General features: G+C 40.5%; 13 protein-coding genes across 15 annotated transcripts; 8 read left to right on the forward strand and 5 right to left on the reverse strand.

Moving 5' to 3' along the window:
- The first annotated feature begins 497 nt into the window (after positions 1-497).
- gabrb2a (gamma-aminobutyric acid type A receptor subunit beta2a) lies at positions 498-22,517 on the forward strand. 2 transcript variants are annotated; one of them, XM_072438789.1, is made up of 10 exons: positions 498-677; positions 821-921; positions 1,291-1,358; positions 11,320-11,540; positions 15,802-15,884; positions 17,466-17,603; positions 17,805-17,957; positions 18,855-19,099; positions 19,543-19,683; positions 20,614-22,517. In XM_072438789.1, exons 1-10 carry the CDS (start codon positions 604-606, stop codon positions 20,968-20,970), a joined length of 1,581 nt encoding a protein of 526 aa, XP_072294890.1. In that variant the 5' UTR covers positions 498-603; the 3' UTR covers positions 20,971-22,517. The 2 variants fall into 2 exon arrangements, with proteins under 2 accessions (XP_072294890.1, XP_072294882.1); XM_072438781.1 differs by lacking the exon at positions 19,543-19,683 and having other exon boundaries at positions 499-677.
- Positions 22,518-25,145: 2,628 nt separating this feature from the next.
- On the forward strand, positions 25,146-38,807 carry atp10b (ATPase phospholipid transporting 10B). The gene is made up of 21 exons (XM_072438847.1): positions 25,146-25,615; positions 27,546-27,750; positions 28,384-28,469; positions 28,653-28,759; positions 29,719-29,850; positions 30,032-30,159; positions 30,835-31,087; positions 31,393-31,580; positions 32,458-32,598; positions 32,919-33,435; positions 33,613-33,704; positions 33,773-33,899; positions 34,205-34,389; positions 35,230-35,497; positions 36,613-36,689; positions 36,773-36,898; positions 36,981-37,181; positions 37,263-37,343; positions 37,598-37,702; positions 37,774-37,949; positions 38,276-38,807. Exons 1-21 carry the CDS (start codon positions 25,206-25,208, stop codon positions 38,520-38,522), a joined length of 3,852 nt encoding a protein of 1,283 aa, XP_072294948.1. The 5' UTR covers positions 25,146-25,205; the 3' UTR covers positions 38,523-38,807.
- A 526-nt stretch (positions 38,808-39,333) lies between these two features.
- Positions 39,334-43,304, reverse strand: fbxl3l (F-box and leucine-rich repeat protein 3, like). Its single transcript, XM_072438857.1, has 5 exons — positions 43,154-43,304; positions 41,679-42,039; positions 41,307-41,429; positions 40,325-40,496; positions 39,334-40,250 (listed from the first exon to the last, which is right to left on the reverse strand). Exons 1-5 carry the CDS (start codon positions 43,279-43,281, stop codon positions 39,607-39,609), a joined length of 1,428 nt encoding a protein of 475 aa, XP_072294958.1. The 5' UTR covers positions 43,282-43,304; the 3' UTR covers positions 39,334-39,606.
- Positions 43,305-45,733: 2,429 nt separating this feature from the next.
- Positions 45,734-56,751, forward strand: atp7a (ATPase copper transporting alpha). The gene is made up of 23 exons (XM_072438865.1): positions 45,734-46,013; positions 46,592-46,716; positions 48,781-49,270; positions 49,887-50,645; positions 50,724-50,930; positions 51,004-51,167; positions 51,255-51,416; positions 51,527-51,603; positions 51,667-51,889; positions 51,975-52,208; positions 52,296-52,387; positions 52,469-52,596; positions 52,749-52,903; positions 52,992-53,126; positions 53,214-53,408; positions 53,538-53,720; positions 53,799-54,012; positions 54,092-54,238; positions 54,308-54,450; positions 54,650-54,853; positions 54,998-55,115; positions 55,187-55,289; positions 55,375-56,751. Exons 2-23 carry the CDS (start codon positions 46,597-46,599, stop codon positions 55,640-55,642), a joined length of 4,521 nt encoding a protein of 1,506 aa, XP_072294966.1. The 5' UTR covers positions 45,734-46,013; positions 46,592-46,596; the 3' UTR covers positions 55,643-56,751.
- Positions 56,752-57,798: 1,047 nt separating this feature from the next.
- sfxn1 (sideroflexin 1) lies at positions 57,799-62,168 on the reverse strand. Its single transcript, XM_072438877.1, has 11 exons — positions 62,034-62,168; positions 60,163-60,332; positions 59,910-60,080; positions 59,553-59,651; positions 59,393-59,468; positions 59,071-59,156; positions 58,838-58,965; positions 58,715-58,764; positions 58,447-58,496; positions 58,286-58,333; positions 57,799-58,148 (listed from the first exon to the last, which is right to left on the reverse strand). Exons 2-11 carry the CDS (start codon positions 60,330-60,332, stop codon positions 58,052-58,054), a joined length of 975 nt encoding a protein of 324 aa, XP_072294978.1. The 5' UTR covers positions 62,034-62,168; the 3' UTR covers positions 57,799-58,051.
- A 123-nt stretch (positions 62,169-62,291) lies between these two features.
- LOC140354063 (serine/threonine-protein phosphatase 2A catalytic subunit beta isoform-like) lies at positions 62,292-65,668 on the reverse strand. Its single transcript, XM_072438890.1, has 7 exons — positions 65,432-65,668; positions 64,820-65,029; positions 64,556-64,729; positions 64,391-64,480; positions 63,567-63,728; positions 63,367-63,485; positions 62,292-63,278 (listed from the first exon to the last, which is right to left on the reverse strand). The coding sequence occupies exons 1-7, from the start codon at positions 65,531-65,533 to the stop codon at positions 63,206-63,208; spliced, it is 930 nt and encodes a 309-aa protein (XP_072294991.1). The 5' UTR covers positions 65,534-65,668; the 3' UTR covers positions 62,292-63,205.
- Positions 65,669-65,957: 289 nt separating this feature from the next.
- Positions 65,958-68,104, forward strand: atp5po (ATP synthase peripheral stalk subunit OSCP). Its single transcript, XM_072438901.1, has 7 exons — positions 65,958-66,052; positions 66,584-66,634; positions 66,708-66,818; positions 67,196-67,325; positions 67,559-67,671; positions 67,760-67,846; positions 67,936-68,104. Exons 1-7 carry the CDS (start codon positions 66,026-66,028, stop codon positions 68,044-68,046), a joined length of 630 nt encoding a protein of 209 aa, XP_072295002.1. The 5' UTR covers positions 65,958-66,025; the 3' UTR covers positions 68,047-68,104.
- A 1,515-nt stretch (positions 68,105-69,619) lies between these two features.
- nsd1a (nuclear receptor binding SET domain protein 1a) lies at positions 69,620-82,252 on the forward strand. The gene is made up of 22 exons (XM_072432273.1): positions 69,620-70,004; positions 70,499-71,334; positions 71,460-71,601; positions 71,678-71,850; positions 71,931-73,545; positions 73,623-73,717; positions 73,804-73,975; positions 74,044-74,141; positions 74,563-74,739; positions 74,833-74,913; positions 74,987-75,110; positions 75,192-75,392; positions 76,114-76,293; positions 76,450-76,606; positions 76,685-76,890; positions 76,966-77,078; positions 77,170-77,439; positions 77,524-77,640; positions 77,722-77,863; positions 78,422-78,528; positions 78,603-78,801; positions 79,848-82,252. Exons 2-22 carry the CDS (start codon positions 70,516-70,518, stop codon positions 80,576-80,578), a joined length of 5,919 nt encoding a protein of 1,972 aa, XP_072288374.1. The 5' UTR covers positions 69,620-70,004; positions 70,499-70,515; the 3' UTR covers positions 80,579-82,252.
- A 488-nt stretch (positions 82,253-82,740) lies between these two features.
- Positions 82,741-86,408, forward strand: slu7 (SLU7 homolog, splicing factor). The gene is made up of 14 exons (XM_072438913.1): positions 82,741-82,941; positions 83,028-83,181; positions 83,564-83,644; positions 83,730-83,894; positions 83,981-84,046; positions 84,133-84,264; positions 84,354-84,451; positions 84,526-84,593; positions 84,978-85,117; positions 85,204-85,365; positions 85,446-85,547; positions 85,623-85,700; positions 85,777-85,896; positions 85,976-86,408. Exons 1-14 carry the CDS (start codon positions 82,775-82,777, stop codon positions 86,153-86,155), a joined length of 1,713 nt encoding a protein of 570 aa, XP_072295014.1. The 5' UTR covers positions 82,741-82,774; the 3' UTR covers positions 86,156-86,408.
- A 294-nt stretch (positions 86,409-86,702) lies between these two features.
- Positions 86,703-88,123, forward strand: c1qtnf2 (C1q and TNF related 2). Of its 2 annotated transcripts, none has more exons than XM_072433505.1 (3): positions 86,703-86,853; positions 87,145-87,399; positions 87,466-88,123. In XM_072433505.1, exons 1-3 carry the CDS (start codon positions 86,826-86,828, stop codon positions 88,107-88,109), a joined length of 927 nt encoding a protein of 308 aa, XP_072289606.1. In that variant the 5' UTR covers positions 86,703-86,825; the 3' UTR covers positions 88,110-88,123. The 2 variants fall into 2 exon arrangements, with proteins under 2 accessions (XP_072289606.1, XP_072289614.1); XM_072433513.1 differs by having other exon boundaries at positions 86,737-86,853; positions 87,255-87,399.
- Positions 88,124-88,561: 438 nt separating this feature from the next.
- On the forward strand, positions 88,562-101,849 carry ccnjl (cyclin J-like). The gene is made up of 6 exons (XM_072438923.1): positions 88,562-88,919; positions 89,483-89,584; positions 93,192-93,402; positions 98,903-99,202; positions 99,288-99,447; positions 99,680-101,849. Exons 2-6 carry the CDS (start codon positions 89,507-89,509, stop codon positions 100,170-100,172), a joined length of 1,242 nt encoding a protein of 413 aa, XP_072295024.1. The 5' UTR covers positions 88,562-88,919; positions 89,483-89,506; the 3' UTR covers positions 100,173-101,849.
- Positions 101,850-105,010: 3,161 nt separating this feature from the next.
- On the reverse strand, positions 105,011-105,865 carry LOC140347172 (gastrotropin-like). Its single transcript, XM_072433524.1, has 4 exons — positions 105,738-105,865; positions 105,502-105,662; positions 105,340-105,429; positions 105,011-105,188 (listed from the first exon to the last, which is right to left on the reverse strand). Exons 1-4 carry the CDS (start codon positions 105,802-105,804, stop codon positions 105,129-105,131), a joined length of 378 nt encoding a protein of 125 aa, XP_072289625.1. The 5' UTR covers positions 105,805-105,865; the 3' UTR covers positions 105,011-105,128.
- A 2,963-nt stretch (positions 105,866-108,828) lies between these two features.
- Positions 108,829-121,235, reverse strand: LOC140354092 (alpha-1A adrenergic receptor-like). Its single transcript, XM_072438938.1, has 2 exons — positions 120,202-121,235; positions 108,829-110,024 (listed from the first exon to the last, which is right to left on the reverse strand). The coding sequence occupies exons 1-2, from the start codon at positions 121,142-121,144 to the stop codon at positions 109,462-109,464; spliced, it is 1,506 nt and encodes a 501-aa protein (XP_072295039.1). The 5' UTR covers positions 121,145-121,235; the 3' UTR covers positions 108,829-109,461.
- Between the last annotated feature and the right edge of the window lie 2,256 nt (positions 121,236-123,491).

A 123,491-nucleotide genomic window follows, 5' to 3' on the forward strand; every position in this document is an offset into this window, starting at 1 on the left:
AGAAACGCAGCTCCCACTACAACCACATCAAAGACAGTTTAGAGCCAGCTCCTACTCCTTGTAGCATCAAAAATCTGAGAAACTACACTTTGGTTGTGTTTTCCGTTGATTCTTTTGGATTTCTACGCGCTGTATTCATCTGCCAACAGAGTATTGTAGCCATGTGGTATGTTTAAAATGCATTAGATGAAGTTGAAAATTGTGTGTGTGTGTTGGTTTGGTTCTGATAGGAAGCATCAAATAAAAAAAAAGTTTACTACCCTATTGGACCCAGCCTGTAACTACACTCAGCTGAAGACAACACTTGTTTGACCTTGTAAAAAAATCTTCCCACCCCTGTAACGTTCACACACAGCAAATAAACGCCTGAATGCCACAGTTGTTTCTCGCAGAGGCCTTGTTTCTTCATCACGCACAGCCACTTGTCCCTTTAATATTTTTCACTGCAATGGAAACTGCTCATCCACCGTCGTCAGCCTCTACTCTTTGATCTTGGGCACTCTGCACGCATGCGCCCCTCATTGGCTCCTCTGCGCTGTCTGGAGTAAGTTGGATGCGCGCTCTCCTCACTCGCATCCCGACACCATCTCAGAAACTGTTGCGATGGGGAGGATCAGGAAAAAACACTTTGGGATTTTGACTTTTTCGTTATTAGTGACATTCGTCTGGGCGCAAAGGTAAGGTGTTTTGTTTGTGTTTCTTTTCCCCCCTCCTCGCTCGCGTCTCCTTCTTTGGATGTCATGTAGCCTCTGTTTTAACGCGTGCTTGGCATATGATATTAATAGGAGCTTTTGCGTTACACCGCTTCTTTCCTCCGCAGCACCAAGGACCTCAAAGATCCAAGCAATATGCCTCTGGTAAAAGAAACAGTGGACAGACTGATGAAGGGATACGACATTCGGTTGAGACCAGATTTTGGAGGTAAAAAAATGCAAACGAGTGTCGTGTTTTCACGCCGCTGTGACGTGCAATACATGTTTAATGAATCGCAAAATCTGTTTTTAATTTGCATAATCATCAGTCCAGGAGATGAACGATGAATGCATAATTCATTTGATGAGGCGATAAGACAGGCTTTTAACTTGATCGATCCGGCTCATCGCGGTTTCATTATTTCTCTCAAAAGTCAACAGTGGCGACATTAAAGCTCTTGTGCGTGATGAAACCCCAGCTTTTGCGAGCTGGAGCGGTCCCCCCATTACGCTTGTAGGCGGAAGGTTGAGAATTGTGTAAAAATGAGAAATATTCATGCGTTATTTCTCTTGTATTAACGTATCCTTGTCCTCACAGGTGCACCGGTGGCAGTGGGAATGAATATTGACATCTCCAGCATAGACATGGTTTCTGAAGTCAACATGGTAGGTTTTTTTTTTTTTTTTTTCTTCATTTCATTGCTGTTGACTGACTTTTAGTCCTAGGCTACAATGTTGGGAGGATAGCCTACCGCGAGTTGTTGCATATTATGAATATTTTACTGGGCTAAAAATGTTGCCAGCTTGGTTACCCATCCATCCATCCATCCATCCAGCTCTTTCTTGCGCCTGCTCTCTCATTTCATCCTCCCCTTTCCTCCACACACATCAACGCCATCCACGTCTCCTGTCTCCTCCACTCGCCTTTCCCTTCTCCCTCTTCTTTCCCCCTCTCACAGCCCCGGCATTTGCAGGTCTGGTGTGGTGTGTTGCCACTGCATTTGGAATTCAAAACACACAGTCACTGGCGCACTCTCTGTCGGACGCACCAGCCTCGGCTCCGTGTGCGTGCGCTCCTGCCTCTCGCGCGCGCTCAGGTCGTGGTCGTGGCGCGGCGTTGTTGTCGGTGTGATGTTGTGCACGGGTTTTTCACGTATCAGGAGAAGGAGTGAGCACCAAAAGGGGTTATTGTGTATCTATTCACCAAGTTGTTTGCAGCGCCTAATCATCTGCTCGTTGTGACGCCGGTTTTAAGGGCGTACAATTAAGGCCCATCCATGGGTTTCAGACTTGAGGACCGTTTTACGTTTTCAAAACACAATGTAATGTATATTAAATGAGCAAAAGTCCTCAAAATGGCGCCTGTAAAGAAGAAATCCAAGAATAAAGAAGTATTATGGAGTAGCTACTTAACACAACACTGTGGGTGGACCAGACAACAAACGTCTTGTGGAAAAAGTCCAGATAATAATGGTAGATATTGCCTAATGTTGGCACTTTGCAGCACGTAACTGGCTATTGTTTTATTCATTTGTTACAGTGTATTGTTTCTAGAGTATTTAGTCAATTTGTTTGGGGGTAGTATTAGTATTATTATCATTATTATCATCATTATTATCATTATTACTATTATATTTATGAGCATTGATAGAGCAATCGTTTATTTCTTTCTTTTCTATATTATTCTGTGCCGCACTCTGGAAATGTTTCAGTTTATAAAATGTGCTATAAATAAATAAGGTGGATTGGATACAGTGAGTTATAGACGGTTTGGTTGAAATGATAATGCTATACAACCCACAATGAATAACCCATAATATAAAGTATACAATGTAACCATAACCCATGCCCCTGTCCAGGGTGCACATAAAGTCCCTGGGATAGGCTCCAGTCATCTGCGACCCCTAATGAGAACAAGTGGTAGAAGATTAATAAAAAAAATATACATTTCTAATTATAGGGTTGCTACATGTTCACAACCACTTAGACTGTGTTATTGTTGTATTTATTTGTACATATCATTTCAGCAAATTATGTAGCATTTAATCAACCGTAAATATATGGATTGCGCCTCATTATGACCCATAGCCTTGTCAACTTTTTGGAACAACTGGCACCTAATAGATGCAGACACCTTAAACAGACATTTTCCCAAATATATCATGATGATTGTTCTGAGTGAGAAAAGAAGAGCCTTTCCATGAAACACTTGAGAACACTTTCAGATATTATAGTGTTGAAAACAGCTTTTATTTAGATGATTGAAGATGTCTTTTCTCTTAATACTACCTGTTTTTATGATGATGTCTCCAAGAACAAAGTGGATTTTGGTTTGATTTTGAGCCAGCTGGGCCTGTTTAGTCCTCAGCTTTTTGCTGTTGCAGACTTTCTAACAGCCCCAAAATGCATCTGTCTGTGGGAGTTTGCTTTGGATGCTATGATGGCAGGAGCTTATCCTTTGATGGAAATTATTTATTTTGGTATTGAGGATGCGACCAGAACGGAAGCGCCTCAGGGGTCCACAGAGATTTGAAATAGAAACCCCTCACTCCATTTCACATCTCTCTCCTCCTTTCTCCTCTACTCCATCCTCTGTCCCTCCCACCACTTTGACCGATGCCTGGTTCAGGCTCTGGACTCCATGTAATACACTTCTGCCTTCCTCCAAAGGGTTATCTTACTAAGGAAGAACTAGGCATCTCGACAATCATTCATCTGGAAAAAACACAGCTTCATGCATTTGTGTGTGTGTCGCAAAACTGCAAACAGTGAATGGCGTTTGACGTCATGCCGTTCCCTGTGGTTATGGGAGTATTCTTCTCCCCTATTTCTCAGAAAAAACTTCTCCTTTAAGATCTCTGTCTCTCAAGTGCATTTAGATCAAAGTTGTAAAAATCCCTGCACCTCAGAAGGCTTTTCTTCCTTGTTGCTTTATGACTAAAATAACAAGTCGGAAACTCCTCTTCCCCTTGGTTGACGTCAATGTTTTGATACAAAAATAAGACCAAATTGATTTCTTGAAAATCAATAATATGCTTGAGCTGTGGGATCACGAGGACGGAGTCTGTGACCTGTGCTTGGAGCTGGGCAGCTTTGATGTATCTCATCAAGAGCACTGCACTTTTAAGATTAAAGGCATGAGAAAGAAAACAACACCAACTGATGAAGAAGAGACTGGAGGAAGGGGAAGGTCATTGAGATCAATATCACACAGTGAACCATTCAACATAGCTTCAAAATATGACATTTTAGCCCCAAAAGCAAGATGTCCTTAGACCTGATACAAACATTCTTTGGTGGGCACCCATTCTTTCCTAATACATGTCTCTTAACTTCGCTGGTATTCTCTCAAAGGCGACTTTCCTTGATCCTCAGTAGTTTGGTTTTGCCTGCCCCAGTTGAAAGTGAAAATGCTGAATCACTTTTGGTTCTTCTCGCATGATCCACTGTGATGGCCTGTTGAGGCTCAAAGGTCAGCCATGTAGTCAGGCCATAAAGTGTGCAGGTCAGTCATCCTCGGCGGCATGACATTACAAATGTGCTATTTTCAGAGGCTAGTGTCCTCTGAGTGCAAGGTGTGACCACACGTCCAGCTGGGTGGGCCTCACTGACCCTCGTGTGTTAATAAGTCTGCCTTTGCTCCATCACTGTTGCTCACACGTTCAACAGTTGAAACAGAATTTCCATAATGATGTTTGTTTGTTGCTGAAATCACAGATCCAAGAACTGAACCCAGTTATGGTGCATTAAAAGTGTTGTGCATAAACCCGGTGCAGCAGTTGAGTCTGTTGTCTGCTGCATAACATTATCTGCAATGTGCACCTTCCATATGCGCTGTTTAGCTACAAAATGTTCTCTCAAATACAGAGGCCAGTAAATGAAAATTTCCCCTCCTCGTCTCTCCTTCTCTTGTGCTCCTTAATTACATGTAAAGTACCTGGGGTTGGTAGTTGTGAGGAGGCGCTGCTCAAGATATAATACTGCTCTCTGAATGTTAATTAGCTGACTATGAATTAAAAGATTTAAACAAATCAGCTGTGGTGGCTTCTGGGACGGAGGGATTAGTGGGGCGTGAGCATTGCCTTTATTATGATCATTATTCTGACATGCTGTGAGTAAGGGGATCTGGCCCTTTCACACCGAGGGGCTAAAGCTGCGAGGACAACCTGTCTTTGGCTGTAAATTAGCGCCCATTTTGATATTGTGTGTCCAAACTGATGCTGTTCCACTTTATTTTCAGCTTGTGGAAAATAAGCTTGTGTTATTTTTACTCAGTGTTACCATGACAACAGAGCCTTTTTCACATTCTGGGGAAGTCAAGGAAAGCAGATACAGCCTCCTTTTCCTAGGACTTACTAAACTGTGCTCACTACTATTAACCTCAAGTCCTTCTAATTGTTTTAATCCAAACGGTTGTAATACATTGTTAGTAATTGTCATTGAATGTTTATTCTTGACTGACCAGAGCAAAACCGTAGCCCACTTTCATATTCTGCATAACACACAACTTTATTTATTGATGAAAACACATTTCCGATCAAATAGGCTAAAGTCTGATTTGGATAATCAAATATAGAGATAACAACAGTTGTAATTTACTTTAAAAAGTAATGCATATTTGATAGCCTATACAAACATTTCAGGAAGGACATCTTAAGAGTTGTAATTATTATCATAATTTAGATGGAAAATAGGCTCAATACTTAATATTATTAAAAATATCACTCACTTTTTTCTAGTTTCTAGTAGGTCTTTTTTTTGCATTATGCATTTTGTAGTAGTTTGGTTTTTAATAATATTCAGGTGGACTTCAGGGCCAAAAGCAGGTTATTCATTATAATGTAATAACAAAATGGATACTGATCTTAAAACGAGCATACATGTAATTACACCACAAGAACACTGCATGGAGATTTTTTTTTCATTAAAGCTGCACTATAAGATCATTTCAACAGGCTCTCTGGTTCCATGACCGGTTTGCCTTGGAGCTGGAGGCCAATCCTAACAACTGTTTTCATAATAGATATAATTTAAATCATATCCGAATCATACTTTGTAATCATAAAGCCAATCTTAGCCCTTCACAAAAAGACATTTAGTAATTCCAAGTTTTTGGCGTTTGGAGAAGTGGCTAAAGCTAAAATAAAGGCCAGTTTATCATCACTTATTTCACTTCTTAGCACCTCTATGCCACATTTTAATTTCCTCTAATGTAATGTGAATTGGTAAACAGAAAACACCTGATGCTCACATTTGTTTTGCTAAGCATGTTGGCTCAATATATGAGTTATCATCATTAGAAATACGGAGGTTTATCACACGATAAAATCAGAGTTTGGTAAGACATTTTTATTTTCTGTTAATATCTGCTTTTTGCCACCTGCATAGCTCCTCTTTAGCAAAAGCAGACCCCTTTGGAAGGTCTAGCTCCAGGGTCCACTTCAGACCCATCAAACGGCCCAGTATGGTTCATTTAAGACAGTGAAAACACTTTTAAATCGTGTCGATCTCCAAAGCAAACCAAAAGAAACACGGCTCATGTCACTTTCCTGCTGGAGGGTTCATTACCTGCTTGTCTTCATGGAGTTATTACTGCTTTGCCTGGAATGTTACACAATATGGCATTAAACATTATTATCTTGCATTTATTCAATTTCAGGTGTTCTGTTGTCATGCCTCTCCACAGATCTGACCTGCAACTCGGCCTATTCTTCTTCCCTTCAAGGAGATATAAGTTTAATGCCACATTATGGAACATTCTAGGCAAAGAAATAACATCTCTATAGAGACAAGCAGGTGGCAGACCCTCCACCAGAAAAGCTACATAGGGCCTCTTTGAATGTTTGGTTTTAGGACCTAAAAAGCCTATGATATAAATAAGATAAGAAGATGAGGTTTGACTGTGATTGTGACTTTTTAATAAACTAAGTCTGCTGTGTAGAATTTGTCTGCCCATTCACACTTAATTTGATGATCTATTTTAGCTGATATGTCACTATCTGTAATTATTAACACTTACCCTTGCAACTGTCCCTCAAGGCAACACATTAGTGGCAGGCAATGCATCACTTCTTCCTAATTATTGTTTTTGTCTGGAAAACAAAGAAAAGGCATGTTACATTGCAGTAAGTTATCTAACTGCAGGCATTTTAATGTGTTAAAGACCGCCCTAATAATTCTGTCAGGCTCTTTACTCACTCACAATGAGCTATTGAAAAAATGTCCATAAAGCATCCATGTTGTCATGTTACATCGCTCAGAGCACCACTTTTCTTCAGATCAGTAAAATTGAATGTGTAGTCAAAATTAAACCCTTGTTTCACTTGTCAATGGGCTGCCTATGTCCATGTGACTAAAACTGAAGAAACCATCTGCATTAAGATCACTTACCTTCTTTTTTTTGGTGATTTATGGTGGTTGGTATCCATAAAAATGTAACATTACCGCCACCTACTGTAATTGTATGGCTTCAAAGTACAATATGTGTTTTATGCTATACCATCAAATAAAAATTAAATTATATAAATGTCTTTATTTCATTTTTGTTTGACGGTATAGCAAAAAAAAAACACACACACACATATATATATATATGCAAGAAAACGTTTCTCCTAAATGTAACCGTACATTCCTTTCCTAATAGGGTTTGTTTGGTTGGTTGTCCTATATTCAGACTTAACAGATTTCACTGCTATATCTTTCTCCTAATTTTACTTTATTCTCTAGAGTTCTTCTTGAACATCTCCTTGACAGAGCACACATTTGGGGTCTACACCCATCACCATACTCGATTCATCACTGCAAAAAGTGTCTCCACAATGTCCACATATCCTCAAAGGCCCCTTCTTAAATGTTCTTATTCTGTAACAAACATGATGTAAATGCACTCTGTCTGGAAGCTTGACACAACAAGACTGATGTACTCCTGCTTCTCCCCATTCACCAAATGCAACAACCTGTTAACACCACACACACCATCTACAACATACACAAATCCACCCAAATTCAGTGACAATGGTACACCACTAATCACTCCCTTTGTCAATATTCTTTTGAAACAGTTCGATCTGCAATGCTTTATCCATTTGTTGTTTAGACTCAATCACCACCAGGCCAGTTCTAGTGACCCTCACCGACCTCACATCGCTGACTTTACTTCCAATGACCCTCCAATTGGCCTTGTCTCTAAAAATTAAATTTTCGATCATCCTAACCTCAAAACTTTCATCCTCCTCCAGACCTTGCAAGCTTTTAGTATTCTGTCCCTTTCCATCTTTTTGAATTTCGCTCCCTTCTTCACTCTCCGAGTCCATGTCCGCCATCTTCCCTTTCCTCTTCTTCTGCTGCTCAGGAAAATTAGCCTGCTAATGCTAACGTTTTTTTACAAGCACACGTTGCATAGCCTGACAAGTCAAATTATAATGTCCATTCAAAATGGACATGGAAAAAGATATTAGCTGCAGCAAGTACAAATAACGTGGTAAGAATAAAATATGAACCACCAGTTACTAGGTAGTAGTCAGGAGCTCGGATGGGAAATGACAAGGAAGAAAATACGGGGCCTCAGATGTGCCTATCCAGCTAAAAAGATAAAGATAAAATAGCACACCAAAGTTTAGACAAAAGTACCTGTGTAATAGGCCAGGGCTTCCCGAACTTTTCAGGCCAGGATCCCCAACATTTTAAGATTTAAAACACTTAAAATGTCGTTTAATTGTTTTATTCTTATAAGTTTTTGTTATCTGACCCAATTTTCCTAAAACTATTTTCAATTAAATGAGAGATTAAATACAGATTGCAACATTACATCTTCATCTTGTGACCCCCGAGGGGTCCCATCCCCCACTTTGGGAACCATTGTAATAGGCTATTCAGACAAGGGCAAATCAATTAATCAAATAAGTTTATTTATCTCTGAGGGGCAGTAGAAACACATAGAAAAGAAAACAAGAACATGTAATGACTCGAAAACAAAACAAAAATGAAAAGGTTGATAAGTTGCCATTATAGAACGGTGCTGGGCCTGTTAGCTTCCTCCTGCTGTGTCTGCGCTGTGTATGGTTGATGTCGTTGTAATGGAGTTCGTGTAACTTCTGTAGCCTGTCACATTCTTCAGAAGAAACACCAACATTCAGCCTGTCACTGTCAGCTCTAAATGGGGCTTTGTTTGACTTAAACCATGTCCAGATTTTCAACCTGAGAGTGCACACGAGGCTCAGTCAAGAGTTTTCTCTGAGTATCGCACATGAAATCATCTTTAGCAGTGATTTTATCTAGTTGATTTGGCACATGAGTTACTTTGGATGCCCTTCCCTACACAGCAAACATCATTTAACCAGGCTTTGGGACCTACACTTACTGGAAACACGCTTTTGGTAAAATAGTAAAATTCCTTTATTATTAAATTACGTCTAAGGTAATAAAAACAACAACCTGATAAATTAAATATGGGGCAGTCTGTCTGTGAGTAATGTGCAACTGCTCTTAATCTTTTATTTGGAATGTTTTTATTATTATTATTATTCGATACATTACATCACATTATTCATCCTTTGAAGACATATATTACAACACATGAAATTACTCAACTTTTGCTTATTCGGTTAATAAAAAAGAATACTATACATCGGTAAAGGGAGCAGTACTTAGTGTCCGTGTGTAATGTCCAAACATGGAAGAGCAGGGCCATCTGTGCGGCTGTAATTACACTTCCACAGTTCGCCAGGAGGCAGCGTGCAGACCCAGGTGTCGTATGCAGAGGAGGTGTGCCTCAGAAAACACACGCACACATTTTAAATCAAAGCATGCGCGGTTAATGTGGGCTCAGTGAATTGAACACTTCAAAATGTGGAAATGTTCTCGACAATTCTCGTGCAGACCCAATTAGATGCTTCATATACTGTATGTTTCGAACGGTTGAAGAGAAGTAAGCAATTCTAATCCAATTTACTTTTTTAATTTACTTCCTTTTGATGCAGGAGCTGTTCCCTGAGTCGTAGCCAATCAGCATTAGGGCATGTGAGTAAACGAGTGGTGCATTTGAATTGAGGGAGAAGGACTACAAAGTTTAAGTACTTGGCCCCTTCTGTGTCTCTTTGTATTTACAGAGAAAAGGGCAGCACAATATGTTACAAAATGATTCTTTTCACACTGTTAGTTGAAAGTATTATCACAGGTAACACTGGGGTATTCCATTTCACAGAGATGTTTTGTTAAAAAAAATAAAAATGTGTGACATAAAATACTGCACGCAAGATGTTCTAGTCAAGACGTTTTTTGTCTTCACAATAAATTCCAATTCAACCTTATTTTGGATGATTTAGTCTTGGATAAGTTTTGAGTTTGACTATTAATGATTGATGTTTTAAATTGACTGAGCTTGAAATATCACAATTAGAGGTTGGCAATGTTGTGAAAAACAGTATTCAATTTTGGAGTATTCCAGTGATCATCCGAAAATAATTTCACAATCTATCAGAAATGTGCCTGATTAGTTGACACATTTTGTGATTTTTTTTGTTATTGTAAACGTTATACATGATTAGGGATGTCAAGATGATTCGGTTAATCAATACTCGTGATTATTCAGGTCACAATCTCATCGTAAGTACCAAAAAATAATTATATGATAAGTATTTTTTGTAGAAATAGACCTAAATGTAATTAGTTTATTTTATCTGGCTGTTTTTGTCACATTTAACTTTATTTTGTCTTTAAAAAAGTTACATTTTGTACAGCTGCTCACAAACTTGAAGAATAGTTAGAACACGGGAATGAAAGAAAGATTTCCCTGTTGTTTGGTCACAGTCTCAATAATCATGACTGATTGTTTAATCATGATGTTTTTTCACATAATAATCGACATCCTGACATCCCTATACCTTATCATAGCAACACAGCATTAAAATATTGATTGGATATTGATTTATAGATAAGGTTGTTGAATATACAATTGCATCGATAAAGTCATAGCAAACATTTCTCATTGCACAGCTTTTGTTGCCTGTTGCTTTCTATGACATGCGCTCTTCATAAGAGAAAGTCTAAACACAGCTCAATGCAGACTGAGAGAAAGCTGAGCGGTGGAGAAGAACCTCTTTTAAGAAGTGGCCGTCCCAACTTGACATTTCTCTACGGAAAATAATCAACATGGCGGGAGCTCATGTATTTTTAGCCGCCCTTTTTATGCAATGTTTCAGTTGGGCATATTGCATGCAGCCATGATGGTTAAGAATGCTTACTCCAAATTATATTAAACTGCATTTATATTATTTTTACATTAGAATGTGCTGCTCCATTGTAATTATTTTTGCATCTTATTGATTTTTGCAGTTGATCCTTCTGCAGTTCTGTGTTTAAAAGTGTGTGGGTGTTTAGAAGTGTGAGTGAAATTGAAAAAAAAAAAAAAACATTAAAAAAGGGAGAACAACATATTGTAGAAAGTATAACTTGCAGAGATCTCAACTATCTTACCGGTACATCCTATTATCGTAGTTACATATGAATATCAGCACCCATAATCTTTTCACAAAATACTATTTTATGACCCACTGTACATGAGTTTGGAAACATTTGTGATTGGTGAGAAGTTCTGAACTAATGTCCTTTTTGTTGTTGTTTTTTCTAGGACTACACACTGACAATGTACTTCCAGCAAGCTTGGCGGGATAAGCGTCTGTCCTACTCTGAAATTGCCTACAACTTGACCCTGGATAACAGAGTGGCAGACCAGCTCTGGGTCCCAGACACCTACTTCCTCAATGACAAAAAGTCTTTTGTCCACGGCGTGACGGTCAAAAACAGGATGATCCGGCTGCATCCTGACGGCACGGTGCTGTACGGACTCAGGTGAGCTCATCATACTTCAGCTCATGCAGAGTTCAAGAAACATCAATACTAAGCCTCCATTTTGACTTCTCTGTCTTCTGTCTCAGCCTTTATCGATGCTGTATTATAGACACACTTTCTAACCTATAATGTTGAACTATATCTAGAACTCAGAACTATTCTTTAAGTTAAAATGTGTTGAGAACTGATCCAATAATTATTAAGTGGTGGATGAAGCAAATTAAACATGTTTTATTGGCTGCAAAATGTATGTGTTCACAATGCTACTCTTTCAAATCCCTTGATTATCATCAATCTGAATAATTGATGGGTTGATCAATAATAAAGTAGGCTGGTACAAAAGCAAAGTGACTGACATTGTGCGCGATAGTTGGACTCGTCAAGAAGACACGCTTTGTGGACTGTGATTCCTCTGAGGAGGCTGTATTCATAATTGATAAGTGCTAATCAATAATGCAGTGATTTAATACAAATACTGAATCAGTTTTTGTACTGATGTGGCAGATTTGGCCGCACAGGTTAGCACTGCTTGTCCATCAACACTGCTGCTTCTGCTGCTGGATATGTCACACAATAGTGTTGTTTTAAAATATTTCTGTCGTCAGTCCCTTAGACGCATTGTTTTAAAAATATAAGCATCTGCAATACACAATGGTTATTCATGTTTTACATTTAGCTGAAAAGTGTGAATTAATCTTCACACATGGTGATGTATGACATCTGTGAAATAAAGCTCTAGTGAATGTGAGGGAGTAGGGAGTTGTTTCCTCCTGTCTGTTTTTCTTTTTGATGCAGGTGCCTCCTTTTTTGGTTCGTGTCTTGTTTTTTTGCACATGCAGGAAAGCTGAGGTCAGAGTGGACTCTGAGGAACATCATGACTGTTTGTCAGGTTCAACTCGGGTTATTCATTAGCAGCACATCAGTTTAGTTGCGAGCTACATTTTTAGCAATGATAAAACATTGTTGATTCAAAATAGTTGTACTTAGAGATAACTATTAGAAATGGACCGAAAACTTTTTTCTACATGCTTTTCTACATGCTTGCCCTTTCACCACAGAACCTCATAATGATGCTGAATGATGTGTTGTTTGGTAGCTATAGCAGGCAGCACCCTAAGCTCTAGTATGAGTGGGCTTCTGGCCTGTGTGTGGTTTTGTGTTCGTGGGTGGGTGTTATTTTGGTGGAACATGCAGAGGAGGGATAGCTAGGTTGTTGTTTGCTCAATTCTCCCTGGATGTAGTGCTTCCCAATCCGACCTAACTCCAGTCTTCAATTACCATCACCAGGAGAATTCGAAAATTACAATAGCGCTCCCGAGTGTCACTTTGGGGCTGGATTTAACTGTAGGGGAGATGTTTTCTGATCTAATTACACTCTTAAAATGCTCTGGCAATAACATGCAGTTAAAAGTACGCACAAGGCTTGAAGTAAAGGTTTTGTATCTATGCATGTCGCTTCACTTAAGGCATAAAAGAAAGAGACATCACAAGGTCAGACTTCATTCAAAATGGAGAAATGATTAGGATTCTCCCTCCCAACATCGTTTTAGCTCCTATACTCTCACCCTGTGAATATTATAACTCATTTTGTGTAGGACATATCCTTGTGCAATATAAGCGAACGTCCTTTTTTGTCAAGGAGAGGAGCATTCTTCTTTGCAACTCGATAGTTGATATTGTGTGGCCAGAGGAATCTGTTGAGTTTGAAGTGTGGATTTTTAAGAAGCCTGTTGGTCAATAATATCAATAATAATATTTAAACATCCTGATTTTGCTGTGGTTGTTTGTATGCCAGTATTTTTAAAACATTGCTATCAGTCCAGGTTGTCAAAAAATGTATGTTCAGATATTAAAATGGATACTGAAAAATGTGAGCTTCAAATCAATGAATTGACTAATCGTACAAAATAATAGCAGTTGTATTTAGATAATCATAATCTGGACTATACAGACTCTAAAACACATACAAAAATAAGACCTTTTATAACAACACATTATTGAATGAAAATTTAAAAAAATGATTTAAATGAATTCTGATTTTCATTAATGATACACATGAATAATATGTTATCTTCTGTCACCATATTTCAGCATTTATTTAGTTAAAAATGTATTTTAAGTTGTTCATTGTTTGACTAGTCGACTACTAAAATCTCATTAGTTCCAGCCATTTATCAAAGTGGTACTATACGGCACGGGAGGAAAATTGATTCTTTTATCATGTCGGAAAATCTATGTATTTTGTATCATTTTGTTGCAAAAAAATCATAATGAAAACATCTCTATTTTTCCTAGTATCAAAATTGAGTCTGAAATGTTAGTATCTTGACAACAGTTTAATGAATTAGATGTAATTCATGTAGACATTTTCTTGGCAAGTAAACCAACCATAAATGAGTTTTTGCTAAATCCACTTTCTGTAGTGGATGTAGCTTCTCGATCTTCATTTAGTTGATTGTGTGTATGAAAATGTATGCTGTCGTGTTAATTACAGGGAATGCTTTATAACCTGCTCGTGGTAATGTCTCCCTCGGCCTCTGGTTTGTGGCTGTGACGCTGCCTGGAAATGAGATTGTGTCTGGGAGTTTGTGCTGCTTATGTTATGTCCGTAAACAAGGTCATTTAAAATGAAGGTGCACGGGCTGCCTGAGGGGGTCCACAAACACACACAAACTGCATGGGCCAGACTCAACAGTTAAGGCAGGGTAAAAAAACAAAAAAAAAAAAAACATCCTTTTTTAGAACTCAAGTCATATTAGTCAGTACGCAGAACAAATGTAGCGTGTTTGAATGTGCGTGATCTGGTGGAGCGTGGCCTCTCCTCCGGCTGGTTGGTCCGACAGCCGGGTTCGGGCTGACTCTCGTGAGGAGGAGACCAGTCTGCTCTTTTGCTCTAGATGCTGTGCTGTGGAGACGGAGCAAAGACAGAGAGGGAATCCTGCACAGACAGGCTCCCATTTTGTTGTATTTGGCATGTATTTATTAATTGTGAGGCTAGAGGTAGCACATATCACACATGATCAGTGATGCGGAGTCTATCCTCAGACAAAAAACCCTGAGACTTCTGATGATGATGTAGGTGGGCTATAAATAGGCCGTTATTTTTACTCCTGTCATTTTGGCCTCATTTCCGCTTTTCCCTTGTGCTTCCTCTGCCACCAACATGATTTTGCGCTGAGGATGGTAATGATGGTGAGTGATGAGTGAGTGGCTGGTGTGCACATCTCAGTAAATTGTGGCCATAAAGGGATGATAAACTAGGACAAAAATGAGCGTCCTGGGTTAATCCCCAATGCCCCATGGCTCTGCTAACTGGCTCTTACATAAAAGCCCAGAGAAAAGGAAGCAGACAGTGGAAGAGGAACACTGTCTCAACATCTCAGAAAATCCCAAACTTGTCGGCCTTGGCCCAGGAGGGAGTCCAGTATAAAAATATATAAAATCAACATTATTTACTGACAACGCACATCAAGTTAGATTACTAAAGCTGTTTGGAAATTGTGGTTGGTAAATGAGTCTGGGTTTTTGTTTGCTGGAGTTGGTCAAAGCTTTTGATTGAATTTATATTTATTCAACTTTGCTTCTGGAAGTATGGACAGAAATAAAGCTCAACAGTTTTTTTATAGAGGAATCAAATCAACTTTATTATTGTCCAGAGACAGCGTGCCATGAGTCAGATACTTAATATGACAACCATAGACTCTATACGCTATATAAAACCCAGATGTTATTCCAACTCAATATCTTTAATTTATATTGCAATTTTACACAGCTAAATCTATATGCTGCCCATATGGTAAAGCTGTTGTCAAAGTAAGTCTTTATCTACAGACTTGAATGGCACTATTATTTTTTTAATGCATTTTTATGAATTAGAGGAGGTTGTACCTCATTGTCTGTCCAGGATCAGAAAGCTTCTGGGGTTTGGTACGAGCGGGTGCCAGTCTTTCTCAGCTTTTGCAAACTGGTCATAAGGAGTATAAAGCGTGGCTCTCTTAGTGTCAGACATGTCTACCTCTATTTTTGTCTCTCTTTATTAAAGAATAATGTGTCTGAAAGCTGAACTCATTACCTTATGTAACTGACCTGTGTCCTGTTCATGCACATATCAAGAAAACTGTTATTTTTATTGTTTAACTTAAATCAACTCTTTGTATTTGTTTTAGAAAAGTGCAATTTATTTCAAGGGGGTGCAACAAATATTTTTCTTTAGGTTCAATAGTTTCTCACTAATTGGTTTTGTTTTCTATTAATGTTTCAGGATCACAACAACTGCTGCCTGCATGATGGACCTGAGACGATATCCTCTGGATGAACAAAACTGCACTCTGGAGATTGAAAGCTGTAAGTGTCGTGATTCCAGACAACAAGCAATGACACTTGTCACAGATGCCACAAAAATAGTTTCAAGAATCTAGGAGCCCACTGGCAGCGAGGCAGTAAACAGGTTTATAATCTGCACATAAAATGCTGAGAAAGGTTGATGAGATATGGGGAGATGCACATCAAGAGGAACATCACTAATGGCTCAGTGACTGATAACATCCAGCCTAATTAATTCAGCTGCAGCTGCAGAAGCTTCCCCGGGCTTTAGGAGCCTGATTAGTCCAGAGTTTGTGGCTGTGCTGACAGTGGAGGCACAGCCGCCATGTTTGTATGGAGTAAAGAGCTAATTTAACACATATTTTGGAATGGAGGAGTTTCTAATACGAGAGAAAGGAATAGAGCAAGATCCCTGCTGGAATTGTGGAAATAAATGCAGTTACGCACCAGTGTAGGACCACATCTTTCTGGGTAATAGTGTTGCAGCCTTTCCTTCACTTCTGCTCCTGAGCGTTCACGCTTGCACATTCTCATTTTTTGACGACTTTCTACTATCTTCCTCTAAATCACTAAATCCGCCTTTCTTAGTAGCACCACAATATAAATATAGTCATATCACACACTCAACTCAGTTTTGATCACCAGGGTCTATCTCAAATGGATTAACTGGCAACGGTTTTAATGCTACAGTCACTCCATGCCAGAGCATGCTATTTTATTCACACTAATGAGCCTAGAGAATTCGCACATCCCTTGATAAACTCAATGCATTTTTAACAGACACAAGTCTTAAAACCTCACTTCTAGATACATCTCCAGCTCAACACAAATTGCTGGTCATACAAGATGCACTGTACTGGCTCATTAACATTTTAAAATATGATGTTCCCTGAAGTACTCTTCAGTGTGTTATAATGAATCTATGGAGCGACAGTGGTGTTCGTCCTCGGATCTATTCACGTCCCGACATAAACATCATTGGTAGAGCGGTCAGATCGATTGAGTCACAGTGGATCCCAGTGCCCTCAAGTGAATATCATGGTGCACTTAACCTTGAAGGTAGAAAAAAGTATATAGAACCACATTTAGGTGTGATTTTCTTTTATTGATACCTGAGTCCAGTTCAGTTTAGTTTATTAAATACATTTTATGTTTATATTGTCTCTGTATTTAAAAGCCAGTAGGTCTGCTCATATTATCAATTAAATGACTGTTGTACATAGAAACAGAGATGATTTTTTATCAAAATGAAACATGTAAATGTAATTACACATTTCTTTATTGGTCACTTTTCTCTGGTTAGAGCAAGAGGCTCAGAACTGCTCTGGTCAGAATCTTCACTCATACAGTGGCTCAAACTGCACTTTACTAATGTATAAAAAAAACACTTCTTTGGCTTGATCTAAACATGAATGGCTGGGCACCATCTCAGCCTAAGTTTTTTGTTTCCTTTGTGATTGTGAACTTTCCCTAGAGTTATATCATCAGCTCTAATGTAGTGCTAACAACAAATCTATAAACATGTTATAACAAAATAAGATTAGATAAAGGCAAGTTTGTGTAGGATAAATGTCCCTAATTGCTTCTGATTATTTTCTGCAGATGGCTACACCACAGATGACATTGAGTTTTACTGGCGAGGTGGAGAGGGCGCAGTGTCAGGGGTTGACAGAATAGAACTCCCTCAGTTTTCTATTGTCGACTACAAACTGATCTCCAAAAATGTGGTATTCTCCACGGGTAAGTCACACAAGACTGCTTTGTCTCTGGTTGCAATGCTTGTAGAAAGAAATTTGTATAAATAAATCTCAGACTTTTTCAATTCTAATTCAGTGAAATAGGTTAGTTATATATTTTATGAGATCTAATGTCAGGGAATATACAGTTTTTGTCTGGCGTCACTGAGGATTTTCTATTTCTGCTGCACTTCTTCTCTTTTAGGTTCCTACCCCCGCCTGTCCCTCAGCTTCAAACTCAAGAGGAACATCGGTTACTTCATCTTACAGACATACATGCCTTCCATCCTGATTACCATCCTCTCCTGGGTCTCCTTCTGGATCAACTACGATGCCTCCGCTGCCAGAGTAGCCCTGGGTGAGAGTGCCTCACCACTTCTTAACAGCGGCACAGGGAAATAAGCTCTGAGCTTGATGATTACTGCCCTGTTTAACATACATTAGCAGCTTTACACCAATCAGCTCCATTGCCATGTGCTATTGTATGATGTTGTCTGGGCATTTTCCCCATTAGCTCAAAGCATGTGAGTGATAGCAGTCTGTGATAGCCTGCCTGCTAAATATCTTATTTGGAGATGACTATGTATGCGTGACTCATGTAGAGCAGAACTTGACCTTGAAGTGCACTGTCTTCCTCTGTGCCAGTCTCGCTGCCTCTCTTTGGCTGAACAGGACGTCTTGTAGAATCATTCTGAAACCACAAAATGATATAACAATGGTTGTGCTGGCCGTAGATTTAACATCTATATCTACAAACTGTGACTAGAAGGTCGAAGCAACAGAGCAAACGACTTTCAGCCTTCTGTGTATTGCTCTTGTCACACTCCATTTGTTTTGTGAAGTTGGACACTTGCGGGTCGGCGTTTCAGATACTGTATTCAAAGGGTAACGTGATTTAAAGATGCACCGCCTCTCAGTGTCCTGAGCCGAATGGGAGGCACAATGACAAATGGAGCCTGGTGGCGTCTGGCTTATTTTTAAAACCTGTGAATATAACCGAATGCAGAATGTACATGCAAATGACTAATGATTATGTGATGTTTAACACTGGTCAAACTTAACAGGTGAAATGTGTCATGACTAATATCAGATGTCACAAACATTAGTTTTTATATTTTCTATCATAGCCTCATTCAATTCAATGTACTGTAATAATGTATTGCCAAATATTAAATGTTAGATTTGGACTAGATGTGGTGAAGGTGTTGATAAATGTAGCTATTGTGGTAAAACGCTCGTTGCCTGTGCCCTCCAGGGATCACCACGGTGCTGACCATGACCACCATCAACACTCACCTGCGGGAGACGCTGCCTAAGATCCCCTATGTGAAAGCCATTGACATGTACCTGATGGGCTGCTTTGTGTTTGTCTTCCTGGCCCTGTTGGAGTATGCATTTGTCAACTACATCTTCTTCGGCCAAGGCCCACAGCGACAGAAGAAAGCGGCTGAGAAAGCTGCTTTGGCCAATAATGAAAAACTACGACCCGACCCAAACAAGGTACTAACTGTATGTGTGCCGCAGCAGCAAGTCTCAAAGTAATTGTGCCATCATTTACTGTGTGTGTTTCTGTGGAGCGAAGACTTCTCTCAAGGTCAATGTCAGGCTGTGATCAATGCTATGTCCTCTTTACTCCTCCAGCTCTCGGATACTTTCTGGTTAAGCTCTGTGTCAACAACAGCTGAATGAAATATGTTTAAAAGCCTCTTCCAAGCTGAATGCAGAAGCTGTGTCTGGCTTGTCCTTTATGTTCATATTTCTATGTTTTTCAAAGGGCAAAGCGCCTTGAAAAATTCACTCTGGTACCAGTGACAACTATTTAATTTTTATTCGGCTGCTTAAGGTAGCACGAACAAGAGATTCGTAAAAAAACACCCTTTCCTTCTGAGTGTGGCAAGCTACGATTTCCCCTAAGTAACAGTGCTGATTTTGTATGCTTGCAGTGGCTGGTGGGAAATGTAGTTCAGAGAGATGATGCTCTGTATGCCAGAATGAAACAGAAGGAAATTGACGCATATGACTCGATGTGGGATCCCATCTTTATGGACGATGCCGCATTAGGACTAGGCGAGCAAAGAAATAAGGTACTGGAGGTTTTGAAAGTCAAAACTAACAATGTCATCAATCTGAGTCAACCCAGATCAGAGGAAAATGCTGTAGTTTCTGTGCATTTCTTTGATTTTTATAGATTTTAAGGCGACCATCACTCCCACCATTGTGTTTTTCCCTTTTCTTGGTTTTCTCTTCATGCATTTCCCTGACAAACCTGGCTTTGGCAGTTTGATTTCTGCAGGCATTAACTAAACCTTAAGTCAGCCTTAAATTTCCAATATCTCATTTTATAGATCTAACTTTGAAGACAAAATTTTGAGCCAAAGTTTAAAAAAGGGTTAGAAATCCTTTTTTAGTCTGTTGAATAGGGGCTTTGAGGGATATGAAATGATAAGTTCTATTTACAGGGGAAATTGGACTTTGTAAGGTCCTTAGATGTCAGGCTATGGATGAAGAAATGTTGCTCTGAATTCACTTCCCACAACGTCTTTTCCCAACCTGCCCCAAACCGTAGCCTCTACTTCATTTTACCAAAGTGCTTACTATTCTTTCAGCCTTCTCCTGTCACATTTTCCTTTGCTTTCTCTTTATTTCTTCAGTTCGTCTTGTGAGTAGACAGAATTTTAACCACACTTTGGGTTGAAATTCTGAGACAGCAATAAAGACCTAGTGTGTGGAGTGCGTTGTGCTTATCCAAGAATGTTATGTCATAGTCTTGTGGTTGTATTATCACTCAGATATTGATTGACAAATGAATGTACAATGTTAAAAATGCTTATGATTTTATTCAGTGTAAGATGTAGAATTTTGGCTCATTTGCATTACCCATTTAAGCTCCATACGTTTACAAAATAAACTGATACTCTGTAGAATAGATTATAGTTTGCATCATTTTAGCTCCTGCCATAAACCTCTTGACAGTCACCTCTCATGGCTGCCCCTCTCTCTGTACCTCCACGCAGATGACGCCCGACGATAACCTCCTTTTCGGGACTCTGGAGATGAAGAATGAAATGGGCGGAGCTGGAGACCTATCCCGAGGCCTGGGTGCGCCGGGAGACCCACGCAACACCATGATGGCATACGACGCCTCCTCACTGATGTACCGCCGGGCAGCCATGGCTCGCCAGAACTATGGCCACAGCGCCCTGGAGCGGCACGCCCAAAAGAAATCCCGCCTACGGAGACGGGCCTCCCAACTCAAGGTCAACATCCCCGACCTCTCCGATGTGAACTCTATCGACAAGTGGTCCAGAATGATCTTCCCCACCGTCTTTTCCTTCTTTAACGTGGTCTACTGGCTCTACTATGTTCATTAAAACCACAGGAGACTAGCACTCATGTTGAGGGCTCCCAAAGAAGGGGGTACGAAAGGGGGATACTTCAGGGAGGAGAGCGTGGTGTGTGAGAGAGAATGAGAATTTTAAAAAACAGTGCACCAACTTTTTAGCTGGTTCATTTCAGAAAAATGATGAGAGACTTTTTGGATGGACTCCAGCAGCACCCAACACAAGTCAGCACTGACTCTTTCAGGAAATGGGAAACACCTTATAATGACTAAAATAACACAAAAAGAAGTTTTAAAAGGAACAGAAACGGTGCCTGTTCAGAAATTTCAATCTATCACTAATATTTGTCATTTATAGCTTACTCTGTGGATCAAAATATTTATGCTTGTGTTTGCATATACTTTAAAGATTTGTTTTGTTTAGTATCTATTTACTTCGTAGCCGAGCTGTCTGCATCCAGGAAAGCTTTATCAATGATTTAAATGAGCCATCCTTGATAGTCTATTTTCCTATAATTACTGTATATCAAAAACATCCTTTAAAAAGCATGCTTGCGTTTGTTTTCATTTGCATATCAGCCATGGTTTAAAAAAATTGTGAAAAACCTTTCTGTTTTACTCGGTAGCTAATTCTGTCAGACTAAAATGTGCCAGTTATTTTTGCAGTTATGGCTCACATGGTCAAAACAGCCAGTGTGGAAACAACGCTGGATAACATCACGGGGCTACATTTTCTGTGGACAATCCTACAAGGCTTTTAAGCTCTCTTGGCTTCCTTGTTTTTTGAAGGAACCAAGAGTGCAACTGTGGACGCTGATGCTTTGGCCATCTTTCTTTTATGCTTTTTTTTGCTGTGCCGGCAGAATCCATCTCACCACATGTTTTTTGAAAGAAAACCAGAGACTCTTTAAACTTTCTGCCATTGTGTGAAGAGGCGGAGGGTGGCTTTAAATGACGTAAGCTTGATTGGAAAAGATGCATTTTTATTGCTGCATAAATATGGCAATCCACAACATCATCATTATCAGTAGACTTGAATGACAGTATGATGCGTTTCATTGTGACTAGGTTTCTGTTTGAAAAATGTAGATACAAAACATAAATCATGTTTAAAGAAAAAGATGATTCATTTTTATAAAACAATATTCACATACATGTAAATATGAATTTATCCTATTTAAATGGGTCTCTGTTGTTTTTGCAGTTGAATTACAGTTCAAAATGCTCCACTGAAACAAAGAAGAAAAAAAGCAGTTTAACAAAAGAAAACATGATTCACAACTTTGCAGACTGTGTTTTTTGGACTTTTTCGTTTCTTTTTAACAGACTCATAAAACATCTACTTTGCTGAAGCTAAAGCACTTCCAGACAACAGTGACTTAAGGGTCAAAGACACGATTTAACCCTGTGATCCAGGCATTTAAGTCAGGCATAATATTTTGTACAAATTTTCTTGTAAATTCCAATTGTAATATTTCATAATGACTGTAAATATCTTGTGTAATGATTGTCAGCAAATATGAAGATGTAATCTTAATCAAATTAAAACTGGATTCAGTCTATCACTTCAAAAAACAAGAGTGCATGAGGTTTTCTGTCTCCTCATGACTGATTGAGTGACTGTGAGTGCGGGAATAACTAAAGGCAACGCCGCGAATGAGAGAAGCAAATGTAGGGGTAACTGGACAGGATACTGCGGGTTAGGGCCTATAGTTAGAATAATGGATGAGAGGCAGTGCAGCTCCGGCCTGAACTGAAAACTGGCCTCTGCCTTGGGGAACATTAACTCACACAACCATTGATATGAAGGCACTCAGCGGCCCAGTAGCTTCAGGGGCAGAAAGATAGAGAGAGAATGAAACGGCAAGAAAGAAAAAGAAGAGAGAGAGGGCACCCATCCATTTGTGCACTCTGCTGCTTCCAGATCTGACCACTGTTACAGCTCTTAAATGGATGCCAGTGAATATTTCATGTGCAAAAACACTGAATATTTAATACTTTAAAGGGGGATTTTGTTCCGGCAGTGACTAATGCTGCAAAAGAGAGAATACAGCAAAACAAAATAAGAACACATCCGACCAAACGGTTTGGTAGGCCTAGTTTGAAAATGTCTGTCTAAATGAAATAAGTAATATGGCTTGTATTTTTATTTTCTTATTATTTGTCTGTACTTATTTTGTCAAGTGTAGCCTAATGATTAAAGGGTTCACAAACAGTTGGAAATACTCATGATATTAATGGAATTGGCGAAGTACGGAAAGAAGACTGGAGGGCTCCATATTAGTGGTGAGTTTGGAAACACAATCTGGTGTGGCTATGAAACAAGTGTGAAGGCATTTTGGTCTGATGTATCAACCAGGACAACAACAAAGAAGCCTATTGGCCTAGCATTCACCCCCGTGTCTGCTCTGGCCAGGGTCTTGTGGAAGCGCCTGGAATAATAGTGAACAAATCTGATCAACATTTTCACTCAATGAACACTACCTAGTGCTGAAAAACAGATGGTTTGAGATAAATTGGACTTCCGGTGTTCAAAACGGGCTGTTAATGTTGACATGTGAGAGGGGAGAGGCAGATGCTATGCAATGGAGTAATTAGGGGATGCACATGCAGTGCTCTGTTCAATCGTGTGTGTTTTGTTTCCAAGAGGTTTTGTGTAAGTGTGGAGTGAGTCGCAGCTGCGCCACTGCACGCCAACTCAAGTCATGTCAAATCTGTACCAAATCTGTGAAAAATCTGTGCCAACTCCGGGCCAGAGCCGGGCCAGAGCCGGGCAAGAACCGGGCCAGAACCGAACTGGGAGAGGACAATGGAGAGAGGGTGAGTTTCACACTACACATCTCTAATGAAAGGAAAAACATGAAGCTGCCACTGAGGGCATTCAAGGACCAAATCAACTGAGGTGCATCCTTCATCTTAGTATACTGTCAGTGGGTGCATCCGAGTTTCAAAGGGTGGCATTATTTCACGTACATGAAATTAAATGAGGGCGCAAATACTTAAAATGAGAAGCCTTCGTACATAATGAGCAATTTATTAATTAGGACTCACTAAATTGGAACAGGATCACTATTGCGTTATTATTCAGTGATTGACCAAAATACAATTACCCTGTGCATCCTAAAACCTAAATAGGCTACAGTTTCTTATCTGTAGCCTATTTAGGTTTTAGGTTTTAATGACAGGTTCAGTTTTTACATCACTGGCTGATCCAGGTTAGATTCTGTCAAGACATTTTTAGAATGTGTCACTGTGATTTTGTCCTTTTTTAAACAGGTTCAGCGGCCTGCTCAGGGAAAGACAACATATGTCATCATGAGGAAGTGGAAGGCATCCTGCACTGAGGCCATCTGTGCAAGAGCTGCTCAGGTCGTCCATCACATGTCAGTGTTGAACACTCATTAGGCTTTAATTCTTGTTCTGGTGTTGACCTCTGACCTTACTGTTCAGCAGTGACCAGGTGTATAATACTACAGTAGCCTGCTGGCTGGGGACGCGGCGCGCAATAATAGTTATAGTTAATAACGTTATTTTGAGTTGACGGCGGTACTTTATTAAAAAAAATATATAATAATTTATTTTATTTATATTGCAGAAATCAATAATCGAAGTGCGGCGGATCCGTAAACCAAGTAATAAAATAACTAAGGCCTAAGGGCCAAATTTAAAACATTTGAGACAGAAACAGGGGGCCACAGTCAAGTGATCAATATGATTCAGATTAATACATTTTACACAGCTTTGACTGGGCTGCTCTGCCTTTGATATGCTTTAGCTTAGTCTGTATCACAATTAAATGTGATTGTGTTGAGGTTATAAAGGTAGAAATACTTGAAAATGTGAAAACATGACAGTGAAATGTAAACCACTCATACAAAAGGTAAAGCCTAGACTACCTAACTCTGAGAGGCTACTGTAATATTGTTTTTTTTTATTACATTGTTATTATTTTAGATCTGACCAGTCTAGCATATATAGTAGCCCTTTCTACTGTTCAAAGTAGTAGTTCAAAGAAGCACTCAGATGAACTTTTCTTTGTGATGGACACTTTTCCAGTCTCTTGAGAACCTCGCAGCCTCTTTGACAGGAATGCAAACACACCTGTCAAAGGAGGAGGCGGGGCTTAGTGTGCTGTCTAGTTTTAAAGCTGGTTTTAGGCCCGACACACTCATTCAAACAAACCAAAACGTGGGAAGTCAAGGATTTTACAGACAATGCAACAAAAGATTGACTAAAAATATTACAAAAAAAGGAATTGGAGCCACTATGCCCATGATGAGCCCATTGGCCCTACTTAGGGATGCTTGGCGAGGTCAAAAGGCACGGGACAAGGATTTGCGTAACCTGGTGTCCAACTTGCCTTATGAAGGACTGGACAAATGGAAACAACCAAATCGACACTTCCCTGGCAATGGCATCAAGACAACCAAATACACCGCCCTCTTGTTCTTGCCCATGAATCTCTTTGAGCAGTTTCATCGCCTGGCAAACTTGTATTTTGTGGGTTTGGCCATTTTGAACTTTGTGCCTGTGGTCCAAGCATTCAAGCCTGAAGTTGCCGTGATTCCCATTGCTGTGATCATGTCTCTGACGGCCATAAAAGACGCTTGGGAGGACTTCAGGAGGTACCAGTCGGACAAGAAGCTCAACGCCATGCCCTGCTTCGTGTACAGCAGGTAAACCGTGCAGTGACTTGTACTATTATGGTCACTCACTGTAAACGGCAGTGGCACATCTGTGCTTGTAGTCATCAGTGTGTGAATATGGGCCCTGTGTTTAACTGCCTCTGCGATTTAACACCACGTGGGAATAAATGTACATAGAAATAGACAGTGTGTGGGAGATTGTTACTATATAAAAGAGACCCTCAACATAGTCTTCCGCTGCCTCTCACGGTGAGAACTTAAACGAAAACATTGTTGCTGCTTTGCATAAATTCCAACTAAATGAGTGGTACATTATTGCCTTACTGTTCGGTTAAAATTACTGATTTTTCTTTTTAAATATTAATATGCGTTTCAGATTTTCTACTAATTATTAAACTTATTAAATTGAGACACTTAATTCTGTGTCTTTGAAAATCTGAAATAAAATGTGTAGCTGAAGTTGCCTTGTTACAGCTATCATCCTTGGGCAGTGTTTAAGACAAAAAGGGTTAAAGTGACTGGATATATATATATATATATATATATATAAACACACACACACACACACACACATGTACGCACTTATGATTATTACATTATTAAACAGTCTGTATGGGAATTCTCCGGCTTATTTTCATTAAGAATCTTCCTGTCATTCTGAACTGACAACATGAGGAATGCCGTCGGATCAGTGGCTTCCCAGTCATTCATTACATTTAAATTTGCACATTCCCAACACCTGTGTGGCGTCTTCACACACCTGAGAGGAGTGTATCTTAAACCTTTGTAAAGCCACTCAGAAAAATGTCTATAGGTCATGAAGCTTAGAGACAAAGAAATCTTGACTATTCATTAAAGATACTCAGTCCATTGTTTTGTATTTTTCTTCATGTTTCTTTAAGTGTAGCTTATTGAAAGCAGTTTTATTTAAACACATAAACAAAGTATACGTTCTCAACAAATGAGAGGAGTAATTACAATTAAGTCTTAAATTTGAGGTTTTTTAAATTAAACAACTCAAAAAGCTATATTTGGGTGAGTGAGAGAGTAAGTTAAAATATGTGAATGAATATTTTTATAGTTATACTGTGGTTGTCTAAAAGTAAGAAATCAAACTTTCACCAAAAAGGATCTTAAATCAGGGAGACTTGTCTGCTTTGTTGTAAAGACAGTAGTTTACATAGACAAGTCTGCTCTTTAGATAACGTGCTGTCTTGATGAAAAGTGTGATGTCTGGAGATAATAGACTCAATCGCACAAATACATCTTACTACATGAAGCAGAGCCAGTTCCCACACTCTTAGTCAAACAAACGTTTGAAGATTACATTACTTATATCAAGGCCTATGTGTAATAAATCTAAATGTGGCATGTCGGATGATTTCCAAGACTGAGAAGTAGTTAGAGTTATTAAATCGTTGTCAACACAATCTAAAGAAGGTGAAATGTCATAACCTCCAGCAGTGTTCAGCAGGTGTGGCATTTGCATGTTGAGTCTGGGAGGACCTGATCTTGTAGGACAACATACTTCCAGCTCTTTGTCTACAGTTGTTGTTCCATGCTCAAACATAATATGGGCCACCAGTTAAGCACACGAGAGTCATAAAAGAGTCAACATTCAATTTGCTTTGTCATCTATTAACAATCTATCTTCTTTTATCTTTAGTTGTGGAAAGCTCCCCCTATTTAATTATTTTTTGTGGTTTTTTGTGTGTTTTGAGTGTGTTTTGAGTGTATTGCGTATTACCAATATTGTATATAATGTTATACCAGTGGCTCTAAAACATGTAAAAACCATGTATAAAGAAAAAACATTGATAGATTTGTCTCTAAATTCAACAAACTACAGGATTTTGATATTGGTTAACATTTCCAGCAATTAAAGAATTCCAATAGATACACATAAGCTAGTGATTTGGAAAATAGAAAAAAATATGTTTGTCTTGTTTTGTGCTTTCAGGAAAAAAAAGTGTTTTGTTGAGAAGCGTTGGAAGGATGTGAGAGTGGGGGACTTTTTAAAGGTTGAGTCCAATGACATTGTCCCTGCGGACCTCCTGCTCCTGTACACGTCCGATCCAAGCGGAGTGTGCCACATCGAGACGTCCAACCTGGACGGAGAGACCAACCTGAAGCAGAGGAGCGCCGTGCCCGGTGTCTGCATCACAGTGAGTATCTAGGACGCAAAGGTCTTTCAAACACTTATATTCAGGCATTCATTCAATTAGAAGGGCAGCTAACATGTTATAGCAGATTTAAATTGTTTTTCTTTTTGATTTTATATAGGTTGTTTTATCATTGTTCATTGTTTTATGTTGCACCGAATCACCAAAGCAAGTTCTGATGTTTGTGAATTCTACTCATTAGCAATGGCAATGAACCTTTTAATGATTCTGATTCTGGTAAACTGTTGCACCCCTGAATGAAAGAATTGTTTTAGGTGACTACTGGACTCTAAATTTATACAAACAAAATAATGAAAAATAGTTATTGTTCAATGCTAAGTACCTGAAAAAAGCTCAAAATGTCTTTAAGCATCTGAGTAGGAGCAGGACACAAACTCTTTAAAACTCTCTACAGCGCTAAATGCCCAGCCCTGTCTTTATTTGGATTGCCACCTAAAGAACTAACAACAGACCGTGCATGCCTTAAGGATGACGCTGTTTTCTTTACATGAATGTGTTTGACTACTGTTGTTTGGTGCATTGTTTCATCTGTCAGGTTCAGCTGCTTTTTAAAACAGTTTTTTTTACAACTTCCCAATCTACCTCCCTTAACATTTGGCCTCTGCTTCCATTTAGGATCCTGAATTTGAACCTGAATCTTTTACTGGCATCATAGTCTGTGAAAAACCCAACAACAATCTTAACCACTTCAAATGCTACGTGTAAGTATCTGTTTCAGTGCACTGCTGCTTAGCTCACAGGTAAATTGTATTAGACTATCATTGATTTTCCAGACTTTCTAACTTTTGCTACCCTGGCGTGCTAATGTCCTAAAGCTCATAAGAATTGATTAACCCGTGATGTATCCACCTGGCAGTACAATGAAAGTGTCACATTTGCTGCAGAGAGAATGTGGAGAAGGAAAAGGTTGGAGCTGGAATTACGAATCTGCTGCTGAGAGGCTGCACAGTGAGGAACACAGACTGTGCAGTTGGTTTTGTGGTGTATGCAGGTAGGCCAATGCTGTTCAAAAGTAGTTCCATGTCACCGTTTTTTGTGCCTCAAATAATTGACACAATTGCATACAAAATGGGTGATGGTGTAATATGAAAGGATGTGCCAATTACATGAGCATTAAACAACTCCATGTGTTTAACACGTTTTAATGCACAACGAAGAATCTTTGTTTCTCCGCGAAGTGCGTTAAAAACTGTTTATACCAGTGAGAATTTCAATGCTAACTGCTGCATGCCTTATTTTTGAATAACCGCACAGGTAGTTCCGGCTGCAACTAATCACATTCGATATCACAAAAACAAATAACTGCTGTGAGAAAGGGACTAGCTTCAACTAGAACAGAGATAAGGACAGGAAACAGACTGCAAATAGTTTAACCAATTAACCAATTGATGATAACAGTTTGTGGGACCATGGTATACACGGATTGAACAACCTCCTTTCTTAACGCACAGTCGTTTAATACGTTTATTACTGGGATTCAGATGACATAATACACATGATTGATAACTAAAATTAACTTAAATGCAGACTTTTCTTGTAACTCAAACAGTGAATGAGTCTAGTCGCTGATAGAATTCATCAGATTAAACATTTGGGGAATTTACCCATTAGGTTGGAAACATTCTAAAATCTGAAAACCACCAATACCACAGCCACAAACTGAAATATTTCACTTGTGAATCTCTAATGCCTGTTTACTGTTTGTGAATGTCTGAGATATTTCAGTTGTTATTTCTGTGTTTTATATGAAGCTAGTCCCCTAACAGATGTTGAGCATTTGTTTACCCGGTGCTATGGTGATGGCCACCGTGCAGTTATATAGAATGTGATCTAACTGTTGGCGAAAATACTTGTGCGTTAAACAAAATGAATGCATGGCAATTAGCATTGAGATATTTGGTCTGTTCCTAGCAATTTTCACAATTTGGATGTTTTGCCACCTTACTTTAGGCCGTGAAACCAAGTCAATGCTCAACAACAATGGGCCTAGATACAAGCGCAGCAGACTGGAGCGGAGACTTAACATAGACGTTTTTTTCTGCATGCTTCTGCTCTTCACAATGTGCATAATTGGGTCACTAGGTAAGTCATTGACAACCATTTTTTCTCGTTTTTATGTCTACATTCAAAACTATATTCTGCCCGTTGTATATTTAGAAATACTCAGTGAAACAAACAGGAGACAGGTGACAAGGCGACGGTGTGCTTAGCTGTGGTCATGTGGCTCAGCTGGTGTGATTAATCCCAGTCCTTTCACACACAGGGCATTACTTATGGCTGGAGGCGATGCCCAGCGTGCCCCTGTACCTCGTCCCACAGAGCGATGGCCACCTGGACAGCCCCAGTCTGTCCAGTTTCTACAAGTTCTTCAGCATGATCATACTTTTACAGGTACTTGGCTTAAGGCATGAAAAGAAAAATGTTTTGGTCTTAAATTACTTCATTATAGTACCAACATGACATTATAGGTTAGCAAGCAAGGGAAATAACTTTAAATAGTTAGTTTTTTGTGATCCATTCTCAGCCGAATAGCTCTACTCTTTGCCCCAATTTCTAAGTGCTTCCTGCACTAATTGTGACTAGTCGACAATGAAAATTAGTTGTAGTTGTATTTTGATCATCGTAATCGTTATCTGGACTATACAGACTCTATAACACACACAAACAGTCCTTTTATGACAAAGACAGCAGAATTCTTCAATCATAAGACCCTTACCCGGTGACAAGCCGGCCCCTGTCCAGGGTGTACCCCGCCTAAGGCCCAAAGTCACTGGGATAGGCTACAGTCACTTACCGCTTGTTCCCCTTAGGGAATGAATACGATAAGAGTATAAACAATTTAAAATGTTCTTAGATTATTCACCTTATTTGTAAATAATGTCTCAATGCACAATAGAAATAATAAATACAATATTTGCTGACTAGTTGAGTACTAAAATAATTGTTAGTTACAGCCCCACTGTCTAATATGTCAAACAGACCCATTACCAAAATAAACACATTTGTATGTTTGTATCTTTAATATTTTTTTTTTTGTTTGTTTAATCCCAATACTTCATTTCCCAGATTTTAATTCCCATTTCCCTCTATGTGTCCATCGAACTGGTGAAGATTGGTCAGATTTTTTTCATCACAAATGACCTAGATTTGTATGATGAAGAGTCAGACACTACAATACAGTGCAAAGCCTTGAACATCACAGAGGACTTGGGACAGATCCAGTACATCTTTTCTGACAAGACGGGAACGCTCACTGAAAACAAGATGGTGTTTCGCAGATGCTCTATTATGGGAACTGAGTATCCACACAAGGAGAATGGTAGGGTTTTATAGGTAATGTTTGTAAAATATCACATCAACACAACAATACAAAAAAAATACTCATCAGTTAAATGTAGCTATTGGTGAAAAGTGTGTTTACATCAGAGAATAATTTCAAACATATTGCATTGCAGTCATTGCAAGTGTGGTTAAATGAGTCAAATACAAACATTAACAATCATTTGAAATGATCTCTTGTACAGATCATAAGCAAAATAAACTTTGCCCTGATTGTGAAATGCACATTTTTTTCAGCCATTTGCAGAGGATAATATTGTGTTATGTTCTTGCATGTTTTTACAGCTGTCCGTTTAGCTGTTATTAACAAGCCGGATGAAGATGAAGATGTTCTCTTCAGCCAGACCTCTCTGTCCACAAAACCGGGCTGGTCTCTGGATTCTGAGGCATCCAGCTCTCAAGAAAAGAAAAGCGAGAGAAGTTGCAGAGGCAAAGGCAAAGCCCACAGTGATGTCGCCTTCAGCAGTCCACTGGTAAGTACAGAAACATACACCATTAAACCCATAGTGAGATTTCATGTTAAATACCATTTTGCTCATACATTGCAAGTTTCTTTTTTCTTCATTTTTTTCTATTCATGAAACAACACAATAAGAACACATAACGAGACACAAAGAGACAGCATACAGATAATATAAATATCTAAATTGTTTTAAATTTCAATTACAATGTTCAGCCCTTAATGGTTGGTTGAGATTGTGTCATCCATTTATTATTGATGGCCTTTTCCCCTGCAGCTAGAAAAATGTTCCAGAGGTATCCATTTACTGGGTCCATGAAAGGTGTTTTGAGGCGCAAAATACATTCCTGAAATCGAGTGGGATGGTGAAGTCAAAAACTCTGTAGCGCTTTATCCATCTCAGTACAATATTTCTGACAGTCCCAAAAACTGTTTTTTAATCCAGTAGCTTGTTACTTTCAATATTTAATATAAACCTGCCTCATTGGCTTGTTTCCATGCAGTGCAGACGGCAAAGCTGCTGGGTACACATCCATTTTGGCTCTGCATCTCCTCGGTGACGGGACATATTGTCACGCCGGGACATCGTTTGGCTCTGGCCACTGACACTGTAAACGCACACTACATTTTAGACACGACTGTCTTCATATACAGTTCACTAGCTCCAAGTCTATTTTTGTCCCCGGGGCAAAGACTGGCAGCCTGGAGAAAAACAAGAGGGGAGAGGAAAGAAGCTTTTTTCAACAAGGTTTCAGCAGGTGCTCAACCTGAATTTAGGTTTAATGTGCAAAGCCTTGTCACATCTTTGTGACTAGCAATGTAATGAGCAAATACAAAATTGTATATCCTGATGCTGTTGTTTAATAAAGTCATTACCTCCATTTAAATAGGAAACTGAGGTTATCCCAGACCAAAAGCTCCTCCGGCAGATCAGGAGGGCAGAGAGGATAGATGCCTACCTGGACTTTTTTCTGGCTCTCGCCATTTGCAACACTGTGGTGGTTTCCATGGCAACAGGGAAGAGACTGAGGGTGAGTGCTCGGCTTCTGTAGATGAAGTAGAAATGGAGGACACACGAGAGGAGAGATGCACCGAGTATCTCTCGGTTACAGACAAAACAGGACAAAGTATGAATTATTATTTCGATGTAATCATCTCACACACAGTAAACAATTGTGATTTAATAGATGAATAAACTATTGGCAAGATAAGCAGCTCTTTTTGAGTTAATCCGATTGTAATTTTATTTTAAACCCAATTTACAAAATTGTCTACATTGTGATTAAAAAACAAAACAGGGCCCAAATGTTTTGTTTAACTCTAGGGCCGCAATGCTCTTTGTCTGTTTCAGAGCCCCGGGTTTATACAGAGCAGTCAGTCTAATCCATTAGACACTTGGTCAAGTTTGGTGAAAAGGGCTGGTTCAGTCCGTGAGACTCTGAGTACATGGGCTGGTCTAAGGCATCGCACAACTTCGGAGGCCTCAGACATGGGTCTGACTGTACAGGGGCTGTCTGGGGAACCCACTGGGCCACAGACATGTTCCCTCCATGTCCCACCACAGGGCACTACCCCGGCTGTGCACGCAGATAATCTCTGCTACGAGGCAGAGAGTCCAGACGAGGCTGCCTTAGTGCATGCAGCTAAGGCATATGGCTTCATCCTTCTGTCCCGGACCCCTGACAGTGTCATGGTGCGGCTCCCATCTGGAGCACAGCTCAGGTTTGAGGTGCTGGACACCTTGACCTTTGACTCTAACAGGAAAAGGATGTCTGTGTTGGTGAGACACCCCATCTCCAGGCAGTACATCCTATATACTAAAGGCGCAGATTATGCAATTATGGAGCTTCTTGGGACACCTTATGGTGGTAGGTCTATTTGTTTTATTTTAGTTGTATTATGTGCTGCCCTTGTCCGTTTTTTATTATTATGTTTTTGCTTTCACAAAGTGAGTTATTTTTGGTGATTGGTTAACATGTAATCAATGAAGCTAATGTGTTGACCTTACATTAACTTGTTTATGTTACACTTTTACAATATTACAGATAAACGGCAGAAGGCTATAGCATCAGACACTCAACAACATCTAGACTGCTATGCTAAAGAGGGCCTGCGCACGCTCTGCATCACAAAAAAGGTGACTGATGTCTCCTGTGTATTCATTGGTCTGCTTAGCTCTGCCTTAATGCTGTGTTTCTGCTGCAGGTGGTGAGTGACAGTGAGTATGAGAGCTGGGCAGTGACGAGAAAACAAGCTCTTGCTGCTATGGACAACAGAGAGCAGCTCATCATGGAATCTGCTGTACAGATTGAAACCAACCTCTGTCTGCTGGGTAAAATAAATTGTCTCATGCAACACTTTGTGTGCATGTGAGTGTGCATGTGAGTGCATGGACATATTTATCACATTATTTTCTGCTCACTAAAATCTGTATGCAAGCTCCATTCTTGGGGCTCTGCCTCCATTATGGGGAGATATAGATAAATGTAGGTTAAGGTTTTGGTTAATGTTTGGCTAATCTGATTAGGAGTCAGTCTCCAGGAAATTAATGAAAATCAATGTTATGTCCCCAAATAGTTCTGAAAACCAAAATGAGTGTGTGTGATGGGAGTGACAGGGGTTTCTCCGGTGGCACAGGGGCGACAGGCGTGGAGGACCGTCTGCAGGACAGCGTCCCAGACACTATCATAGCTCTGCGGGAGGCGGGCATCCAAGTGTGGGTGCTGACGGGAGACAAGCCTGAGACAGCTGTCAACATCGGCTATGCCTGCAGGCTGCTGGAGCAGGAGGACCTGGTGATTAACATGAGCTGCACAAACAAGGTGAGGAGACCCATTCTGGCACTGGGACTCTTAAACGCTCCATCATAGAGTCAAATATTACACAGAACAACATATAAAACAAAACAATAATCTCCAACTCCAAACAATCCAAGGCCCAATCCTCTTTAACACATTCAGAGAGCAGCTTTTGGAGCACAGGGGCGGCCATGTTCCCTTCAGGCTGTTCATGATGATGAATGAAGCCAGCTAGCACCAACACAATAACTAATGCTTTGATATCTAATTAGGAGTCTAATATCCAACTCTCAAAGGAAATTCCACCTCTACCATGTCACATAACAGGAATGTATTGGCGATGCACTATTTTTACCAGGATAACTTGATTACATGGGGAAAACTGGTCCGTGGGGTTGCACTCCTACAGTCGTTACTCTGCTGTAGCCAATTACATGCAGTTGCAAGTGATGGAGCTAGAATGACACCCAAGATGTTTGCCTTTGGAACAGAGGCTATATTAAAGGCAATTTTGAGTAAAACGGCACTGGCCAAAAGATCAGTCAATTCGTTCACATGTGTTAAGGAATTCAGCCATATTTTTAATTATGAACCAAAATACTAACCCAAATACAGAGACCACATATTAGTTTATATTTTGAAGATTTACCATGATGAGATGCCCATGTTTTTGACTTTTGAAAAGAGCAGTAAATATATTTACATTTCATTACAATGAATTGTAGACTACGGGTCTTTTGTTTTATTTACACTACTTTATACTACAGGCTTTTTGGATATTTTACTTTTATTTACACTACTTTAGACCATAGGCCTTTTTTGATATTTTAGTTTTATTTAAACTACTTTCTTTTGTTTTCCCAGGTCAGTTGCACATCCATCCTGGAATGTACTCTGGAGGAAGTCAGGAGATACCGCAACGATCCTCGTAATGTCGACACAACACTGGACATTTCCCTGGTGATCGACGGACGTACTTTGACCATGATGATGTCTCCGGACCTACGAGAGCGCTTTGTGGATCTGGCCAAACACTGCCGCTCGGTGCTGTGTTGTAGAGTCACGCCGCTGCAGAAGAGTCAAGTGGTGAAGCTGATCAGAGAGAAACTCAAGGTCATGACTCTCGCAGTGGGTAAGATGCACAGACGTCATTACTGTTAGAAAGGCTTCTACTGTCATCTTTAGCACTTAGGATGTATTAATGTCTTTCTTCCATGGGAACATTAGCAATATTCCCTCTTGATAACATTCTTCCTAAGAAATGTCCAAAATTAAAAATCCGTAAATCAATTATTGAATGCATTAGTTTAAAATTGAACTGGCCGTCTTTGCTGTTTAATTGTCAGATTTCAGATTTGTTGACCTGATTTATGGTTCATATTGCTGTAATTACTGGACCAATCCACATGAAACAAAAAAGTGCATCTTCTCTATCATAGAATTTCTTTTTCACAGTAACTTCAGAAAGTGGTGCCATCATTCAACCAAACTTGACATGATTGTTGAGAGTTGAAAGGCCTTTAAGCCACAAGATTATAATAGCAAGTATGTGGAGTCAATCCCTAACAAATAATGATACATTTCAACATTTTCTGTTTGGATATTTCTTTCGAAAACAGTGCATCTTTCGTAGAGTTTTGTAGGTCCCTGTCCTCCATCTGAAATCATGACATCTTCAAATACTAACATGTTTGCAACCTATTTGTTATTTGATGCTATTCAGTGACAGGATGTTTGTATGTCTGTATCAGTTATACTGTATGGTGTGTTCAGGAGAAATATCTAAATGAAAATCCACTTTCATCACTCTTCATCTATATTTTTGTCTCAGTTTGTGCTGCAAACTTGACATTAGATTAAAGGCCCTATTATGTTAAAGACCAACTTAACATTGAAATACTTACATGTTGTTCAACTTCAGTCCAAATTTGAGACTGAATAATTTATACACATTGTTTTAATATGAGTTTCTTTGCTAAAACATATGTGTCATAAGAGTTATCGGAGGCTTTCAGTTTACTCTTTGCAAAGTAATGTTTTGAACATAATGTGTTTTGTTGCAATCAAAATAGTATTCCTTCCCTTCTTGATAAAATCCACTAGACATTATTTTCATTAATAATATATAAGATAGTAACAAAACTAAAATATATATATTTGTTTTTGCAATTGAACCTTGCATGTTTTATTTAATGTGATTAGAACTGAAAACAAACTATAAAACATCCCAACATGCCTTGATCTCAGGTGATGGTGCTAATGACGTCAACATGATTCAAGCGGCTGACATTGGTGTGGGAATATCTGGTCAGGAGGGGATGCAGGTCAGACTGGACACTTTAAAGATATCAAGTTCTTCTCCTTTTTTCATATCATCTTCCAAACGCTTTTCTTTTGTCACCCACAGGCGGTCATGGCCAGTGACTTTGCTATTTCCCGCTTCAAGCACTTAAAAAAACTTCTTCTGGTTCACGGACACTGGTGCTACAGTCGACTAGCGAACATGATAATTTATTTCTTCTACAAAAATGCGGTTGGATTTGTTACTGATGCTTCAGAACACCTTGTAAATTGTGTCTGTGCTACTGTGTAAAACAATTTTTGTGTTGTTTTAGGCCAATGTCAACTTGCTATTTTGGTACCAGTTCTTCTGTGGCTTCACCGCTAATTCAGTGATTGACCACTGGCTGATGATTTTCTTCAATCTTTTCTTCACCTCGGTCCCACCCGTTATGTTTGGCATTATGGACAAAGATGTGTCTGCAGAGATGCTGATGGGTCTCCCTGAACTGTACAGAACTGGACAGGGTAAAGGGGTCAGTCACACATTAAAATTAAATATATATGTTTATCTCAAGGTTGCTTTGGATGTTATTATGTACTTTATTTGTCTCCAGGAATACAGCTTCTTAACATTTTGGATTTCAATGCTTGATGCTTTTTACCAGAGTCTAGTGGCCTTTTTCATCCCATACTATGTGAGTAAGGAAGTTGCATCTTCAATATGTGAACAAGTGATGAAACATTGTATTGTTTGTATATTTGAATGGGTAAAGTGCATGTTAATGAACATACATGATGTAAACGCTGTAAACGCTACTTCCCATCTGTGGTCCCGCATTTGCTCTCACAAACAAACACATTCTTTCATTCATTCATTCATTCATTCATTCATCCACCAGCATACATGGACATGGAGGCAACATATACTCAACTCTTGTTTTCTCTTTAGACTTACAGAGGTTCTGACATAGATATTTATGCCTTTGGAACTCCCTTGAACACAATTTCGCTGTTTACCATCTTGCTTCACCTGTCAATCGAGATCAAAGCATGGGTGAGTTTTTTACAGACAGAAAAGGAGATTGGCATGTATTTCGTGCTATTTAATGTTTTTTTTCCTTCCAGACATTTGTGCATGCAGTTATCATCCTGGGAAGTGTGTTATTGTACTTCATTGTGACACTGGCATATGGCGTCATGTTCCTCAACAACAGCGGCTACTGGAATCTCCAGGCCCAGATGGTTGACCCCATGTTCTACCTGGTCTGTTGCATCTCCACTGTTGTAGCACTACTGCCAAGGTATTACAATTATGTCACTACAATACATATGTTAATAAGTTATTTTGATATGTTTGAAATTGTTAATATTTAAGTCCAACAGAATTTGCTCAAATTATACATTATGTGTTGAATGTAAAAATGTGTTAACGCAACTTAATTTGTTCAGATTCTCTGCCTGTGATGCAAAGATTTCAGATAATAAAATAATTTGAATTGTGAAGGTCATAGAGGATTGCATTCTTCCACTCTCAAAGAACTGATATTTAGTGGGAATGCTGCGATTTAAATCAAGAGCTGCATATTTTTCTCTGGCCTAGTTTTTCACTACCCTCTTTTTCCCCCAGGTACCTGTTTCACGTGCTGAAGAACTCTATCGCCCCCTCCCCGATTGTTCAGGCCCGGCATTTGGACACACTGGAGTCCTCCACACGGGACAACTGGATTAAGGAGTGGAGAAGCTTCAGGGGTGGGGTGCTGGACAAAACCTTGGACGTGTCTATCCCACCCTCTCCCTCACTGGAGAGCACTGATGATGACTCTATTATGGAAGATGAGCACACACTCAACGTGATGACAGAGAATCATCTATGAGAGTCTATGAGAAGAAAACATACGGCACTAATGGACAAGGCTGAATTTATCTAATTTATTGAAAACAGTGGGAGCAACATTTGTTACAGCGTTTTGTCTCTGGTTTTCTCACGTCTCAAGAACGCTTTGTTGATTGTCCTGATTAACCTGTTTAGAATTGAGCCGAGCAGGAAAGCAGATCACTGCACCATCAGGCTGTGACGTTCCCACACAAGTGACACAGCTTCCCATTCAAAATCTTGCTTTCACCATGACTGTCACAGACATGAGCTTAAAACAATAAATGTGAATAAATAAAGCCTGAATATGCTTACCAGAAATTGAAACACACATACAAATGGTCTGACATAGTAAAAAAATCTAAAGTGTGTCCTATGCAAATGCAAAAGCATCTCTGGCCTCCATCATTTTACAGCAGCAATGGTTATATAAGACCCCACAGACTTCACTAAGATCACTGGCGTCCTCTAGTGTCAAAATCTAACAACTGCACAAAGGTCAAATGGGACGGAGCAAATCAGCAACACTTGAATTGAAACGCATTTGAAGACACATCAACTACATTGTATAATGCAGCACTGCACATTAACAATTTCATAAGCCACTGGATCTAATCCAACCATAATACATATTCATGTATGATAATAGAAAAAAGGGCCTAAATTATGATCATTTTCACAACAATAAAAACGCATACCAGCAACACAAACAGTATGTGGGCTTGGGTAAAATATGTTGGCTATGAGACAGAATTTTAGATCACCTTACCTTTTCTAATTTGTAGCTCACATTAATACATACATTAACATTAGTACATTAATGTGAGGCATTTGTGAGTTAAGAATAAATTAAACAATACCTTCAAGACATTAGCCAATTACCATCAACAGTGTATCTTCTATGAAAATAGTCTCATAAGCTTAAAAAAACAACAACAACATTCTATCATCCAAAACTACAGCTGCACAAAAAGTCATTGCCACAACACAGTGTGTTAAACACTGAAAGGGACAATATTGATTGAGTAACTGTATATGACTCAAGAGCCTTCCTAGTTACATCAGGAAGAGCCTTCCTAGTTACATCACCACGTCGGCATCATGTCAGGGGACCATATGCGCCCCAGATGCTTTGACACCTCACTATGGATCTGCTCCATGTTGTAGGTGCTGTCTGGGATCAGCACCTCCTCCATGATGGACAGCTGAGTCAGCCGGCCTCCGCACATCTTCACAAACTCCACAAAGCCACTGCAGGTCACCTCACACTCGCCCAGACCAATGGCAGTCAGGTTTTTGCAGCGCTCTGCGATTTGGATTAGCTCTTCATCCAGGGGCTCCAGCCCGTTAGCGCATACCACCAGCTCCACCAGACGGGGGCAGTTCAGACCAATACGCCCCAGCATTTCTTTGCTCACTGCTCGCCCAAAGTACAAATGAGTTACTGGGGTCTCCTCACGAAAAAAAGGCTCAAATTCCTCTTCGTAGAGAAAGAAGTACATGACAATGTTGACTTTTGGAGAGTGCCGCACCAACGCCTCCCAGCTACTCTTATTGATGGTGTGGAAGTGGGTCTGACTGGGATTCTCACTGACCACATCAATGCGCAGGTGCTCGAGGTTCACATGTTTCTCAGTAGAGAGTGCGAGCAGCAGCTCATCACTCAGAAGATGGTAATTCAGAGCCAGCTCTCTGAGCCCATGGCACTGGTCTGCCACACATAGGATCCCTGCAGGCATGAAGAATATTGCATGTACACTAGTCTTCACCTAGAATGACATACATAAATACTGTAATAGTCACCGGCTGGGGAGACGTGAGGACAGCTGCTCATCTTCAGCAACTTGAGCGTGTCACTGTTGTTGGCAACAAGCACCTTGAGGGACGGATCGTCCACTGGAGTGTCATCAATCTTTATGGAGGACAGTGACTTAGAGTTGACAAACACCACTGTCAAAGCGGACACAAAGTGGGCCTGAGGAGAACAAACACTGCACCATCACGTTTCATTCAGCTTCTGCATCAGTCAGTAATGCTCTTCAATCATGGGTTGAATTGACACCGTAAACGACGGCATCACAGCATTTATTTTTGTATTAAAATCATAATATCATACTGTGTATGAAAGAGCTATACAACTACAAATACTCTTGTAAATGGCAAACCACAGCAGTTACAAGCAAAGATTATGATTCTTTTGCACGAGTTTGCACTAAAACAAATTAATTGATTAATCCCAACTAACCGATTATTTCAATAATTCTCAACTTTAGTAATAGAATAATTGATGATGAACTTGTTGATGTGTCTATACTCTATACACAGATTCAAAAACATGCCAAGAGATGAGAAAAGACAGTCATAACTGAAATTGAGCCGTAATTCCACGAGAATGACATGGAAAATGTGTAAATTCAATATATTTGATAAAAAAGACTCTCTTGTCCATAAATGTGCGCCACCAGGATCCTCAAACGGCTTCACATCAACTTCATTTAGTTCAAATACTTTGGGAAAGAATAATCGCTGGACTAATCTATTAGCAAGTATAATTTATGTGCTACATAATTGAACTTAATACAATGGATTCATGTCATTGAATGACTATGATGAGAAGAGTACACACTATACTGCTAATTTAATTATTTAGTTTGCAACATAAATTGTTGTTTGTCTTCTATATTATTTATTATATATATTTGTTTTGTTTTAGGAATTTAACTGCCACAATTTATAACTATACAATCAAAGTAATAATAATACATAAAGAATGTTTGGTTGTTACCTGAGACACATCCATGAAGCTCGGCCGTGCAGTGGAAATGAGGCCCAGGGTCTTGATGGTGCAGTTCACCAGTTGGGAGAGAATGTCACAGGCCGCCTCTGCAGACTCGGCGCAGCTGTCCACCTGATTTAACAACACAGATCAAATCTAAATATGCTAAGACGAAGGGGCAATTAACCTCCCAATGTGCTTTATGTGTTACGACAACTAATTCCAAACCAGCTGGTGAGTCATAATCAAATGAGTGACAGATGGTTTGGATTAGGCAAGGACCATATTGTTTTTCAAGTGTTTGGTAAAAAATGCTGAGCCCGGTCAGTGAAATTTGAGGCGTACACTGCAGAAAAAGGTGAATTCTGATAACAAATTTACCTTGAAACTAACGTACTGGAGGTGCTGGGCGTGCTTCTTGATGATCTGCTGGATGAGATCGGGGTGAGTGGAGCGTAGATAGGACGTGGCCGGCTGATTAAGCTCGAACTCGAAACGGCGCCATAGATCTGGGGTGTGGAAAACGTTGTTCCATCGCCGGCATACAGAGGAGGCCCGCGCCCGGTCCACCAGGGACAAGTGCTGGAAGATCTGCAGGACCACATGGTGAGGCAAGTTTCCCCAGTCCTCGCCTCGGCTTGGGGCGAAGCTGCATGGAGCCTGCTTCAGCCTCTTTGCCCGCTCCTTTGGGCTGGGAAATGTTTGGCACTTGGATTTAAGGCTGGATCTTCCACGTTTCATTCTGTAAAAGAAATAGGCAAATAGTTTTGTTTAGTGTGCAAAAAATCCTTAATGTTTAGTGTGCAAAATTGTGGTATGAAATGCATTAAGATAAGATAAGATAAGATAAGATAAGATATTCCTTTATTGTCCCACATGGGGAAATTTCATTGGTGCAACGCAGGTAGATACAGAGGTAGATACAGAAGAACAGATCACTTATAGGAAGTCTGAAAAACACTTTCAGTAGAAGATCTCCTATAAATAAACAAAAACTCCCATAGACAAATAAATAAATAAATACTATTGCATGTGATCCCGACAGTAATTGCACATGAATATGTGTCACGACAGCACATAGATTGCACATGAATTTCACAGTAATTGCACATGAATTGCACATGAATTTCACAGTAATTGCACATGAATTGCACATGAATTCCAACAGCAATTGCACATTATATTATATTGTAAAAATGTTACATAAGATTAAAACAGCAACATCTTTGTTATTATCTCACTTATTAGAGAAGGAAAAATCACACACATATTTCTCACCAATATTGTGTAGTTTGAATTTAAACTGTGGGATCAAATACAGCAATTTATTCCTTTACTTTAAGGAAAGTTCAGAGTATAATTAAATGAAAGTGTAACTATACCATAATACAGCTACTCAAAATGTTTATTCTGAATACCTATCTTTAGTGCATGTATTTATTACATTCCCACACTGTTTATTAGCTGTCATAATTATAAAAGCACATTGTTATCAATAGGCCTGTAGTTCCACGTAATTAACCTTTAACCAAAACCCCTCTTCCCTGCCTCAGCATTGTATCAGTTCATCACAAAACCATAAATAATGCAATTATTAACAATACAATTACTTCAAATTTCAGAATTTGAATTAATCATTTGATCATATCAATCCAATAACATCTTTCAATCAACAATCATGTACTATAAGATAGCTTAACAGCTCTCAAAGCATCCACATGAAGTGTTAGTTGTTGCATATTCTTGTGTTTCCAATACTAAATGTAATAAAACCTTCACCTATAAAATACAACACAAAACGGTTCATGAGTCTTGATATAATCTATAAAGACAATACAAAGCATGGATAAACTCACCTAAGGTTGGGTTGCACACAGAGCAGAGATGATGGTAACACAGCCTCTGAGCCTGCACTGATGTGATCTACAGTAAACACAGATCCACCCGACGAGCCCTTCGTCAGACCCCATCCTCTCTCATTCATGCCACCTGTCTCATGCTGAACTGCTGCAATCTGAGCTGCTGTTTATGTTTCGTAAAGCTTTTATGGAGAAACATGTCAAAGAAAGGTCAACCTAATTCTTGAGGCAACAACTATATTTCCATTTTCAGCTGATGCAGTTATACATTGAAATCAAATAACACAGCAGTATTGTGGTTCCAATTATAATCACAATTATTTGCGAAGGTGGGTAATAACGTTTAACTGAGTTGAAGTACTGTTTATCAAATTATTTATATTATAAGTAGTACCAGAATTTATGCTTGAGTAAACAGTTGCTCTACTGTATGTTGAGATTTTTTTCATCTTACAAATGATTTTCTTTTTTCAATTGTACGGCCTATTCTTGAAAAGGCTATGCTTGGACAGCTGATAAAGCAAGCAGCTTACTTGAGTTGTATTTTTAAAATCCAAATACTTTGCTAATCATTATATGCTAAAATACATTTTTGGCTTCTCTGCTTACCTAATATCTGAAACATAACTAGGCCTACAATACAAAGTCCGTGTGTTGAAGTTTGGGAGCAGCATGGACCACATGTGGGGGCAATATGACTCTTTAAAAGAGGCCTCTAAAACGTTCAACCATTCTCTGGTGTTGGTTTGCTGGAGGAGAATGCAGCTCTCTCTCAGTCTCAGATTCATGGCCGTAGTGGAGGAGACGACTGAAGAAAGCTCTCGTTTGAGAGACGGCTTGACGAGTCCACGTGAGAGACGAAAACATGGTCCATGCAACATTAAAAGGGATCCACATAGACGTACCTGTGGATTATTTTCATAATAAATGGTAAGGATGTTGTGTTCGTGTTCGCATTTATATTGCAAGAACTAGGAGGCAAGCACAAGACAGAGCACATTTATACAAAAAGTAGGTCAGTGTGTCAAACGTGTGAGGGTGTGGGCATTTCCTCTGATGCTCTTTACAATGTGGGTGTGTATCATGGTGTGTGTGTTTTATTTATTCTGGCACACCACTTAACTTATGCCCCCGCCAACCTGTAAACATGTGGCTTGTGACTAGATGTCTTAATGCATAGGTCTACTATTTAGTTTGAGAAGGACATTTATCTTAATGGGATCTTTAATTCATGACCAGACCAGACCAGACCATCAAAAGAGTCCACAAAGAAAATTCAAGGTATGTTCAAAAGCTTAATAAATTGCAATTATTGGCTACTCAATTTTACAAATTGATTTGTCCAAACTGGCTTTGCTCTTTCTAGTCTTCATTTTACCAGATTAAAGGCCTAGCACTGCGGGATAATTTGATAAGGAAGCACTTATATTTGGATTACAATCATGTATTTTTTTGTTATTGTTAATGTACCCCTGCTTTATCTCACTCTGAGTGCCCTCTAATATTTAAGTACTGTGACCATTATTATTTTCATTGCCAAGATCATCATTCTTAATCATTGGCATGGGAAGGGTTGTGCTGTGGGGGCCACTCTAGTCTGCTCGGGGTCTCAGGTCCCCCTGTTCGCTGACTGCTCCCGAGTGCCCCTCAGAAAGATCCCCGAGGACATGAGGATTTTTGTGAATACACCACATAGGATAGGCCAGGGACGATGCTAAGAACTGATGAGATCCAAGGCTCAGCCCAGGCCGATAAACGTATTTTTAATGTGTGCTTCTGATTTTTAACACAAAGGGTGGTCTGGGGGTCCTTAAAATTTTAAAAGAACAGACACAATTTCCTGCATTCTGGTGAATTTTAAGAGCTCTTGGACATCTATCAAGTGTGTGAGTAAATACTACTGATATTTTTCTACATGCTAACTAATAACTGATGTCTGAAATTGTATTGTCCGAGTGCTACTCAAAGGTTGATTATAGCCTAATGTACAAGCCTCCATTATAAGCAACATAAGCAAATCATATGGTTATAGAATGCACCTAGAAGATAATAAAATCAATGGGCCTACTTTTATGTATTCAATATTAATATTATTATCATTATTTTTTATCTTTTGCTTCAAATCATTGACACCTTATCATTTTAAACATTCGAATGCTCTTATTGTAATTGCCTATAGGTAGAGGGGAGTGATCTGTACTATTATTTACCAGGCCATTTCCCATTCACTTGGTTACATTCTTTTTTTTAAATTCTAGCTCGGGTGCGGATTGGGTGGGGCAAGAGGCTGGCACGGTAAATTTAGCAATCATGTCATTCATGACTTAAGCGAACAAAAAATCCACCCATCTACAACAAATAATAGGTAGCGCAAGACAGGGCATTTTTCAGGAAGGTCAGGAAGAAAATGTACCAAATACGCCTTCTGTATAAATAGAAACTATAATTTCAGAGGTACTTCACTTGTAATTATGCGCTTCCAGGGGTAAACAAACACGTGTCAAGTGACGGGAGACAGTTCCCCAATGTGGTTACTATGGTATCCGTGGCACCGCCCCTTTGCGTGACGCAGTGTCCCCGTCCGTCACGTCGGCTTCACGCTTCACGTCGACCTGCAAAGACGAAACCAAACAGCAAGGAAAAAAGCTAGAATTGCTGATAATGGGAAGTAACCGATATCATTACACGCTCCGGACATTTTTGAAGACTGCGGGATGCCACAATGTCCCTGTTTCATCTTCTGTAATGTAGGGTTGAAAGTTGAATGTGGCTAGTTTGTTAGCTTTATTTAGCAACAGACTATTGACCGACGCCAGAGGCTCAGCGATTTGCTAACTGGTTACTTTCCTTACACAAGGTAAGAAAAACAACACAGATTTGGGGGTTTCTGTTTGTTCTCTACGGTAACAAGTTCAGACCAGCAAACAAAACATGTTAAGCGTTTCAGTTACGGTATTTTTCTCAATGTTAAGTCTGTTAAATGCAACATTAGCTAGCTTTACAGTGATACTGTAAAAAAGTGAAAAAAAAACTTTTTTCTTTAGACTAGTTTCTGCTAAGATGATTAACGTTGCCTGGATACAAACCCCTTTGATTAGATGATATGTTTTTATATTTTACAAAGGTTATATATGGTAAGAAGTTTGCCAAGATCATAATTTGTCACATGTATGTACGAGTTGTCAGACGACCTCCGCAGATTGCGAATGACTCTTGATGAGAGTCGGAACGTCTTGTTTTTCTAAAACACTGTCCTGATGACTACAACTGAATCTTTTTCTACATATGTATTACTGTTTTTTTCCCCGTGAGAAAACCCCCATTACAACTAGTTGAAGTTATCATGTTTTTCTACATATGTATTACTGTTTTTTTCCCGTGAGAAAACCCCCATTACAACTAGTTGAAGTTCTCATGTTTTCCGTGTGTTTGTAGTAACAATGACACAGAAGGTGAGCATTGCCTCCACCACTATTGGAGTGGAAGGCATGACTTGTGGGTCCTGCGTCCAGTCCATCGAGCAGCGCATCGGATCCTTTCCAGGAGTCATCCACATAAAGGTGAATGATTTTCCCAGAAGTCCAGAAACGTGTTGAACTTGCTCACATGATTTCTTCAGTGACACAATTTGAACTACGGATTCATGGCGCAATGACGTTTAATTTTTACTGCACATGGATAGAATAGATATCTCTACTTTATACTTTTAGTAAAGGATTTGTGTCCATTAGAACTCGCTTGGGGGTAAATTTATCTTAATTAGCTGGCAGCTGATGTGGCCTGCTGTCTTGTGTTTTGTGTGTTTATGCTCCAGGCTTGGGTTGAATGGGAGGGATAATGTAATAATGCTAACTTCTCTGGATAAAGCTTTGCCCTTTGCAAACGGCAGCAGCAATGAGTCGTCTGTGCCTACAGGAAATGTAATTTATGTCATACCAAATGGTGCCTGGATTTTATTACTTTAATTTGTATTGACCAGCACACTCAAACACAAAGCCTTTTTGTATTCGTTCGTTTCCTAAAATATAAATTAAAAAAGCACATGCACCACACTTCTCTGTAACCCCCACAAGCATCTGGGATCATGGCTCAGTCAAGTGATCCCTTCAGTGAGTCACATGTTTCCTTTCTCCTGCTGAGACCAAAGAGCTGACAGGCCTAACTCACTTCTCCTTCTATGTGTTATAAAAAGATTCACTATTTGCCAACACTGTGTTAACAAAGCAATCCTGTATAAATCAACATACTTTTACCTTGTCATCTTATTCTAAATCATTAGAACGTGCATTAGAAGTGTAACCACGTGCCATATGAGTTTTATGATGGGATATACACTCACCGGCCACTTTATTAGATACACCTTGCTAGTACCGGGTTGGACCCCCTCTTGCCTTCAGAACTGCCTTAATCCTTCATGGCACAGATTCAACAAGGTACTGGAAACAGTTTGGTCCATCTTGACATGACAGCATCACGTAGTTGCTGCAGATTTGTCGGCTGCACGTCCATGATGCCAATCTCCTGTTCCACCACATCCCAAAGGTGCTCTATAGGACTGAGATCTGGTGACTGGAGGCCATTTGAGTACAGTGAACTCATTGTCATGTTCAAGAAACCAGTCTGAGAGGATTTGCGCTTTATGACATGGTGCGTTATCCTGTTGGAAGTAGCCATCAGAAGATGGGTACACTGTGGTCATAAAGGGATTGACATGGTCAGAAACAATACTCAAGTTTTGACACGATGCTCAATTGGTACTAAGTGTGCCAAGAAAATATCCCCCACATCATTGCACCGCCACCACCATCCTGAACCGTTGATACAAGGCAGGATGGATCCATGCTTTCATGTTGTTTACGCCAAATTCTGACCCTCCCAGCCCAATGTCGCAGCAGAACTCGAGACTTATCAGACCAGGCAACCTTTTTCCAATCTTCTATTGTCCAATTTTGGTGATCCTGTGCGAATTGTAGCTTCAGTTTCCTGTTCTCAGCTGACAGGAGTGGCTCCCTGTGTGGTCTTCTGCTGCTGTAGCCCGTCTGCCTCAAAGTTCGACGTGTTGTGCGTTCAGAGATGCTCCTCTGCATACCTCGGTTGTAACGAGTGGCTATTTGAGTTACTGTTGCCTTTCTATCAGCTCGAACCAGTCTGGCCATTCTCCTCTGACCTCTGGCATCAACAAGGCATTTGCGCCCACAGAACTGCCGCTCACTGGACATTTTCTCTTTTTTGGTCAACCCCCCTGTAAACCCTAAAGAGGGTTGTGCGTTAAAATCCCAGTAGATCAGCAGTTTCTGAAATACTCAGACCAGCCCGTCTGGCACCAACAACCATACCATGTTCAAAGTCACTTAAATCACCTTCTTCCCCATTCTGATGCTCGGTTCGAACTGCAGCAGATCGTCTTGACCAAGTCTACATGCCTAAATGCATTGAGTTGCTGTCATGTGATTGGCTGATTAGAAATTTGCGTTAACAAGCAGTTGGACAGGTGTACCTAAAAAAGTGGCCGGTGAGTGTATATGTATATATTTTTTTGCAATGCACAGCAATGTGATGACATGAATTGGTTCCTACATGCAATTATATGACAAACATTAACACTTTCCTTTTTGTTCTTGTAGGTGTCTTTGGAGTTAAAAAATGCTGCTATTTTTTTTGACCAAAACAAACAAAGCCCTGATTCTCTTTCCGTGGCGATTGAAGACATGGGTTTTGAGTCGAGTCTCTCAGAGTCCAGTAACACGGCACCTGTGGCCACAGACACCCAATTTGTCTTAGCATCGGGGCTTTCTCTTGCAGGCCAAGAGGAGGCACTAGACCGACTCACACATATTCAGGGTGTGCTGGAAGTTAGTCACAACCCTGTGCAGAAGGGTTTCACGGTCACCTTCGTCACAGGGATGACATATGCACAACAGCTCAGTGAAGTAGTCTCCAGCGTAACAGCAACAGTTCCTCCCAAAGACAGCAGCCCCAGTTTGTCCCTGCCTCACAGCGCCGGGGCTGAGGCAACGCTCTTGAAATTGTGCATAGAAGGAATGACCTGCCACTCCTGCACCACCACCATTGAAGGGAAGATTGGAAAACTAAAGGGCATTGAAAAAATTAAAGGTAGTAATTTTTTCTATTCCTCATGTGCCACTCTATTGTATTTAGGTCTTATGACTTGTAAGTACCTCAACAGGATTTGATATTTAGCCATAATCCTTTTTATTTGTTTTAGTGACTAGTCAGACAAATGACCTGTCTTTTGTGTTTGACATTTAATGCTTTGGAAATGTCACATTGTATATTATTTTAAAACTACACTCTGTGACTTAAAAGCGTAATGGACGATTTTTCGCCGATTTAAGAACTCAAGCAGAAGTGCGCATGCGCACTTCCCCCGTGCGGACGCACACAACAGACTCGAGGCTACACGTGCGTTTGGTTATTAGCGCGACGGATCGCATCGCATCTCTTGTCTCCCGTAGATTTTCCGTCTTAATTTTGTCCTGTACACTGAGGGAACTATATTATGATAGATCCATGCGCTTAGACACAGGGAAACGTGCTGCTCTCCTGGGGACGAGCCAGAACGAGGCTGCAGGTGAGCAGTAGGTCCACGCCACAGGAAATGAGACTCGGATTTTGGCAAAAAAATCGTCCATTCCACCTTTTAAGACCAAGCCTAAAAAGTGGAAGTTGTTGTGAAAGTAAATTAACTTGTCCCTTTTGTCATCCACAGTTGCTTTAGATGCTAAAGAAGCTACCCTTGTTTACCTGCCATACCTCATTACTATCCAAACCATCCTGGACCAGATTTCTCGTGCTGGATTTAAGGCCACTGTCAAGTCCAAGCCTCGGCCTCTGCAGCTGCCTGGTGAAATTGAGCGCTTTGTTGATTCCCAAAAGTCGGTCGTTTCTTCTCCGTCGAAACCAACGGAAGAGACAGAGATCTTCATAGATACAACACTTGTCACACTCAGGGTCACAGGCATGCACTGCCGCTCATGTATTGTCAATATCCAGGACAATATCTCTATGCTAACTGGTATCTCTTCTGTGGAGGTTTCACTGGAGAAAGAAAAGGCGTCTATAGTTTATGATCCCCTGCAGATCTCAATATCTCAAATACAGCGGGCAATTGAAGCTCTTCCACCTTTAAAATTTAGGACTCAACTTTGGGACTCTTCTGGTGTTCTCAGTTCTCCTCCTCAGTCCACATCAACACTGCCTAGTTTGGAATGCCGCGCCAAATACGCTGTTCCCCAGCCTTGTTTTAGCCAGCCTTTGTCATCTGTAGCACATATTCATATTGAAGGCATGACGTGTAACTCCTGTGTCGAGTCCATTGAAGGTGTTATTGCGCAAAGGAAAGGAGTCAATTCAGCCAAGGTCTCTCTTTCGGAGCACCAGGGCGTCTTTGAATATGATCCTCTAGTGACAACATCAGAAGAGCTTAGGACTGCCATTGAAGACATGGGATTTGATGCTTTCTTACCCGGTAAGATAATGATATATTGTAATGGTGAAACAAATGTGGTATATGAAGCAAATTCCAACTACTCTCTTCATTTCACAGAAACAAACTCATTGCTGCCTGAATCCAAAGTGAATGTTTCAAAGCCACTGAGCTCTGCATCTTTGAAAGATGTAAACAATGAGATATTCAAAGAAAACTCTCTTGGGAGTAACAAAGATGTTTATGCCAAATGTTACATCCAAATTGGAGGCATGACCTGTGCTTCTTGTGTGGGAAACATTGAACGTAACCTCAAGAATGAGCCTGGTAAGCAAAATCGATCTACAACAAATACAATACAATACAATACATTAAGAAAACAACTTATCTTTTCAACTAGGCATCTTATCAGTTCTTGTGGCGCTTATGGCCAGTAAAGCAGAGGTACGATATAACTCTGAAGTAACTGATCCCATGAAGATTGCTGAATGTATAAAAGAGCTGGGGTTCACTGCCTCAGTCATGGAGAACTATGAAGGATCAGATGGAAACCTCGAGCTAGTGGTAAGTCCCGTATCATTGCTCTTGCATCCTATTCATGTGTCTGTCAAAAAAAAAAAACCTTTTGTCTGTTTTTGTATTCTCTTACAGATTCGGGGAATGACATGTGCCTCTTGTGTTCACAAGATTGAATCCAGCCTCATGAGGGAGAAGGGGATTATATATGCCTCTGTTGCCTTGGCAACCAATAAAGCACATATTAAATATGATGCTGAAATCATGGGACCACGAGACATAATTAAACATATTGAGGTTAGGCTATTTTGATTTCTATGTTTTTATTTTTAATAGTAGTTGGTAAATGGTAATTTGCATACTTTATAAAGGTGTTAAACATTGGAAATATATATTTACTTACACAGAATCTTGGATTTGAAGCATCTTTGGTTAAAAGGGACCGCAATGCAAGTCATTTAGACCACAGCAAAGAGATAAAACAGTAAGGAGTCACGATCTTACGTGTTTGGTGATGGTGATTATTCTAATTATTTGGTCTTTGTAGATGGAGAAAGTCCTTTTTTGTCAGCTTGTTTTTCTGTGTGCCTGTCATGGGCATGATGACCTACATGATCATTATGGACCACCAAATGAATGTTTCTCACAGCCACAACTTCACTACAGAGGACCGCAACCACTATCACTCCACAATGTTTCTAGAAAGACAACTGATTCCAGGACTCTCCATCATGAACCTGCTCTCCTTCCTCTTTTGTGTGCCTGTACAGGTAAAATTAACATGATGTAAATGTTATTCATCTGTCTATGGGATTACTGAACAGGGGTCATTTTATCCTTTCTTCAATTTTTCAGTTTATTGGTGGTCGATACTTCTACATCCAAGCCTATAAAGCTGTCAAACACAAGTCTGCCAACATGGACGTGCTCATTGTTTTGGCCACCACCATTGCCTTCACCTATTCACTGATAGTTTTAATTGTAGCCATTGTGGAAAAAGCAAAAATCAACCCAATCACCTTCTTTGATACTCCGCCGATGCTCTTTGTCTTTATCTCCCTTGGACGATGGCTGGAGCAAATTGCTAAGGTTTGAGTTTATTTAATTTGCTTATGTAGTCTGGAAGAAATCAGAAATCCGCACTTTTGAAATATAATTTTGGAATTGTACTTACAGAGCAAAACGTCTGAAGCATTGTCAAAATTAATGTCACTACAAGCGACAGAGGCTACAGTGGTTACACTCGGCAGTGACATGTCTGTTGTCAGGTACTACTTCTTCCTACTGAAATGGCTTTGTTTTGTTTTAACTTCAGCCTATATTTTTTATTTGTAATCTATACGTTTTAGTGAAGAACAAGTGGATGTTGAGCTAGTGCAGAGAGGCGATGTAGTTAAAGTTGTTCCCGGAGGAAAATTTCCTGTTGATGGAAGAGTTATTGAGGGACACTCCATGGCTGATGAATCCCTCATTACAGGTTAGTCTCAAATGAGGCCAAAGTAAACTCCATGAACACATAATTAACTTTTCTGTACTTGATGTGACGAAACAATTAGTATATTGATAGACAATACCTTACCAAGCTGTTTCTTTATTCATTTACACAATACTGACAGTTATTTTGTACAGGGGAAGCGATGCCAGTAACTAAGAAGCCTGGGAGCACAGTGATTGCAGGGTCCATTAACCAGAATGGCTCTCTGCTCGTGAGTGCGACACATGTTGGCATGGACACAACTCTGTCTCAGATTGTCAAACTAGTTGAGGAGGCTCAGACCTCTAAGGTTAATGAACTATAAGCAATTGACGTTTGTCTCCCTAAAGAGATTTAAATCTAATCTTTTTTGTGTGTACATTTATCTTTGCATTCAGGCTCCAATTCAGCAGTATGCCGATAAGATTAGTGGATACTTTGTCCCATTTATTGTTGGGATATCATTCCTTACCCTGGTGGCATGGATCATAGTTGGGTTTTTAAACTTCTCTCTGGTTGAAGAATTCTTTCCTGTAAGCACTGTATTTTAATATGTTAATTACAGGTACACAAAAAGATGTCGACAAGATATTGTCTTAACCATTATTTGACCAATTTAGGGTTATGACAAGAGCATTTCAAGAACTGAAGCAGTGATTCGCTTCGCCTTCCAGGCCTCCATAACAGTGTTATGTATTGCCTGTCCCTGTTCTCTTGGCTTGGCCACCCCAACAGCCGTTATGGTGGGAACAGGAGTTGGAGCTCAAAATGGCATCCTGATTAAGGGAGGAGAGCCGCTTGAGATGGCACATAAGGTTTGTTCAATTCTCACACCTCTTTGATGCTATGCAGTGTTGCAAAGTGAACCTGCTTGGTTTAATAATGTATAGTTTAAATATTCTGTATAATATTTCAACAAGCGCCTTTATTTTCCTTCTTTACAGGTTCAGACAGTTGTGTTTGACAAAACGGGTACAATTACATATGGTGCGCCAAAAGTAATTCAGATGAAAATGGTTGTTGAAGGCAACAAAATGCCCAGGTCTCGCCTCCTGGCCGTTGTGGGAACAGCAGAAAACAATAGTGAACATCCGCTCGGCGCAGCCATCACCAAATACTGCAAACAGGTTTTTTTTATTACCAACAGGATTTACTTATTTGTAGTCATACAAATATGTCATAGTGCAATGTCTTTGTCTCTGCAGGAGCTTGGTACAGAGTCTCTTGGTAGTTGCACCAACTTTCAGGCAGTGCCGGGCTGTGGCATTCGATGTCAAGTCAGCAACACAGAGACACTGTTGAAGCAGGCAGACAGTGACAGTGAAGACAACAACCAACGCAACAGTGTCCTGGTTCAGATCAGCGACACCCGAACCTCATCTGGTTCCCACCCGCTCATTATGGACCCACAGCCTCCCAGTGTGTAGCCTCGGCTTTCAGGAGAAGATTTTAAGACAAATTTTGCATATTTAATTCCTCTTTCTCTTATGTTTAATAGGTCTGATTCAGACATCCACCTATGTTGTTTTGATTGGAAACCGGGAGTGGATGAGGAGAAACTGTCTGCAGGTCAGTCCTGAAGTAGACAATGCAATGATAGAGCATGAGCGCAGAGGACGCACCGCTGTACTGGTTGCTGTAGACAGTAAGTAAATCATTAAACTCAAAAATATTTTTGATGTTTACAGTATATGACATTTGTATTTATGCTTAGATCTGTTGAGTGCCATGATAGCCATCGCTGACACAGTGAAACCGGAGGCAGAGCTGGCAGTGCACACTTTGACCAGCATGGGGCTCGAAGTGATCCTCATGACTGGAGACAACAGCAAGACTGCACGGGCTATAGCTGCCCAGGTATTCACATTACACAGTAATAATACATATAAACAAAAAACCCTTCAAGAAGCCAATATGATTATAAATGTATTAGTCTTAATATAAAATGAGTGCATGTACACCTATCTTTTTCAACGACCTTCAACTTTTCGGTTTGTAATATAAGTGTATTTTTATGTACCATTTAAAATTGTATTATTGTTTATGTGTGTTCCAGGTGGGCATCCAGAAGGTCTTTGCTGAAGTTCTTCCATCACACAAAGTGGCCAAAGTGGAGCAGCTGCAGCTGGCAGGAAAAAGGGTGGCCATGGTGGGAGACGGTGTCAATGATTCACCGGCTTTGGCCATGGCAGATGTGGGGATCGCCATAGGAACGGGGACAGATGTTGCCATAGAGGCTGCAGATGTGGTGTTGATAAGAGTGGGTCTACAAAATGTTGCTGTTTTTATGCAATTAATTAATACAGTTATTAATTAAACTGTTGTATCAGTCTAATTATATTAAAAGTATTTATTTAATTGACAATCTTTGTTTGGAAATAACCAATGAATCTGTTGTTCACAGAATGACTTGTTGGATGTTGTGGGGAGCATTGATCTGTCTAAAAAGACTGTTAAGAGAATAAGAATAAATTTCGTCTTTGCACTGATCTACAACTTGATTGGTATACCTATTGCTGCTGGTAAGAACCCATTGACAGTGGCATGACATTAATTTAATGCAATAAGATTATCAAAGTAACTTTCTCTGTAGGTATATTTCTTCCCATTGGTCTGGTTCTACAGCCTTGGATGGCCTCTGCTGCCATGGCTTTGTCATCTGTCTCTGTTGTTTTGTCATCGCTTTTACTCAAATGGTAAAACGTTTTCCAGCTTTGTTTTCTTTTCTAAATTTGAAAAAAACTAACAAAAAAAACCCTAACATTTAATTCTGTGCTGTAGTTACACCAAGCCCAGTGCTGAGAAGTTGGAGGCACGCTTCGGGAAGAGTCGACGACAGGGCAGTCTGTCAGATGTCAGTGTTCACATTGGCATGGGTGAGCTGCGAAGATCCTCCCCAAAACTCAGTCTGCTTGATCGCATTGTCAACTACAGCCGCGCCTCTATCAACTCGCTGCGATCGGACAAACACTCTCTCAACAGCCTGGTGCTGGAGCCTGACAAACACTCACTGTTGGTGGGTGAGGCGACTGCTGAGGAGATCTGCTGAGCCAACAATTGACTCACACGCAAGTATGAACTAATTTGAGTAAACAAAATAAATCACAAGCAGCCTTGAACAAACAATACTGTCAGAGTCAAGACTGAAGAAAAGCCTTTGTGTCTAAGTTGGTTTCAGTGTCTAACCAGCTGAGCAGCACATTTTCCTTTTCTTCACTGACTTGTTATTATATTGTGGTAACTTGGACAAGGCTCAGGTCTATCACTGTGGACCAGAAGAATATTTAACTCCAATCCAAAGACATTTTAACATTTTAAGAGTGTCCACACAAGACCCTACATATTCATATTTTTAACCAATTTACCTGAATGAGAAACAATATTGATGTGTAATTTCACAGTATTTATATTATTTATCTTTTTTCTATTATAATCTTTGTGAAAATGCTAATAAGTGTAACTGTAACTGTAAAGTGTAAATGTCAGACTTCACAAGTGCCAATTGAAATGCTGCTTTGGCAAAGTTGAGTACATTCCAAAGATAGCACTGAGCACATGTTGCGCCTGAACAAAGTAAGCTTTTCAGAGCCGAGATGTGAACGTGAATTTGTTGGGGTGGTAAAAAACATGGTGTTTGACTTAAACTATGAAATAGGAAGCAATGTTCTAGCCACGTGGATTGTCCATTTCAAATATGCTGAACTGCGTATTTCAAGAACACACGAGTTGTTATGTTGAGATAGTTACTTTTATAATAATAATGCTGAGTTGTGTGTTTTCATTGCTTTCTCAACTTTGCACTTCATGAAATACCTTCAAATCCAGGGGACAAGGAAATGCAGCAGGATCAGCTTTATGGACACAGCTGTGCAACGTTTTTTCCAAAAAGGTTACTGAGACGAGAACTCATTGTTTGGTCTTCTGCTTAAATTACGCTTATGTGAAGTGGAGCTGTTGTTGCTGTTGGACAACTGTGTTGTAAAATCAGGAACATTTACGAAAATAGTGTTGGATTTCTTTGTGGCAATCAGAGGCATCTTGTAGCCTTTCTGTACATTATTATTGTCAATCATATGTCTGTGCATTGTTTCAAAAAGAGTTTGATCTATGTGGAGAGCAATGTTGATGTGCCTTGGCATTAAAATGCTTTTAATCTGACAGTGCTGTTTTATATGTCGACCAACAGAAGGTGCTGTGGTGCTTCTTTTTTATGATATCCATCCCAATTCCCACATCTTCTACAAAATGCAACATTTCAATTAATGCAAACTGAACTTTAATCATCATTTTTCATTTTTGCAGCTATAGTTGTGTTTTGTTAAAAATACATTTTACTTCTGAGTCAATGCTTCATGGAGTATAGCTCAAAACAATTACGGTACTTTAAAACGATGTGCTTTTTCAGACGGACTGAAAACAAACAATTTTAAAATGGAATGAAATTACTATTACCATAAAGAAAAACTGCAAAACACTTGTAGATTTACATCTATTGAACATTGAACACTACGGAAATCACAAAGTGAGGAGCAAAATATACAACAGAATCAATATTTCAACATTCAATGAATAACATTTAAATTGTAAACATGTTTCATTGCATTTCATTGACTTATTTTTTCTTTTCACAATTAAGAAAAGAGGCTCATAATATTGAGCTCATCAGTTGTTAATATGGTTGGTATTAGTAATAAGCATTTGGCAAAGTTTGTTAATTATATTCTCAATATTTAAACATGAAATGTGTTGACCACAGATCCATTTAATTCAATCCATACCATTGCAATATATTTTAAGTACAGTGTATTTTCCAGAATATTCAAAAACCTGGCTTGTTTCCAACCTTGTGGTATTTCAAGTAGAAGACAGCATCTGGGCAAATCTGATGTTATAATAATATATCAACTTTGAGATGAGTCATTTGTTCTAGGACATTTTACAAACACAGAAATAGCACATAACACTTATTAAGACATCAAATACTTTAGCACCTTATCACTTGCTTTCTATTTTCTATAGGACCCTGCAAAGAGAAGAAGTACTGAGTTGAAGTTACAAGCTTGCTGAATCTCCGAGAGCTGGCTTAATATGCTTTGAAATCTCTGTTGCTTAACATGTATTTTATGTAATGTTAAAAATAATTAGACGGTTTGAGATCCTTAAAATTTACTGAAAACATCACTGTAGACAGTTTGTATACAAGTCTTAAAATAAATGTGCTGATATTTAATCTTGAATACCAAATAGAAATAAATGTAATTGGCAAAGTAATAGCTTTATGTTAGTTAATAGAAACCCAATAATCACATTTACAAAATCAAGTAATTACAAAAATGGTCTTCACATCTGAAATGTGCATACAAGGAGAGACACAATTTTGGCACAATGAATAAAATGTAGAATGGGTGTGGATAGATCCCCTGTGTTGGCAGTACAGGGGCCAGCAGCCACTACAGTCTCATAGCCCCTTGTTGAAGTAGACCCTCTCCACTCCAGGATGGTTTGCCCAAATCTTCTCTTGTAGTTCAGGCTCAAGGCGGCTCACTGATATCGAACTACATCCAGGAAACAGAAATGTGAGACATTTAGGGGCTTACAGGCCAAACACAAATCAGCATGTTCTGCAATGACATTAATAGGTCTGAAGTTGGCAAGTTCTGCATCATTTCTCTCGCCGAAAGCATCCACTCACCTCTTTTGAGGAAAGAGCGCACAACATAGAGGAGTGGCAAACACCAAACTAAAACAGAAGGATAAGCCATGTGTGAAACAATAAAAATATATCTCAATAGCATGAAACATCAAATGGGGAAGGTTTATCAGCTGGCCCATCTGTGACAAGTGATGACTCACCAGAATCCCACCAAGCCGACTTGAATAGGTGCACTCATCCATGGGAACTTCTGAAAAGACCAGGCACAAAGGCAGTGGTGAATTCCAATAGTGGAGTGGCCCAGTGGGCTCAAGTCATTCATAGAGCTCATTTGCAACTGTGTTGTCTGTTTATGGGACTAGCTCCATCTATGTGAATCAAATATGTTTTACGGACACTAAAGTACAGTGTGGAAGATATGGTTGCTCTGCTTAACAGATTTCCAGGTTGAGTCAGTAATATGCATACCTTCAGGAACGCTTTTTTTTCTAAGTGGTTCATTAGAAAGGGTGGAATGGCTGAAAAAATAAAATAAAATAAGAATCTCCAACTTGATTATTAATCAAAAGGAGAGCATTAATCAGTTCGTACCCATTCCTGGTGATGCCATGAGGATTCGGGAGACCACTACCTGAGATATGGCTTGCTGAGCAGCTTTTGTGGATTCTCCTAACCTATTGTCATTCTCATCTGTAATAGGAATACCATGCTTCAGTTCTCTGTAAAAAACAAAACAAAAATCATACAAGGTTATATGTATAATGTGTAATAATGTGTTGAAAACACAGTAGTGACACATGAGTTTGAATACATGGTGTGTTTACCTTTGTCTCATCAATGGGATATTTATACAGTTAGCAGCAGCAACAGCAGCGAAGGGAACAAACCGTCCAATCAAAGGAGAGACGTGCTGTGGCAAGACACACATTTTTTCTCTTTTTGTAACTCAGTTTACATACATTACATAGGGTAAAATATGAATGATTTCATGTCATGCTGCAAATCAAAAATTCCACATCACACAGGTGAATAAAAAGGACTCAAACCATGCCAACATTACAAAGTCTGGTTTTACATTAGCGCGTGGTAATTGCTAATTGCTAATAAAAGTCAATGAAAAGATGTGTTGGTTAGATAAACTAATACCTTTGTTAGTGCATTAAGTCCTAGAGCTGTGACCACTGCCCCTGTTGTGGCAGACACATAAGCTGTGCCAAGCTGGCTGGAAACACACGACAACTGTCAAGTTAATAATAAAAAACTGAAAAACTACATTACAGAGATAAAGGATGACATTATGGCTTACTTCACTGTGATCGGAGCATCTCCACTTCTATTGGTGTAATTGACAATAGCGTTGAACGACTGATTGATCCACTGCCAGAACAAAATGGCTGGAGTGGTTCTACAAACAAACAAAAACAACATCATTTGGCAAACACAACTAAATTATATACTAATAATAACTCAGCTACAAATACTGAGCAAACAGATAAATTGCACTTTTGATTTCTGTTGATTTAGGAAAAAAATTGTTATAGACAACATTTACTCCTTTGAAATATACATTTGGCAATGGTTGGTCACTTTCCATCACTCTGAAACCAGTGGATGTATAAAATAATACAAAAAATACAATCATTAATTGCAGATATGTCCTTACTTGTAAAATGTCATCATACAACCAGTAATAGTCATGTTCATGGGAACTTGTGCTGACATGCGACCAATCAAGATCATCTTCTCTCCGGTGTCGGGATGGAACGCTGAGTCAAAAATATATTTGGCCCTCCACAGTTCATCCTCCGTCAGCCCCGGGGACACAACACCCTTTCTTTGAACAGGAAAAACAGGATTTAAGTCAATTTATGTTTTTCCTACACTAGAAATGTGGCTTGGCTTTATTGTGAAGTTACTTGTAGTCAGTTATGATATCATGGGCGTGGGTTAGTTGTTCGTTGGTAAGAAGGACATTTCTGGGGTCTGTGACGGTGAAAAAATGTTTTGCTCGACCCACAAATGTGCTTTGGTCCCACCGAGGCTCATTGATGTTTATGGTAGTGGATAGCTCTGCAGCCATATTCATCTGGGGGGGAAGAAAATAAAGCAGCAATATTAGAAGAATGCTCAATGAACCATATTTACAGGAATTGTACTTGAGGTGATATAACATTTTATCTAACATATGAATGTAGGTCTACAAACCCTTCTTGGCCCAAGTCAAAAAGCTCTTGTGAAAAACACGCGTGCTTATTCACCATTAGCGGTATGCTACTATGGTAATTGCTGACCGGACACAAAGGTTGTGAAACGCTAAATTGCAAAGGCCTATTATGACTGTGCACCAACTCTCAGACTGTAGCTAAAAGCAGGCTCTTGGCAGGGATTCGCCTGGAGGAAGAAGGCAAATGCATAAATGTGTTCATTCACTAAAGAAGAGCCTCTACACAGGGATGTGGAGAACATACTGTAACAAGCAGTCAAAATACAAATGCAAGTCTAAACAAAAAACAACAACGTATTTTCTGAATCCATGAGGACATTTTATAATGTATGCTTTCAATCCTGAAGCAGGACTGCTGGTTTTAATCTTTGAAGTAGGTTAGGCAGTGTTTGAATTGAAAAAGGCATGCTGTCCCTTTAAATCCATTAAACTACATGAGGCCCTCACGAGATCAAATACTTTCTAATTTAGCAGGGTTATGGGCTGGACTTCTGGAAGCATCTGTCTACTTATTATGTAAAATAAGTGATACGATTGTACTTTTGTAATGATTGTAATAAGGTGAACTTTGGACTGACTGCGACCTTTGATCCAGAAACACCCCTCAAACACTTTCTGCCCTTACTCTCAGCCAATCAGCCAAAAGACGACTTCCATGGCTGATAGGGCCTTTTTTTCCTAAACCGCCTGAAAAGATGACCTCCAATTATAGCTGAAGCTGTCCCTGAACCCTTTGGAGTACAAACAATTGGCTGGAGCATTTGTGAAGCTGATACTCTGTACGTTTTGGACTCTGGTGTCTGGTTAACTCTAATTATAAATAAAAAATAAATATAGTTTTAGGGACTTGTAATAAAAATGTCCAGGTGGAATCCACATAAAAGTCCTATTCATTTTTATTCTATTTTATGGTATTTATTTAAATTGTGGGTTTGGAGTACAAACTGACCCAGATGCTTCCCAGAATGATTGATTCGACTGGAAATAAGTGGGTTACAGCTGTATTTTTATGTGCAGCACATCAAGCAGCTTGAGAGTTCCCTTTTATAAGATGGTGGACAAAATGGAATAAAGAAAGAAAAAGTGGAATGCCCTAAGCGTTACCTGTATTTACAAATAACGGCTTATATACACACGTTGGCCTATTCGAATTAATTGAACCATCCATACCATTAAAGCCTTGTGAGTGGTCGAGGGGAAACGTACTGTCATGAGGAGACTGTTCAACCCGACACAGACCAGTTAGAGCTGGACCTTTCAGGAGCGCACACATCCATGTTGAACTGCACCAAATGGATGGAATAAAAGGCAATGTCCCTAAAAGCAGTTATTAATCATCCGTCCCACCTCATAAAATATCCAGTTGTGCTCCTCCAGATTCAACTAGTATCAGCCTGCCACATCCACACATCCAGCTGCAGCTCCGTGTGCGCTCTCCAAAAAAAACCCAACAAAAAAATAAATAAAAGACAAATTCCCTGCAGTTTACGCAACGAGAAACTCCAGGCACATGCAGCAAATTGGCAATTCTGATAATGGCAAAGGCACAATTGGGTTACTTACTGCACTGTGAGCTCCGGTGGTTCGCGAGAGGCTTCCCTGAAACGCTGCAGCAGCTAATTTGACCCGCAGGAGCAGTAGATCTTCAACCAGGGAACAACCCACCGCGACCGACCGGAATTTCACCGTCACAATAAACGCGCGGCTGTCAAATGTACGTGTTTTTCTCCCAAATGTGGTTCAAATGACGGCATAAAACAAAACATGCCCGATTGCAGCCCGGAATCAACAGAATAACTAAGGCGAAAAAAATATTGCCAGTTTTGAGTTTTAATGTCAGTTTTATTTGATCAGGTACAACATCCGCCACTGCGCTCACATTTGTTCTGAAATGACACAGAGGCTATTAATCATTAATAATTGGTACAACTTTACTGAAGGATTTCTTCAGACGTTTACTGAGTTATGGACGCTAGTTACATGTTAAACCGTGTGGATTTCGGGCAGCTGAGCTTATGGGTGCTCAACAGGCTACATTTACAGTATTTGCCAACAACACAAGGGCCTAGCAGCAATTGAAGCTTCCATCTATAAAGCTATTTTGTGACAATTGTGCACAATATAAAAGAGATACATAATTTAAGTAGTCATAAATAAATTATATTATATATTTATTTGTATACAATTCTGTCCATAATATAAGATTTACTGGATTTAAATAAGCAGCTGATTGTTTTTAATTGGTGTTTTAAATAATATTAATATTTTTTTCTTTCTTTCTTTTTTTTTTTTTTTTTTACTTTTTTACAAAAGGTCAGACTTGGCAATGGTACTTTGTACCATCATCTGTAGACATTAGATACAACAGGCGCCCCAGCTTCTTTCCAAAAATAAATAAAAAGACTGTTAAAAATTGTTTGCGGTCCTGGAGCAGAGCCATGCCACATGAGAATTGCTTGTTGTGTTATGGAAAATACACTTTGATCATTGGTAACAAAAAACTGTTACATGAAACACCTTTCCTGACAAAGTAGCAGGATCTGTAATGGTTTCCTTTAAAATAGTGTTTGTTGTGTCAAAGACATCATGCACATATAAGTTGACAAGAAAGAGATTTACACTGAAGTAATCATGTTGGTTTCCTTGATTATGGCACAAATGCACAGGTCCATGGGAGAATAAATGCTGCTTCTACGAAAGCGCGCTGCACTATCTCTCACCAATCTGTCCCCATCTTACAAGAAATAGTCAGGTGTCCTCCGTGTCACATGGGGCTCTCCTTTGCGCGGTGCCGGGTCAAACTGTAGACTGAAAAAAAAAAAAAAAGCATTTCCTATTTAGACCCTTGATTGCCCTTAGAATGATACTGACGTAGAGGAGCTTATTAAATGCATACAAGGAGTATTTCAGCGTATCATCAAGTTCCATGATCGCCGCTTGGTTCCCACAGCGGTAACAATAGTTGGGTGCGCTGAAGATTGTAACAACATTACGGTCATGGCACCAGTTATAACCCTGTAAGAACAAAATGTCAACAGTCTGGTGAAAAATACTGTACTAAAAACCTACTATATAAAACTCTTAAAAGCATTTGACCTCCATCACTAGCTGGTGGGCTCTAGAGACCAGAGTCAGCCCATTTGCATGGTTAAAAGTTTCAGAGATGTCTTGTCCAAAAGTGTAGCCTGCGCCTCGTGGGGAGATCCCCCAACCACCACGATCATCAGGATCGGACCACAACAGGTCACACATGGGTCCCTAAAGCACACAAGAATCCAAGATGAAAGGATTATTGTTAGTTCACCAAAGCAAGGCTGTATTTATTATAAATTTGATCATGGGAAATATTGCCAATTAAATCTTACTTCTTAATTTGTTAGAAGTTAAATTGCTTTGAAGGATGAATATAAAAGAGTTAGGGGCCCAGTCAAATCTATATTCCATGTGAGTAGTGGCTATGTTCACATGCACACAACAATCTGATTTCTAGAGTGATCAGATTATTGATTTAAACAGTTATATTAAATGCATGATCCAATAATCAGATTATTGATTTAAACAGTTATATTAAATGCATGATCCAATAATCAGATTATTGATTTAAACAGTTACATTAAATGCATGATCCAATAATCAGATTATTGATTTAGACAGTTACATTAAATGCATGATTCAATAATCAGATTATTGATTTAAACAGTTACATTAAATGCATGATCCAATAATCAGATTATTGATTTAAACAGTTACATTAAATGCATGATCCAATAACTTATTACATTAGTGCCAGTTTTTACAAAGAAAATGATGCAAAAAAGGGCAAACAGACACACAAAACTGAAAAGATAGATATATACAGGCCATGTAAAAGGTAATTAATTAATAAAAAACAAGCACATAATACTTAATATGCTGTGTACCTCATGAGGAACCTCCTGCAGACGATCCAACGCTCTGATGTGCTCAAGTGTGTCTATTGATGGAGAAAGGCCTCCATGTAGGCAGAAAATCTTAGGAAACATAAACTAAATTAAATTTTAGCCCACAGAAAAAGCAGATTATTGCAGCCATTTACTGTATCTTACCTGGTTGTCTACCAGCGCAGTAAGGGGCAAATAGTCAAATAGGTCTGTGAAATACTTCCAAACATTGGCATTGCCATATTTTCTTAAGCACTCATCATAAAATCCATACACCTGTGTGATCTGCCTGCTTTCATGGTTTCCTCTGAGAATAGTGATCCGTTCCCGAAATCGTACCTAAAGAGATTATTCACATTCCGTATTCAGTCTGATTTATAGCACACAAACCTAGGTCATAACAATACTTGTATTTCAATAGATGTGTACCTTAAGAGAAACCAAGAGTGAAACCGTTTCCACAGAATAATAGCCACGATCAACATAGTCTCCCATGAAGAGGTAGTTAGTATCTGGAGATTTGCCTCCAATCTTAAAAAGCTCCATGAGATCATGAAACTGTCCATGGACATCTCCACACACGGTCACTGGGCATCTCACCTCCTGCACGTTGGACTCTTGTGTAAGGATTTCTTTTGCCTGGGAATAAAAACAATGACTTGACAATAGCAGGTGGCGGCGCCTGGTTATCTGCGCAGTATGCCCCAATAACTGCTGAATACTAGCTGTAAAATGGCATCTTGTTCAACATGTCTAAAGCCTGTTCCTGTGCAGAGTGGAGCCTGGAGTGGGCGTAGCTCTCTGAAAAGCTATATTCTGGAGAGTGCAGCGCTTAGCTTTGGGTGGCGTGGTTCTGCGTTTAGGGATGCAATCCAAAACAGGGCCACACGTGAATTAGGCTATGACGTTATTCTAAAAAATGGAAACAGGTTTGGATGAAAATATGACACCCTCGCGCCTGATCCGTTGTAAATGTGGCACCCTCGCGCCTGGTATGATCCCTTGTTAATGCAAATAGAGCTAATTTCTCCACAAACCTACCTTTTCGCATAGAACTTTGACCTGATTCTCTGATAGCTGTTTACACTCATTCAGTTGTTCAATCCAGGCGTCCAATTCCTTGTTAAATGTCTTGTCGTCCATGCTTGCAGCGACAGCCAGCTGCAAATAAACCTGAAGTAAATACTTAGCGGTAATAGTCTGGATCCACTACGTCCTGTGGCAGTCAGCTGTGTGTGTAGGCTCTGCGTCTGTGCGCCACAAAAAGACTGCGTCACACGCGTCTTGTTGTTTTAGATTTGAGTGTTATTCACCTGGTATGTTAGGACATTTGAAATAAACAAATAAAGAAAATAAATATATTTACCTTCCTCATTTTAAAATGAACGATTTTTATTTATATGGTGGTTGTTGTTCTTGTTGTTTTTTAGTTTTTTGTTAAGAATAGTATTGAATCCTCTGAGGAGTTCCATTTGTACTTATTATTGTATTTAATAAATCAATTAATGTGAAGAAGCAAATAATAAAGATGCATTTTGTTGCAATCCAGTGAGTCTAAATAAAAGACTTTCTATTGGTTACAAACACATGTCTCACTGCGCATGCGTCAGCTCTGTCGGTCGGCTGTAGGAGAAAATGGCAGCGCTCGTGCTCGGACAGCAGGTTTGACTTTTATTTATCATTGCTTACTGCATGTATTCAACACACTAAGTATAACACATTTCATGTAGAAGGGTTTTGCTGTTTATTTTGGAGGAAGGAGATAATTTGATGAGGTCATCAAAACAGACGAATTATATGAATGACAGCTAATGTGTTAGCTCTCACGTTAGCTTCGTCAACCTTCGGCAACAGATCGTGGGATTTATTAGTTCTTTACAGAGATGCACAATCTAACGTATCAAGGGATTCTCATTGAAACAAACCCTAAGTGGAGGGCCCCAGACAGATGACATTTTAGCAGATCATACCGAAGTCAAATTGGCCACTCTTATTTGTTTTTAGAGGTGAATCTTTAACTAGCATTTTCTATGTGCATCTATTACAATCTAACTTTTAATTTGCTGTGAAAAGTAAAACTGACTACAAAGTGAGTTTCTTCTGCAGGAAGCCTAAGGGCCGCATTTGGCCCCTGGGCCACACTGGTTTGGTCAAGTGTTTTTTTTTAATTGATTTTAACCATTTCTTTTGCAGGTTCGCCAGTTCAGTACATCTGTTGTCAGACCAGTTTCAAAACTTATCAGGGTAAGATTTTTGTGTCATTATTGTGTTTTCAATAAATGGCGACCTATGTCTTAAAACGTTGACCTGTTTTCAGCCACCAATCCAAGTCTATGGAGTGGAAGGACGCTATGCCACTGCTCTGTTCTCAGCTGCCAGCAAGCAGAAAAAACTGGACCAAGTGGAGCAGGAGCTGATAAAAGTCAAGGTATGCTATAATATAACCCACCTAAGTCCTTTTTAAACTTAACAGCAGGGGTCCTTGAGCACAGGGCCATGGGGGTCGTTCTTTACTGGGCACCAGAATAAATTCTAATTCATCATAATAAAATATGATCTCTCTGTTCTGGTACAGTGATCAAACATGATCTCATGTTCTGGTACAGTGATCAAACATGATCTCATGTTCTGGTACAGTGATCAAACATGATCTCATGTTCTGGTACAGTGATCAAACATCAACTAATTTCTTTGACTAGTTTTAGGTGTTGTATTTTGCACTGTTGTTGGCTCCTCCTTCCCTTTCACCCGGTTCCTGAAAATGCTTCTCATGCTCCGTTTTTAACTGACCTTTTTGTCTTGTAGACCATGATCTTGGACCCCAAACTTTCTAGTGTTGTCATGAATCCTCATGTGAAGCGCAGCGTGAAGCAGAAGACTTTTAACGACGTCCTGACAAAGGCAAAAGTCTCTCCGATCACAGTGAATCTCATCAGTAAGTCGTTTGTTTGCTTTTAGCGATCAAAACACTTAGGTCTAATGTGAGAAAGTTGGCTCAAAGTGTTGCATGGACTTTAATAATGCTATGAAACGGTAGCGATGGTAATTTTTTTTTGTAATATTTCTTACTCTTTAAATTCACAAATTCCTATGAGTTCTAAATGGTGACCGGTATTGCATGTACTTTGGTTTAAAGGATACAAGACTAAACTCTCTTTTGTGCTCTAGATGTCTTGTCTGATAATGGACGTCTGTCTCTGACTGGGGATGTCATCACTGCTTTTGGTAAAATGATGAGTGCACATCGTGGAGAGGTCATCTGCTCTGTAACAACGGCTCAGGTAAATTTAAAAACAGTTAAGTTTCCCAAATGACCTTCAATATTGTTAATTACGCATACAACCAAAGCTTTGTCACTTTGTCTTGCAGCCTTTGGATGAAGCAAGTCTTGCTGAACTGAAAGTTGCCCTGAACGGGTTTCTTAAGAAAGGTGAAACTATCATGCTAGAAACAAAGGTGCGTTCATCTAAATTATTTTTGCTTAAGTTTTTCAATATCTTTTAAAAAAGGTTATTTTTATAATATTAATATTGTTTTTTTTTTAGTCTGATCCTGAAATCCTTGGAGGCATGATTGTCAGTATCGGGGACAAGTATGTGGATATGTCGACTAAAACAAAGATTCAGAAGTTGACAAAGCTCATCAGAGAAGCCTAATTCCCTTGGGTATTTTAATTTACAAAGTTGGTTATGGCCACGGCGGTTTGCTTATTGCTACCTTTTCAAGTAAGCATTGTGCTTTGAGTGCAATGTGTCTGTATAAAATCATATGGATGTCAATAAATATTACAAAAAAAACGACTTTCTTTTGATATAAGTTTAAAACGCATCTGAATTGTAGACTAATTTGTGTCCTCATGGCAATGACCAGACCGATGTGTTAAACAAATCCTTTCTCTGAGTGTTGAAATTGTTCTGCCCTGGAGGGTACGTCACCCGCTTGAATCCATGGAAGTTGTATTTGCTTTACCTTGAATGTTCGCCAGTATGGCATTAAACTTGTCTCCGTGAAGATAAGCCATCATCCAAGTAACTGGTCAGATCTGTGAAGAGGCGATCTGGCTCACGGCAAGAATTACATCTATTTTTGAAGAATATTTGAGCAGTAATAACTTGTTTACTGAATGCTTGATAGACTAATGTCAGTGAACAGAACCTAGTCTTAGCTCAACAGCTCCGTACACTATTTGTTCTTTTTTTGAGGATTATGTTCTAATAAGTGTTTTCAAATGCAAGATGTGTTTTTCAAATAAACACTTTCCCATATTTATTACATACAACTGTTGAAAATGTCATGCTATTGTAAGCCCGTTAAATATAACTGGTCCACTCTGCCCTAACACGGTAAGTGACAGTCTATTCAGTCCAGGTCAGCAGAAAAGGTATGAGGTGTCATTTTGTTGTCCACGTACAAGGAATAATTTAATTTGCGTGATTTGCAAATGAAACAAGAGTACGCTCAATTTGAGAAGCACACGTGTGAAATGTGTTTGTATCACGGATGTACTGGTTTGTATGCAAAACCCAGAGAAAAGAACAATGGCACGTGCTTCTGTCTATGGCCACTAGAGGGATTGTGTAATCTTTACTTGAACATAACAGGCCTGACATTGGCATAAACTGCTGTTAGTGGAAATTCCGTTAGTGTTTTGTCTCTTATGCCCACCTAAGCCCATCTTAAACCAGGGAGGCCATAAATGTGATATTAACTGTTCATCCTCTCCAAAGCTAAACGCATGATGTGTTCAAGGCTCCTCAGGCCTTTTGTCCTCTGCGGTGTCAGTGCGTGAGGCCTGTCCACGAAACCTCGACAGTGATCTAAACCTGCCACACACTTAAGGCTCTTACGGCTCAGTGAGGAGTCTTTCCTTGGATCCATTCACTCTCACGGTTCACTCGCGTTTAAAGAGAACGGGGAGGAATCAACATGGCGCACGCGGGGGGAGCCCGTGCGTTCATCACTCATGTCGTTTCCTTGTTGTCTAGTGTGTAACCTTCTCCGCTGCCTCACGCGCGGCCCGTAAAACTCTCACGGTGGAAACGGTGCATCACAAAACACGTACTCGTTCACGCGTTATCACCGTGTTGTTATTGTCTATTGGCTTTTTTTGGTTTTTGGCGGTGGAGATTATAGAAACTTCACCTGGACGTGCCTGTCCTCGCGCGCGCGGACGTGGATGTGTACGTGGGTGCGTGCTCCGGCGCGCGTGAGGAGGTTAGTGTCAGGCCCTCTGCAGACGGGGGGTTGGGTACGAGCTGTGCCGATTGGCTGCTGCTCACCAACACAGTCTGGGCTTGTTTTAACATAACCAGGGGCACCTCGATAGTAAGCAAAATAATGAAGTAAATAAGCCGCCGGACTGTCAGAAGATCCGTCATGACACACTGAATTTTGTCGCTGTCTGACGTGCCGGCAACATGGATTTTTCACTGCTTATTTGCCATTTAAGGTGACAGTTTTTTCCAGAGGGCCGCAGAGAATGAGAGCTGTGCCTTGGCCTACTGCTGCTGCGACTGGGATTGTACAGATCGGCTTTCACAAACCGAGGAAAAACACTCGCGTTGTGCTGTGTGTTAAAGCCGCGGTTGGGTCCACAGTGGCCGGCGTGAGAATGGTGAGTTTTGTCCGTTGTTTACACGTGTTGGCGCCGGGTTAACCTTTTGTGGGTGAAATGTAGCGTGTGTCGGTTGTATGGCCGTATTATTGTGTAAGCCTCTCACTGTTCCTGTGATGGCTCAGTGTCACCTCCTCCACCAAACGCACTCCTCTGCTTTATTGTAGTGGACAGAGACCGCCATGACCCGCAACCACAAGACAAAGGGCACTATCTCTGACACTTTCTCATTGAAACGTGTCCAAACCACCAGCACTTGTGTATTTTGAGCCCACCGGCCTGTTATAGGAAGCCACACAATGTCTGCTTTTGTGAAGCGAGCAATGGTGCGCCCGGTCTTACAGTTTATCAAACAGGAAATAATCACTGCGTCATATCCACACTTGTGTAAACTATAAGGCGACATTATGACATACAATTCCTTCATTGCCAATTAGTAATTAACTTGTTACAAAGTATTTAATGATCTAACGTGCCATTTCTTCTCTTTTTAGGACAGAAACATGACAACATGAATCAGTCTTACAGACCTGCTTTTAGGGCAGGCTCGGTCTTTGGACCTGGCCAGCCTGAGCTGAGGCCCCACAATGGTTTGATGAGCACTTCCTATGGAAACCAGTGCAGCCTTGTGAAGCGTGGGTCTGACCAGCAGGCAGGACCACTGCCCTCCTCCAGCCTCAAGCAGCCTTCTGTACTGGGCTACAATCAGTTCAACAGCGCCCACTGCTACAGCCCCTTGAGGCTGCCAGACCTGAACACTGTGGTCAATAGGACGGACCTGCAACACCGAAACCAGCTGTACTGTGCAAGCCCCATCAGTGACGAGGATGAGTTTGAGGCGCCCTCTGTACAGCTACCTCCATCTCCAGACATCCAGGATCTTGAGTCTCTTGAGAGCCTACAGGATGTACAGAGAAAAGTTTTTTCTGACAGTCCCCACAGCCTGGAGCGGTGCTCTCCCATCTCCAGTGGATATCTACATTTTGGATCTACACTCTTCGACACTAGTGACTTTAAGGAGGACGAGTTGGGAGAACACAGCAGTAATGAGGACTTCACTCCTTTCAGTTTTTCTCCAAAGTTGTCAGAGGAATGTCTTATGAGTGACTCTAAGAACACATGCAGCTCTGGAGCTGACAAACGAACATTTAAACCTATTTTTAACCTGATGTCAAAAACAATATCTGAACTGAACCCCACTCTAAGCCCCAGTGCATTGCCTGAAATCATTATGAGAGACGAATGGAGCGTGGGGAAAGAGTCTGAAAGTGGAGAAGTAAGCGCTCTGCCCAAGGATAGCTGGGTCTCTTTGTCAGGAACAAATTCAAATGTAAGTCTGATTCAAACATTCTACTTTACAGTTTATTTACTTTTAAATGCAATCATAAATATTGTATTTCTAAAAGTGATCATGTAATATAAATGTTATTAACTTGTTGTTAATCCTATGATCAGCCCAACAGCCCCCAAAAAGACTTATTTCCCTCGGGTGAATTATTGGAGGGAGATTTTGTGTGGGCCAAGTTCAACAAGAGGCCCTGGTGGCCCTGCCAAATAATCTGTCATCCCGTCCAGGGAGTCCACACCAAGATGAAGGGTAAGTCTACGTCATGAAAACATGTAAACAAACTATTATATCATGCATATATATCTATAAAGACGTGTTTTTCCAGTTCCCAGTCCGCGTCCTTGTCGAATGTACTATCTACAGACAATTGGAGACGTTGTGGAATCTGCTTGGATCTTGGAGAGCGTTGTTGTCCCTTTTGAAAGTGGCCATCAGTTTGAAGACAGTCTGGTTCTCAAAAGGAGAGGAAAGCAAAAAGAAAAAGACTACAAGTATAAGGTGGATTGATTTAACACTCTCTTATTTTAATTCTAACCAACCGAATCTTACTGTGTTTTTTTGGGGGGGGGCATTTGCAGATACCTAAAATCTATCAAAATGCTTGGGAAATCAGTGTGTCTAAAGCTGAGGAGCTGCTTCATGGTGGACAACACAACATTGAAAGTGTCCGGCCAACATCCCCGAAGAACAAAAACCCGTCTCCAAGTCCTGGACTACAGTCGATAGAGCAGCGCTTAACTCAGGACCACACACTCTCTCCCAGCCGTGAGGTATATAGAGAAAATAAAAGGCATCACAGTAAACAGCCTTTACCAAATGGAATCAAAAACAACAATGCTGTTAAAAGGAAAAAGAAATGCCTGTCAGATATATTTGGCCATATGGTTGGTGGCTCAAAGAAACAATTTTCAACAACGTGCGCACTGCAGGACGAGGACTCGCCGTATGCCGACCTGGATTCCGTCCCGATCCTGCACCGTCCTAAACGTACAGACCTGTCCCAAGGTGTCGACCTGTCTCTGACCAGTAGACACGATTCAGCAAAAACAACGTCCATGTACTCAAAAAGCTCTACTGATTCCTCAAAAATGTCAGCGTCGCAGACTGAAGAGAGATCGGACGTAACCTCGACATCAAAACATCTGCGCAGTTTCCCAGCCAGCAGCCGTTTAATGACAAAGGCGTTAAAGGCAGAAGAAGACACTGGCCCCAATGCACTGGCAACCAAATTCACCTCAGCGGAAGTCCACACTGAACGCAGCGCAAGTGAATCCACCACGGACGCTTCAGTTGCGAATGAAACGTCTCCTGGTAAACCGTCTTTGTCCGGCGCTCCCAGTCCTGTGAAACGGAGGGCGAGAAAGCCAGACAAGAAAAAAATTCACAACGGTTTATGCAAGGAATTAAGGACTTACGATTGCACTAATGAGTTACTTCCTGATGTGGAGGTTAAGACAGAAAACATTGCCTCAGAAATATCAACATCTCCTCCACGGTCACCGATGGAGGCTTTTCAAAACGTCAAGGAGCTGAAGTTTAAATCCATCGCGACGGAAGAGGAAAAAGACTCAGACGAGAGCGCGTTCCAACCTGAACCCAATTATCAATTCAGTACTTTTCTGATGCTTCTTAAAGACATGCACGACACCAGGAAAAAGGAGGGGAAGCCGCTATCTCTTCCAACATCTCCAGTTCTGATCAAAGAGGAACCGATGTCAATAAACACAACTACGGAAACCACTCAAGTGAAAGGTCCCTGTGAAATTTCCACACAAAATGCAGCTACAATTGTGATCACAACAGAAAAAAAGGATCACTCTTTGTCAAATAAGAGCGTCTGTCCTGTGAAAACGGATTCGGCTAAAAGTGACGATGTTCCCGCTCACTCAGAAGCGACAGAGAAACAGCGCAGAAAACAAAGGCTTCCTGCAAAGTTGAGGGTCAGTTTACCTCGTCTTTCCCCGCATCTTACAAACTTGGCCTTTGGGAGACAGTTGATCATGAGTCCAGCGCAATTAAATGAGGAAACGTCAGGCGATCAGTGCAAAATCTCAGTGTTAGAGGAGGAAGAGTCAAAGATGAACTGTCACAAAGAGGTTAAAGGACAGCCTAGAGTAAATGGAACACACTCTGATTTGGATGTACAAAATAATGGCCCCCTCGAGCAAAATTGCTCAGAACCCAGGCTACCTGGTAAGCTGAAAGACAAACTCACTGTGCCTTGATTAAAAAAGAAAAATAATGCTAATTCATACTTTATGTTTTGGCAGGCCTTAGAAAACCCACTAAAAGGCTCATGGTGTCTTCTGAAGCGCATGGGCAAATAAATGAATCAAAAAAGAAATCAAAACAGGAATTATGTGAGGTAACTCAAGTCAGCTTGATACTACAATAAATAAGTATAAGTGTACATTTATTACAATGTTAAATAACTGTTTCTATTTGTTATAGAGCTCAAATGTAAGCACTGTATCTGATGTGTCTGTCTCCACGTCTCCTGCTCCTCGAGACAAAACACCACTTCAGGCTGAGACTCCCAAAACACTGTGTGCACCTTCAGTAAAAACACAAGCCTCTGTGGATACAAAGACGGCAGCTGAAAACAATCTACCTCCTGAATCCGGTAATAAACAATAGTGACGCTAACGTGATTAGAAAATTCAGTTGATTAACATAAATGTTTTATCCCAGCGTCTGCACTGCAACAAAGAAAGAGGCCGAGGAAAGTCTCGCACCAGGTGCTTGAATGTACCATAGAAGAAGTGTCTGTCGCGTCGACACAAAAGCTGGTAAGTTGAGACTCAAGGTTATTGTGAAATATTTGAAATTATTTGTCCTTTTCTTAAAAGTAGAGAAAATCCACCTCACCGTTGAAAAAGACACAATCATAGAGGCGATATTTCCTCAAAGGTGTAACCAAAGGGTGCTGCTTGTCCTGGTTTGGGCCCTGTTTGAGTCCTAATGTACAGTAGATTTAGTTTGGTCCCGTTCTCATCCTCTATTAGTCCTGGTCTAGTCCAGGTTTAGTTCCAGGTTTACCCCCATTTTCAGGTGGTGATTGTGCAAATGTGGATGCACGCTTAGAGTTCATTGCTGTAAATAACTAACTATTGTAAGGTGTTTTTTCTATACATGTGTTTGATTTTAAAATTAAATGTTAAATGCTTTATAGAATTGCACTATGAACATAATATAACATATTTTCTGTAGGTTAGGACTGTGAACAGGGAACCATCTTTGCCCAAAACACCCCAAAAATTAAAACCTGATGAGAAGAAGAGCACAGTACAGCTCTGTCCCTCCAGCCCCAGAGCAAAGCCTGTGATACCAAAATCAGAGACCGACACATACAGCACAATTACCTCCAATTCAAACTCCAAAGATGAGGTTTGCCTTTTACTCTCATGTACATTGGATAGATAATAATATATAGAAGGCATTCTTGCTAAAAAAAAAAAGTATGTTTTTTTGGGGCTACAGGCATTGCACGACAGTCCGTCCTCTCAGGCCGATGGAAAAGGAAAAGTAGGCGGTGCAGCTTTAAAAGAGAGTGTTTGTCAGGTATGCTGGTATTTCACTATCACAGATCATTAAGTCATTATACAACTCTAATTACAAATGTATGGTTTTGTAGATTTGTGAAGAGCCTGGAGACCTGCTGAACTGTGATGGCCACTGTTACGGAGCTTTTCATCTCCAGTGTATTGGACTGTCTGCTGCTCCCAAGGACAAGTTTGTTTGTGGTGAATGCAAAACCGGTGGGTCGATGAATCCGTATATACTTTGTCAGACTGTACAAATGCGAATTGGTTAAAACAATACCTCTTGCGCACTTTCAGGGGCCCACGCGTGCTTTGCGTGTAAAAGGTCGGGTGATGGAGTAAAGCGGTGCATGATACCCCTTTGTGGGAAGTTCTACCACACAGACTGCATAATGGCCTTCTCCGCCACTCAGCCCAATAACAAAGGCATCCGCTGCCCTCTCCACGTCTGTCTGTCCTGCCACATCGCCAACCCTCTCAACATGGGCAACTCCAAAAGTACAGGTACGCTGTTTAGTCTCTGATTTGAGTTTATAAGCCTTGCAAATGAAAATGGAAGTATGTTAGGTCTATTACTATTTTATATCAATATTATTTAGCTTCTGATGAATAGGATAACATCTTGAATTTCTGTGGGTGACTTATACAAATGTAAGAAAAACTGTATCGCAAGAGTTTCATCAAGTAATGTGTAAAAATGCCAAGATTGCACATACGTATTTGGAAAATTATTCTGAAAAATGGATAGAGCCAGGTTTATATTTCTTGTTTCCCTTTGCTGACATTTTAAATACAAAAAACATGCCAATTTGATTTTGTATATTTTATGTAGCATTTTATTTACGGTAACTGAAAATTTGTGTAAAAATTCAACATTTCTTTGAGTTAAATATCAACAAACACGCTCAAAATCTGGTCAAGTACAAGATCGTACAGTTTGTGAACTTCATGTATCTACGGGAGAAAAGTGCATTTGGAGAAACCAGTCAACAACAATGTCCCAAGTGGATTCAATGAAATAATAAAACATCTTCAGGTGCAGAATGGACAATATTGTTGTTTCCTGGTGAAAGTTCAAGTGCTCAGAGATCAAACAGATCAAATAACAGTGCGCTACAAGAGTTATACCCGTAGTGTCTCGCCTTTAAACACCAGTTGCTCTTGTTTAGCATTTATATAGTGATGTTATTGTTGCATTTTTCCATCTTTTGTCTTCCAGGTCGATTACTAAAATGTGTCCGCTGTCCTGTGGCCTATCACGCCAATGACAACTGTTTGGCTGCTGGAAGTTTAATGCTGGCAAACAACAGCTTCCTCTGTCCAAACCATTTCAGTCCTCGCAAAGGCTGCAAGAACCATGAGCACATCAATGTGAGCTGGTGCTTTGTCTGCTCTGAAGGTCAGTTTTGCTTTGTATAATCACAATTGTGCACTGCATTTATTTTGTAGCGCTTTTAATTCAGTAGATATTTCACCTGCTGTAGAAATATAATGACGATAAGTTGATTTTGCATAATATTTCTTAATTTGAGTGCGGTACGTGTGGTTTTTGCAGGAGGCAGTCTTCTGTGCTGTGAATCGTGTCCCGCTGCTTTCCACCAAGAGTGTTTAAATATCGAGATGCCCCAGGGCAGCTGGTTCTGCAACGACTGTAAAGCGGGAAAAAGACCCAGAATAAAGGACATACTCTGGGTCAAATGGGGACGCTACAGGTACAGACACAACTTTGTTCTTATATTCGCTGAGATCGCACATCACCAGACGGTAAAACCTCATCTTGTGCCGTTTAGGTGGTGGCCCGCTGAAGTCTGCCTCACAAAAGATGTCCCAAATAACATAATGAAAATGAAGCATGACGTTGGCGAGTTCCCAGTGCAGTTTTTCGGCTCAAAAGACTTTGTGTGGACGTATCAGGCACGCGTTTTCCCCTACATGGAGGGCGACACACATAACATTGAGAAAATGGGCAAGGGAACTGATGTGGTGTACAAATCCGGTAAGTTACTAAATCTATTCAAATCTTTTCTTTCATTGGGGAATAGTAATTCAAATAATTTGCATTTGTTTTCAGCCCTCACAAACGCAGCAGAAAGATTCAAAGAACTTCAGACCGAAAAGGAAATGAAACAGCTTCAGGAGGATAGAAAGAATGACAAGAAACCACCACCATATAAGCTGATAAAGGTAACATTTATTTATTTTCTCAACAATTCCCTGGTAAATCAATACTATTATGTTGGGAAATCACAATCCCCAATCGTATTTGAATCCTTAGGCCAACAAGCCAATTGGTAAAGTCCAAATCATCACCGCTGACCTGTCGGAAATACCACGCTGTAACTGCAAAGCTTCAGATGAGAATCCTTGCGGCCCGGACTCGGAGTGCATCAATCGGATGCTGTTGTATGAGTGCCACCCTCAGGTCTGTGCAGCGGGAGAGAAGTGTCAAAATCAGGCTTTCACCAAACGGGAATACACACAAGTGGAGATATTCAGGACACTTTCTCGTGGCTGGGGTTTGCGTGGTGTGTCGGACATTAAAAAGGTATGTTAAAATGTGAAAAATACGTCAGTTTTTATCATGTTTATTTTGTAGTAGTTGTAATGTTGTTTAAAAATCACATCATAGGGAGCTTTTGTGAGTGAATATGTTGGGGAGATGATCGATGAGGAAGAGTGCCGGGCGCGGGTCAGACACGCACAAGAGAATGACATCTGCAACTTCTACATGCTTACACTGGACAAGGTCAGTCTGATGCAGCTAAAAGGCAAACCACAGACTTTGAAACTGAAAATAAATACTGATACTTATTACATTTGTGCACAGGATCGAGTCATTGATGCAGGGCCTAAAGGAAATGAGGCTCGGTTCATGAACCACAGCTGTCAGCCCAACTGTGAGACTCAGAAGTGGACTGTGAACGGGGACACGCGGGTGGGATTGTTTGCACTTCAAGATGTTCCAAAAGGTACTTTTGTAGGGGCCCAGTTCAAGAAGTACACAATTTTGTTACTTAAGTAAAAGTACTGATACAGGAGCACAAATGTTAAAGTGTCACATGTAAAAATGTACTTACAATGATTTCACGCTGATTTTTTAACTATTGAAGAAGGAAATGTGGTGATTGTCCTTACCTTTATTTGCATATTTTTTAAAGTCTTAAACTCAAAAGCTTTTGGCAAGATGTCACCATAAACACGCTAAAGATAATTTAATAACCCCTCAAACCACGCAGAAAGAACTTTTAATTTTTCAGTTAAAAAATGTAGTGAAATAAAAGTAAACAGCATCCAATGAAAAAAAAAGAAGGAAAAAATTTTCACATTGCAACTTTATTATTTCTTGATGATTATTTTGTAATATAAATTCATATTTTGTGTAATTAATCAGTATCAGTCAATTATGGCTATGAACATCCAGTTTTAGAGCCCCCTAGTGGCTGGTGGGGCCTATGCATGTAAACAGGCTGCTTATGTCAGAAAACTGTACTGATTGATGGATTAATTGAATAACGCATATATTACAGGTGTGGAGTTGACTTTCAACTACAACTTGGAATGTCTCGGCAATGGGAAAACTGTCTGTAAATGTGGAGCACCAAACTGCAGTGGCTTCTTAGGGGTCCGCCCAAAGGTAAGAGGATTGTCATTTTTAAGACTTATCTGAACAATATGCAGTGTGTTGAGATAATTGTTATTCGTGTGTAGAACCAACCATCAGCTGAAAAAATCAAACTGAAAGAAGGGAAAAGGAGGGCGTACATGAAGAAGAAGCAGGAAGTGAAGAAGGAGAGAGAAGACGACTGTTTCAGCTGCGGCGATGGAGGGCAGCTCGTGTCCTGTAAGAAACCAGGCTGCCCCAAAGTCTACCACGCAGACTGTCTCAACCTGGCCAAGAGACCTGCAGGCAAGTCCACCTCTCTAGATGAACGTATTGACAAATTGCAGCTAGAATTTTAATTTTAGTTTGATACTAAAGACTGGAATTGTGGGGAAAGTGATGCATAGTTAAGTTAAAGCTGCACTCTGTAACTTTGGTGGAGGGTCATTGATCCTTTTTTCTGCCAACACAAAGCAATGAGCACAGCTCTAATTGGAAAAGTATTGTTTTATTTGACCACCTGTCCTTCTTTTGGTTGTCCTGCACAGCCAATGAGGCCCTTGTCCCATTTATAAAAATAATTGTCCATCTTTTTCAGGGATTTTACATTACTTCAATAAAACATGAAATTTAGATACTTTCTTGGAAATAAATCAATACTTTTTGGGTGCGCTGGCTTTTAGGGTCGTAATAATTGTATTGTCGTATTGATTTTCCAGCCTCACTATGTGAATTATGACCAATTCAAGAACCGTTTTGGAGCATATGCAGTAGATTCTGTTTCTCGAGGCAGACCGTTTGTCCATTGACCATTGTTATAACTGATGAAAACTAAAAATAATTTGGTGTTATTACAGTTATTATCTGTAAGCTTAAATATCCTAAGTTCATCCCCCCTTGTCCCACTTTTGTATCTAATTTGAGTTGATCATCCTATGGGTTGGCCACTGGCTTGTCTCCATGGAGATTTGAAATGTCATCTCATTTATAAAGTGCGCTATGTTTGTTATCTTTAAAAGGACAGCTATGCATAGAAATGGGTCTCAGAACTTTGCTCATCAGGCCTTTTAGCGATGAGGAACGCTGCGCTCTGTTTAGGAAGTTTGTATTTTATCCGCACTTACATTTTCTGTTGGAATTCCACGTAAACATTTATGAACGAGACCCCAGATCTGTGACGAGGTGACCCCGCTCTCAAGAAAATTCATTGTTATTGAAGAAATGCAATAATAACAATCATGTGGAAGACACAGCTCCAAAAAAGTTACATAGTGCATCGTTTAAGTGCTTGTGTCCATTTTATCTCGTTAAAAATATGATAGGAAAACATTAACGACGATCTCTTGTTTTAGGACGGTGGGAATGTCCCTGGCATCAGTGCGACGTGTGCGGTAAAGAAGCCTCCTTGTATTGCGAAATGTGCCCCACCTCGTTCTGCAAGCCGCACTCGGAAGGCATGCTATTCATCTCCAAACTGGACGGGAAGTTGTCCTGCAGCGAACACGACCCGTGTGGGCCAGACCCGCTCGAGCCGGGGGAAATACGCGAGTACGCCCCGGACGCGACCCTTTCAAAACCCACGGCCGCGAACGCACTCCACAACAAACCCTCGGCCGTTCCGAACTTGAAAAAAGCGACGTCCTCAACACAAGCCGTCAAACTGTCCGTCCAGTCCGAGCACAACCCTCCGCCGCGGCTTTACATCAACACAAAAACTGCTACCTCCAGCTTTGTTCCCAGCAGCAGAGTCTACCTCACAGACGGGACTGATGGATGCTCCAGCTCATCCTCCTCGAGAGGCAGGGAGGACGGCGAGGTGGAGGATGGAGAGGTGTGTAGTATTCAAGTGGAGGAGATTGATGAGGAGGATGATGATGATGATGACGAAGATGACGACGACGATGATGACGATGATGATGATGACTCGGAGGAGGAGGTGGAGATTGTGGTGGATGAGGGGGACGACTTGGAGCTGAGTGAAGGAGAGTTCAACACTTGGGCTGGTGAAGAAGGGGAAGATGAAGATGTTGAGGAGGATGAAGAGGTAGAAGTCTGGGAGTCGGATGAAGACGCTGATAGTTGACGAGTGAGAATGGGAAAGAAAGAACACATGTGTACTGTTACAAATTGTTTTTAAAAATGCACTATTCTTAAAAAAAAATTAAATAATCAAGAATTACAACAACCAACAAATGATCCTAACATAATCAACATAGAACTGTTAAATCCTGCAATTATCAACACGGAGGACTGTAAAAATAATGAAAAAGTAGTGAGGGACAGTTAGTAGTTTACATATTTAATGTAAATTAGCCTCAATTACAAAGATTACCTTATCATGTACTTGAAACAAATTCAAATGACCTCAAAGATGAACTGCACTGTAGGAAATGGAGCATTTGTAATTTTTTTAAAATGAGCGTCACATTTGAGTGCTCCTCATTCTTACTGCCTTCTCATCCCAGGGCTGCAGGACTGACACTGGGGCATGGGCGTCGGACCCATTCATAAACTTTTCACTGCAGGTGCTCGTCACTATGAAATCTGACCTTCACTATGCTGTTGTTTCCCTGTCTCCCTGTCTATTTGCTGATAGTGTAAACAGTCATGAATCTCACTCTTTTAAGTGAATTCTTCAGTTGCTCCCTGCGCAGTATGCGCCAAAGCAGAAGAAACATAGCGCTTTCTTTCAATAGAGACAGCCTGACCTCCGCTAAACAAGAGGAGATTTTTAGCTATTTCCGGGATCATTTAGATAAAAAGCGCCAAAATTTCGACTTGTTAATGACGTTAAATACAGCAGATAAATTTACCTTGAGTAAATTTATCTGCTGTCTAACTAGCCATCGATAACAGCGGCGCACAGACTTTTCAGATTGTTTAATTCACATGTCTGAATGACTAAATCAGACCTGTATTCACTTAACTTTAGCGTTAGTTTACTCGGTTATTTGAATGAGAAGGGGCAGAACAGCAGCAGAAGAAGACGGGATTTAGATTGAAGAATATAAATTAATTTAATTGATCACAAAGTTATTAAATAAATGAGTTCAGCTGTATCTGACTGAAGCATCAGCAGTATTATTTTCTATCATGTAAGGTTCTGAATTTAAAGGTGTACGGTGTAACTCTTTTGATTGAAGTGCTTGTCTACTTTGAACAGACCCCTTGCCCAGAATGTTATATGGCATATGATATCTCCATGGAAACAAGCATTGGCCCCTTCAGTCCCAGTTACTGGTCAGATCTGTGGAAAAGTGATCCTGTTCACAGTAAGAATGCAGATTTGTCTAAGATATACCTTTACTGTTTTAGTGGAACATTCCAGGCAAAGCAATAACAAGTACGGGACCCCTACCAGAAAAGTTACATAGTGCACCTTGAATATAAACATGATTCATCTTTTTCTATTCTGCTCAGAAGGCTCCATAAAAGTCTGCACAGCATAGGTTAAATAGAGTAGGCCATTTACATTTAGTTGTGGACCTGAGGTTTAGTCTTCAGACTAAAGACTAAAAGTCTTGTTTTACTCACACTTTTGCAGCTGTAGCTGCACACACACACACACACACTTTTGAAATGGTTGTGACGCCCATGTACTGGGGATGTATTATGGTGCTAAGCCTCTCTTTGTACTTCTGTAAACATGTCTATTTGTGTTTTGTGCTGATATGTTTACTGTTATTTCTCACAATATTGTTTACATTATTTTTTTCTTTTTAGGTTTTTTACTATAAAAAGTTGAAAGGTTTCTTCAGCTCAGTCTCTGGTGTGTCTTTTTTATGTTTTTACTTTCCTCATAACAAGGAATTATTGATTAATGCTTGAATGTGTAAAGTTAAAGGTCAAAAGACATATTTTTCCATAGACATGAAAATCCATTGGCGTCTGAAGAGCAGTTAAAATGTTGATAAAGCAAGTTACACAATCCGAAATTCCTGATAAATAATGTATGCCAATCCACCAGAGAGCGCACTTGTAGTTTCTCAGAACGTGAACAGGATGTGACCGGATGTGACGTACAGCTGCTGAAGTAAAATGGCGTCATAATGAACCGGACGCACGGGAAACTATCAGGAAACTAAAAACTAATTTCTGATGCGTATTTAGAGAAGGTATTTACTGGGTATTTGCTTTATTTACATCTGAAAAGTCGTTTGATTTGTAACTCAAAGGTTTTGTAGAGATACACGGCTTTACTCAGTCACAGGCGTCACTCAGTCACAGGCTTCGCTTCACAACATTAGAGTTAGACGTTTGTTGACATCAAAGCTTTGCGATGGATCAAGGGTCAAGCGTTACTGAAGAGCCCAATGCAAATTCCGAGGGCATTGTGGGCCTGGACGAGCCCAAGAAGATGACCCGAGAGGACTGGAGGAAGAAGAAGGAGCTTGAGGAGCAGAGGAAGCTGGGAAACGCTCCTGCTGAGGTCGACGAGGAGGGAAAGTAAGTGTATAGTTGTAATAAACTATACATACGTTTATAATTTTGTAAAATGTGAGTAAATCATTTAAGCGTTTCCCTTTTTTTAGGGATATCAACCCTCACATCCCCCAATACATTTCGTCAGTGCCATGGTACATCGATCCATCTAAAAGACCGACACTGAAACATCAGAGGCCACAGCCTGAGAATCAAGAGCAGTTTTCTACCATTGGAGAGTGGTACAAGAGGGGTGTACAAGATGTAAGACTGGGTGATATGACAACAACAACAAAAAATATCTGCATACTGCATCTGACCACGATTATATGATTACATTTTTTTGTTTTATTAAAATCTAATACAATAGTTGTTCAATACTAATTCCCTGAATATGAATTATACAGACTTAAATTTAGAGCCATGTAAACTAAAATAATAACCAAATTTGATCTCTAATTCAAACCTCTCAATTTGAAAGAACCAAGCTGATGATTGAAAATAAATAGCTAAATCTCGTTTTTAATTTGATGAATTGCTATGTCCTATTTTTAAGTCTGTTTGGTCAAGTACATTTCAGGAACAAAGCACCAAAGTCATTTAAAAGTATGATGCCCTCAATAACACAGCGCTATGTTGATTTCAGCATTCTATTGTTACCAAATTCCGAAAAGGATCATGTGAAAACTGCGGTGCAATGACGCACAAGAAGAAAGACTGTATGGAGGTAAGAGCAAATAGACAATATATGATTATTGATCTTCCTTGGCTGTTCACACACCTGTTGACTTCTCATAACAATATCCTTTTAGCGACCAAGAAAGGTTGGTGCGAAGTTCACAGGCACAGGCATTGCCCCTGATGAACACGGTCAACTCAATCTGGACTTGGACTACGATGGAAAACGTGATCGCTGGAATGGCTACAACCCTGAAGAGCACCAGCGCATTGTTGAAGAATATGCCAAAGTTGATCTGGTATAAGGAAAACTTTACTAAATGTGCTACAAACTTATTTTTACTGTTATTCTTGCCTTTAGTTATGGTGTTTTTTTTTATTCCAGGCTAAAAGGACACTTAAAGCCCATAAGCTCCAAGATGAGCTGGCATCAGGAAAACTTGATCAAAGTGTGAGTTGTATTGATAAAAAAAATACACAGATAAATGATCCAGTTTTGTCAAGAAGAGCAACAAAACATGTTTGTATATATTTCAGGAATATGAACATGACAGTGAAGGGGAAGATGAAGACAAATACGCAGATGACATTGATATGCCTGGGCAAAACTTTGACTCAAAGCGCAGAATTACTGTCAGGAATCTGCGTATCAGAGAAGACACGGCTAAAGTAAGAATTTTGTTTCTTCAGATTAAAAGGGGGAATCTTTTGCTGTTAAGAATGCACAGAAATTCAATCATGTGTTTTTGTCTTTCTAGTACTTGAGGAATCTGGATCCAAACTCTGCCTACTATGATCCCAAGACTCGATCTATGAGAGAAAATCCTTACTCCAACACAGGCATGAACCCAGACGAGTGAGTTAAAATGTTATCTCTTATTGTATGTAGCTTGGAATAATAGAAAACTAAAATGTATTTTATGTTTGTAGAGTCGGATATGCTGGCGACAACTTTGCCCGTCACAATGGAGACACAATAACCATGGCTCAAACACAGAGTAAGTTACAATTTCTACAGGTGCTTTGTCTCAAATGAAACCTAATGGAAACACTTGATATTCGTAAATCAGATTTAATATGCTTTTTGGAGGTATTTGGTATTAAACTAGAATGTATTGATCTTTGTTTTACATTTGATTTGTTGTATACTGTACTGCAATTTTGATTGGGCTGGGGATAGGAGGTAGGTGAAAACAGTAATTTTCAGTTACAATGTGAAATTACTCTAAGATTCATGAATCAATTAAAATATAACTGAGGGTAAGTAAATGATTAGAGAACACTTTTATTTAATCATCTGTTTTTTGGCAATGTAAAGTCTTGCACATATTTGCACGTCTTGTAAGAATATTATACTAATATTTTATAATTTTACAAATTAGTGTTTGCTTGGGAGGCTTATGAGCGAGGTTCAGAAGTCCATCTTCAGGCGGATCCCACAAAACTGGAGCTACTTCATAAATCTTTCAAAGTTAAAAAGGAGGCTTTCAAAGAGCAGCAGAGGGAGAGCATACTGGAGCGGGTATGTAAAAAAAAAAAAAAAAAAAAGATTACTGCAAGGTTGCAAAATGATAAAATATTTAACAAGTGTCTGTCTGTTGCGATCAGTATGGAGGCGAGGAGCACTTGGACGCCCCACCCAGGGAGCTGCTTTTGGCCCAAACTGAAGATTATGTGGAGTATTCCCGTCACGGTGCTGTGCTGAAGGGGCAGGAGAAGGCTGTGGCGCGCTCCAAGTATGAGGAGGATGTGCTCATCAACAACCATACTGTAAGGAAAAACATTAAACTAAAAATATAATGTTATGTGTACATATTATGGCTATTACAATACAGATTCTTTTCCCCTAGTGCATTTGGGGCTCTTACTGGAGGGACGGTTGCTGGGGATACAAGTGCTGCAACTCCATGGTCAAACAGAGTTACTGCACCGGAAATACTGGAATTTCAGTGGTACGTTTTCATTTATCTGTGTATGTAGATGTGAAAGTTTTACTCATGTGTTTTCTTCTTTGTCGGTAAACGCAGAACTCTGATTGCGTTCCATTCGAAGAAGGTCAAACCGAGCCTCTGGAAGAAGAGGAGGAAATAAAGTCTCTGCTTGAGGTGCGTTCAAAATAATGTATTTACTGAATACAAATCAGGGACTTTCTCGTTTAACACATTTATAATTAATATTCAGATGCACCGAGATAAAATGGAGAAAGAGAAAAAGAAGAAAAAGAAGAAGAAGAACAAGAAGCATGCCTCTGACAGCAGCGACTCTGAGGATGAAGAAAAGAAAAAGGAGAAACTGAAGAAGGTTTTCATCACCGAAATCATAGTAGGATTTAAATGACTTGTTACAGGTTGTTCAGTGTTTCCTCTCTGACTTTTACCAGGCTCTTGAAGCAGAAGACAAACGAGTGAAACATGTTGACGCCATAATGCAGCTGGATGAGAGGAAAAGACCGTACAACAGTCTGATGGAGGTGAAGGCGCCCACAGAGGAGGAGCTTGAAGCCTTCCGAATGAAACGCTGCCGACCAGACGATCCGATGGCATCTTTCCTCGGACAGTGACCCGTTTCTATACATAAAATAAACATAGACTTTACTAGTACATATTCTTGGATATGTTGTTTTAAAATGCCCTATTTTCAGTCCATGAAGGCTCAAGTCAAGGGACAAGCCTTCGCACGTTGTGTAACTGAAATGTAAATACGTTTGTCATAATGTTATCATTTATTTTTTCCGGAATTCAGTCATGCAACAAAGCCCTGCAGTGTTTCATGTACAGTATGTGTTTTTAATAAAAAAATCCCCCTTAGAGCCATTGCTCTGATAGTCTGTGTTGTGTTGGTATTGGCTGAATATGATCAGCTTTAGTATTTGATGTTTCCTTATCATCTCAGATCTTTGTGTTTTTTTTAGCTCTTTTCTACAGTGATTGCTGTATATTTATATTTTCTGAGTGTGACTTACATTTTTAGGACCAAATATATATATATTTTAGATTTGTAAATACTATAAGTCCTTGCATATCAGGGTCATGTAAGTTTAGGATTTTTTTAAGTTATGCAACGCTGCCTCTGACTGATTGAGTGACCTCATTGTAAAAGTATTTGTGGCTTTACACGCTCAGACAAGGGAGATGTTTAGAACTCACTGAAGCTACTCTTTAGAGGACAATTTACCAGCATTTCAGAGATTCATATTGGTGACTAGGAAAAGGTCTTTCATCCTAAATAAGATGCACATCGCCGATGTATTTTTAAATGGTGAGCCATTTTATCTATTGTTCGGGGGAATGTACTGTGCAGTCACATTTTCTTAGCCCTTGTTGACACATCACCAGTGTTTTTACATGTAGAGCGTTCCCGTTTCAACCTTTCTATAGAATAAACATAGTCATTCACACAATTCGTACAAAGAATCAAACAACACAAAGAATGGTGGATGGATTGTGCTTTCTTTTTTTTATTTTTATGTATCTACTTGTTTTAAAGTAAGGGAAATGATATGTGCCTTGTGCAAAAACTGACAGTGTTTTATTAACTTTTTCTCTACAGTTGCGGTTGTTCTGTGGATATGGGTTGCAATGATGGTTTCAGTCATTTTCTCTCAGTCAACATTCCCCAATTTAAACAACGGACGCAGCATCAATCTTGACATTTCACAGATGGCGTGGAGTCAGTCTGGACTAGTGGGACCTGGAGGTGTTCCTGGGGGCCCTGGGTCATCAGGAACCGTGGGCCCAATGGGTCGTCCTGGAGAAGATGGCCCTGATGGGAGGGATGGAGGCAAGGGAGCAAATGGGGACAGAGGTACTTACACGAAGTATGATAATCTACAGTTACTCTTTTCAGATATCAAAACCTTTGTCGTTTCAGGTGAATCTGGGAGATCTGGGAATCAGGGGAAGTCTGGTGTCAAAGGTCGCAAAGGTCCTTTTGGAAAAACCGGACCTTCTGGTCTAGGTGGGCTGCATGGAGCTCCAGGACAAATAGGGAAACAAGGAGCAAAGGGAGAGCAGGGTGAGGAAGGGGACCCAGGAGCACCAGGAGGCTGTAAGTGCGGCCGTCCTGCCCGCTCTGCCTTCTCTGTCGCAGTGACACAAAGCTCCCCTAAAGAGCATCAACCCATTCACTTCAGACGCATTCTGCTGAATGAGGGAGATCATTACAATGCCAGCACTGGAAAGTTTGTCTGTGTTATTCCTGGCGTGTATTATTTTTCATATGACATCACAATAGGTAACAAGCACCTCGCCATTGGGTTGGTTCTAAATGGACAATACAAAATCAGAACATTAGACACAATCTCAGGAAATCATGATGTTGCATCTGGATCTACCATTCTTCACCTGCAGAGCTCTGACCAGGTGTGGCTGCAGGTATACAACTCTGGACACAACGGCCTGTTCTTTGACCCTTTTTGGACTGACAGCACGTTTACTGGCTTCCTCATCTATGCTGAGCAGGACTATCTCAATGAGGCCGACAGAGAGGCCAATGCCAAAGAAAGCAGGTCATAAAAGCTCAATAATAATGATAATAATGATAATGCTAATAACATTTTTTTGAGTGACTATTGTTGTTATTATTGATTATTATTTTGAATATTTTGTGTTTATTTGCACTGCCCTGTTACCAAAACTAAACACAAGGTGGCGCAAAAGTAAACATAGCTATCGTAGATATGTTATCTTGAATATAAATGATATAAGAAAGAAGAAAAAACCCATATAATCCACCAAAGGGATGACTGAACTATTTTTTCCGCAGATGTTTAGACTAGATCATAGGGTGTGTGGCCTCTTTAGACTTACAACAACATTTCTGAAATTGCTTTTTCATTTTATTCAGGCTTATTTTTACAGTTGAAGCCCACACGAAACCACAAATGTTTTAGCTCGAATTAAATGACTTACAAGTAATTTGTGAAGCGTAACCCTTTGACAAGGGATCACATTTGCATTGTAGTCGTCTCGCTCCTCTAAAGAACTACAACTCCCAGAACGGAAGCTGCGCGTCGAGAGCACGAGCCGCACAGCAACAGCAGCAGCTGTGCTGCCGAGGAAGCTACTTTGTTACAGCGGAGCCGCCGTGGAGAAAACGGCTCAGGATAAACCGTAAAAAGTACCTGGAAAGGGGGGAAACGGCACGGTTCTGCGCACGGCGCTGTGGTCCGAGGGTGGCAGCTTTTTTATTCAGTTGACATTTAAAATCACCTTCCTTTCCTCGACGTTAAAAGAGGCTTCTGCAAAGTTGCAGTGCAGAGTTGAATGAGGATGTCGGACTGAGGAGACAAAGGGGTCTGGGGGGCATTCCCGTCGGAACGGTAAGTGCCACATGTTTTCAACCAAACTTATCCCGCTCGATCGATTCTTACTCAAATAAACTAGTCTTCAACACTTCCTTAGCGTTTTCGTGATAAACATGCTTTTGGACGAGGCTCGGAATGGGCTGTGCTCGCTCCTAAACTTGTGTTCGCTGCTTCTCGTGTTAAAACGCGATTTGACCGAGATGTAAAGTTTATGTTGTTGATGCTTGACTCTTTAAAAAATGACTCAATTCCAGACATGGCCTAATATTAATTTGAAATTCTCCGACTGATTGTATTTTTTCTACGCCGCGTGGCTCAGGGACATTTAACTGAGCCGTTTAAATTCCCCTGCAGAAGAGCCGCTCGTGGACCCGGAGCCCACAAAGTTCAGAACCGACTTTAGACTCATTTATGAATGTTGATTGTTTTCTTATCGTCTTGTTTATAAGGGAAACGTGACTTCTAGTATAAGCTGTTTTTTTCCACTGGCTGGCCGCATGATCAGATAACAGACTGTGATGTTGTGGTCTCGTTGCTTTCAGCCCTTTAACTCTTGTTGTGGAAACATTTGTTGGCAGGTAGAACTTGAATTTTCGCCTCTTCTGGATGGGAAAGATGGAGGGGGAGCTTCAATGGTGGAAAGGACAGCTTGCTGCAGATATTCATCAGTCCCTCCGCATCAAGGTGAGTGTGACTTCCAGCACATACAGGCCGCATGGCTATGTCACTGTCAATGCTCTTTCAATGCTTTGGTTTAGAACTGCTCATTTGACAACAAAGGCAAAATAAAAACCAAGAACGTGATGAATAAGTCGCCATTTAACAGCCTGTTATTACATGTGTGTAGTGGTGTAATAGAGCATTCAGCCCAGGTTAAGACTTTTTTTTTTCATGTAACACATACTAATTTAAATCTAACACCAGATGTAATCATGCAGCCGTCTTGTCTATTTCAGCAGGATCTAAATTAAATTACATGTTAGTCAGAGCTCATTAATTGTGAATGTCTTAATTAACCTCAATGTATGATCATATTTCTTCCCATGTGTGCTTTTTAATGGAGACATCTGTCACTTGAGTGTCATTTCTGGCTGGAGCAGAGCTGGTCCTGCCTGTGCCACACACAGGGGGCCGAGAACCATTCAGTTTTAGAAATGAGCTTCTGTGCTAAACTCTAAATGTTATACAGGCTGCACTGCCGTGAGACGGGTGTTCATAAAGCTATAAATCAGAGGTTTGTGAGCGTCCATAATGAGTCATTGTCTTCAACTGTGAGTCGGTTTACACTCGATGACAATGTCTGACTCAGAAAGATCTGTCACAGAATCTGCATGTTCTCGACAGAGAGAGACAACAAGGGCTTCATGTTGTTTTGTGTGTGCCATACATTTGGTCATCCATTATCTCACTTCTTTACTCATTAAGAACAAGTCGCACACTATACTCAACAAAATGTATTGTTAATGTCAGGAAGGAGGCATAATGCTTTATAAACCAACATCTCTATCCAAGTTAGGGCTGCTTGGCTATTAAAAGCATCAATCACAAAGTCTAAATACAAATTATTCAACTTTATTTGCTTATAAATATGTAAACTGGTGCTTGTTTTCCCAAATGAGCTCTGCAGATGATGAAGAAGCCAGAGAATTAGGGAGAACAACTCGAGCAGCTCAAGCAGAAAATAGCTGAAGCACGAAGCATTTCTCTCTCCTCAAATATAGATATTTATTTATGGTGTGTCACACTGAACTGGTGCTTTTCGTAGCATTTGTAATGCAATGACATTTCAAGCTCTAGTTAGAGTGGTTCAAAATTAAGAGAATGTTGTCTATAGTCAATAAAAGTATGTGCTGTATCTCACAGAAATAAAATGTACAGTAATAGATAGGTACAATTTGTGATTATAATTGAGCGTCTGCGTGATGTCACGCAGGCACTATATGTTCTTGTATTTTGAGTGATGTCACGCATTTTTTTTATTATTATTATTATTATATTTTCCATGATTTTCCATTTAGCCAGTTTCAACTCCTTAACGCTTCAACCGATTTCAACATGTTATACCTCATTATGATCGCTTTCGCAGTAGTACGTGTGCTATCACTTTTGACATTTGAAAAACTTGTACTTTTTGCAGAATTTGCAAAAGTATTAGTACTTTTTCCCCAGTGAAGTAAATGGGGCATTATGAATGTCTGCGTAATTCTTTCGGCTTTATTCTTTAGACTTTTGTGACTGAGTCGAGAGAGAGAGAGAGAGAGAGAGAGAGAGACTTTATGATGGTTACTTTTTCATTGCTGTCAAAAGTGCAGTTGTGTTTCAGGCAGAAGATTATATTTGGTTCATGGGTTGTAGTTTATTGTTTAAGACCCATCTCCAAATCCAACAAGGTATTTTTCTCCTGTATCAGTGTATCTTAGAGCCTTCTGATCTTAAACATCGAGTCAATGTTTTCCTAAATAATCTGTGGAATAGTGTTTGCACAGTAACCGAGGCCTGGTTAAAAACTTCTCACTTGGCTCGGGTTTCCTTTGTGGTGCCCGCTCCCTGCAGCCCTAGCTCTTAATGACGTTTGCTGCGGCAGAGCCCTGATGTGTCGCATGTGGAAAATGATCAGACATGCAAATCAGAGCCAGGCAGCTGTTGAATCTTTAATTACGAGGCGGGTCGCCCACAAAGGCACCTCTCTCCACCCCTGTGGTCCCCCCTCAACGCCCCTGCTGCCCCGTGCACCCAGACTGGCAGATGGGACAGGCAGCGGGGCAGCTCAGAGTGTGGGAGCACTGGCTACCTGGTGCTTGGCCTGGTGCTTGGCCTGGTGCTTGGCCTGGTGCTTGGCCTGGTGCTTGGCCTGGTGCTTGGCCTGGTGCTTGGCCTGGTGCTTGGCCTGGTGCTGGGCCTGGTGCTTGGCCTGGTGCTTGGCCTGGTGCTTGGCCTGGTGCTTGGCCTGGTGCTTGGCCTGGTGCTTGGCCTGGTGCTTGGCCTGGTGCTTGGCCTGGTGCTTGGCCTGGTGCTGGGCCTGGTGCTGGGCCTGGTGCTGGGCCTGGCTACTTGTTTGGGGATCACACATTGACACATGTGAATTTACCTGGCACACGTGTGAATGGAGATGATGCAGCACATTACTTTCGTGATAGAATACAGAGAGAAATGTCACATTAAGTGTGAACAGAGCAAATCTGGCAATGTTCTGGGACTGAAGCCTGTGTGAATGTGAGTCTGAGCTGAGTGTTCTGGCGATCTGCACATGGCAAATTACTGGGAATTATTTGTGAATTGGGCTTTAGTGTCTGTCTCATTCGTTGGTTGTTTTGAATGATTATTTAGTAGTTGACTAGTCAGCGATTAGTTGACAAGACAATGATGTTGTACATTGACATTTTTTTTTAAAAAAATGTTCAAGATTGAAATATGGAGACTGAAAGGTCCTGGATAGTTGGATGAAAATCCGTAAATGTTTATTTTTGACATTTTGATTTGATATAAAAAGTCTTTGTGTTTTAGAGTCTGTATTGTCCATAAACAAACTATATCAGAATATGATTAAGATTTTTTTTTTTTATTGTCAACTAGTCACAATAATTTTCCCACTTGCAGGCAGTATTGTATTATTCTACTTTCAGGATTAAATCAAAACTGGACTTTTGTGTTGCAGTTTTATACAAATGTGTTCCTGAAAAAAGAGCTCAGACGTGTTTTCAGTTTTTCTGCTCTGAAATACTCTAAAGACCCCTCGCTGTTAGAGTATAAGTATATTAATCTCTGATCCTCATTCAGGGTTTAAAAATAAAAGCTCTTGTTTTTGTTTTTTTCTTCAGAGACAACCATTTTTGCCAACAACTTGATTGTTTGATTTTGTTTGACGAGCTAAATTAAGCATTTTGTGTGGTTTGTTGTGACGACACTGCCGGCTGATTCAATGCTAATGTGCCAAGTTGTCTTCCACTTTGAGCACATTCAGTTAAATGAACATGAATGAGAGATGTGCTGGGGGTGGAAACTACGGGTAATCCTGTGTGCCCCTCAGCCCTGTGCTCAGACCCCTGCCACCACCCAAATTAGCTCCTGCTCCCTGCCGTGTGTGCAGATTAAATGAAATTACAATCAAACAATGGCAGCAGCTTCATAATGATGCTATCGTTATGATGCTGCGTTATGATGCTCCTATTACATTTGAGTTGTTTTCTCCAACAGCAGTATAACCCAGTCAGCAGGGCTCACTCTTCTCCTGCAGTCTGTACACCACAAGTCTGTTTACACTGCCCTCATGGCTCGTTCCTCTTCTCCACAGGAGCTGAAATTACCTGTGTACCGGGCCCATTCTCCGCAGATCGGCATGCGGCGCTACTTCGCCGACCTGTTGGCCATTCTGAGTAATCGCTACCAGCTTTGTCCCACGGCACGCCACCTCGCTGTGTACCTGCTTGACTTGTTCATGGACCACTACGATGTGGCCGTGAAGCAGCTCTACGTCATTGCCCTCTCCTGTCTGCTCCTGGCCAGTAAGTACACGTATGCTCTAAGTACACTCTAAAATCGCAACAATCAGTTTTAGTATTTTAGTAAACAAATTCACACACGGGAACCTTGGACCGGTACAATCAGAATAGAAGCTATGAATGTTGTTTTGCACACAGGGTAAAGTCTGAAGTACTTCCTGAAGCTCGTCTCTCCTGAACTCACATAAAGTAGATGAAGATTCTTTCTTTGCATGTGTGAAATCCTGAACATTGACATGACCTGCACCCTTTCTCTCTCTATCTCTATCTCTATCTCTATCTCTATCTCTATCTCTATCTCTATCTCTATCTCTATCTCTATCTCTATCTCTATCTCTATCTCTATCTCTATCTCTATCTCTATCTCTATCTCTATCTCTATATAATTATGTAGTCTTGCTGTAAAGTTTGATCAACGTGTCGAGGTTTTGTAATTCACATTTCGTATGTATCTGCAGAATCTAACCAGGATCTTCCTGTTGTTCTTATGCAAATGTGGCTGGTCTGTGTGGCCGTTATTAGCATGTCTCTCTATGTGGTGATTAACAGGCTGAGGTTTTCTGTACATTATGCGGCCCTCGGCATCATGGGTAATTAGACTAATGATGCCATCGAAGTGGGAGTCTGGAAGCGAGCGCTGTTCACTCGGGAGGGCCCTGTGTGTGTGCGTCTCTGTAATCAGAGCAGTCTGTGGCAGGGAACATTTGAATGAGACTTGAAAGAGGTTTTATTTTATTCAGACGTAATCTCTGGAGAGGCTCAGAATAGTTTTGAGTTTCTCCTGGTCTAATACAGCAGCCCTCTCAGGTCAGAAGATCTTCATCAGTTCTGCTTCTGATGAATCAGAGTTTGTGAATCATTTCATTCTTTGGGATAAGTTCTCTCCTGTGGCTCCTTAGGGACTCTGTCATTGATTGATGAGGGCTTGAAAGGGTGTTTGATTCCGGGTTGTCTTGGTTTTTATCTCTCCTGAGGTGCTTTTGAATCTGGCCTAGTTATTGAAGTGCCTCCCCAGGTCGTTTGACACTCTTACATAGTCTGTTTTAAAAAATCTTTGGGTTTCTCTGTCCACTTAATTAATCGTTGCCTCTTTTGTATCACTCAGCAGTCTCTGTTTAATCCTGTTAGGCTGCTGTGTGTGCCGGAGCATTCATGTGGTGCATGAGGAGCTGTTTTTCAGTGGCAGCAGGAAGATTACACACACTTTTCCAATGATACAAGGATTAAGTTTGTTCCTGAGACGAGCTCTTTTATAAGAGGTTCTCAAAGTTCTGCTGTTCTGTTATTCTCCTGACACACTGATGATTAGTTAAAGCACATCGGTTTGGGGAAATTAAATGAAGGGTCTGATGGTGTTTGTTTGGGCACAGACGACCAGAGCACGTTTGGTGTTTCTTTGTTGCAGCTTGGGTCCTCATGCTCAGTGAAGCTGAATGGGTGATGCCTGCACACTGTGTCACAGTCAGACTGGGTCCAGGGTGCTCCCGGAGAGGTCCTGGAATCGGGGGAGGAGCTGTGTGCTGAGGGGCACCTGCCATATGCTCCTCGAGTCAGGCCTCAAACAAAAGCCTGTCAGTGCGAGTGGGAGGGGGAGGGGCGAGCAGGCAGGACGCTGGTCTGAGTGGAACATGGATGAGTGCAGTCTGGTTCTAGACCTGCAGAACTCACACAGTCCTGTTGTTTTTATGACCTTGAGACACAGAACTGAGCTTAGGTCTGTTTTTCCACCTTGAGCCGCAGCGGCTCACCAGAGCAGGGTCCTGGGACAGCAGCAGAGGAAAGGCTTGTGTTCCTGGGGGGCAGGGAGTGAGTGCACTTCAAAGGGCTGATGTGGAGCAGGAGAATAGAGGGTGAGGTAGTGGTGGCAGCTCCAATAGGACAGGTTAGAACTGAGCCTCTCGACAGGGTGCTCCAAACCTACACAAAATACGCAGTACTTTCCTTTGAGTTTTTGTTCATGTGCACTTTTAGCTTGTTAAAAATGAAGGGGCAATGCATCAATTGAAGTGCTTCTAAATATTCCCTGGGCTCTATCGTGGTCCAAAGGTTTTGTTTGTCCTGTTTCCCCAGTGCCTCCTCCTGACAGGGCACACAGCGTCCTTGTGATGCGTGCTCATATACATACATAAGGCTGGACTCCCCCTGGTCACACAGGCATTTGCATCAGGGGTCAAAGGTGGTCCCGGCCAACAATGTGCGAGCCGCCGGGGCAGCTAGAGCCTCTGATGAAATGTATACAAACTTCACAACCCAATGAAAGATGGAGCACAGAAAAAGGCAGCAGTTCTAAACTCCGTCAGCTTTCTGGGAGGCAGGAGTAACAAAGACTGTAACCCCCAATTTATAATTAATGTGCGCGGCGAGTGGAAGTGAGCTACTGAAAAGGAAAGCCACTGAGAGATGTGCTGATACGCTTTGTTTGTTCTGTCAGTTGGTTTCAAGTTTCTCAACTGCCCCCATCTTTAAAGCCCCACCTCCTACACACCTGGGAAGAGCCGGCCTCACCCACTGCCCCTCACCCCTCTCCCAAACACGCCACACTAGGCCTGTCAAGCTTAATCAGATAATGGATGATCTTTACTCTAATGGTCACAGTATAATCCTTTACTCTAATGGTCACAGTATAATCTTAGAAACTAAAAAAATAATACGATTAAAAGGAGGTCGGCATCTATTTATCATTTCTTTCAATTATTGGTCAGTCTTGTACATTATGCCTTTTTAAATGAAATACAAATGGTGACTTGAGGCTTCTAGGTGGAGAATATTTACCAATGTATTAATGATGAAAATATGAAATTGTTTAGGATTTTTGGCAATTTACATGTTATAAATTGGACTGAAGAAATTCTAGCTCGATTAAAGAAAGCTATGCCCTGTTGATTGATTAGTCGACTAAAGAGGACAGTAGTGTGGAAGTGGAAGTTCATTTAAAAACTATTGACCCAACAAATTCCTCGAAAGCTGTGTATTTGTTAGTCAGTTAGTTAAAGTTAAAATACTCATCAGATACTTCTAATCTAAACTTTAAAAAATTGTCGACTAAAACATAATCGACCGATTAAACGACTAAAGGCCACCAGTTCAAGTTCTAAAAGGTCTTTTCGTATTTACGTTTTAGAGTCTGTATTGCCCAGATCATGATTACCACAAATATAAATCAAAATGCAAGTACAATTATTTATTTATAGCCAACTTGTTGTTAAAGAAGTAAGCCTAAATGTAAAAAGCTTTTTAATTTGTCTATTTTGTCGCATTAACTCAAATTTCATAGCATACTCACACTTTTGTCTATAGTTGACTGTTAGTACCCTCATGTGAGCCTGTGTCAGTGGCTGCGTCTCACGGGTGATGCATTCCAGGTAGAGTCCAGTCACCGCGGAGGAATGCAGCCGACAAAAGACATTTGTATCAGTTTTATCAAAATGGAAATGATAATTGTCTGCAGTTGCCTAATGAACCAGCCTGCTTCGCCTCCAGGTTTTCCACAGCAATATTAAACACATGTTATGCCAAAGCCCAAGTAGAGTTTTGCCACTCATTGCTTTTTTTTTATTGCAGCCCTCAGTGGCGGCGGTTGTGCAGCCGACTCAAATGAATGCACACACACAGTTTTGCCTTACACCCCGGGGAGGCGCCGTGGTACAGTTCTTCGAATCTTATATTTCTCCTTTGATGTCTTTTAAAGCCCCTTGCGCTCTGGCCCACGCGCGCCTGTAAACCCGCACTAGCATCACAGTAACAATGAGCAGATAGACTCGCACTTTGTTTCTGTGTCTCTCTGGGAGGGTCTGCAGGAGACTGGTTTGTGTTTTATGATGGGTCCGTCTGTGCGTGGACACAAACGGCGGCCCGAGAGCCCAGGAGGGTGAGAGAGGGGGCCTATTCCACAGCACTTCCTGTTCTGGTGCAGACGCCATTACTGCCTCCGCGTTAATTACCCTTCAAGCCCCGACTCCGCTCCACCCGCTCCTGTCGGCTCAAAGAAGGCTCGCAACTCCAGTGGTAAAACTCGCACTCGGAGGAAGGTGTTACGCTCATAAGGATGCACATGTCTACCAACAAAATAAATCTGCATTACCTAACAAGATGATAATAAAATACGTACATTTACAACTAACGGCAGAATTCAATGGGAAACTCTTGCACACACGACCTTTAATTGATTTTGAGTAAATATCAGTCCTTGAAAATATTTGAAGAGAATAAGTGCCATTTGATTTATTTTAAAGGCATACTACTACGGTTTAGAAGTGTTTTCAAAAGCAAAAGCAAAATCAATATTAGTGCAATAAAACATTATCCCATCCATTCTTGAGCAAATACCCTCAACTATGGTATCAAAAGAAAAAACACTTCTAGACTATTTTTCAAAACTGTTCTTGCAAAGTTGCTCTTCATTTACTGGGAGCACTCAGCTGCATCACTGGCTCCTTATTTTAACAAGAAAATAATAAAAGAAAGCACTTTTGTAAGTCTTTATTGTGCCTCAGATCTTTTTCATTTATTTCTTCTTGCTTTTTTAGTATGAAGAGAAAATTAGGCTATAGGAGGCAATCATAGTCTAAGTTTATGAAAAACACGTCTCAACAGTTCTCAAAAGAAAAGGGAAAGACTTTTCAGGGGTATTCATTACTGTTCATAACTTCTTATTTACCAATTGAGTGTTTTATATCTCATTGTCAATCTCTCTAATGTTAGGTGTAAGCCAGAGCCCAGTCGCCGGTATCAGAGTAACACGACACCCCTCTCCCTCATTCTTAACTTTGTGGAGAAGAGGCCCAGTGGAGGCAGGGATTAAAGGAAGAGTGACTCCCCTTCATTGGTCACTGCTCCATGCCTCGGGCTGTTGCTATGGGAGGAGGAGGTTTTGGGGCTGTTGCTATGAGAGGAGGTGTTCTTGGGATGGCAGGGGCCTCTTTGACCTGGCGTATCTTTTATATTTGTGTGTTTGAGGGAATAAACATGGCCCAGACTGCTCAGTTTTGTAGGAAGTGTTAACACGTGTAATCCATATGAAGAGCTCATATGCTGCAGAGAGATCATTAGCTTCCTGTCTCAGGGTTCCATCCAGATGTTCACTAATGATCTTATCTTTGAGTCCTTTAGCCACAGCAGTAGTGTTGTAGTGTGTGACATCCCATGTGATGTGTACATAATATTACAAGGCTTTTGTCTGGATTTTGAGACCAAATACATTAGTGTTTTAATAGCTGGATCCAAGGCCATCTGTTTTCACCTTTTTGCTTCCTGTAGCTTATGGTCCTGGTCATGATAAGCCAGAGGAATGTGAGTGCTGGTTTTAAATAAACTCACTATTTATTGCTTTGTAAAGACACATGTCTAGATTCCTGTACGATCCTTTAGTTTACAATAATTAGAAATGTTTTTTTCAAATTTGTTCTTTTCTAATTTGTGCTGCAAATGGTGTTCTGAAGAGTTGGTTTCCGCTCATGAGTAGCACCTCGTTCAAAGCTAATTAGTAGCACTTGTGTCTTTTCAGGTAAATTTGAGGAGAAGGAGGACCGTGTCCCCAAACTGGAGCAGCTGAACTCTTTAGGCTTCATGTGCAGCCTGAACCTGGTACTCAACAAACGGGACCTGATCAAAATGGAGCTGCTGCTGCTGGAGACATTTGGCTGGAACCTCTGCATGCCCACTCCGGCACACTTCATCGACTACTACCTCCACGCCGCCGTGCAGGAGGGAGACCTGTACAACGGCTGGCCCCTGTCGTCCTTCTCCAAGACCAAGGCCTTTATGGACAAGTACACACACTATTTCCTGGAAGTTTCACTGCAGGGTGAGTCAAGAGTGCTTCTTTTTCAAAGTTCTTGAAGTATTTAAGTGTTTGTTTTTAACCACAGCACATTTCTGGCTCTTTATAGACCATGCCTTCCTGAGTTTCCGGCCGTCTCAAGTCGCTGCTGCCTGCATCGCTGCATCTCGTATTTGCCTTCAGATCAGCCCCAGCTGGACCACGGCTCTGCACCTCCTCACGGGCTACACCTGGGACCACCTCACACAGTGCATCGAGCTCATGCTGCTGTAAGTACTGCCAGCTTACCTGGGAGATGTCCAGCTCTTATAACGTCACACCTTTTTAATTAGGAATTAAGAAAAAAACATCCAATTAAAGATGTAAGATGAAAACGGATTTAAACGTGGTTAACAAATGCACAGCAGCATCTGTGTGTTTTATTAATGAGCACCTGTGTTTCACTCTTTGATCTGTATTCATCTTCCTGATCAGAACTGAGTGCTGTGTTCTTTTGTACAGAGCCCATGACAACGATGTGAAAGAGGCCAATAAAAGCAAGTCCACTCCACCGCACAGGCTGTCCTCGCTGCAGCCTCAGCACTCCGCTCATCTCTCTCCTGTGTCTGCTGTTCAGAGACCCTCCTCATCTACGACCTCCACTCCACAGCTGCTCTTTCAGCCTGATGCCTTCCCACATATTTCCCAGCATTCCCCGTCGCTGTCACAGCTGCAGGCCCTGGCTCCTGTGGTCAGTGTTTCTCAGGACTTCCTCCAGAACCACAGAATGAGTCTCTTAACAGCAGCTCCAGTGGTGCCCCCAGCGCCCACCTTCTCCTCGTACTCGGCCCTCAGCTCTGGCCTTCAGCCCGTCTCCCGGGGCCTCCCTCTGCAGGGGCCCCTCTCCATGCAGATGGCCCTGGCTACAGAGCCACGCCACTGTCTGAGCATGGCCTACAGCGGGGGATACCTGGGAGCCCACCACACCTTCACAGCGGGCTGCTTCGACAGGTGACGCCAGGAGACGGAGAGGGAGTGCACCACAATGCTTCCGTCCCAAGTTCCAGCCAAAAATCCTTTTACAGACCTCTCTCTCTCCGTCACCAGCACTGCACCTTCTGCTCCTGCAAACTCCTCTTTGTCCCAGAGACGCCTCAAACGCAAACAAAGGGCCAAAGGCAAAACGGACCCAGTGGATGTCATCACTCTGACGTGACCAAGGCTCTGCTGTGTGAATGACACTCACTGGCCATTTTTCACTGGTTTCTGAATCTGCCATCACTGTGAATGAGATGAACCCTCCTCATTCAGTGCCTCACTCAGTTTGGTGAAACTGAGTCCATTTTACTTTCGGGAATCTCTCAGCACGTTTTGCTGCTGTTTTTAATTGTATTCTCACCTCCAAAATCAGAGCTGCTCAGTGCTCTTTGAAATTGAACTCGTCACTGTGATTGACAGAATAGTTTTCCAGTTTATTGCTCTCACCTGATCAGTCCTACACGAGGGACCTTATGTGTTTCTGCCCTCACCTAAACATTTACTCCAAAGTTAAACTGAGAATTTGGTGTTTCTAAATTCACAGCGTTTGTGATCCCAATGTCTCCAGCTTAGTTCAAAGATTTGAAGCCACTTCAATGTGACTGGACCCTCAGTGAAGAAGACTTGTGTTTGATTGTGTGTTGTACAGATGAATTGCTGCTGCCTTTTATGAACTGTTGGTTCTGTCTGTGTTGACGATGTTTACATGAACCACTAAGTATCAGGGACTAAAATATGATTACTTGAATACGATGCCATTGAACCACACCATAGCTTTTATTTATAATGTCTTACTTTTCTTTTTTATTTAGTGTAGAGTTTATACCACATGGGACACACCAGTTCCACTAGTTTGTTTTGTTTGTACTTCTGTTTTTTCTGGCTCAGGTTAAAAGGGTAAAGACATTTTTATTACTCACAGTTGTGCTTTAAGCGGATGCTATTATAATGCATCTGTGGGGGCTCAGGCGTTCCCTTTTTCATCACTGGACCATAACACTAGCTACTGACTGAAAACAAACAGCAACTTCTGTAGTAGTTGCTTTACTGATGCTAATTTCATTTGTTTAGTTTCTTTGGACACTGGACATCCTCTGCATCAGTGCCTTTCCCGATGACACCAGCTCACTAACCTTTACTAAATAGTTACTGACAAGCACACACAATGCTTTGAGTTTTGTAGAGTTTTTACATTCATTTTCCCATTTTTTATGTTTATGCTATTAGTAGACTGGATATTTGTTTTTCTTTAATCGTGGGCAGATTTTCATAGGGGTGTCAAAGTGCAATACATTATATTATGTTAAAACCGCCATCACTGTTTGGTTCACAACTCTGGTTCAAAGTTGTAAGTTATTTCTAATGTGTTATTTGACTTGCCGTTGCCAGGTCTTTACTGTTATTGGTGAATATGTTGCATATTGCAGCCACCACCAGTGATAGACGGACTGAATGCTAGTTTTGCCATTTTCCTCAACAAATACAACACCGGCAATAGTAGTACATAAATAAGAACATGAATATTCAGCTTATATTTTTATATCCTTTTGTAACAAACTGTAGTGTTAAGTGACACTGGTTGATTTAAAAAAAAAAAAAAAAAGCTCATTTATCAAATGTGCCATGGAAAAAATAAACATGCATTTGAACCACACTGTCAATGGATCGTGTTGTCTTTCGTTTCGACGCTGCAGATGGTTCTCCTGGGAAAACCGCTGCTTCTGAGACGGGCCTAGAAGGAAAACATGATCTTTATATCGTGTTTGTTACAAGGTATATGTCCATTCAAATACACGTATAACTAGTAAATGTTTTATCAGTTCTGTTTATAATATACTACCACAACTACATGCTTTATTTATTTTTTTACAATGAGGCAACAATGTTTTATGTTAAATGTGCTTTAACTAAACTACCTCCTACTTACTAAATTTAACCTATTGAAAATTCTGAATATGTTCATTTGAGGGTTCATTTGTAAGTGATGCCGTTTTTACGGCTAAACACTGTACTCAGCCTTGAAAATATAAAAACAAGAGACTACTGTATAAAGATGAGTAAGATTATTCAGCTTCGACTCATTTCCAGTAACAATGTGACCCTTTCTCGTTTTGTGAGCAAACCAAATGCTCTGTTATCTGGGGCTCTACTGTATGCAATCATGAATGAATACATAACACGCAGGGGAGGCTTAATGATGAGGCTCGTAAAGATATTAACATTATGGAAACTTGGCCTTTTCTTCTGCATTACGGCCTACTCGCTTGTGAACGTAGCTCATAGCGGGTTGATTGTATTTCAGCGGACACGACAGACATTATACCACATACAGTAAACGCCTGGATTAAACAGTGGAGTCCGGAGCTTTTGTTGAGTCTTTCAAGCCCAAATGAATGTGATGAAGTTCTTTTTTTCCCTTCAGTTTCCTTAGATACCAAACACTATCATTATTATTATGAAAAGTTGCCTTGTCTTGTTTGCCAAAGTCTGGTCACAGAGTTGGAAGTAGCTTATCCAGTCTTAAGAGTGATTCAGTGGGTAATAATTGTAATCTTTCTGTACACTTGCCTCTGGAGTTCATTTGCCCATCTGTAGAGGGCGGGGCTCTGGAGGGAGTAGAATGCTGTGCTGGAGGCTGTTTATGTGCTAATGGTTCATTCTCTTGTAAACTATTGTTTCCCAGTCAGGCCTGTCATGTGTCCTAGAGGGGAAAGTGGGAGAAGGAGGTGGCATAACATAGCAACTTCATACTCTCCGCATTTACTTTGGTTTAGCCAACTATGTAGGGTTTTATCTTCTGAGCTGATAGAGAACTACTCCTTAACACATGGCAATTGTGTTTTTACTGCATTTTTGCTCAGCTGGATACTGGGACGGAGATAAGAGAACCTTTATTTGTCCCACAATGGGAAAATTCCAGGGTTGAAACTCCAGTGTTAAAACACAGCACAAGAACAGCACGAGAATAGAAAATATGCTTAAAAAATATAAAGATACATAACTATTCAAAAGAGTTTTTATTTGAACAAAATCTTAGTATATACAAATAGAATAGAGTAAAGAAAATGAAATAAAAAATATAATTTAATGCAAAAATATTGAGTAAGCAACTGACTACATTTGTATTGATTTGATCATGGCATTAAACCATCTATCTCCATGGAGACAAGCCAGTGATATGACCTGGCCAAGTTACAGGCCAGATATGTGGAGAATTAACTTGTAAATACTTTTATTTGAATAAATGTAAATTAGATGAGTTTGATATGATATTATGGAACATTCAAGGCAAAGCAATATGAGCAGATGACGTTCCCTCCACCACAAAAGTGACGTAGTTTGATCATCTAACATTAATGATGGTGATATCTTTTGAGGACAAGAGTGTTAATCCACCATGTTCTCCCAGACTGTGTGAGCAGAGGACATTTAGAAGAGGGAAATGCAGCACTACCGGATGCTGGACATTTGGATGGTTTTCCTGTCTTCCTAACAAACCCATAAGACTTTGTAAGTTGTCCTAAATCATTTTTATCCAAGCAATGAAAGTGGATTCAGTCAGACCGACAAGCCACAAACTTTACTCTGACTTACATCGGTTGGTTTCATTTGACATTAGAATAAGAGGGAAATTGCAACGGAAACGGAGTAGCAGATCCTGTGTATGAGTTGGTCTCACTCTGGGCAGTATATTTAATGACTAGAGCTCTATCTAGTGGTGACCACAAGATAATGCAACTCACATTTTACGCACATTTGTTAAAATGAGGATTCTACTGAAATTATCTTTAAAATATCCTCTAAAGTCTAAGAATAAACCAAATTAGAAACGGTTTGTATTTGTTATTTAACTTAGAGGGCAAAACTATTATTAATAATTCAATATAGCAAGTCTCCTCACTCATATACGTATAGATGCTCTCACAAATATACACATATATGTTCAACAATACATTATACACAGTAATCAATTTGGGATTTCACCAAAAGGCCTTTATAGTCAAATCACTATTATCAATCTGTTAAACTAAATACTATGGTTAATATTACCTGGAACTAAACCAGGACTGAGAAGAAACCAAACCAAGTCTACTCAGGAATAAACTGGACTAACCTGGGCTCAAACCTGGACCAAACCAGAGCAAGTGTGTCCTTGAGTGTTTAATAACACACTGACATTTGCTCAAACCCCATCACATAAAAGACTCCTTAATTGGGCTGAGGATGTTGATCCAGTTTTTGTTCTTAATTAGAGAGGGTAAGGATGGGCTATTAAAAAAGCTCTTACAACCACATTGTCATTGTTTTCAATCACTAGCTATTCAACAAACACAGAATAGAGGCTCTTTGTAAAACTGAACTCATAACTCCCCTGCTCAATTATGACTCAATCATTGAATTTGCTCAATAAAGTGCATCAAGAGCTCTCAAGACCAGTAATGCCTCATGTGGTCACAAGGAGCTCAAGGACAGGCGCATTAATGGTTGGTTCACAACAGAAGACATATCCAAAATGACTCAAATTCATCATAGGCAAAGTGTTTTTCTCTTCTCCTGGACTGTAGTTTGCCTCCCTTACTAGATTATTTAATGTTACTCTCAAGCGTCCTCATATTTGTATTCATGGATTCGAGGTCAATCAAAAAGTGATGAGTTTTGACGATGAGTGGATGTTTTCAGTGTCTGGTTTTGCAGCAAGTCACCACTGGTTTATTTTTTAATTTTCAAATATAGCCCTCATATAACTCAAGCAGAAAGAAAACCAAACACATTGTACCCTGTTAAGATTTTTTTGGGGTTTTATTTTTTCTTTTACTAACAATTCTCACATACAACGACATGTCATAATACATTCTGACACATTCTGAATCATCTGCACATAATTTACTGGCTCCTTTTGTAGTTTCCCCACGACATGTTCTTTCGTGCTGCCTCAGATCCTCTTGTTCACCCGCTTGAACGTCACGCCCTTCTCCCCTGCCGTTACACAAGTCTAGTTCCACCACAAAAGAAAGTCAAAACCTATTCAGTTTTATACCACAAATACACACATTTAACAGTCTTCAAGTTGTCACTATTTGAGATTAAACAAGACAAGATTCCTTAAAAAAAAGAAAGTGACATGTTTGAGGGTGCAGTCTTACCATGATGAGTTTATTGTCGACAATCTCTGCTGTCAAATGATACTGGGGGAATTGAATTGAAATCCTGCCGCTCTCCAAAGTGACTGGGGCCTGTAGGTCAAGGCCAAAGGTCAAACCATCAATGTCCAGTTATTGTTAAGCGTCTAAATCAATTACACCCACCTTGAATTTTTCCCCTGTCATTGTGGACAGCTCGCACTCTTGGCCCACAGTGAAGGTATTAGACCAGGTCCAGTTTGGGACAGTTTGAGTCCAAGTGAGCTTGTCCCCATCTTGTTGCACGTCTGTGATGACTTTATGGTCTGTCTTTGCTTTGAGGAGCCCTGCAAAGAAGAAAGTCTAACTCCAAATTCTGTAAAAGTATCATTTCTACAGCTGTATTTTCTGTATTTATTTACCTATTGCTTCTAGAAACTCCACATAGTTTTCTTGACTCTCCAGTTCATATTTCCCTGTGAAAGCCATGATGGAAAAGAGCAGTGGAAAGAAACCAGGCACAAGTTTATGACACTTTGAAAAGGGGGCGAGGCAAAATGTGATCAAACTGCTTCCTCCTTTTTTTTTTCTTCTTCTTTCTTTCAGATATTACTCCTCTATCAGCACATTAACCAACCAACAAGTTACAAGGACAGCTGACGTTACACAATGCCTTTCTGTCATTTTTGAAACGACTTAGTAACTGGGAAATCATTTCAAGAATTTTCCCTGCTGTCACTACCAGGTTTGTTCAGTGAGACGAGAACGGGCTGCAAGTCAGAGCATGTGGCAGTGTTAAAGAACAGAGTGAGGGGGGATTACATATGGCATGAGCACGTTACAAGTAGAATGTAAATTAAGATGTCTAAATGAGACAGGAGACATGCATAAACTGCAGGGATATGTGTCTGAGTTTGTATTATTTTTGTTTGTGATACATTTAGTCAGGAAATAGTTTAGTTTAGTTACGCAGCTGATGTAATAGTGAACTTTTGTTTTTGACATTTTAAGTGATGAAATGAACAGTGGTGGAAAGAGGCACTGACAATTTGTACTCAATTAAAAGTACACTTAAATGTACTTAATTACAAGTACAAGTACTGCTGCCAAAATTGAACTTGAAAGTGTGCAAGGATAAACTACTCAGATAAACTACTCTGAGTACTAGTTACTGGTTACTTTTTAACGTGGTTTCATAATCATTCTAGATCAGTCTTTTATACAACACTAAATTAGAAAAAAGAGTTTCAATAAATAAACATAGTACATGGTTTAAAGCAGCAATCTGTATGTTCTTTGAGCTGTGGCCAATCAGAGCAGACGATGCAGTCATGTGTTGTGTGTTCAGAGAGGAGCAGGGACAGAGGTGAGACAGCTGTTGTGATTGGGACTTGAGCTTTACTCATAGTGATTTTAAATGTCACCTATTACAATCACATGCTAGAATTATACTCAAAAAAAGTACAATTATCAAAAAAATCTACTCAATTACAGTTACTTGAATATTGTTACTTTTCATCTGTGGGAATAAATGATGCATTTGAAGGTCCCTGGTTATTTTGAATGTTTTTTTGCACAAAACATGTATAATGAGTGAGCGGGCTTGCATCTTCACAAACCTGACTCGTTCATGGCTACGATTTTCCACAGTCTGGCATAAGACATATCCACCTTAATATCACCTTAAGAATGTTCTGTTGTATGTTTTAACTTTCTATTTCCATGGAATCATGTCGGTGACTTTCCACCTCCAGAAAGTTATCACTTCAAACAAAAATCCATAGAATGAGATTTTCAATAGAAGAACAAAAAGTGTAAAATTATTGCTTTATGTCAATAGTCTAAGGAATAGAGGCAGGTGCCCTCCAGCTGCAGCAAAGGAAACACCTCGCTTTTGCCAAGAAACAATCATCTTATTTGCAGTGTAATGTATTTATTTGGGACACTGGGCAAGTAAAAGTCTTCTGGGGAAGAACAACACTTGAACTGTTTAAAATATAGACTCGTTTGAAGATAATATTCATATCACTTTTTATAATGTATTGTTAAAAGGACATTAATATTAGAAATGCTGCAGTTAAGTGCTTCCACATATTCATTTGTCCAATGCGCTGGTGACTAAATCCTTCTCCAACAGCCAACTTTATAGGTCCAATTCATCTGTTTTCCCACACTAAGCAAACAAGATAAAATAGAGTTGAAGAAGGATAGATCTGCTGGAGATGCAGTGGCTAATGGGGCCGGGCGGGACTCCAGACAGATTTGAACATCAACAGATTGAGATTTGAGGTGTCCATGCTCAAAAAAAAAAACACAACAAACAGAACCAGAAGCAGAATCCAGCAAAGAAAAGCCAGCGTCAAGCCAAGCCGTCTGGAGAACATTCTGCTGAGGGTCGGACGCAAAGCAACAGCTCAGATTATAATGGACAACACGCCGACACATCACACGGCAGACAGACAGCAGAATATGGACTTGGCAGGAGTTATGTCCGAAACGCCAGCTGTCCGCTGAGCACTTCAGGCTGTACCACATCATCAGGAGTCCCGGGGCTCTGGATCTGTGCAATGATGACCATGATGAGCAGGCTTTGCAGGAAGGGAATAACAGAGGAAAGCGGTAATGCCAAATGAATGATGATGGCACTTGTCTGGAAGAAAAACTTTATTGTATTTGGCATAAATCTCTCCAAAGGCAACACCAGTCGAAAGAGTTAATCAGAGGTAGAAAAATGTGTACCGGTACTCAAGTAAAAGTACAGTTACATGGCTGTGGATGTACTCAATTACAAGAGCATGTGAAAAAAATCAATCAAACTCAAATCTTGATATTTTTCAATGGGATTTTAGAAGCAATTTTGATCATACTTTTATACCAAACGTGATACTGTGTAAAGTGAATTTACCAGTTATGAATTGCACTCTGCATATTACCAGAGCTCAGAGTTTGGGGGTTTAGAAAGCTGGAGAGACAGAAGTGACACGTGGATTAGGACAATTGGGATTTGCAGGACAGTCGGCCAACACAGTCATTCCTGTGATTTGAATTACAATTACAGTGTAGAATTTTACTCAATTACAAGTACATGGTAAAAATCGACTCAAAAAGTACAATTACCCTGAAATCGACTCAATTACAGTAACTTGAGTATTTGTATTGAGTTGCTTTCCAGCCATGGATTTAATAGCCTTGATTTTCCTTGTCAAAACCTTGTGTGGGAGCTCACAGAGAAGTGCACAGCTTCAAAGAAGAGGGCATAAGGATGATCGGTGTGTGACCTGAAAGGATCAAGTCAGTTATAACAGTATTATTTGGAAGGATAATACTTTAGTGAATTGGTTGCACTTTAATAGATGCCAAGAAGAGATCAACTTAATTCCGGGCCAAAGATGACAGACATTTCCAATGAACAACAGCCTCAGTGTCTTTGTTCTGTCCACACTGACTTCATCTTAATGAGGATGGATAGACAAAGCTTTCAGAAATCAGATGATTAAAAAATAAAAATCCACAACCTTTGAACACAATTTTATTCCTGTCTCAATCACATTCTGGTACAAACAGCAACAACATCTTCAACACAAGACATCAAACTTATATCATTATTGTGCGCACAGTTTTACTTAATATATACCACATATTATGAACAAATAAAGTGAATTTGTGACAATGTAATGAAATCAACCAAAGGACATTTTAAGTTCAAAGTACATTTATGTTGTGCCGAGGATGTGATGATCCCTCTGCCTTGAAATAGTTCTTAACATTTCATGCATTTCCCCGGATGTCTTTCTATCCACTCTTTAAGCCTACAGTAAATGGAACATAGGTTTACAGCAGCAGAATTAACATCTCCATCAATTATTGACCACAAACAGATGTCTGACCGCCGTGTAACAGGCATCGGGGTGGCCTTTTGACCACTCACATGACAAACCCCATTATCCAATGATTGAACCAGTTTGGCCCCAAAGTGGACAAGTGATTTTGTAGAAGTGTTCACGTTCTTCAGGGCTCAAAAAGGTCCAGGGAAAGACAGTGGAGAACAGACGACGCGTGATCCCGCATTGATGAATATTAAAGTCACCGTTCACCACACAGATCTCTGACCACCGGTTCAACAGTTACACCTGATCAGTGTCCAGGTCACACTATGTCCACTGTAGACACAATGCTGTCTTTGTTAATACCTGGGCTGTCTCTAAATTTCCCAAAGGTGAAGGAAAACACGTTCACAGGCGCGTCCTTATGCTTCCCTCTGGTCACCTCTGGTTTGACCACCACGGGCTCACAGTCCGTGGGCGTCCCGGGAAGCAGGTTTGGGGTGGATGCGGTCGGGGTGCTGGTGCCCCACAGGAAGAGCGCCTCTCCCTCGGGACACGGGGGCAGGCCTTTGCCCAGGTAGCTGGGACTCGGGCTGGCGGAGGACAGGGTGTGCTGGCTCCCGTTCAGACAGCCGGAGTTGTGGTCGGCGGAGTCCTTTCGCGAGTGTCCGGACGAGGTGAAGTTGGACGAGCGGTAGCTGTAGGCCTTCCACCCCGGGCGCTTCCTCTGGTGGCACTGACAGCGGAGGATGCGGATGAAGGCCAACTTGAACTCACGGTTGTAGCAGGGGTAGATGATGGGGTTGAGGCAGCTGTTGAAGTAGCCCAGCCAGAAGATGACTTTAAATAGGACCTCAGGGGGGCGCAGCTGCACGTTGAAAGAACCTAAAGACAAGAGACAAGTGAGCGCCCAAGAAAGTCATTCTGTTGTGCTGTTGGTGTTGTGTAATCGTTTGTGTCTCATGTTACAATCACCTTTATCAAATCAAATCAAATCAAATTTATTTATAAAGCACAATTCATACAAACTGCAATTCAAAGTGCTTTACAGAGTTTAAAACACAATTCAAAACAAGTAATAAAGTAAAAACACAATGCAGTTTATAAAAATGTAAAACAGTGTACATTAGAGTAAAGTAAAGAATACAAATAACGTAGCATTTTAAAATCTTAACTTATTTCAACCAACTTTATCTGCATTCTATTGATACCTCATGTTTTTATCTGTTTGTGATTTGAATGCATCTTTTCCTGTTCTGCATATCACTTTGAATTACTTTGTGTACTAATTGTGCTCTATAAAACTTCTCTTGCCTGGCCTGACAAGTGAAATCCAGCCAAAATAGTAGAATATTGCGCAATTGTACAATCAAAGTTTCCAGTGTTTTGGTGCTGCTCAAAATAGCGCATTATCTACCATTACATTACAACATTGTATCTGCTACATTCACACCAGCAGGGGGCACCAGTTATTTGGGAAACGATGCCACTAACTACAAACAGTGTCTATATCTTGTGTATCTTGAATTCTGTTTTTAAATCTTGAAATTTGGTTTAAATCTCAGTAGTAAAACTATATTTAAAAAGTTCAGTTTGTGCTTTTTTCTCTTTGGTTTTAACTGCCATTGAGGAACACATTAATTGATTAAAACTCATCCACCCACACTCATTTGTTGTTAACAAAGCACTTGCGCCACAGGGTTCTTCTCTTTTTAGAATAACTTACAACATTAAAGTAAAAAGCCAAACCTTGTGAATAAAAACGAGAAACAAAGTGATCAGTGGCAGAGAAGAGACTTGTGCAGTTACATGTTTTTACATCGCTTTAATTCTAAAAAAATATAATCTGAAGTGAAAAACTGTCACTTGTAAGTCTGATTTCAGTGCTGCAGCTGTCATTTGGCAGCACGCACAAAGAAACAGGAAAGCGTGACAGATTGAGTGCTGCTCAGTCGTCTGTCCAGTCAAACGAAGAAGCTTGTAAGAAGTTTGTAAATTCACAACATTAACTGGTTAGTTGCATAACTCCACGGCCAATACTAATTAGGATGCAAAGAAACATTCTCTAAAAAGTTCAGTTTTAAGTCAAAGTTGATCCCATAACAAGGTAACTTTATTTTAGCCTTCTGTGATTTCCATCTTGATTTAATCCTGATTTATTTCAAACCAGTCTTGAGAACAGGCCCCGAACTAAAATAATCCCTCTATGTTTATTTAGTCTCATTTGATAAAGATTATTTTAGGAACATTGTGGGACAACATATCTATAATGCCATATTATTATTGGGGTCACAATCTGTATTTTCAATAAAAGCATGTTATTTTAGGGACATTGTGCCTTCTCTGTGTATGTGGGGGCCCCTTCATGTCTGGAGGCCCCTGCTGTAAATGAACCATGCGTCTCTGTGGGGGCCATTCCACACGGGCCCATGTTAAAAGAGCAGGAAACCACTCTCAGACTTTCTGCAGACAGACTTATTTGTATGTTTAAGGTTTTGTGTGAACATGCTCCATATTTGTGTCCCTTTAAGGCATTTAGGTTGAAAGGATATAGCTTGAACAATAGTGCAGAGATAACAGCAGTGGCTAACACTCACGAACAACTTTCAACCTTCTGCAAAGAGAGAGACTTTTGCACCTCCTTCCTCTCCACCTTACGAACAGGAACATCTTAACAAAACAATGCATCCTGTTATTCTAATTGGCCGACGTGTGGCCCCGCTCGATCCACAATTTCATACCTTATTGATTAAACTGCCTGGATTTCAAAAGGACAGCAGCGTTATAGTTAATTGGTGAGCGTGAAACCGTAACGAGGATCTATTTTGGGGGCGCTGGCATGACAGAGTGGAGATTGGTGCGCTCACCTCTGTCCTGCCACTGTCACCTTTAGTCTCCCTCATCGTTCTGACACTTTTTCATTATTGTTTCAGCCTCTCAGTGACTCTCAGTTACCCTCGGAGCGAGCAGACCAGGCCTGCTGAAGAGGTCCACGGCGCAGACACAGCCTCAGTATCAGTTCCCAAACACAACCACCCGGAAAGAATTGCCTAACACCTCCAACTAAGCGTTCCCTCCTCTCAGCACCCATTGTGCAATACACAGTGTCTGTGCCGGCTGCAAATGTGAAAATGTGTCAGATTAAACAGTCCAGACACAAATGAGATTTTAAAACAATCGTTAATCAAGAATAACAAGTGACATGCACTGTCCTTTAACATAGCAAAACGACTTAGTATCAGACTGAGGCACTGGGCGGAGGAGTGAATGCTCTTCACACTTGTTCATTTTACTATATTTACTACAATTTACTATCTACTACAATAATTGACAATCCTTGTAAAATACTTTTTGGTATTGTGGTGCCATTTACATATTTTGATCAACAGTAAAACTTAATTAAGTTACTAACACGCTTTACAAATTGTTTATTCAAACTCCCAAATCACAACTACATTCAATATTTGATGCAGTTTTTGTACCAATGGCCTTGTTTGAATGTGCAAGCCAGAAAAAATATTGTAAATATCCTTTTCCTAATGAACTGTGTACAATGTAGAAGCAATCATTTAAACAGATGAGTGATATTTTTCATTGCGGCTTCAAATGCACTATCAACTGAAGAATACCTCATTGAAAAAAAGTGTCATCATGTAATCAACAGCTCGGTCATTCATAAAACATTCCTGGCCAGACATTTAGGAAACTATTTCACATGTGAGATCACTGCAATTGTGGAAATTGCCAGACTGTTTGATAAGTATTTTTGATTCAGAATCCCATTGTCAAGTAGGTTCCAATATTTTAACTTTTTTTCATATTATTCTGTTTTTGTTGATGATCCAAGAACTACTGCAATGGAATAGCTCATATTAAAAGTGGGGAATGTATCAAAATTTATTAATTTTAGTATAAGATAAGATAAGATAAGATATTCCTTTATTGTCCCACATGGGGAAATTTCATTGGTGCAACGCAGGTAGATACAGAGGTAGATCCAGAAGAACAGTATTGAGTATGTCGTAAAAAAATGCTACAAAATAAGCGGAAAAAAATAAATTAGAAAAGGTGATGTTATATAAGGGGGATAGATAAGTGATATTTCTGCACATTTGTGATTAATTTGACAAACATTTCACATTTTTCTGATACTTAACCCTCAATTAATACATTTAAAGACATGTTTAACACATTTCTGTTGGATTGACATAATATCGTCTGAATATTGTAATTTTGTAAAACAAAAAAACAAAAATCAAAACAAACCAACATGCAAACATCTCCTATTGCCATTTTCGTGATACAGATTGCTTGTACTCAGATCTACTTCTACTCTGGCTCGGTTGCTTTGTTTTACGTAATGACACATGTGCAGTCTGCACTGTCACATGTGAAGAACTAACTGCAGGGGAAGAAGAAGAGTAATAACCGGTGTTAAACAGGAAAGCCCAGTCTGTGGGCGGGGCATCCCAGCTCTCTGTCAGGTTAGCTTTTACAAATATACATTGAGGTCACTTTAATAAAACTCAATAGACAAAATAAATAATAAGGAAAAAAAAGTCAATCAGAGTAGAGTAGGTCTTTTGTAACATTCTGTTTATTCTATTATGGCACACAATAACTACTGCAATTACTGCGACGAATATTGATATTTTTGCTTCCTCACGTTGAGAGTAAGGCTGAGCGATATGGCAATAAAAATGTAATGTGATCTCATCTTTGGGACTATCTGATTTTGGGATAATTTTGCCACATGATTTTACTTTTTCTGTTCAATGCATTTTTCTGTTTAATGCAGCTCAAACACAGACTCTTTTTCCCCACACACTCCTCCTGTTGGTCAACCCCTGTAAGGCTCTGAAAGAGTGCTGCCTGGATTTAATAAATCAAAGGGAACTTTTTCCCAAGTACTTTATTTATTTCTTAAAAGCAAAAATAAAAAATACACAAAATTGTTATAAAATGGAAATTGCGGTCTGGCTTTAAGAAAATCGTACAGTGCCAAAAGTGAGCACTGTTTTGTTTCATGCCTACTTTACCTGTCTTTCTTTCCTCTCAATTACTTTTTCCTCTTGTATTATAGTGCTGCCAATTTTGCCAGTTAAATTACTTTAACATGTTGTAGATGGATAAAAAATTACGCTTGAGTTCTTTTCTTCTTTGGGAGTAAGTGAGGCAGCATTTTGGAACCATTTCAGGTCTGATGTCGGAGCCGCAAGGGACTCTCAGAATGCTGGCCTTCTGGTGGTCCCAAGAGTCTCTAAAAGTACTGTAGGAGGTAGAGCGTTTAGCTACCAAGCTCCTGTGTTATGGAATCAGCTCCCGACCCATGTTAAATATGCTGACACAGTCTCTTCATTTAAGTCCAGGCTTAAAACGTTCCTCTTCGAAATCGCTTATGGTCAGACTAGTTAGGAACAGAAACATAAACCCACAGCTTCAGCTACGCTGCCCTAGGAGTAACTATACTGGGGGAAGTATGACAGCTTGAGCACTATCCTCTTCTTCTTCTGACTACTTATGCTATCAAACAATATTTATTTTTTGATTCCACTTGCAAACTGTTCACCGCCTTCTTTTCTTTCTCTCACTCCTGAGGACCTGTGGACCCAGATGCCCCTCCCCTGGTGAAGTGGTCCCTGCCCTGTGTGGACGGTCCCTCATCTGCCTGAGGAGTGGGTCCAGCTCGCCCCCGACGGTCCCTCATCTGCCTGAAGAGTGGGTCCAGCTCGACTCCGACGGTCCCTCATCTGCCTGAAGAGTGGGCCCAGCTCGCCTCCGACGGTCCCTCATCTGCCTGAAGAGTGGGTCCAGCTCCAGTCTCCTCGTGTCCGTCTGTCCGTCTGTGAGAGTCGGATCTCTCCTTCACTGGAACTCCTCCAGGTTTCTACGCTTTTTTCCCAAAGAGTTTTTTTTTGTAGTTTTTCCTGGCCGAGAAGGAGAGTCTAAGGACAGAGGACCCTGGGACATCGTCCCTCGCCACCACAGACATTGTCTGACTCCATCGCCACCACAGACATTGTTGATTCATTTCTCCCTGTGGCCCTCAGAGGCAACTGTTGTTGTGATTTTGGGCCTTACAAAAATAAATTGATTTGATTTGATTTGACTCACTGTAACCTCAAACATTCTCATTTGATTCTTTACTTTGCACCACTTTTTGAAGTATGTGTTGTTTTTTATTTACTAGGACATGACAACACCAAACACATATAAAACTGATTTGACTCTGCTAACACGTAATTGTCCTAAGAATACACTAACTCTACTGCTGAAACATAGCTTACCTTCAGTTTTAGTTTAGTGCTCTAAAAGGTGCACTATAACTTTTCTGGAGGACGTTTTGCCACTTGTCTGTCTCCATAAAGACAGAATTATGCATTAACATATCTATCATGAATTTATTCTATTACAGATGTTTTTATTGCTCAAAATACTGCTAAAACATGTGTTCTTACTGTGAGTAGGCTCGCCTCTCCATAGATCTGATCTTTGTCTGGTGGTCTCCTGCTTGTCTCCATGGAGATTAAATGTTTTTTGCACATAACAGTACCAAGAACTAAGTACCTATAATGCCCCAAACCCAGTGCTGATAGTGGCTTTAAAATGAGCACATGTATAGGGTTTTACAGCTAAATGTATTGTCGGTAGTATAGTTATTAAGTATTAAGTATTTTTCTTTTCAGCTTCATTTGAGCACTGTAAACCTGCAATTAAAACTGTGGCGCACAAAAGGTGCACAGTTATTCAGAACGTTAGTTGCAACTGACTAATTAAGAAATGTATTGTTGGAGCCAGTGTGTTCCAGCAATTAAACACATTTCCCAACAAAGGCTGTGTCGTACATGTGCTTCTGTTACCTAAAGGTTCTTGGTCTGACTGGAAAGTACTTGCTTCTTGCTGCCACAACTCCGTAAAACTGATCAAGACACCACCCTCATCGGGCTCATCTCGGACGGGGATAAGTCTGTCTGCAGGAGGGAGGTGGTCCGGCTGGTGTCCAGCCGTAACAACCTGGAGCTCAACGCTCAGAAAACAGTGGAGATGAGGATGTGGACTTCAGGAAAGTCACAGCCCCCCAGCCCCCCTCACTATCACAGACTCCCCCATCACCACTGTGGACTCCCTCTGCTTTCTCGGCACCACCATCACCCGGGACCTCAAGTGGGAGCCCACCATCAGTTCCCTCATCAAGAAGGCCCAAGCAGAGGATGTACTTCCTGCAGCTGCTGAGGAAAGCCAAGCTGCCAGCGGAGATGGTGCAGTTCTACACGGCCATCATTGAGTCCATCCTCACCTCCTCCATCACCGTGTGGTGCGCTGGAGCCACAGCCTGGGACAAACAGAGACCACAGCGCATTGTGCACTCTGCTGAGAAGGTGATCGGCAGCAGACCTCTCAGACATCTCTGCAGGACATGTACATCTCCAGGGCTCTGGGACGAATAGGTCGGATCACAGCCGAATCACTCTGGACAGGGACTATTTGAGCCCCTCCCCTCAGGCAGGAGGCCACTCCCCTCAGGCCGGAGGCTACGGTCCACCCAGACCAGAACCTCTCATCACAAGAACAGTTTCTTTCCCTCTGCCGTTGGACTCATGAACACTTATTAAACACCTGCCACTTTAACTACGATTTAATCAATCACTCACTGCACTGTTCACTTTCTGCACTACATATGTAAATCCAACTGTCAATTCTGTGTACAAAATATAGACCCTGCAAACGTGCATCACGCGAGGACTGGAAAAACAACAAAAAGTACTTTAATTAATTAAGTAGGTTAATTTCTAAAAAAAACACAATAGATGATTATAATACCATGCTGTGGATTATTCCAGGCAAAACCACTCTATTTTATCTCCATTGGGACAAAAATGTACAAAGTACACTTTTAAGTAGAGGTGTGTTCCTGAAATGACTGTATAATTTAAAATGATTTAATTGAAATATTGTAACATTTTGCAAGAACAAATCACACACCAGAAAGTTCATAACTTCAATCCATTTGCTTTAGTGTTTTGTTCTTTATCTTTTGATTAGTGAAAACAACAAAAAACTAAACAGATTTTATGGATGAATCGAAACACATTCAAGTGAAGCTTTTCCCAAACGCATTAGTATGCAGTGGACTGATTGCTACAAGAGTAAACATGCATATGTGTAACTCCAGACTTTTGTAGTGTGTCTCCCTCAAAGCCCCAAGGCTAAACTCTCTGCGCTCTGACACGGCATAGTGATCCTGCCCCTGGTCAGGAGTAATGAGCTGAAGCTAACAGCCCCAAGCATAAACAAATTCCTCCATCACCACAAGAAATGTATGTAGTAAGCTGTGTGCCAATTCACAAACACAATTTAAGCCCTACAAGTAAACAAGGAAAACAGATAAATAATCAAACAGACTGGGCTTGTTTTGTTGAGAATGCTCTCAGCTAAATAAAGCATCACTAGCCCTTGTGCTACCCTAAAAGATAGTGCGAAGGTTAAAAACACTTTTTTTCTTTTTTACCATTTATGTAACATTAAACAACAAACATAAAACAAAAACACAACACACACACACACACAAAGAGGTTTTCATGTTGTGGAGGGAGGACCGAGGCATTCTACTGCAGACGCCAGTGGGTCATCCAGACCCCAAGCAAGCTCAAGGGCTAGAATTCCCAGTTTCACAGCATAAATTCGTCTTTAGAAACAGCAGAAAGCATTTGCCATATGAATATTCATATATATATTTTTTCAGGTCTGGGTACAATATGTTTATCATTGTGAGGTGAGCCTTGATTAAGGTCTGTAGTTTACAGTCATTAATTATATTTCTCCAACACTAAGATAAGATAAGCCTTTATTTGTCCCACAATGGGGAAATTTCAGTGTTGCAACACAAAGTAGGTACTATGAAGCCCTTCAGAGTTACATCATTCAAATGTCAGGTCTATTTGTTATTACCATTACTTAAAGGGACAGTACATAACTTTATAGCTAAAAGAAATTACTAAAAGAAACATTTTTTTCCCAATTTTGAAAGGTTTTATTGCACTCAAAAAGTATGAAAACCTTTGTCCTATCTGTGAGCAGGCTCGCATCTCCACAAACCTGACTTGACCTTGTGGAGGAGCCTCCACCTGTTTGTTTCCAGAAATGTTATTCCTCTAGCAATAACATGCCACAATATGGCATAAAACATCTATGCATAGAATGCATTTTTTGGGCTGTAGGTTTTATTGGACAGGGCAGCATGAAATGTGGATAAGACTGGGATAAGACATGCAGCAAACTCTCAGAGCTGGATTTGAACCTACAACACCACAATCTGTCCACATGGCATACCTGTGTGCCATCCCCTCAGCGCAGAGTAACACTGATTTAACTTTCTATTTCCATGGAATTATGAAGGTGGTTTGCTAAAATAAATACATTTGCAAAATAAATACATTTGATATGTTTGCCCATATAATCCTGTAGAAATATACTTACTCTTCATAATTAGGAAAATATGTATGATTGTGCTTTTACATGTATCCTTGTTCTGCCAAATATCTTCTAGCTTTCTGGGATACCCAACCTCGCATGTATCTGACCGCAGCAACAGTTAATTTCCTTTGGAGTTTGTAAAGCAGCGTGGAGCCCCGTCTCTGAGGACCCAGAGGCCATGAGATTAACTGGGCTAAAGTACAGGGGAGGCCACTTACCCTTCCTTTGGCACACAGAACATATGGAGCGGTTGTACATACAATTGAACAGACTTTGATAGCTTGTAACATTTGGGAAAGCTTGTAAAAATTCCTGTAAAAGCCTCTTAAATAATATCACATGTGCACCACTGCTGCCCCATCAAAAATAAATAGTAAGATTTGACTGTTTTGTAATGTTATTTTATTGTAGACTCATAAAATAATAAAACTGAATCAACAGAAGCAACGTTGGGTCTGGATGAATGCTAAATATATGGCTGATATTTTTGCCCCCAGTATATAACAGCCATATTGTATATCAAAGCCCACTCTATAGTTGACAATTTGGACTAATAAATGTTACTCAGGAGGATTCAAGCCTGGGCTGTGATTCATGAAGCCTGCAGCCTTTAAATTTCTAACTCTGTCTTTGTCCAGACACACATTTGAATGACATTTACTGCAAAACTCTTTAACCTCGGCAGACCCTGGGAGGAAATATTTTGATATGTGGAGTTTAGATAGACACAGTGCAAGTGTTTAAGTGGGACTATAGATGAGATTAGTCTCAAGAGATCATATATTCTATAGTGAGTGTCCAGGGTCAACAACGTTTCTGAAGAGGACATAAAGACTGCACTTGGTCTGAGACGTCATTGAGTCTTGACAGAATTATGCATGGTAAATATTTTTTTTGCTATGGCAGGGTTTGTGGCCCATAAGTTTTTATATGAAATACTCCCCCTATTCTGTGCTGCCTGGTGGTTGATTGGTTAAAGCATCAACACATCAGCTGGCTGCACTTGGAGCCAGCTGCAGTGTTGAGAGTTCGAATCCCGACTCTGACAATTTACTGCATATATTCCCTTCTGTATCATTCCCCATTTCATGCTCACCTTTCCTGTCTAATGGAGCCTTCGGGCCAAAAAAAAGAGATAAGAATAAATAATACTCCTATTCTTCATAATTTTTCACACAAAATGTCTCTCAGATCTTTTCAGACCCAACCGTAAATCATTTAAGTTAATCAAATTTTAATTGTTGCCAGGAGCATTTGATATAGGCTATCATTTATAATGGAGAAAATTGAATATTTACAATTACACATAAATAGTAAAACAATTAGCCATGTCAAAATGAATTTGTGACAAATATGAGTTCTTTCAATTAAGGTGGTTTAGCAGTAGAACATTTTATGAAAGCATGGGGTCATTTTGTTACTATAGTTTCTTTCAAAATACATGAGACGTCTGTGCAGTTAATCAGAGTTATGAAGGGAGCAGATATAAGTGACAATGTGTGTGTGTGTGTGTGTGTGTGTGTATGTGTGTATGTGTGTGTGTGTGTGTGTATGTGAGTGAGTGTGTGTCTTGACCTCTTGAACTCACCAATTGGTAAAGCGACAAAGAAAGGCAGCCAGCACAGCGTAAACATGCCCACTACAACACCCAAAGTTTTGGCCGCTTTCTTCTCGCGGGAAAACTTCAGAAGTTTGACAGTGAGAGAACTTCTGGCTTGATGCGCGCGCCCTTTGCCGGCCGTGGACGCGCTCGCATCATCGTTGACCTGCGAGCCCTTGTGTATCCTCATAGTCAGCTCACTGGAGTTCATCCTCTCTCGCATCACTCCCGCCTCCAGGTTCTTAGTAGTCCGTTTGGCGACGATGTACACGCGGCAGTACATGGCCAGGATGACCACGAGCGGGATGTAGAAGGAGCCCAGGGACGAGAAGAGCGCGTAGAACGGCTCCTCGGTGATCAGGCACACGGTGTCGTCCGGGGAGGGCGGCTGCTTCCACCCGAGCAACGGCCCGATAGAAATGACTATGGAGAGCACCCACACGCCCAGCATGGCCAGCAGTGCGCGCTTCTCTGTCACGATGCCAGGGTACTGCAGCGGGTGGCTCACTCCAATGAAACGGTCAATGGAGATGACGCACAGGCTCATAATGGACGCGGTGCAGCACAAGACGTCCAAAGCCGCCCAAATGTCACAAAACACGCGCCCGAACACCCAGTAGTCCAGGATCTCCAGAGTTGCGGACACCGGCAGGACCATGGTGCCCAGGAGCAGGTCCGCGATGGCCAGGTTGATGATGAAGTAGTTGGTCGGTGTCCGCAGATGCCTGTTGCACACCACGGACAAGATGACCAGGATGTTCCCGGCGATGGCAAACGCGATGAATGCCCCCAGCACCAAGCCCAGCGGGATAGCTCGGCTGAGGACCACCGCTGTGTGGTTCCCCCCGGAGCTGTTCGGTGACGCAGCCGCATCCAGCCTCGAGGAAGCGTTTTCCCACAAGTTTGTGACATTGTCAGTGCTTCCACTCATTTTGCCTCAAGAGCTCCTCCATATCAGTCCTTAGAGCAGTTTGAACCCGATGTCAGAAAATAACTACAACACAGTCACTAAGTCTGCGTGGTCAGTGCATGTTGTCAGAGCGCTGTCATCCTCTGGAGAGGCTCAAGGTGAAGTGTGGGGGTCTCCTCTCTCCTCTCAGCGCGCACTGCCCCGACCAGTGCACGGACCGGAGCAGCGCGCGCATGACGCACAGCCCCTCGCCAACTCCAGCGCATTTGCATTATTCCAGGCGATTGAGAGGAGAGGTGGTGTGTGGCTCATCTCCATTACCAAAGACTTATTTTATGAATAAGAAGCAGTGAAAGCGTTTTGGATACAAATATATTAAAATATTCACTCCATGACTGACCGAGAGTCCCCCAAAACTCTTCTGCACGTTCCCTGAAGAAAATAAACCAGAGAGATACATTGGATTGTGTGAGAAGTGTCGGACAGAAAAAAGTAGTTTCAGCCGCAGTTTAAGGCTCAAAAGGTGAAATAAATTAAGTTTATAATGAAACTACAGGAGTCTGTGCTTTTATGACTCGTGTTTGGTAAAACACACTCCTATTTAGGTCATCTGCACCGATCCCATTGGAATAATCTCATGTTGGATACAAGGCTCAGTTAGTGAGGAGTGACTGATTTAATGGGCTGAGTTCAGACACTGGACATTCCTGGAGCAGTGGTCCCTCGTGTTTTAAGTGCTTTTTGGCTAAACCTGAGGCGGTTTTGTTGGATGACTGAGGTCAACTCTGAATCCTGTCACAAACTCCCTATAGCAGCCTTTAACATTCCAGTGAAAACGAGTTGTGATGTTTTAGTTGCTCTATAAAGTTTTTATGGAAATTTGATATTTTGATTCAACCTGAAGTATTTTAATCGTACACAAAAGTGATTACTATTTCAAGGAGCAAAGTTCTCACTTGGCTTTAATGGATTTTGCATTTGTGTTCTACATGATATATTATTTGTTGAAGTAAGTGATGACCCTCCCATTACATTCATTTATTTGGTCCTTTTCTCAAAAATACCAATTGGTGCTACATGTATGGCACATACTGATCCTGGTACAGATACTGTAATCAAAATTGTAATTGTTGTGCAAACTTTGAAGGGTTTGGAGAAAAACAAGAGATAATCATTACTTGGGTGTGTGAATGTTGCTGCATATTCACTACAAATAGAGCATGAACAAAGTGCTAAATTGGCAATGGTCCTACTATTTTATCAAGTGTAAGCATATGTTATCTCTTGAGCTTTGCTTAGAGTGGTTTCTGAGGGCAATTTGTCTGATCTCTATATTCACTGATAATAAATGCTATTTAAAATCCTCAGAGCTCCTTCGGGACAGATTAGCAGCCTTGTGCCCACACATTACTTAAACGAGCTGCAGAGGGCTCAGGTATTACTACAGGCTCCTCACTAATGCCACTTCACATCCAGATGGAGGTTTTTGTGAGGCGATCAGGTACATTACACTGTCCGTTTCATCTGGCCGAAAGAGCTGAACTTTCAAATAACACGGAAGCTGTTCAGGTCCCCTGCCAAGTGCTGCGGGTGGAGAAAACATATCTTGTGCTCAAAATACTTCTTTAACAGGTGATCTTTTTGTTGTTCTGAGCGTGCAAGAGGCGCAGGGTTTACCATAAAGCGGATCTGTAACTTTTACTAGTTATAAGAATACAAAAAGGTACATTTCAAAAAGTAAATCAAAAGGTACATTTTTGTATTTTCTCTATCTAAATAAATTTTGATGTGCTGAAATTATTGCACATTCAGAGGAACCCCTTATGATCAAGTATCAACTCGCCAATAATGCACCATGAAGTCCACAATGCCAAGTTACAGGTCAGATCTGTGGAGAAGCAATCAGTCTCACTGTGAGAATGTTTTCAATTTTTTTCATTTACATTTTACAGTGAATGAAAATATGTAAAAAATACAGGACTTTTGACTTTACAGGACAATGCAGGACAGGTTGTTTCCTTTTGACAGTCAGAAGTTCGCATTTCTTTCACTTGTTCAAAGCCTGATCCTTGAGAGTTCCAGGTCAAAGGTCAGCGCTCCCTGTGATGCACACATGTTCAACATTATACCACCGCAAACAACAGTATCAATCCCACCCGCAGACGGCCACAGACGCACCTGGAAGATGCAACAGCAGCTCTGAAAACACGAGTTCAGACATGGCACATTCCTGGAACAGTGGTCACTCATGTTTGATGTGTTTTCGGGCAAGACCAAAGGTGGTTTGATGGAATGACATGAAAAGATGAGGTCAACTCCTATTCCTGTCACAAAATTCCTGTAGCAGCCAGCTCAGAAGACCCAAATA

This window comes from Eucyclogobius newberryi, unplaced genomic scaffold (assembly GCF_026437365.1).
Source record: "Eucyclogobius newberryi isolate DKJ021-1_F unplaced genomic scaffold, fEucNew1.0.hap1 SCAF_11, whole genome shotgun sequence".
NCBI classification, from domain to species: Eukaryota; Metazoa; Chordata; class Actinopteri; order Gobiiformes; family Gobiidae; genus Eucyclogobius; species Eucyclogobius newberryi.

What these genes read in the sequence shown, in the direction of transcription:
- ccnjl (XM_072438923.1), top strand. Translation starts at nt 89,507, where the DNA reads ATGGGAAAGATGGAGGGGGAGCTTCAATGGTGGAAAGGACAGCTTGCT. An exon ending in CTCCTGTCTGCTCCTGGCCA is followed by an intron (nt 93,403 to 98,902) that starts GTAAGTACACGT and finishes GTGTCTTTTCAG; the next exon opens with GTAAATTTGAGGAGAAGGAG. An exon ending in CCTGGAAGTTTCACTGCAGG is followed by an intron (nt 99,203 to 99,287) that starts GTGAGTCAAGAG and finishes GGCTCTTTATAG; the next exon opens with ACCATGCCTTCCTGAGTTTC.
- nsd1a (XM_072432273.1), top strand. Translation starts at nt 70,516, where the DNA reads ATGAATCAGTCTTACAGACCTGCTTTTAGGGCAGGCTCGGTCTTTGGA. An exon ending in CAACATGGGCAACTCCAAAA is followed by an intron (nt 75,393 to 76,113) that starts GTACAGGTACGC and finishes TTTGTCTTCCAG; the next exon opens with GTCGATTACTAAAATGTGTC. An exon ending in TCTTAGGGGTCCGCCCAAAG is followed by an intron (nt 78,529 to 78,602) that starts GTAAGAGGATTG and finishes ATTCGTGTGTAG; the next exon opens with AACCAACCATCAGCTGAAAA.
- slu7 (XM_072438913.1), top strand. Translation starts at nt 82,775, where the DNA reads ATGGATCAAGGGTCAAGCGTTACTGAAGAGCCCAATGCAAATTCCGAG. An exon ending in TGCTCATCAACAACCATACT is followed by an intron (nt 85,366 to 85,445) that starts GTAAGGAAAAAC and finishes CTTTTCCCCTAG; the next exon opens with TGCATTTGGGGCTCTTACTG. An exon ending in GAAATACTGGAATTTCAGTG is followed by an intron (nt 85,548 to 85,622) that starts GTACGTTTTCAT and finishes CGGTAAACGCAG; the next exon opens with AACTCTGATTGCGTTCCATT.
- LOC140354063 (XM_072438890.1), bottom strand. Translation starts at nt 65,533, where the DNA reads ATGGACGACAAGACATTTAACAAGGAATTGGACGCCTGGATTGAACAA. An exon ending in CACTCTTGGTTTCTCTTAAG is followed by an intron (nt 64,730 to 64,819) that starts GTACACATCTAT and finishes TAATCTCTTTAG; the next exon opens with GTACGATTTCGGGAACGGAT. An exon ending in CTGCGCTGGTAGACAACCAG is followed by an intron (nt 64,481 to 64,555) that starts GTAAGATACAGT and finishes ATGTTTCCTAAG; the next exon opens with ATTTTCTGCCTACATGGAGG.
- c1qtnf2 (XM_072433505.1), top strand. Translation starts at nt 86,826, where the DNA reads ATGCACATCGCCGATGTATTTTTAAATG. An exon ending in CGCCGATGTATTTTTAAATG is followed by an intron (nt 86,854 to 87,144) that starts GTGAGCCATTTT and finishes TTTTCTCTACAG; the next exon opens with TTGCGGTTGTTCTGTGGATA. An exon ending in GGGAGCAAATGGGGACAGAG is followed by an intron (nt 87,400 to 87,465) that starts GTACTTACACGA and finishes TTGTCGTTTCAG; the next exon opens with GTGAATCTGGGAGATCTGGG.
- atp5po (XM_072438901.1), top strand. Translation starts at nt 66,026, where the DNA reads ATGGCAGCGCTCGTGCTCGGACAGCAG. An exon ending in AGGAGCTGATAAAAGTCAAG is followed by an intron (nt 66,819 to 67,195) that starts GTATGCTATAAT and finishes TTTGTCTTGTAG; the next exon opens with ACCATGATCTTGGACCCCAA. An exon ending in CTATCATGCTAGAAACAAAG is followed by an intron (nt 67,847 to 67,935) that starts GTGCGTTCATCT and finishes TTTTTTTTTTAG; the next exon opens with TCTGATCCTGAAATCCTTGG.
- LOC140347172 (XM_072433524.1), bottom strand. Translation starts at nt 105,804, where the DNA reads ATGGCTTTCACAGGGAAATATGAACTGGAGAGTCAAGAAAACTATGTG. An exon ending in GGAGTTTCTAGAAGCAATAG is followed by an intron (nt 105,663 to 105,737) that starts GTAAATAAATAC and finishes TCTTCTTTGCAG; the next exon opens with GGCTCCTCAAAGCAAAGACA. An exon ending in TGACAGGGGAAAAATTCAAG is followed by an intron (nt 105,430 to 105,501) that starts GTGGGTGTAATT and finishes CTTGACCTACAG; the next exon opens with GCCCCAGTCACTTTGGAGAG.
- fbxl3l (XM_072438857.1), bottom strand. Translation starts at nt 43,281, where the DNA reads ATGAATGAGAGAGGATGGGGTCTGACGAAGGGCTCGTCGGGTGGATCT. An exon ending in TGTGTGCAACCCAACCTTAG is followed by an intron (nt 42,040 to 43,153) that starts GTGAGTTTATCC and finishes TTTCTTTTACAG; the next exon opens with AATGAAACGTGGAAGATCCA. An exon ending in GCTTCATGGATGTGTCTCAG is followed by an intron (nt 40,497 to 41,306) that starts GTAACAACCAAA and finishes TGTTCTCCTCAG; the next exon opens with GCCCACTTTGTGTCCGCTTT.
- atp7a (XM_072438865.1), top strand. Translation starts at nt 46,597, where the DNA reads ATGACACAGAAGGTGAGCATTGCCTCCACCACTATTGGAGTGGAAGGC. An exon ending in AGGAGGCTCAGACCTCTAAG is followed by an intron (nt 52,904 to 52,991) that starts GTTAATGAACTA and finishes CTTTGCATTCAG; the next exon opens with GCTCCAATTCAGCAGTATGC. An exon ending in CACGGGCTATAGCTGCCCAG is followed by an intron (nt 54,451 to 54,649) that starts GTATTCACATTA and finishes TGTGTGTTCCAG; the next exon opens with GTGGGCATCCAGAAGGTCTT.
- atp10b (XM_072438847.1), top strand. Translation starts at nt 25,206, where the DNA reads ATGCCCATGATGAGCCCATTGGCCCTACTTAGGGATGCTTGGCGAGGT. An exon ending in CCCTGCTTCGTGTACAGCAG is followed by an intron (nt 25,616 to 27,545) that starts GTAAACCGTGCA and finishes TTGTGCTTTCAG; the next exon opens with GAAAAAAAAGTGTTTTGTTG. An exon ending in CTGGTCAGGAGGGGATGCAG is followed by an intron (nt 36,690 to 36,772) that starts GTCAGACTGGAC and finishes TGTCACCCACAG; the next exon opens with GCGGTCATGGCCAGTGACTT.
- gabrb2a (XM_072438789.1), top strand. Translation starts at nt 604, where the DNA reads ATGGGGAGGATCAGGAAAAAACACTTTGGGATTTTGACTTTTTCGTTA. An exon ending in AAATGTGGTATTCTCCACGG is followed by an intron (nt 17,604 to 17,804) that starts GTAAGTCACACA and finishes CTTCTCTTTTAG; the next exon opens with GTTCCTACCCCCGCCTGTCC. An exon ending in TAGGCGAGCAAAGAAATAAG is followed by an intron (nt 19,684 to 20,613) that starts GTACTGGAGGTT and finishes ACCTCCACGCAG; the next exon opens with ATGACGCCCGACGATAACCT.
- LOC140354092 (XM_072438938.1), bottom strand. Translation starts at nt 121,144, where the DNA reads ATGAGTGGAAGCACTGACAATGTCACAAACTTGTGGGAAAACGCTTCC. An exon ending in CTTTGTCGCTTTACCAATTG is followed by an intron (nt 110,025 to 120,201) that starts GTGAGTTCAAGA and finishes TCTTGTCTTTAG; the next exon opens with GTTCTTTCAACGTGCAGCTG.
- sfxn1 (XM_072438877.1), bottom strand. Translation starts at nt 60,332, where the DNA reads ATGAATATGGCTGCAGAGCTATCCACTACCATAAACATCAATGAGCCT. An exon ending in TGTATGATGACATTTTACAA is followed by an intron (nt 59,652 to 59,909) that starts GTAAGGACATAT and finishes GTTTGTTTGTAG; the next exon opens with AACCACTCCAGCCATTTTGT. An exon ending in GTCGGCTTGGTGGGATTCTG is followed by an intron (nt 58,334 to 58,446) that starts GTGAGTCATCAC and finishes CTTCTGTTTTAG; the next exon opens with TTTGGTGTTTGCCACTCCTC.